The following is a 141,154-nucleotide window of genomic DNA, read 5'->3' as shown; positions in this document are numbered from 1 at the left end:
CACCAAACAAACAGAAGAATTAAAATACCTTTTCTCTCTTCATCTAGTCTTCAATGCCATGCAATTAAAACAAAAAAGAATAAAAACAGATAAGAATTAGCATTATAACCTAATAGATGCTTTGAGTGTCTATCAGGTTACATCATTATATTATACTATTAGGTGATGCAAGTTAATCTAAAACATCTTAAAATAAAGCTGAAAGTCTAGATTTTGTTCACATTTTGTTCATTATTTTACTTCAAATCTATTGTCCAAAAACTTCTGGACTAATTCTCAGACTTTATGGGCAAAAGTGGCAATTCTAACCACTTACATAACAGTTCAGGAGACAGTAGATGGCATGGTTTATTACAGCCCTTCCTCCAAACATGAGAAAATCTTTATTTCTCTCACTTTGTATAAATGATCTCCACTCTTGACAAAAGATCTCAAACACACACACACTCCTGTCTTAACCTGCTAGAGGGAATCACCACTCCATGTTCCAGGACTGGCCATCTGATATTTGACTTGTAAAGACTTTCCATTGGATGATATAAACTTTTAGACTGGTTTCAGTGGAATCATCTGATTAAATAAAGACTATGATGATGGAAGTGAGTTAGTTGTTGGACTCAGAAAGCTGTGCTCGGGTATGAGCAGTACTGGAGTTGAGGGGGGATGAGGGGGGACGGCATCCCCCCTGAATTAAAAACGGTCAAAATCATCCCCCCTGTAAAACTGCCATCCCCCCTTTCCATCCCTTATGTCATTTCATCAATGAATGTGGTTTTACTGCTATTTCAACATTTACAGCCATCACCACAAAAATAACACTAGAAAAATAACATTTGACAATTTTCACCTGTTTCAAGTAAATTTTCACTTGAAATAAGTAGGAAAATCTGCCAGTGGGACAAGATTTATCTTCTTATTGCAAGCAAAAAAAAAATCTTGTTCCACTGGCAGATTTTTCTAGTTATTTTAAGAGAAAATCTACTTGAAACAGGTGAAAATTGTTGTTTTTTCAGTTGATGAGTCTTGTTTTAAGTGTAATAAGATTTCTTTACTAAAATGAGATATTTTAACTAGAAATAAGACAAATATTCTTGTTAAGATTTTGAGTTTTTGCAGTGATCCATTTTACTTATCCTGTGAAGGACAGAATCATATTGATAAGTTCAGAAAAGTGTTTTTTATTGTTGTGTTTTGATGTATTTGATGTAAGCCCAGTGGATATTTAAAGCTTACAGAAGGCTGCATTTAACTGCTGCTGTGTCATTCCTGCAGTATTTCTGCAGGTGTTTTGGTCACTGCTATTATTTGTAATATATTATATTATTTGTAATCAGCACAAATTATCTGTCCCCATATGATAAAATCCACCATCCCCCCTGATGTTTTTTACAACTCGAGTACTGGGTATGAGAGCCTGCAGCTCTGCTTTAATGCTTTAATGATGACACCAGTGTCCTGGGGTCAGAGGCCTCGCTCACCTTGTTGGCCAGTTTCTTGTTGAGCTCCTCGGCCACGGCCTCGTTTAGCTGCGCCTGGAAGCTCCAGGGGGGGATCCGGACGGTGTCCACCATCTCCACCAGCACGAACATGACGAGACACCACGCTGTTAACGTGAACGCATGTAAACACACACACGGCAACACACGCGCTGCCGGCGCAGGAGCAGCTCGAGCCGCGGGTCTAACGGCAGAGCATCTTCACAGCTTCGTATCTTAAAAACAGACAAAGACTAAAGCAACTTACAGTCAAAATTAAAAGCTACACAAATGATCAACAACTTAGTATCTACAGGATAGCAGCCATGACGGCTCCACGTGATTCGTTGCTATGGCAACCCTTTACGACAGGTCGCAGCTCTGCGACTCTTAAAGGCGCAGTGCGCATTTCATTCAGTCAAACGATTTCTACAGGTAACAGTATTCATTTTATATACATAATTGAAGATTTTAAACAGGTATAATATTTTCATTTACATTGTAATGTAATGTAATGTAATGTAATGTAATGTAATGTAATGTAATGTAATGTAAATGTAAATGAAAACTAAGTTTACATTTCTTCCTACTCCTTTTTGCACATGTAAATTAAGTTATCAACTGCTAAAGGATGAAATTCTTTGTTTTGTTGTTGTGTTTTCTTAAACTTCTCTTGAAGTGTTTTTTTTTTTTGCATGTACAAAAATAAAATAAATCAAATAAAAAAAAAATTGATCATTTTGTCAGGCAAATTGCCCCGTATTTTGTTTCTGTTCAACTCTACATATAAGCTCTGTAGGTAGAAGCACACTTAATAAGAAGTCCATTAAGAAAACTTAATATTCAGCCTAAATGTTTCCTACTCATATGTGGAGCAACATGCATTATATTTCTAGATAATAATGCTCCATTTCAGTTACCTCCACATAATTCAGTACAGCAGCAAACCATCAGTCACCATCCTTCAACAAATGTAGGTATTTTTTCAGAAGTTGACACCATTTCCTAAATCTGTCACCTGATTTGGCCAAAATGCCAAATTTCCAAACATGTGTTCACAACTCTGTTCATAGCAGCTGGGTTTGGGGGTGAACCCTAGGGCCTCTTGAAATCAGCATGACACACCAATGCAGCATGGTGTTTAGTTTAGTTCAACTGGACTCTCAGCAGTCTGACCAGCACTGATCCAGCTGGACCCTCCCATGTGATTTCTTGCTTGTGTTGTTCTATCAGATGTAAGTCGCTTTGGAAAAAAGCGTCTTCTCAATGACAGTAGTAGTAGTAGTTTAGTGGAGGTGAAAATGAGGAGATGGGTTAACTCCAGACCGATCTGAGTAAGTGATGTCAACACACACTGCAAACTGCACTTCGGAGACCCAAATGTGTGCTTTTAATCACAGAAGGAAAAACAATATTTAATAAATCTAACTGCTCTTTAAAGTATGCTCCTCTAAAGGGCAAAGTTGTGAACACATTATAGTTTCCACAATAGTGGAAGGACATACCAGCTGCTATTAGAGCAGGTAAGTCCCCGTCTGCTCTCAGGAAACTGTTTTGGACACACATCCTCTCTAAACACAAACAAACTCACCTCTAACACTTTTCTACATTCACTTTCTCTACATATCTACCCTCAACTTTTGTCAGGTTTTGAACGTTACATACTTCTCTGTTCATGTTTATTTCATTGATCTTGATCGCTGTTCATCACTTAAAAATCCCTTTGGACAAATGTGTTTGTTACATGAGTAACTATAACTGCAATAGAGAAGGCAAAAAAAACAAGAAAGCTAAATAAAACTACTCTGAACATTCAAACAAAACTTTATAAAGTTGACATGATTTTCTGAAGTCTTCATGAAGTACATGCTTTGTTTAAACATGAAACACGGAAGCAGTGGACCACTCTTGAGATCTGCCGGACAGTTTTGTGCAGATTTAAAGCAAATCCAGAAAGATGAGAAGTCGGGGGGGTTGAAGATGGGGAGGCTGGATGTCATGGATCTGGGTCTGTGGTGTTACAGAACCCTGCAAATCTGACCGGCTCACATTCAATATTCTCAGACCACAGCAGCCTGATATTAAGTGACAGGCTTGTGTTTAGTCAGAGTTCCTGCTTTGGTAGCTCTTGATATGTCCCCGTTAACAAGGTATCATTTAATTTAGGGATGGAAAGCAACATATTTATGTCCTGTACTATCTCAAATGAAGAAATTAAGCACTGAAACTAATCGTGTTTTAAGTGAACACAAACATGAGTGTTTATATTAATTAAACCAATCTATGTGTGGTAGAATCCAATTCAGCTGAATTGTTTTCAACACAATAAGCTCAGGGCACTTTACAAAGCCATTAGTGTAAAGGTTTTCAGTATGTAAGAGGACACTGAACCCCAGAGAATAAACCGCTGAACAGGGATAAATGTTTAATTACGCTCAGAAAAACGTTGGTCGGACCTCAACAGCAGTTCATTGATTTTAACTGAAGCCAATTCTCCCTCGGACAATACAAACCTGTTTTCTACTCATTAATCATGATAAAACACACACATTTGCTTAATAATGTCCTCTTTATTAGATACATTGTACAGTCAAAATACTGATGCTTGGAGCTATAAAAAGAGAAAGCTACATTTACAAAAATCATGTTTACTGCTGAAGGACGGTGAGGAAAAATCATCACTATTAATGGAATCTGATGAGATTACACTTTCATTTACTGCCACTGAACAAATGAAGTCAAAGACACAACTAGGAGCCCGAATAAACAAGCGCAAACCTGAGAACAAAACGCAACGATGCCATCATGAAAACCTTCATTTGATTAGTTATTTTACAGTTGTGCGTTGAAAGTGGAAAAGCTTGACTCAGTGAACCACAAAGCATCATCTCACATCAGAGTACAAGCCGAGGGACATCCACATTTAAAAATAATATTGATCCCAGAGTATGTGAGCACAGAGACAACGTACAGCATACTGGTAATTAAATCCTTGTGGTTGGACGGATATATTCAGATCATGGACATGACAGGAATCCTGGCAACAAACACGTTTCAGACATTTTTCAGAGCATGTGTGAGGAGTCGGTAACATCCAATAGGTCCTTAAAGTTGTGCTGCTTCTGCTTACAGTCATACAAGCTATAAAAATAAAAAACAATTCACTAACCATCGAGAGCAGCTTTCCCAAAAAGAATAAATGTCTCGCAACCACATATCTGCAGTACAGTAATATATACGACAGATATTTTGTCTCACACATCCAGCTTCATCAGAAGTTGCACAATAACTTAACAGCTCACATTCAAACAAGCAGCATTCAGCACGTTCCTCTCTCTCTCTCTGTGTACATGTATCTGTAATATAACATGTTATTTATATATCTGTATATAGTTATTTATCACTTATGTACACAACCCTGTACAAATAAAGCTATACATCTTATCATTTACAAACCCACTTGTACGTGACTCGGCCATTTATCCTGCTGGGCCTGATTTTTACTTTCGCAACTATAAAAACGAGGTGAGTCTTTTCCAGATAACGGTGATAATTTAATACAAGGGAACAACAGTTTTCTCAGATCGAACAGCCGAAGTAGCTCCAACATTCTCAGACGCTCAGAAACAGTTGTTCAGGTGCAGCGTCGGCTACATCGTTTGGGCTAAAACTACGTAATAAACACAGTATAATCATTTATCTGAGTTTTTCTACTGTTTTCAGTTATAGAGTCTCACAGTCACTATAAACGCGCAGACACAAAAAAAAAAAAATCAACACGGTAGGCCAAAGCACGCCTAAATCTACTGCCCTACCTTTAGAAAGGTCCAGTGTGCAGACATCTGGACACTAGATTGTGCGTTAGTTTGTGGAAAAGGAGAGATGGCCATCCTACACTGTGGAGGACCAAACCTCAACACAGGAAAACAAAAAAACATTCATTTTAAAGAGAAACACGAGCCATCATCTCCCATAACAGAAAAAGACATTTCAGACACTGGAAGGTCCAGACGAGAAACTGGGACTCACGGAGACAAAGTCTAAACTGGACAGCTAACTGATCCGTGAAGCTGGAGCACAACTTTGTCTGGACACAGTCACTGCGTCTATCTAAGGACGCCGAGGTTCTCCTAAGTTAATGTCCTAAACTGACTTGAGCATTACCGAAAAACAACCTCTTTCATCAATAGGCATCAATATCCTGGACTGAATGAGCCAACTTTGTCGAAGCAAATGCAAACGACCGCAGACCCCAACCTGCATCTCACACACAAACGAGACGTGGTTTGCTGTCCCGGCCTGAGAGGGAACACACAGAACTTTGACAGGACGGAGTGATAATATTGTGCAAAGCAGCAGCACGAGTGAGCACAAGCATGGCTGCAGGGAGTTTGGAGGGATTAAAGTGTTGGCTGAGCTGCGAGCATGCTCTGAAAGGGAAGTGTGAGAGAACACGAGCTCTGGGGCTGGTGAGGGCAGAGCTGCAGCCGGCAGAGTTTCGGTAAACACGTGAGCCTGCTAGTTTGCTTGTTTCACGGCACGACCTAACTTAGAAGGGATCACTCCATAAACAAAGCTGACAGATATTTACAGTGTTCAACAGTTTCTTTTTTTACAATGAGGCACCATCAACGACGCCGCCATCAGAGAACGGAAAATAACGACCAATCAGATGTCTTTACACCTGGAGTTGAGGGATAATGAAACAAAACAGGATCAATGACTTTTTAAAAAGCCCAGTTAGCGTGTTGAACCATGTGTGTAGACGTTACGGACATGAACATACACAATGAGGTACACGAGCACAAAAGTTATCTGGGAGTAGACATTAAAGCTTGACCTTATTTTTTTTCTTTTAAAAATACCCTGCGTCTAACGTTGTTATTTCACAGCCAGAATAAAGTGTGTACGGTATATTGATGAGTTACGGTGGAGGAGATCAAGAACTTCTTGGACATGCAGGAGTAAATAACAGATCACAGTCATATTGGTTGCAGAAGATAAACGTCAGTGCATGAACGGGTCAACTGAGATCAACTATGAGCAGATGAGTTTAACGACTCTGACGTGGAGCTGCCGCAGACACGACCAACGCTGCCTGCGGCCGACGCTCACACACACTCACACGGCTACGCTTCAGTTACGTGGGATTGTTTGAGTGCATTTGTGTAACTGTGGACCGAGAGTGCTTTCCCAGTCATCCTGTCTCTGCATGTATGTGCTCGAGTCTGTGTGTGCGCTTTCCATCTGTACAGCGACCTCGTTCGGATGTGCGTGTGGTTTTTTTTCTCCCTCTTTAACTGACCTTTGCTACAGCTGAACCTAAACCCAGTCTGGTTTCCCTCCAGTGTTCACATGGTCTCCTCCTCTTTGCAAAAGCGGCACCCACTTCCGCGTACGTGTCTCCCCCCGTTCTGAACCTGCACCGTCAATGCCCCCCCCTCCCTCCCTCCGCACACGAGCAGCTACTGCAGCTCCTTCATCCTGTTGAGGGCGGAGCCGGCCTTGAACCAGCCGATCTGCGTCTCGTTGAAGGTGTGGTTCAGAGAGATGGACTCCTGACTTCCATCGCTGTGTTTGATCACAGCTGCGAGCGGCTGGAGGAGGATAAAAAACCATCACACGGCAATGTCAAGTTAAGCAACAGCAACAGGGGATGGTGCCGGAGTAAGTTTGCTCACCTTGCCGGGGCCCAAAGATTTCAGTCCAGCGATTGAGATCTTATCGTCGGGACGAATCTTCTCGTAGTCACTTGGGTCAGCAAACGTCAGAGGCAGCAGGCCCTGCTTCTTCAGATTAGTCTCTGTGTGATGAGAGCGAGGTCATTATCACGTTACCACGGTTATCAGTGCTGCATCCTAATTACAACAGACAGAATTTGGACATTTATCAAATGCTATTTCAAGTTAGTGTGAGCCACAAAATTGTAACTGCATAATCGTGGATGTAAGCAACTGTGGTTGTGGGGTAAAAATGTCCTTAATGATGAGCCATTCTGAGTCAGAGGCTCAGTTTAGCCCTGAAAAATGGAAACAGGCTGCACATGTGAGCCTCGGAGGGAAGAAGTGGGGTATTTCTGACAGTTCTGTATGTTTTTCAGGATTTTCTGACATTTCTTTCAATAAACTAGGATAATAGAGGTTATTATCTAAAAATATCAGTCGGCGAGCATTTGAGGGGAAGTAAGTTTGGTGCAAAATACGACCAAATAGACCAAAGACCAAATGCAGCAGGCTAGTTTGTGTATCGGTGAAAAAAACAAGACAACCTGCTCACTGATGTTCCACAAACAAACATGGACATTTGCATTATTCCTTTAACTAACATACACAGAAAAAAAATATTACTGAGAATGTTTAAATAACACACTGAACCAACGCTGCATGAGAAAATCCTGGATCAAAATGAAAGGTTAATCAAGTCTAAGAGGAGAAATGCTTCACTTACAAATCTGTCCTTGACTCGAATTAATCCAAAACAGGTCACTTTATCTGATAATATCTTTGATACAGGGTAACTATGTCGACATAAAGATTAATTTGAGAGCAGGATTTTTTTCTCTGTTTGTTAAACATAAATTCAAATGTACCAATCTGTATGAAAATTAAAATATTCTCTAAACAGATTTTCTATCTCAATCACTTTGAAATCAGTACGTATCAGTACGGTACGACGAAATCTGCCCTGATGTTTATTCTACTGCTACTTTTGGAAAGTTGGTCTGACTTTTTTAAAAGGTCACTGTTCAAAAAAAGAAAAGAAAAAAAATATTATTATTATTATCATTATTATCATCATTATAATCATTGTTATTATTATTATTATTATTAAAGCATGTAAATTTAATTATTAAATAATCAGATTAGAATGACAAGGTCAGCTTTCTCCATCTTTGCTTCTTTTTAAAAAGAAAACTAAGTCCCTTCTCCGCTGCAACCAGATTAAAACGGCACACGGCTCCACTTTCTAAAACGTGAACAACAAATCTGTTTTAATCTTTTTTTCTCTTTGAGCGCCATAAACTGACCGTGGATTCTGGCAAAGCTCTTGACGATGATGGCGCGTCCTCCCAGGTGCCGCGGCTCCAGGGCAGCGTGCTCCCGACTGGATCCCTCTCCGTAGTTCTCGTCTCCAACCACCACCCAGTTCACTCCGTTGGCCTTAAAGTCAAAACAAAGACCAATGAAAAATCCAAAACTGAGCTAAGCAACTGAGCAAAGAAAAAACAAACAAAAAAGTGACACAATCCCTCATTAAACCTCACCTTGTAGAATCGGGCCACATCGGGCACGCCTGCATACTCCCCCGTCAGCAGGTTCTTCACCTTGTTGACGGAGTCGTTCTCCATGTTGACGGCACCGATCAGCAGATTGTTGGAGATGTTGTCCAGGTGGCCGCGGTACTTCAGCCAGGGTCCGGCGGCACTGATGTGATCAGTGGTGCACTTTCCTTTCACCTTCAATCAGCAGGAAGAAAAGAGGAGGAGGAGGAGGAGGAGGAGGAGGAGGAGGAGGAGGAGGAGGAGGAGGAGGAGGAGGGGTAGAAGGAGATTTGAAGAACACAGATATCAGAGGGATGTCTAGCAAATTTGATGAAAAATAAGATTCATATAGCCCCTCTCAAGAGCCGAGGATATTCTTCTGTGCTGCTGTAGAAACATGACGATCCATCACCTGAACTAACTGTTCCCTTGATAAACCGGGACAGTTATAATCAAATAGAAATTTGGGTCACATGCCCTGATGCAACCACAAATTATGCACTACATTACACGTTCTCAAGTACAAACATTAGCAAGACGGATCATTAGTTGTCCTCGCTGCACCTTTTCATAAATCACACAGAAACAGGTTACCAGGTAGAACCTGACCTCCTCTAAAAAGCCACCGCTACAAGTCTTACAGTAAAATGATGGAAATCTCCCCTGCATCTATGCACTTCTTGCATAACATCAAAGTTAATGCCACATCCTGGAGGGTGAATCAGCTCCCAGTGCAGGAGATGGTGACACCAGGACTGTCCTTCTATCACTGAAACATACATCAGTATATCCGTTTATCCCAAAATAACTTAGAAGCACCACCAGCCTCAGCTCTGGCTTCATGCCGACCTCCAAGTCCAAGGCAGCAGGCTACAAATTCCCAGCTTGGGATAAATAAAGAATATCTATCTATCTATTTATGATGCTCCCAACCATGTGCAGTGCTTGGTTGTGACATCTAAAGCAGCATGCCCTGCTACTGTAATACCAAATGTACCTTAAACATATGGCACGGCTGTGCAGCCACCATAATGATCCCAGCAGGGGTGGATTATATCCAAAATGTTGCCATATTTACAGTCTGTAAACAAACTAAAGAGACAGCGAGCTTCAGTGCACTCCCTGTTATTATTATCATCTTTTATTCCCCACTCAGAAAAGGAGAAACTTGTCTGATTAGCTGTAGATGGCATCCCCATTTCCCGCCCACCTTGATGAGGACCCTCATGTCCTCCAGGTCTTTTCCGTGCCACTTGTCGAAGGGCTCCAGCAGCTGCAGGCGGTTACTGGAGGGGCTCACGTCGACCTGTACAACATCACAACAGGGTGGGTTGGGTTATTTCCTGGAGCGTGGAGGGCGGGGGACGTGGTTGCAGACAGACATCACCTTGACGGCGCCGCTCTCTTCAGGGGGGTGCTGGTACGTGTCCTGGCCCGGGTCGAAGTCCCTGGAGGGGAGTTCGTCCCCGCTGGGAGGGTCCAGCTTAAACTTCTCTCCACTGGGAGCCGTCAGGTAGTCGGTCTCAGGGTTGAAGTCGAGGGTCCCGGCAAGAGCCATGGCTGTGACAATCTATGTAAAATGACACAAAAGCAAACATCAAACATGTAAAATGGATACGAGCAACCGATGAGCAGTGTGGTGTTGTGCGTATGTCCCATGTTGCATGTTGCTTCAACTTCAACTTCATTTTATTGTCCCCCAGAGGGGAAATTCGCTTTACAGGGGGGGGTAAAACCAAGAAACATAAAACATAAAAGGCACAAAAACACAGCTAGGACACAGCACACAAAGTACACACAAATACCCTGGGGGGGTGACTGAGGATGTAGTGTGGAGAGTGGGGAGTGGAGTTCACAGCTGTTCATTTATTGAGTTTTAAATTAAGTTGGGTGATGGCGTGAGTTATAAAAGAATTTTCAGTCTGTTTGATTTGGTCCTGGGCAATCTGAATCTCCTGCCAGAGGGTAAAAGTTCAAACTCGTCATTGAGGCATGGAGAGGATGGTCAGGACACTGTAGGATGTCCTGAGCCTTGGATGTTACCCTCCTGCCAAAGACAGTAGGTAAATCAGGGAGGGCAACACCAATGATTTTGCTGGCAACTTTGACCAGGCTCTTTTTATCTCCTAGTGAGAGGCTACCAAACCAGGAGATAATGGCGAATGTCAGGACAGCTTCAATCACAGAGTGATAGAACATGGTCATTAATTTGTTGCACACTCCGAACTGGTTAAGCATCCGGAGAAAGTGCAAGCGCTGTTGCAGACCCTCTCACCTCAGGAGAGGTGACGAAAGCGTGCGTCGCTGGGTTAGCATCGTTCCTGGAAGTGAAGTTCCTGTTGAAAGATGTCACGATTGTATTCTTCTCTCCTTTTTTCACATCTTTCCTAGAGAAAAACAGAAAAAGAAGCCAGAACGCGGAGTGTTACAGTGATGTGTTTGTAATTGCTAAACACAGTTTGACACTTCCTAAAAACCAGGAATAAATCCTGCTAGTAGTAACACTTATGCCCATGTGGCGTGGTCTTCAAAATAAATTCCTTGAAATGAGGGACATACCTGTCCCACTGTCCGATGCAGGGCCCGCAGGCGTTAGCCAGCACGATTCCTCCAACATCGTTCAGGATCTTGGCCTGACAGAGGGACGACATCAGTTTGAGAAGATCCTTTTCAACGACCGCCAAAGAAACACCAACTCTACTCAGCCTTAAAAAGGTTCAGGTTGCAGGTGTGTGAAGTTTCTGACTCACATATCCGTCCCTCTCAATCGTGGCGCGGATTTGTTCAGAACCAGGTGTGACCGTGAACTGGGCCTTGCACTTGAGGCCTTTATCCAGAGCCTGCTTGGCCAGAGAGGCCGCTCTGCCCATGTCCTCGTAGCTGGAGTTGGTGCAGCTGCCGATTAAACCTGTTTGCATGTTTGGAAAAAGAAAGCAGAGAACGAGAAACCTGAGATGATGGAGCAGAAAGTTACAGAGTGGAAACACGTTTATTTTTACGATGACGTCAAGCAAGTTTACATGCACTGTGCAAAAAAACACAACATTTTTTGTCTCACTCTCTGAAGTTAAATCAGACTAAACTTCTCCCGTTTCAGGTCGGTCCGGATTACCATTCATTTTGCTAAATAACACAATAATGACAGAGAGAGTTTCTTAGAGAATTTGATATTACTTTCTTTGAGGTCAAATGTTTACATACATAAAAAGTACTGTCTTTAAATAACATGGGGAAGCCCAGATGATGATGTCATGGGTTTGGGAAGTTCCTGATAGGTTGACTGACAACATGCAAGGTAATTGAAGGCACAGCCAGGGATGTATTATAAGGCCACACTTCAAATACTCTGCTTCCTTGTTTGAAATCATGGGAAAATCTAAAGACATCAGCCAAAAAAAAAAAATCAGGGAGAGAATCGTGGAGCTCCACAAGTCTGGTTCATCCACGGGTGCAATTTCCAGGTGTTTGGTGCCATGTTCATCTGTTCAAACAATCATACGCACGTATAAACATCGTGGAATGTCCAGCCATCACACCTCTCAGGAAGGAGACAGGCTCTGTGTCCCAGAGATGAATGTGTTTCTGAACCAGTCCGAAATGTGTGAATCAACTTCAGAACAAAAGCTAAAGAAGATGCTGGATGAAGCTGGTAAGAAAAGGTTATTATCCCCAGTGAAACGAGTTCTGCACTGACATGGGCTGAAAGGCCAGGCGGCGTGAAAGAAGCCATTACTGCTAAATAAACATAAAAAAGCCAGATCATCACAAAGCCTTGATCTGAATCCCATCGAAAATTTGTGGCCAGATCTGAAAAGGCGCATGCGAGCAAGGAGACTGAAAACCTGACTCAGTTACACCAGTCCTGTCAGGAGGAACGGGCCACAACTCAGAATTACCCAGAACGTTTGACCCAAGTCATGCAGTTCAAAGGCAATGCTACTAAATAATACAGAAAGTATGTACATTTTTGATCTCGAAGAAAGTCATATAACATTCTCAAATAAATGATCTCTCATTGTTGTGTTATTTAGCTAATTTAAATAATGTTGGTAATCCTGACTGACCTGAAACAGGAGAAGTTTAGTCAGATTGAACTTCAGACAGTGAGACAACAAATGTTTTGTGTATTTTGCACACCATATGTAAACTTCTGATTTCAAATGTAGGATTTAAAACAAAAACAAAAAGTCTTGGTCATGATGGTTATATTCCACTTATTCTGTCAATGATTGGAATTATGTTGCACTCAAGGTGACTCTGAAATACCAGCGACATGATTGATCTGCAACGTGATCTGAGAACATCTCATCAATAATACAGAGCGCAGAAACAAAGAATGAAATATCTCATTTCACCGGACAAAGCATTAAAGGTATGAAAACTGAATACAGCCGAGCCACAAATACTGACCAACTTTCACCTCCAGGGGCCAGCCGCTCTTCTCGGCGATGCGACCGATCTCAGAGACGGGATGAGCCAGGTCGGGGGTGAACGGTCCGTTGATGTGCGGCTTCAGCTGGAAGAACAAAGGGGAAAAAGCTCATGAAAAACAGCCATGCACTTCAAAAGATGATATACAGGACTGTCTCAGAAAATTTGAATATTGTGATAAAGTCCTTTATTTTCTGTAATGCAAAAATGTCATACATTCTGGATTCATTACAAATCAACTGAAATATTGCAAGACTTTTATTATTTTAATATTGCTGATCATGGCTTACAGCTTAAGAAAACTCAATATCCTATCTCAAAAAATTAGAATATTCTGGGAATCTTAATCTTAAACTGTAAGCCATAATCAGCAATATTAAAATAAAAAAAAGGCTTGCAATATTTCAGTTGATTTGTAATGAATCCAGAATGTATGACATTTTTGTTTTGTTTTTTTTAAATTGCATTACAGAAAATAAAGAACTTTATCACAATATTCTAATTTTCTGAGATAGTCCTGTACATAAGTGTCATTCTGGTCCTCTAACCAGTGCAAACTTGTTGAAAGATTACTTTCAGTATTTTGACTTAAACTCTCATCATCATTGAGCCGCTTGGTGGCGTAGTGGGTTCAGCAGGTTTGAATCCCGGCCTGCGCACCTTTGCTGCATGTCATCCCCATTCTCTCTCTACCCACTTCCTGTCTGTGCACTTTGAATAAAGGGCCACTAGAGCCCAAAAAAATCTCATCTTCTGGAAAACAACTTTTCATAGTTTCATGATCCTTATGTGTATTCTGGTTTACGTCTTCACTCAGGCACAAGTGCTTGCACCCACCTCACTCAGGTTGATCTCAATGACCTGGTCATATTCACAGCCTTCGTCTGGCACCAAGTCTTCTTTGAACTGGTCAGCCACTGCAGCGATATCTGAGGAAGGATTCCCACAGAAGGACGGTGGTCAGACACACTGAACATCGAGCGAGAAGAACGAGCAGAAGCGACGGTCAGAAACTGACCTCCACGGCCAGTTTTCTCCATGTATGTCTTCATGCGGTGGTTGTATGGGAAAATGGATGTGGTGGCTCCAATTTCAGCGCCCATGTTACAGATAGTGGCCATTCCTGGAATGTACCAGATACAAGATTAAGAGTAAAATCTAAAATTGCTCTCCAGACATGCAAAAAACATTGTTTTCAGGAACTGGCAACGCCCTTCCATTCTGTGATGGTCATATGTAAAATGTCTTTCTTACCAGTACAGGAGACTGAGTCCACTCCAGGCCCATAATACTCCACGATGGCCCCTGTTCCACCTTTCACAGTCAGGATCCCGGCTACTTTCAGGATGACATCCTTGGGAGAGGTCCAGCCGGACAGACTTCCTGTCAGTCTCACTCCTATCACCTGGAGGAAAACGACACCATTCGGGGTCAATAATCCAGTTAAAACTGGCTGATTTCTAAAAAAAAAAGGACATCCTATCAGATCATCCCAGCAACTCACGTTTGGGCACTTGAGCTCCCAAGGGATTCCAGCCATGACATCCACAGCATCAGCTCCTCCGACTCCAATACAAACGCTGCCCAAACCACCTCCATTGGGGGTGTGGGAGTCGGTACCGATCAGCATCACTCCAGGATAAGCATAATTCTCCAAGATGATCTGCACAAGCACGTGAAAAGATGTTGTCACTTTTTTACTTTAAAAAATAGTCATCTGAAATGAAATAAGATCAGAAATTCCACTTGAGGCGCTGTAACATATTAGTTTCTAGTACCTGGTGGATGATCCCTGAGCCTGGTTTCCAGAAACCCACTCCATACTTTGCAGCAGCAGTTGCAAGAAAGTTGTAAACTTCCTCGTTCACCTCCTGCGTTCACAGTGAGAAAGGTGAAGCTTTTTGTTGAAGACAGGCTATTTTCACACTCACACACACACACACATTGGCAGCTATAACACAGCTATAACAGAACAAATTAAGTGCAGCACTCAAAGCTAATTCTCTCATTCAGCCAAACTGCTCTGCGCTAAAATCCCTTCTGGCTAAGAGTCAAACACCAACCAAACATTGTCCTTACGAGGTTGAAATACAACCAGCCACAACAAAAGTATGGTACATTTAGTTAAGACTAATAGAGATTAGCAGAGTATGTGAATATATAAATTCTTTTTTTAGTTATTTGCAGTAAACAGAAATGTCATGTTGATTCTCAGAGAAATCCTCCTGATGGTCGGAGCCAAAAGGCACAGGATGTTACGAGATTGGCATGACACACATGTCCAAGCTTATAGGTTTAGTGCTGTCATCTGTTGTATGCTGCATGGCTAAACCCTGTGTCTTTATCCCTCTGTTAAAAACACAGTAAAAAAAACAGCCCCCTGTCCATTTGACCTCTGTCTCTTCTCACCTTTGCCCTCTGCAGATCCTCAGCCCCCCCGATCTGCGCTTCGATCAGGTGATCGCAGTGGATGGTGGAGGGAACGGCCACCTTGGCCAGACCGCTGCTAATGAACTGAAGCATGGCCATCTGGGCCGTGGCATCCTGCATGGCCACACGGTCCGGACGCAGGCGCAGGTAAGTGCGCCCGCGCTCAATCTCCTGTCCTGCTGGATCGTCCAGGTGACCATATACAATCTTTTCTGACAGAGTGAGAGGCCTGTTGAGCCTGGCGGGGTGGATTATGGGGAAAAAATAGGACAAATATTATTCTGTGTTGGTTTTAGTACATGATGCAGGTTTTCCTTTGATGAAATGTGCAGTTACTCCACAGAAAATGACTGAAATAATGTTCTTCTTTCTTTTGATAGTCAAGTTTACCAAGCTAGATCTGACTCTGTTCCTCTTATTTTACTAATTTGGGAAATCTCAAAACACAGCTGTTTTGGTAATTATATAACACTTCTGGAAAGTACCATATTCTATTTGCTTCCAGGAAAGAAGGAAAAAGCTCCATAATTATCAACAGATTATCAGAGCAAACAATTTTTTCTTTAATGGTCCATCACTACAAATAAACACTGCAAATGTCACATGTTTAATCCCACACAGTCATAATGAACACCAGCTCTCCCTCATGAGTGAAACTAAAATCAGCGGGGTCCGTGATTTTCTGAGAAGGGCAACTGCTGACCTCCTGCGTACGATGTCGATGTTCTCACGCATCTTCTCATAATTAATACTAGATCCCGGCTCGAAGCGGCTCATGGCCACCTTGGCCTTGGCGCTGAAGGCTGCGGAGACATGAAGCCGCCTTGCTCCGGTTCCCAGAACCAGCTAGACCAAGATAAAGAGAAGAAGATTTATAGTTTTCTGGACCGTTTAGAACCAAAACAAAGTTTGGAGATGAGTGGGAAAGAGAGGGAGGGGGGGGGGTTATCAGAACCAGACAAAGCGTGACCAGAGACCGATCCAGATGGGGCTGGTTTAAACATTTCTCACAGTAGGACAAAAGCAGAATCCTGCATGTTATGCCCCACCAGCTTAGTCAGACTGGTCACACGTTGTCATCACAGTAACAATCAATAACAGTGAGAGGATTGAACACTCAGACACCATTAACTGCAAACTTTTTGAGGCAAACAAACTGTAAAACATCATCTGTCATCTAAAAGCTACATAACACCTCTACATAACAATGTTAAATTATGATCAGTTATGATTATCATTTTTGATCAATTGATCATCACTGAACCTCATTCGATGGCGTATAGCCACACGAACATGTTATGAAGCAAGCTAGAAGGGGACTGTTTCTTACAAAAGATATCTGTGAGTAAAACAACAGCAGAGTGAAAGTTGCTTACAAGCTTTTAACTAACAACATTGACATTTGCAGACTAAAAAAGAATGCATTTCTCCTGATTACGCTGTTATAAATGTAATCTCTATCTAGTCATGTGTCTTATACTGACACACAATGTGAGACGACTGTATACAGACTTCACACAGTGTTCCCTGGACAATCTGCCTGAATGCAGTTCATGTTCACAGACGTCACGTCAGAGATATCATAAGAACACATCAGTGTTGCCCGATTCTCTGCCGGCATTAGCCACATATCATACTCCCTTTGGAGTTCACCAGTGGGCATCTCAATAACGTCCCCAGCAGGGAAGAGCAGTGGCGAAACGACGAAGGTATCCTGATGGTACTTTCAGACTTCAGGGGCGTTTATCAAAATTCATAAAACTATTAGGAGCAGTTTCTTTACACTGATGTTGTAGTTCAGAGACGTGACTGTGCTGTATATGGCCTTTTTTTAGATGCTACTGCAGAGTGGGACCTTTCCCAGCTTGAGGGGAACCATCGGTGACACAATGGGAGATTTTCCTAACAATGCAACAGTGTACTGATCAGACGGTCCAAACAGTGCAAGCGCACAGCGGCTACTACAACACACATCCAGATAACAGAGATGAAGCTGCTCTGTCTTTAGAAACTAGAAAAGAAAAAAAAATGTATCTGTGGTTAAATGTGTCAGATACCACAAGAACATTGCTGATGTGAATGATGCGAAAGGAAAGCCCTGCAAAGTAATGACTGAAGGGAGTAAGTAATCAAGTGTCCTTTTTTTCTTTCATATCTCCTGTGTGTCTCACAAATGTTTTGTACTCTCAAAGTGACCAGCATGTTGAGTAGGTCAATGGATACAACATGGGCTTTGTATTCAAAGGCTTCCTATTTTTTATGATAACAAACCCCACCCAGAAAAATCCATTTCAATTCCAGTTTTTAAGGCTACACTATTTCTTCAAGGCCCTGCGTAATATGATCTGATCTTCATCTAGGTCACAAGTATTGGCAACATCAAAATGCTTACTGCACACACCGCTATTATTATACCGTCATTCATTTATTCATGCTGCTGGAGGAAAACGTACTGAAACCTAAGATTTAATCACCATGGTAAAGTTCACGTTCTTTTTCTTGGTATTCAGCTCCCTTAAAATGTAATCAAAAAAGGGATATTTTGCTTTTTCAGTTTTGAACCCCACTAAGACTTGTGATTATATAAGCATTACGGTGTTTATATCTAAACAACTGCCATAGCATAAAGAAGAGCAAGACCTGACCAGAAAAAAGGTCCTTTTTGTTATAAATCATAATATGTCAAATGATCACATGTCATTTTGGTTAGGGATTAGGGTTAGTTTAATTACAGTGGCTGTTTTCAGTGGTACGTACAGTATGATAGACGTCTGGATCAATATCTTTGCAGTATTTTTCCAATAGGTGACTCCAGACCTGAGCCTCGCCTCCTCATATTGCATTTGAGGGCTAATTTTTTCTGTTATAACATTATATTTTTGTTTATTATTTTAATAAAAAAATATTTCTCTTTTGGAGGGATTTGTGCAAATTTCCATGTTTTTTTTCTAAATAGCCTTTACATCACAGTCCTCTGTCACTCCAAACCAAGTATAAATCCAACTTCAATTGTAGTACAGAGAGTTTTCAGAGCTATCATTATTATTATTATCATTATAATTATTACTATTACTACAGTTATTTAAGCTATTATTATTATTATTATTATTATTATTATTATTATTATTATTATTATTATTTTGTGTAGCCTCATGATACTTCATTTGTTCTTTTTGTATATTCTATTCTGTTAAAAGGTGGGCCAGATAAGCTTTATGCTTCAAGCCCAGACCTTTTCGGTCAAAATAATCACGATGTTGATCAGTGGAAAAACCTGTGGATGTTTGTTATCTTGTTTGTTGATTTTTATGCTTGTGATTGACCGAAATAAATATTAACTAACTACAGAGAAAAAAGACACAGGTTTCAAGTTTTACAAAGACAATGCCTTCAATAAAAAGTAACACTCAATTGCAACAAAAAAAAACAATTATCATTATTATTATTATTATTGAAAATATCATTATTAATATAGGGAATCCCTGAAATAAAATTAAAAGGTGTATAAAATAATATTTTAAATAATAAATAATCTTAAATAAATAATTAACCTTTTTTAGTGTTACAATTCATCTTAGTTTTTATGTCACTAGGAACATGAAAGCTTTTGGAGGAGAAAAAGGTGAAAGGTAATACAAAAATATATGTCTTATATGTCATTTTTAGTGCAGAAATTCGTTGTAAATCTGAAGTCACTGGGTCACGTGACTAGGAAGCTGGTGATAAAAATACCGCAAACACACGTGTTCACATAAACATGTCAAACATGTAAAAACTTAAAGCGATTGTTTGACACATTGTGACAGAAAATTTATATTACACCAATAAGGGTGATCGTCTATGTCCATAACGGAAGCTTGTTGGATGTCCTGTGGTGTTTAAATGGAACTGATAGATCGATTTGTTGGAGCAGAAACAGGCTTGTGCTGCGGCCGGAGCTCTCCAGCCGAGCCGACTTAAGTGCGCAATAAACAAAACCGTCACCTTGTGATCACCTTGGAAACAGCAGTCGAGCCAGGACCATTTACAGCCACTCCTCAGCTCATGTACAGTGATCATGTTACGTTTATAAATCAGATGTACAGCTTAAATGGAGTTAGTTTCCCGTTACTAGTTACTCGGGACCAGAGACGTCAGTGTGAGCTGAGCCCGGCGCCGGTTCAGCTCTATTCCTCTCTAAACTACCCCGGCTCGACTACAGGTGAGGGCTACGGAGCTATGGGTACAGGGATCTGTTGGCACTCGGTTGGTCGATGTTGGGAAGAAGGGAATCAGCTCTGTGAGGGTAAAATAAGGCTTTCTTACCCGGAGCCTGGTGACAGTCAGACAGTAATGCGCCATTTTGTAGTTCATTCTCTTTTAGAGTCGCGTCGATATGACGTCAGAGGTAACGACAATAAAACTTAATCCGCTTAACCTCACTTTCCACTCAGTGTTTGGATTAAAAACTGTGATTAAAAGCTGTCCCCACAGTTTTATGTGATTATTCTTCTCATTATCTTACCTACATTTTACACTCACACATGTATATTTGATATTTAAACATTTTCTGAATTTGTTCTATAAACAAATTTTGATCTACAAGATCAAGAAAACAATCTCTGTTAAATGTATAAAGGAATCTGATCTGCTTGTTTTAATTTTCTTTCATCTTGTTGGTTCAGTTAATGCCTTCCTTTAGCCATGCTTTGAGCTCAGACTACAAAAAAAAACATTAAAACCATTTTGTGTATAAAGTTTTAATATAACTATCAAATTTAACATTCCTAAATGAAAGGTGATAAAATAAAACCGACAGTTTCTTTTAAAATGTAGCAGAAACTTACACCAGAACATTATCAACTTAAAATGACAAAGAAAATCACATTTAATGTAAACACAAACACTGATAGACCCAAACGTTGTCATTTTTAAACCTTTTTCTAAACTTTAATAATTGTTTTTCTTTTTTTTAAGTTTGCATGAAACATTTAAAGTCAAGCAGTTTATCATCTTGATAACATCAAGCTGTGTGACTTTCCTTCACTTGTTTGATTTTGGGATTACATCAATAAATAAATCACATAAGTATTACTAGTCTTCACTGCTTCTATTTTGTGGTTCATCGGTGCACCCCACTACCCATAATAATATTATTTTTTCTCCTTACTTGTAATATTACTCCTAAAACTGTGTTCCCTATTTTCCTGTTATTTTCTCTCTAGCTTTTCCAAAACATGTGATCATCTTGCCAAATGTTAAACACCTGTAAAAACATGTTTTAACACATTTGCATATGAGCAGGAAATAGTGTAGACATTTCTACCTGGAAACATGTCAACTTTGCCCATATATTAACCGTAAGAGGGGGGCTTATAATTTGCAGAGAGGGGCCCCTCTGTACTTTCTGTTCAGCGCTTTGACTTGTGGTGTATTATTATACTGGAGTGTTGTCACTTTGGCCAAAGTAAAATAGAAAGAAGGATAAAGGTTACTGTTTATCTATATGGATCAAAAAGGCCATTTAAAGCTTTGGGAGAGAGCCACGTCTGTCTCCATGATATGTAAAAATAGGCTAATACTTGCTTATAAAATAAAACTTTTGATTAATTTAAACTAAAATGAGGTTATAGCACAAGTAAGTAACTCTCATGAACTAATGTTTTTTTTTAGAGAGAAGTGCATGAACCAAAGTATAAATCAACATTACACCTATTTTACTGAGCTAAAGATATCCCTTTATGCTTCTTCTTCCTTCTTGGTTAAAAATACCCATGTTAAACATGTACAAGCCTTTTGCAATGCAAGAGTACTCATGGCTACTTTCACCCTCTCTCCCAGTTTAGAAGCATGTAGACAGGATGAATCGATGTTTCCATGAACTGCTTTTTAATACTTGTTTATTAATCATTGCATTTTCTGAAAATAGAATTATTTAAATTGTATACTGAGATTACTATGTAGTCTGACTGGCAAGATCCACTTGCTCTGTAAAAACTCTCTGTTGTGAAATAGAAATGTCCTTTATTTTTTTGTATGAAGTTACCACATTGAAATTCCATCACCCAGGGTTTTCTTTCTATTTTTCCCCCTTATATCCTAATAATATGGCATATCGTTAACTAATTGTAATGTTTGTTTTAACATAAACCTAAGCTTTTGCTTTAACAGGAGGATTTTTTATTATTTATTTTCTATGGTCTAAATTTACATTTTTCCTCCCGGGTTACTTTACATAATGGCAATAAACTACTCTCTTTTCCAGAAACAAGCCATATATATATATATATATATATATATATATATATATATATATATATATATATATATATATATATATATATATATACATACATACATTAACTCATAACACTCATCTTACAGCTCTGAAAATTTCCCTAAATAAAATCAAATGGTTTAGTTTCAAAGGCATTTCATATATTTATAAAAGCTGTTCTTTTTCAAATCTATTCATTATAGTGTTTGTGTTTTTTAATTTCATACTTCATTTCTCATTGATTATCATATAATATCATCATATAATACTAGTTTTAGTTGATCAATATATGTTTCAAAGGTTTCTGAGATAGAAAAAGAATAATTGTATACTTCACTCTAATACATAATATATTTGGATCTGAACGAAGAAAATAGAATAGTAGGTGGGTCAAGTATTTGAGGGTCTAGTAATTTATTTATTTATTTTTTAAATAACTGCATATTTTTCACAGTAGAGAACATCATTTCCCACAAGCCCAAGTCAGGATGCTTTAGTTGCGGGAGCCCAATAATGTGCGGGCCCTCCTCCCTCTCAGCCAATAGAGACTCTGTTGCTATCACCACCTATATTTATAGTAAATTGTTCAACACCGAAGGAAACCACAATATCTCTCCGCCACATAAACTAGAGCCCCTGTAATAATTGTGAATTTTAAAGGAAAAGGTAATTATGTGTTTTTATGGGGATTACAAAAAACGTTTTCTAGAAGGTACTGCGTTGATTTTTAATATTTATAACGGCTTTTAAAATAGAACATCTTTAAAATGTAAGACTTTGGCTGCGTAAGAATATAATTAAACGTTAGCCAGAAAGTATACAAATGAAAATATTTGTTTTAAAATAGCGGGCGGGGGGTAATTAATTTATTATTCTACATTATCATACAGTCGTACTTTTGTTGTGAGAAAAAGTAGTCCCTTTCGTCACGGGGGTGTGGGCGACTCACAGCGTATAAATACGCCGGGTTGTCAAACAGTAAAGTTTGACTCGACCCTCAGTGCGAAGTGTCAGCTGAAGACTAAAGTAAAAGAAAAAACCGGGCTGCCTGAGAATGTGAGCAGCCGTGGGACTCGATACCTGTAATGCTGTGGGGGAGAAAATTAACAAAGGTTTGGTCCCGTGATTCGACGCCATCCGCCTTGAAATAACAGCGCGACGTACGGAATTAAAGCGGCCAGGTCGGAGCGGAGCCTCATCACTACCAGAGGTGAGTGATTAACGGCCACCTGCTCCGCCGCGGAGCTCCCTGTGCTGGAAACCTGCTCACGGGCTTGAAATGTGCTGGTGTTTTTCCATCCTGAAGCTTCCCATCAAATACTCCTGCCTGGGTGTAATGAAGGGCCGTGTAATGGTTGCGTGGCTGAATAAAGCTTTTGTTTCTGTCTTGAGTTAAAGCCTGTCCAGCTCATGTTTATTGTGGTGTCTGACTGTGACTGGGATGTTGATGCTCAGACTGCCCTCTCATTTTGCGGTTACATCCTCAGTTAATTGGCCTCATGAATTAATTTCTAGAAATAATTCGACAGGAAGGGAGTCTGTATTCATCCCAGTATAACCAGTCCTCCATGCTCCAGTGGCTTTGACTGACACATGCCTAAGTCCTGGTAGACCTCACTGCCCTTCTGCTCCAGCTTTGTATCACTATACTAACCTGGGAGACATCGTCTATCTAGGGGTTTTATAGCACTATTGTCCCCTTGAAATGTTTTAAATCCACGATTTGGTTGGAAGAAAAGAGAGGATGGAAAGGACGACATGGATGAAATGCATATTTTAAATGCAGGCAGGCCTCTGTGTGTAATCCTCAGCCTAAAATATCACTTCTGAGTAGTGTTTTTCAGTTAAGTATGTTATGCAGCTTATGGGATCCTCAACATTATCAACTAGAGCCTGACAAGTGCATCTTTAGCATGCAGGCAGTGCTCTCTCAACGAGCTCCATGTAAACAAAAATACCAGCACGAATCCTGCTGATTTATCTCAGCCACAACAAAAGAGCACGCAAGAATAAAAGCAGCTCTTTCATTGTCTGCAAGAGGAGAATTGACATTTGGATGTTTAAGGGTATTCAAAGGCTTTTATTCTTTAGTATAAATTGCATAGGCTTTGAGGTTTCTAAACCAAACCCCTATATGTTCCTCTGTCATTGGATGACATTGTCTCTTTATGCCTCTCTTTTCCTTTTTCCCCATAACCATAACACAATGCAGTGGATGCTTGTGAGGTCTGTGTTCTCGGCAGCCATGCCAGAGCCGTTTCTGTCACTGTAACTAATTTTTAATCAAGGTGGTGGAGATGAATTTGCTCCACACGTGATTCAAAACGGGGCCCTATTTATAGCCTCATTCTAGCAGTGTCTTCTGCCAGTGTCTCATGAAAGGAAAATGTAAATGCTGAACGGTCAGCCCCGCACCCTCCCCGGTCAGCTTTATCTCTAATAACATTAGAATTGTCTTTAATCGGAGAAGTCCTAATCTTAGCTACCGAATCCCCATCTGCCAGGGAGGTGAATGTGAGGTGTGTGTGTGTGTGTGTGTGAGAGGGGGGGTGGGAATGGTGTGCATTGCATGCTGGGAAGTTGTGTTCTGTCTGTTTAAATGCACTGCCATTTTCTCCTCCTTCACCAGTAAGTGTTTTTTTTTGTCTGTTTGTTGTAATCTTTCTTCCTGTGTGAGTCTTCATGCTGATGAATACACTCTTGTTACATAGGAGCATTATGATGGAAGCACTTTATGGGATCATTTTAGATCAAACAGGATTTACTAAGCTCACAACGTAGCATCTGTTGCATTTATGTGTGCATTGCGGAGATGATGAACCCAGTGTGTAAAATTGTTTATTTAATCTCAATAAGAATCCTGTAAAGTTAAACGATCCAATTCTTGATCTTTTTTATTTATTTTGATTTGATTTGATCTTTATTCATCTTGAACAAAACAATTTAAAACACATACATCAACAATAATAATAAAGCACAACCAGTTTTGTTCAAGAAGGGACAGGAAGAAGCAAATGCTTATCTAGTCCGGCCCCTTCTTGCAATATAAGAGTATCCGATATATAAAAGAATAATAGTAGCAATAACAATAATAATAATATATATATATACAGTATATACCCTTCTTCTTGACATATAAAAGTATGTCAATATAAAAGTAATTAAAAGACATGTGAATCAATAATAAAAGTAGCTAAAACGAAAGGCATCAAGCACAGTAGAGAAGAAAAAAAGTCAATGAAAAAAAACAATCACCATAATAAAAGTAGCTAAAAAAGAAAGAAAAGCATCATGCACAGAAGAAAAAAAGACAATGGAAAAATAATAAAATAAAAAATCATGGTCATTATAACATCAAATGTTGTTAGTTCAGTATGAGAATCTGCTTATAGCAGCGTTTGAATAGCCTGATGTTCTTGCAGACCTTCACACTTTCATCAAGATTGTTCCAGAGTGTTATACCATACACTGAAATGCACATCTTTTTCAATTTTGATGCAGCTTTGTAAAAATGTTCAATTTCTATTGGAGTTTGTCAAGTTGACCTTCCAAAAACCCCATCTGTGTGGTTAACCCTCAGCAGCTGCGTAATCGTAACAAAATCCTTGTGGTTTGTCATTACAGTTGGGACGACCTAAGAGGACAACAGCCAGCTCCCTCGGCCTTTGAGGTGCCTTTAACATGGCAAATCCAAAAGAATCTCACACCGTCTAATAGTCCTGAGGAACTAAGTTTGTGCCAGTGCATCGCCCCCCTTTTTCAGCACCATCATCTCAAACATTTGGCTCCCACCTGGTGCAGCCATGCATCTAGAGGTGAAGGTTGCCCTCAACTTCATTGTATCCTACCTGTACAACAAGCTGCCTCGGCGTCGAGCCGACCTGTTTGGCGAGGAGCTGGAGAGGATACTGGTGTCTCGTTTTGAGGGGCACTGGTACCCCGAGGCTCCGCTGAGGGGCTCTGCGTTCCGCTGCCTCCACCTGGGAGCGCCGCGGGACCCCGTGGTGGAGTTGGCCGCTAAAAGAAGCGGACTGGACACGGAGGAAGTTCGTGCAAATGTCCCTGCAGAGCTCAGTGTGTGGATCGACCCGTACGAGGTGTCGTACCAGATTGGAGAGAAGGGCGCTGTGAAGGTGCTCTACCTGGAGGATCCTCCAGGCCTCGGCTGTGACGACGACAGGGACGAGGGAGTGGCCAGAGAGGGCAAAGGAGACGCAGAAGCCGAGGAGGCAAAGTCCGTGGGCTTTAACCCGGATGCCCAGGTCTTTGTGCCCATTGGAAGCCAAGCATCTCCCGCCCTCATGCCCTCGCTGTCCAGCTCTCCGACACCTCTGTCCACCCAGTCCTGCCCCGGGCTCTTCAGCTACCCCAGCTCCAGCACGCCCCCTGACCCCGGCGTCCACTCGTCCAACACTTCTACCCCTTCCCCCCCCAGCAGCGGGCTGCCCTACCTCTCCACCCAGCAGCCGCCCTCCACCATCCCCCCCGCCCGCCCGCAGCCCATCACCTTCACCACTGCCAGTTTTGCCGCCACTAAATTCGGCTCCACCAAAATGAAGAAGTGCATCGGGGCCGGGCTGGCGGCCGGCTCCGGCGTCATCGTACCGACCTCCCAGCGGATGATCTCCCGCTCTCCCACCAACATCCCGGCGGCAGAACTGCTCAAGCACAAGCCCCTTTCTCTGTCTTTGCACTCCCTCGGCGGCCCCATTCCCAGCCAGCTCTCTCCCAATGCCAAAGAGTTTGTCTACCCAGGATCCCCGGGCCCCTTGTACTTTGATGCCGACACCCAGCCCATGCAGCCTCACGCCAGCCCTTTCCAGCCTCCGCACACTGTCAACGCCACTCCGTCCTTTGACCCGTTCTCCAGCCCTCCCGCCCAAAGTGTGAGCATCATCGGCGGCAACGGAGGAATCCCGTTCATGGAGAAGCCCCCTTTTGTGGAGGGCTTGGGAAGCTACAGCCTGCAATACCCCAACCAGTCCTACCAGCCCGTGGTGCTGGCCAACTAAGCCTTCATTTCTAATAATTTTTGGCAGGAAAAGTTGGATTTAGGACAGAGATGCTTCACATATTTTCAGTTTTTCTAACAATTTGTTCTAATGCTAATAAATGTCAAGTATTAGTTTTACTACCAAGACAAAAAAAGAAAACATGTCCTATGAATATTTCATGTAAAGTGTTTTTGTAACCCGTAACCCCCTACCTTGCCCTTCCTGTGTCATTGCTGTTCCTTGTCACTTTCTCCAAATCGACAGGAGTGTGATGGGGTGACCGTTCCCCCTGCCTTCAGTCTTTTTTTCCTAAAATGTTTATTTTTGCATCGAATGTTAATGGTTTTCTTTTTGTTTTTTCCCTTTTTTCTCAATTTCTAGTCTAATAGACTCGACTGTAGTATAGCTCCATTTTGCACTGCACTGTCATGCTGTGAAAAAGGACTTTGCCAAGTCCTGCAGGGAACGACGGCTGTGGAAAACTCAGCACTTTGCTCTGCAATCTGCTCTGCCCTACTTGCCACAAACACAGAGATTGAGGAGGAGGAGGAGGAGGAGGAGGATGAGGAGGAGGAGGGGCGCTTTGCTGTGTATGTTTGCGTAGTCCTGCTTTGTTTTGTTGTGGCTCGGCTCGATCGAGGCACTGGTTGGTCTGATGGATGTATATTGAAAGCTGGTCCTCTTTTTTAGCTGAAAGCTTCATATGACCAGAGATGAAAAGATGCGAAAGCAGGGGAAGGGACAGAAGAAGGATGTAGTAGAATGTATTGTTGCTATGAAGGTTTTGGAACAAACCTTTGTTTTTGTGAATGTGAATTTTGGACGATAGCCACGAGGTAATGCCTCAATATAAATGCACAGGGAAACGAATAACATGGCCGCACCGTATGCATTAATGTACACATTCCCGTCAGCAGTGTGTGAAGGTGAACAGGCTGGGGAGGGAGGTGTGGGGGGGGGAGGGGATGCAGCAGTTAAGCAGTAGGGATTGTGATAAATGGCTTAGCATGACTTTGACTATGAAGGAGAGGTTTTCCTCTGCATGGAGAGGAGGGAGGGAGATGGGAGAGAAACGGCTAGATGATTCTGTTGCCTCTGCGTTGTCCGGGGTGTGTTGGCTTGGTGGAGGAACACTTTAAAACTCAGAGCACGTTTCTGGTGAGCTTAAACGGTATTGAAGTGAGAGGCTCGCACCATTCTCTTCCCTCCTCTTGAAATTCTCCAGCAATCTCAGCTCCTCGGCCCGAGAGTGGGAATCGTACCGTCGCGGTTGCTCTACGGTGTGAACAAAGAGGCGAAAGAGGAGTGTCCTGTGTGTGTGGCTTGTTAGATTTCTGACGTTTTCTAACCAAGTACGTTTGACGGCCGGCTCATAAGTCACTGTTGGTCAGTCACAACAGGGAAGAGTAACCTCTGGCTGTCCAGCACTTTATCACTGGGCTCCTGATGCTGTGTCACCACGAGCATCAGCACTAGAACATTTAGTCCTCTGGTTGTTTCACGTTTTATTCAGCTGATATGAAATGCTTTAGAAATTAAAATGGGATACACTTGTATTTAATGTTATACCTTTTTTATTCTTGGCTGTTTATTTGAATGTTTTCCAGATTTTGCCTAAGATGACTCGAAGACCCTTAACTTGTGGTCAATGGTTTTTCCATGACATGTTGTCATAAACATACAAAATTTCCTTTTTTTTCCCCCCTCTTCTCGAAGGGGTGCGGATACAAATGCTAGGGATTTTTTTTTTTTTTTTTTAAACTTGCATTTGTGTGAACAAAACATGTCAACTCCAGGATTGTGTGTGTACTTTTGTGTATATAAAAAGTTCTTATGTTCAGATTCTTTGTTTAGTTTCTTACATGAAGTTATATTTTCAGAAAAGTAACATGAATATATGCAAACTAAGACAAAATAAAGATGTACAGAATAAAGTATTGAATGTGTATTGTACCTTGTACAGTATTTGTCTAATAAGACGGGTAAATGTATCCTTCAGTTTGGGTTTGGTGTTAAAGAAATGAATGTTTACAGTGGGTTTGTGTAGGAAAAGATGGCCAATATCACTCTGTGCTCCCAGGGCAGTCAACAACACTACATTTTAAACCAAAAATTGCCACATTTGATGCTGATTTTTAGTTGTTTTTTTTTTCCTTTTATGTACATGCATCCAGATAGTCAGATTTACTTAAATTAAGCAATGCATCTTTACACCCCCCCTCCCCATTTTAAAACATCAAAATGTACTTTACTTTTAGACTCTTCTCCGAGTCAGCCAGGACCTTTTTGATACAGTAGCCATATCCCCTATCGTCTTTGCTTACACTGATGCCCCACGTCCTCCAGCTTGCAGCCTAATGCCATAATCTTAAATATCAGTGGGATTCAATGGGTTTTTCTACCTCTTTGCACCCTATGGAGAACAAACAAACAAATCCAGTATGTGTTCAGCAAGAAAAGGGTCTCGTGACAGGTTTTGAAGGATGTAGGACATGAATGTGGTGCTGATCTGATGGGTCTGATTGCCAGTCCTGTTTTAGACGGCCTGTGACAAAATTTACCCCAGTACTTTATTAAATCCAGGAGGGAATCGTCTAAAATGACAAATTTTAGCGTGATCTGATTAGTTGTCCTCTTCATGAGTGAACTCCTTTTGCATGTGAAAACGCCGCTGATAAAACATAAACCCGTCTAGATGCAGGCCGCTCGACAAACAGAACCCAACATTAATGAAGAGGGGAAAAAAGAGGAGTTTTGTATTCTGATGTCCTTGTGTCAGTATGTGCATTTTATTTTGCACTTTGGAATATTTCATTGTCAAAAAAAAGAATTATTTTATACGTAAACTTTAACATTTCAGATTATAATAGATGCAAATACAAGATCTGAGATATATATATAAATGTATATGTCATGTTTTGTTTCCTGCCTGTATTTTATTATTTTTCCTATTTTGTATGGATCTGTACACCCTGTAGATGTCTAATGAATCTTTCACTACTGAAATGCAATGACCTGTTTTCTGTGTTGCCCCCTGGGAAGGGGGGAGTTACTACTGCAGTTTCTTATTGTATCAGATTCTTTTTTAAGTTTGTAATAAAAAAAAAAAGATGGCAGAAATAAGCATGGGAAATAAAGTAATCGTGTGTCCTCATTGTATTTATGCCGTGATTGTATGCAACATAAATCCTTCATTGCTGTCGTGTTTTAAGCTGGACATGCTGCAGATGTTGCAGATGTGCGCTCCTGTGAGCGGCTGCTCAGCAACACGTCCTCTCGGTCGCAGTAAACTACTTCAAGTGATGTTTGATCAATAATGCAAAGCAAAAAAAGATGGCATTCTCGGATGGTGAGCAGCCAGACTGTTCACCACCCACCTCAGCTGGACTCGTCCCAGCAGATATTACTTTACATTTCGTCAGCCTGCGCCCTGCCCGTCCGTCTGTCCGTCCACCCGTCCTCGCGATTTATGGTTCTGCGTTACACCAACGCAGAACTACGGCGTAGGTGTAACGCGGCGACGCGCACCCTACGCCGTAAGCTACGCCGTACCCTACGGCGTAGGTACTGCGTCGATTTAACGCGGAACCATGGGGGCAGATCCCTTTCTGAAAAACATGAATCGTCCCCCCCAATAAAAATACCCTAAATTATTCAACATGGAACAAATGTATTTTCAGACTTAAAGGTTGAATATGTAGAATATTTATTAAAAATATATTTCTAAAAAAATAATACATCCACGGTGCGTTTTGAGGTGTACAGAATGAAAGTATTGCTACTCCAAAAATTATTTCTATTTAGTCTGAATTCATATTTAAACATTTTTTGACGGGCTCGACAAAGCACTGACACACACTGGTGGCTGTTTAGAACAAATAAACAAGAAAGGTAAGCACAATACATGATTCCCTGTGCAGTATTTTTTGGTGAGCCTTTACCAATTTATGGCATGGTATGAGTTGCATATTGGCAAAAAATGTCAAATTAAAATCACGTTGGTGTCCCCCCCAATCCTGACATCTGATAATTTAGGCTTGAGGTCTCGTTTCCTCCATGTTCCCCTCCATCCCACCATCTGAGCTCACATGTCTACAAGTGCATCCTCCAGTCCTCCGTCTTCTGTCCATCTGTCCCTTTGCCACCCCTCCTCTTTCATCCCTCCACGCAGAAACACACCCACCCCGCTGGTCCTGAGGCCGTTACGCAACAGCTCTCCCCTGTGAGTCGATGTGATCATTACGCAACATCACCGCTCCTCCGGAATACTGATGAGCAGCAGGGCTGCTGGGGGGGGGGGCGATGATGGGGGTCGTCCGTGGAAAAAAGACACGAAAGGCTGACTGATTTGCATAGTGAAAATCATATTTTCTGATTTTTTGGGGGGTGACTGCATGCAAGAAGCGAGGATAAGAATCCTTTGTCTGCAGAACTGGGCTTCTTTTGTCATCCGCTGCTCATCGCTGCAGCAGCTGCCGGGTGACGCAAGTCAGGTCAAAGCAGGAGTCCGTGTCATTATTAGATCTCATTTTATTTCATATGCTTCTTACAAGATAGGTCAGAACATGATAGTACACTTGCATGTATCAGATACATTTACAAAAACACGTTTATATAAAAAGAAGACAGAGCAAAACACCACTAAATCTTATAATAAAGATCTGTACTTTTTTTTGAGAAGGGTACTTTAGGTTCTGTGACTAATAAAAAACAAAGACCTTTGATGCACTTGAAACCAGTGAAATATGGATCACTTGCAAATGCAGCCTCAAGTTACCTCGAAACAAGTCTTTCCCTCTTGATCAATAATCCCACTCTGGACAGATCGGTCAACATTTTATTTTCTGATGACAAATCCCAGCGTTACACACGTCAATGGTTACTGAGAGTTACTGACAAGAAAGGTCATGCTCTTATTTTCTTGTAACATCTGTCAAGAAAGTTTGATTAAAACAAATAACCCTTTGTTTATAGGGGGAAATATTGTGTAACAGTCATTGCCTGTAAGAAACTCAGCAGCAGACATTTTCCTGTCAATCTGCTGGCATGTGTGGAAGTGGAGCAAACCGGTGTGTGTCACACCAGTCCGTTTGAGCCGCTCTGCATCAGAAAAATCAGACTGCTACGGTGTCTCTCCGGTATTTTACGAGACACATTCATGACTTATTTTCTTCTATAAAAGGCCTCGTGGCCCCGTACCTTCACTCAGTCGTGTGCAGAATATCTTTATTCAGTTAAAAAAAGTAACTACAATTTTGGCCTCATCAGCTGCACCGACGGCTGATGAAAGCAGCCGATATCAAAGATCTGAACGTCAATGCAAAGTATAGCATTTATTTGTTTTTAAAAATGACATATTCGCCATTGATAAAACACAAAAGCACCAACGAATTCAGTGTATGTAAATATAGATTATTCTTTAGTAAAACTCTGTAGAAGCCAATGGACACAGTGATCAATAGGTGCTGTTTTCAGCCACGTTGTGGAGCGGAGGCTGCAGAGACAGGTGGTGCTGTTGTGCCAAATTATAAACAAAAAACATCAGAGCAAAGATGTCCTGCCTCTCCTGTCCACAGAACTGTACAATATACCATCAGCATAGCCTTCCAAAACCATATCCCGCTTTCAGCGATGATTTACAGACATTAAGTACACTTTGTGCAAGATTTACAACAAAAAGAAACAAAGAAAAAAAAGGCAAAACGAAACAAAAACAGACCAGGTTTACTGGGTTTCATGCATTTAGATCCTTTACACGGAGGATCTAAGCTGGAAGCACAAATGACTTTGGGAATTTCTATTTAGTACATCATAGCAACTTTACATACAACATATCATAATTAAGAGATTTATAAACTATTGTTGGATTGAAGTACAGAAATGAAACAGGCATTACATATAAAGCATTATTGCAACAATAATTTTCAAACATTATTATGATTTTGAGCGCAAGCCGACTGATCCCGAGCCGCGCCTCAGCTAAAGACGCCGCAGACGCAGGATCTCCTAACAGTCTGACGCTTTTACTAAACCAGAAACAGCCCCAACCGTCGGCAGGGCCGCCACCCCGTAGCCCTACTTCACTTTGAACCATCCAGAAGAGGAAGTGCTGGATGAGGTAAATAAAGAGTGTGCTCTGTTTGTTGTCTGTTCAGACACAAGAGGAATAAAACCCAATAGCAATATAAATCTGTTTTAAAAAAAAATAAATCCAAAAACACAGTTTACCCATTGAATTCCCTGCTCAATCATTGGTTTTCATTATATACGTATTGTTTGTGAAAGGAAAATAAAAGTTATCTGACATATTATTGTATATAACAATCAACAGATTTGTTTAAACCAACCACTTGACTAGGTATAAATATTAGGATACGAGTCGAGTTAACAAAGACGCACTCGCGAGTCCTCGTCTTAGGAAGTAAAGACAACGAAACAGTCTGGTATTTACATGTAGAAGCACTCTGTCTTAACTTGGCTACATTTTAATGGGGAAAAAACCCCTCAAAAAGGTTAAATCCAGTGTTGCACCACCTTCGGCAGGCAGACCCTCTACTTGCAGTGTGCAGTGAAATAAACATCTCTACATGCTAAAGACACGCCCTCAGCCAGGGAGGGCCCCGCAGATCTCCAACCTTAGGCCATCACCAGTGATCTACACAGGAAACCTGCGTGTCCTTCTCCATTTTGAAAGCCGTTCTTTTATTATTTTAGCTCTTCTTTGTTAAAAATCTAAAAAAAACTGATCATTAGAAAAAGGTAAAATCCCCGCAGCTTCAAACCACAGGTAGAGTTTGTTTTTATTTCCTCCCTGTGGAAGCGACTGTGTCCCCCAACCAGGTAGATAAATGCTACCAGATGTCACACATTCTGTAAATGTGTTGTTTTTTTGAAAGTAAAAAGTGCAATGAAGAATTACACGCAGTAAGAACACACAAAACAAAGTGGTTGACTGTATGTACAGTTATTCTAAATGTTTTTTTTGTGTGTGGCCATATATACGTGCATGTGGGTTAGGAGAAGGAAGAACTGACGGAACCACCCGACTAAGAGACTCCCCTCCTTTCCTGCGGTGCTGATCTCGGCTCTGTCTCCATTGAGACTGGAAGTACCACTATCAATCTGACTCCTGCTCCTTTATTTTAGCCTTCAACCTCTTTGAGTAACAGAAAAAAGGTGATAGACAGTCAGCAAACTATGCGACGTCTGCTCGACCCTGCTCCAAGATGTGGTCCATTAAGAAGCCTGTGTACTGGTCAGATCTGTGGTGCTTGGTAGCCGGCGACTCTGTCGCGGCGGCTCGCTCTTTATCTTTTATGACTGTCGTGAGCCCGTCTTGAGATGAACCCAGTTTTTCCACGTGCTGCTCATCCGGGGGAGCGCCGACGGTGCACGTCCTCTCCGAGTGTAGGAGCCAGGCGCTCTCCACAGGCCCTCATGTGACCGTCGCTCCCGTCATCCCTCGCTGCCCACCAGTGTGTATCCAACCCTCGACACAGTGACTGGGGCTCAGAAAAGACAACAGTGCAAATTTAGGTTCCCTTTGGTGTTCGTGTCTGCGTTGAATTCTGTGGGGAAGGGAGCGCTGCCTCGGTCTCATTGATACTTCATAGGCTTTGTTATGAGTTGTTGTTTTTGTTTGTTTTGTTTTGTTTTGTTGAATTTATCGGTTGTTTTTTGTATTTTTTACAGCGGGCCATACTTAGCCTCAAAGCGAGCCAAGACGTTCTTGCAGCGGCCACAGTCCTTCCGCAGCTCGGAGACTTGCTGCCTCAGTGCAGCGTTTTCCCGCTCCAGGAAGGAGGCGCGCACCGTGATCTGGTTCTCCTTCAGCCGCCGCGCATCACGGGAACGCTTCGCTGCCACGTTATTCTTCTTCCTCCTACACCAGTATTTATCATCCTGGGGAAACAAGAATTTAACATCAGTGAAAGAAATAGGTTCAATCGTCATGAACATCAACAGAGAACATCTGGAAAGCAAAGGTCATAGCGTGTAATTTGCATCACTTATAGCTAGTGATGCACCGATTGTTCGGTAACAGAAATTGTTCGGCCGAAAATGGCAAAAAAAACACTTTTGGTGTTCGGTGGAATAAGTGGGAAGAAAAAACGAACAATTAATAACAGCGTTGTAATACAAGTAAATAGACTGGCCGCTCCCGTAATGGTTGCACCACAAACATAAATCGTTGGCCAACCAAAAAGTAACCACATAAGAATTTTACCTAACATTCACCAGGAGGTGGAACCAAAACAACAGAATGCTGGGAAATTAAAAAATGTTCAGTTTTTTATGTTCAATAAATATTTTCTACCTTGTAATTTTGATTTTTTCTTTTTTTTTTCTTTGAAAAGCATGCCTAAATCAAATTTATTTGATTTATGCAATGGTGAAAAAATTGGCAAAATAAATGAAAAACTGCGAAGAACCATGTTCGGTATTGTTCGGTATTCAGCCAAGTGTTTATTATTATTTTCGGTTTCGGCCACAAATTTTCATTTCGGTGCATCACTACTGTATACTATGTTATAAATGTGTCATTATGATGAATATACAACATAGTTATAATCCTGTTAGTTTTGATGTGTTAATTACCTTCTGTTCATCAGGAACAAACACTTTTTTGGCTTTCTTGATCATCGGCTGTGGTTTCAGCTCGTCATCGGAGAACTTGTGCTTGCGGGGGTTGAACAGCTCTCCCCCCGGCACGCTGGACAGGACCAGGTCCGTGGGATCCGGCTGGAAATTAATGTCCACCTCAATGGCATCTGGATCGATGGGGGAAGGGGTGTTGCGATCTTTGGACAGAAATGGAAACGGTAAGCTCCACAGAAGCTTCACTCACCATGTCTGCTGTTTAGTTCGCACATATGGACAGTTTCAGAATCATCCTTGAGTTTTTTTTTTTAAACTACATCCAAGCCAACATGTAGCTGGAAGACTTGAAGCTCCAAGATGCTTTTCTGGGGTTTATGGCATCTGTGAAGGACAGGCGCCATGCATCCCAAAATAATGATACCATAAGAAGTCCTGAGTGGACCAGTGAATTGTTGTGGCGCATTTCTGGCAAACATATAAACGCTGCAGCCAGGCCTCAAAGGCTACTGCTTTGAATGTGTTTTCATAAGCAAAATTATGTCACATATCATCAGCATCCACGTGATCAGAACAAAGAAGAGAAGAAAGGGCTATATGCTGCAGAAGAATTCAAAGATTCATAATGAACTGCTACATGAAATACTCACCCTTTTTAGTCACCTCCACTTCTGCCGTCGTCTCCTCAGGCAATGATTCCTCTTCCTCTTCTTCCTCGTCCTCCTCTTCCAGTTTAGCCGGCTGTAGCGTGGTAACCGTCACGGGCTCTTCCGGGTCCGAGGCGCCGGTGGACGGAGACGGCGGGGACTCTGACTCGACTTCCGCAGCAGGAGCAGCCGGGGCTGGGGCATTCGTAGTCACGGCAGCTGCGGCAATAACTTTGGGAATCAATTTGCCTTTGCCGTCGACGGCAGCCAGAGTCCTCTGCAGCTCCTCCTCCTCCAGGCTCACGGGGATGCCGTTCTCCAGGAGGAACTCGTCCAGGTCCATGTACTCCAGGTGGAACGTCTCCCCGTCATAAGGAATGGTCTTCTCCCAGATGGCGGGGGTCAGGGAGGCTGATACCCCTCCGCTGCCTCCGCTGCCGCCCCCTCCTCCTCCTCCTCCTCCTGCCCCCCGAGATCCTCCACCAGCGCTGGATGCCACGGCCCCACCTCCCTCCACATCTTCAGAGGAGCACAGCTTTTCTTTCTCGATGTCTGCATATTCAAATATAAAGAAGAGGACAGGATGGTTAATACTGGACAGGACGGATTCTGAGTGGGACAAATAAAGTGGTTAACCCTTGTACTGTCTTTGGGTCAAAATGACCCAATTCTTCTATCCTTCTTTCCTCCTGCCATGCTCTCTCCTTCCTTCTTCCTTTCCTCTTTCCTCCTTTTTCTTCCTACCTCCCTTTCGTCATTCATTCCTTTATTACCTTCTTTGCTTTTCCTTCCTTCTTTCCTTATTTTCTCCATTCCTTCCTCCCTCCCTTCTTTCCTTTTCTCCCTTCTTTCCTTCCTTTCCCCGTTCCTTCCATCTGTTCTCCCTTCCTTACTCCCTCCTTTCCGCCCTTCCATCTTTTCTACCTTCCTTACTTCCTTCCATCTTTTCTCCCTTTCCTACTTCCTTTTCTCCTTTCTCCCTTCCTTCCATTCCTCCCTTCTTTCTTTTCTCCTTTCCTTACCCCTTTCCTACTTCCTTCCATCTTTTCTCCCTTATTTCCTCCCTTCCATCTTTTCTCCCTTTCCTTCTTCCTTCTTTCTTTTCTCCTTTCCTTACTCCCTTTCCTACTTCCTTCCATCTTTTCTCCTTTCTCCCTTCCTTCCATTCCTCCCTTCTTTCTTTTCTCCCTTCCTTACTCCCTTTCCTCCTTTCTTCCATTCCTCCCTTCTTTCCTCCCGTCCATCTTTTCTCCCTTTCCTACTTCCTTCCTTCTTTCCTACTTCCTTCCTTACTTCCTTCCTCCACCCTCCCCTGACCCACAGACAGCACAAGGGTTAAACATGTTCTTCAGTCCAGATCTGTCACCACTGCTGACAGAGAGAGAGTTGGACAGAATGGGGTCTGAAGGAGGTCGTGGTCCTCCTGCTCCACTAAAAACCTGTAAACACCAGATCATGAGACAAAGCGCCTGTAGAAACACCAGAGGTGAATGGGAGTGAGAGAGTCGTCCGTCTGGTTCCTGCTCGAGCAGACGGAACTTTCTGTTCTTTTCCGCGTCCTCACATCCTCACACGGAACCGCAAACCTCAACACCTGGCATGCGAGCCGCGCTCTCGCCCAATAGACGGTAGACCTTTACACATGTACTAATAAGGATGTACTGCGTTTTTCTGTGTAGTTTAAGGGCTGATCGTCGTCGTCAAACTCCGTGATCGTTCACAGGCTTACCGTCGTCTCCTTCCTCCAGGATATTGGGAGGAGGGATGTCCATGATCTTCTTCAGCACGAAAGGGAAGGACTTCTGCGGATCGGCTGCGAGCACCTTCCCGCCCGGGTGCAGCAGCAGCGCCGCGGCCGCTTTGCCAGGCATCTTTTCCGGCTTCGCTCCGACGAGACGGACGGACGGACTGACAACCGGAGCTGGGTCTCCCAGCAGCGTCAAAACAAAAAGAGTCGCAGCGAATCACTTCCTCTAGCACGGAAACTGCCGCTGCCGAGGCGTGTTTGTGAATATTAGCGCTTTTGAGACGATAAACAAGCGCCTAACAAGCGTCTTGCTCCGAGCGCGGCGGTCGGATATTCATGAGCTGCTGGCCACGCCCACTGCAGGAACCTCGAGAGCTGATTGGCTGATGAGGGAGTTGCGGGCCATGCCCACTGCAGGAACCTCGCAAGCTGATTGGCTGATGCGGTTTAATATTCATGTGTATTGCAACGGGGTCTAAAGGCTTGATTTATGGTTCTGCGTTAAATCGACGCAGGACCTACGGCGTAGGGTACGCGGCGACACGCACCGTACGTTGCGCGTCGCCGCGTAACCTACGACGTAAGCCTGAATTATGGTTCTGCGTTAAATCGACGGGGTAGCCTACGGCGTAAGGTACGCGTCGACGCACACCGTACGCGTACCTTACGCCGTAGGCTCTGCGTTGGTGTAACGCGGAACCATAAATCAGCCTTTAGTCATTTTCATGGTTGCTGTCACAACAAACACATGAGGACAATACATAAAGTAAAACTACGCTACCCGCACATGCTGAATGACAGTCGGAATAATAATGAATGGACTGTTATACAGCAGTGTCAACTACTTTAAATGGAAGGTGGAGAAGCCTCAACAAATCTTTAATTGACATAGTTTCAGCATGAGCTGAGATTAAGCTGCACATCTGCACCAACAAATACAGGGAGTGTCTTTCTTGGTGAAATGACTGCTTGTCCCTCTCGTGGCAGAACACGTGCGCCCCCTCCCTCTCTCTCACGTGAAAGCGCAGTCTGTCGAGGGGGCGTGGCCTTGACTCACTGCACGTGCGGGCTGAAGGGGAGCTGAGGCGCGCTCCCGCCACAGGGCGCGCTCCGGTTGACAAAACAAAACACCATGTCCATCACAGGAGGAAATACACCGCAATTTGTTCCCAGAAACGAATGAACTAAAAAAATTAAGTGTTTATTGAAATTGCAACGGGTCCATTTGGATACAACATAGTACAACATAAAAAAAGGTCCAATATTTTAAGTGGCACCAAAAAGGTATAGGCTGAAGCCAAGGCTTATTATGCCTACCCTTTTATGAACCTCGACTCAGGAGGTTTTATACAAAACAAAACTAATAATTTGGGTTCAAACATTGAAAAAGAATGGATATATTGGACAAGTAACAAGTAAGCAAAGACAAAAAAACAGACGAAAACAAAACTAAAAGACATACTATAAATTGCAAGAAGTGATAAATTAAGTGGTTCTTGGCAAGAGACTGTACAGCGCGGAGAACAGAGGTAGTAGGGTGTGTAAAAAATAAAAAAATAATAATATTTTTTTAACATACCAAGTGGTTTTATTATAGTGCTCGAGCTGTATTTGATAGGGCGGGAAAATAAATAAAAAAAATAAACACCTCCTTTTAACCAGAGTGCTACAATAGCCGGAAAGCTCACGTTTCCATACACGCCTCGTTGTGCTGCACGCGAGTGTGAGCGCCTCTCTCTCTCTCTTTCTCTCTTTCTCTCTCTCTACCTCTGCACCTCTCTCTCTCTCTCTCAGTATGTTTTCGTTCAGGAACACAATGTTCAAGATCCCACAAAAGGGACGCCAGTAAAAAAAACAGCAGCTTCAGCTTGAACACATGAGGCACAGATGTCCAGACTGAAGAACCAGTTTACTGTTTAATTGAACCATTACCATTTCTGCAGAAACTGACTTTATAAACTTGAATATTTTGGGAAAACTCACATTTCTACTTTATAAATAAAACACACATTTTTGATTTTGCCAATTAAAAACAAACAAACTGATCACAGATGGTGCATGTCTGAGGTATAATTTCAGTTCGTGCCAGTGAAATACTTCAATGTTCTTTTCTGATTTAGATGGCTATATAGCAAAGACAGGTTATCCTGAAATACTAAATATTAAGGCTCAACTTGAAGCTTTTGGGGTTTCTTAAAAACTATGTGGACCCTATGCATCTGCATAGTGTGTATATAGCTAGAAACGACTCTAATGGAATAGAAAACAGTAACAGTACAAACCATGGCTGAAGTGTACTGCGTGTACTCTGGAAACAATGCTAGTGGTTTGGAATAAAAACACAACGTTGCCCCCTACTGTCCTTGGAAACTAATAAAAACATTCTCTTTCATCTAACAAAGTATGCAGGGAGCGTCGTCTCCAACTTCAGAGAACAAAGAAGATTCTGTGGACACGGTGGCTTATAAGTTTCACTTTGATAAGAGCATTTGAACTGTACAGCAAAGCCAAGCAGTATTACCTCATAGTTTAATCCACAGCAGTAGGTGTGCTGCTGTCCAAATATATATCAAGAGTGTTAAGAGTGGTGTGTACTTGCCCTAAAATAGGTGCTCAGCTTAGACTTCAATGGGGATAACAACGGTAATGGTGGGAAGGTTGTGCAGCATTGACTGTTAGTGTTACAACTAAGAAGAGAAGGCCCCTAATTTTACTGAACACTCAATAAGAAAGCCATGAGGCTGAAATATGAAGTTCCCAACATAATGTGTAACCAATATATAACAACAAAGAAGTTTAGGGTATTCTGCACCACATTGTCCCGTAATGAAAATTACTAAAGAATAATGTGACAAGGATAATGTGTCAGAATAGCAGTGAATGTCTTTTGTTTTTTTCTTTAATAACCTTGCACACATTTTGGTGTGGTCCTCCATGTGCACTTTGGAAACAGGAAATAAAGGTTAACATAGCACACTAGTGTTCTGGTGCTGTGAGTATTAAACCCTCATATGGAAGTGGTGGTACCCTCCGGAGCTGGGGAGGAGGCACAGCCTTCTTGGGAGCTATCCAGTGCTGAAATAACCCCATATTAGACTTCTTATACCAGTGTGGATAAAGCAGGCTCTTGTTCTTGTGCATTTGAGTGAATCCCAGGGAATGTAAGTTATCAAATTTATTAATGTGTGACATTCTGTTCCAAACTTGGGCTTTATTAAATTACATTGATGTGGAGGACAACTGTTTGAAGTGGCACTCCTACACCGTCAAGATATGCCATAAGACTTTAACAATTTGTCTCTTAGGACAAAGGCATCTAGACCTCTTTTTTCATCCAAAAGTTTTTTCAGTTTTATCTGACTTTTAAAAAAGCCAAGACATATTTATAGGCATCTAAGTATACATCAGTGCTTAATGGTTTAAAGGGATCTTCAAAAGGCGAAATGTTCGTAATCAAGTTCAGCAGCAAAAGAAATAATTGAATCAGTGACTCTTAATACCCTTTGGAGTACAAAGTCATGTCCTGTTAAGTGTTTGTAGGTTCTTTATCATTTCATGGTATGGCTAAGCAGGTATAGGCCTATCTAAATGACTCTTGTTTATATCAAGTTCTTGATATAAGCACATCAGACACCAGAGAGTGATATTTCAGAGGCTGTCAGGAGATGGATTTAATGGTTAACATGTTTTAGTGGGGCTGATTTTGGCTGTGCCATGGCCCACTTGGGGAGCCAAGTTCACAGGGGACAAGTTAAACCAATTAATTTAAGCACTGAGGCGATTACAGTCTACCGTTTCCCATGCCTTCCTCAAGGTAGCAATTAATGGAGATGGCAGTTTGTCACGGAGGATTTTCTGTGAGCTTGTAGCTGTTGTTTCAACTTTGTTCACTAACTTGTTGAGTTTAATTAATAAATGTACCACTTCCTCTGGTTGCCAGCATACATTTGAGCACATTCAAGCCTGTCTAATACATGCTTCCATCTTGGCTGGAAAATCTTCCCCTATATTTTGCATAAATATAACCCAATATCGAAATATTTATAATATTATAACAAGCACTGAAAGTAGACATAAACAACCCAGCTAAACAACTAATACAAAATATGTGTGTGATATTTTAGTAGAGCATTTGTCTTTAGTGTTGTCTTGCATGACATACAGGTCACCTGACACTTCCCTATTGAACTTACCGGCATGATTAAGAATTCATTTTTCACCAACAGGCCGCCGTGACACAGATGCAGCAATACAGACCCAAACCTTCAGCATACTCCACTGCCAAGTCTCTTATGATCGATTGATATCTATTTATCTTCACAAATGGTTCTTAAACTAAGAATAAAATGAATAATAAAACGTCTAATTTGGCCTCATTTACCCACTAACTATTTCTCTAACTGCCTGCTTGCTGTACAGTCCTGTTGGTGAAATGATCAATACAAATTACCAACATTATTTACATTATTACATTGTGAGAAAGGCTTTTAAGTAATTAGAAGTTGGCCTGGGTTCTTCTGTGATCTTGTGAATCATCACAAGCTTCACTTTGATGCGATTCCTGTCAGTTGACTGCCCTGACAAAGAGTTCACTGGTTTTTGAATGTCCTCCACTCCACAAACAATCTGATTATTGATTGCTGGCATACAAACCTCAGAGCTCTTTTTTGTTCGTGCTATATTGTACGACCAAAGACTATTTGTAAAGATCCACCTTTTACAGGTTACACCCAGTACACCTCCTTTCAAATGACAAACTGATTTAAAAAGAAAAAAGGCCATAATTTGACCTAATTGTCTGATAATCTGATGATTTTCCTCGAATAAAAGGTCAGCCTACATTCTTTTGCCCGACCTTTTGCATTTTCTCTTTCAGTTGCGTTAGATAGATCAGCTGCATCACTGTGGTTTCTTGCCAACAGGTGGAGAGATACTTCAAAACCGGTTTTGTCTAGTAGTCGATACCTACACGTTCATGGCCTTGCATGCACTGAACTGAGATAAGCACGTTTTTGTCACTGCACACAGTTAAAGGGGGGACATAGGACTATTTATAAAAATATGAAAACAAACACATTTTGTATGACGTCCCTCTTAATAAAACTAATTGAATAGACTTTATTGTACAACAGAAGCACTATTTGTACTCTGCTCAAGAAGGATACAAGTAGTCTACTCTATGTGTTTAAGTTTTCTTTTAGCTCTAAGATCAAGTTTTCAAGTTTTGTAAAAGCAAAGTCTGTTAAAGGTTTCCTGTATGGTTTTCTCTTTAATTAATAAAAAATAAATAATATTCACTCACCAATTTCCTCAAAGGCAGGGAAAGTAAAGGGATAGTCAGTCAAGGCCTTCAGGAGGTCAGAAACGTCGCTCCTATCTCCAAAGAGGATTTGCTTCGTTGTCGACATGACGACTAACCTCTTAAATCACTTACTAATGACAACAAAACGAGTCTAACTGAATGCAAATGGCTCAAAGTGTTGCAGAAAACTGTGGATCCTTTCAGCGACGGTCTTCTTTGACTTTGCCACAACTTCCAGGCATCACGAGGACGTCTGCATGTGTCCAAATAACTCGGGGTTTTATGAGCACCTGGAGCCACGCCCCCACGTCTTGTTGACTCGCTGATATTTGAGGAGGGGCACGTCAATCAAACCGAAGAGCCAATCAGCGAGCAGGGGGCGTGGCCCTGTAATAGCCCTAACCATGGCCTTAACAACACCAGTATAAGCCTTTTCAGATGGAGACCTATTTAGCACGTTGTGCAGGGAAAAGCCTGCGTCCTGAGCGCATCAGCGCCATCCACTGGCCTAGGAAGAGACTAGAAAGAGACCATAAAACTAAAGCAGAGATAATGTTTGTAGCAGCCCCCTTTCATCGGAAATAGTGCATTTTCCAAGCAGATATTATACCCTGCGCAAAAAGCCCAGCCATTTAAAGCAAAATAAACTTTTATTAAACACTAAATAGTCCAATGCACTGAAGACTGTTAGTTTAGGTTATAATCAGTTTACAAATGTAGTAATTATTCCAGTTTGAGCTATTGGGTTTAGATATAATAATCATTGCAATTTCTTTGACAGCTGTCATGACTCAGATCTTACTAAAATTTCTGGTTGAACTACTGTTTTAAATATTCGTGACACGTTCACAGATGCAGGCAAACACGTTTGCGTTCCTAACCTCCTCCAGCTTTGCTTACCACATAAAAGGGGGGTAATAGGGAGTTGAAGATAGCGTTAAAAGTTGGAAACAAACAAGTATACACTCTATTTTTGTTTGTTCTGTGGTTATCGCTCGCAAATAAACCACTTTTTTTTCTTTTTTTTTTTGGGGGGGGGGGGGGGGGTATAATATATAACTAAATAAATAAATAAGTAAAAAGTAAAAAAAAGATAAATCAAGACAAAATTGAGAAGATTTGAGGCATTCATCACCAAAAGGGCATAATCTCATTAAAATATTTATTACAGGAATCATGAAAAAATAAAAATACTACAAAAGACAGATCTGTTCCGGCAAGCAGGAATGGAAAACATTTCACTTTGCTCTCGTTATTTCCTTGGCTTAGATTTAACATGTAGCTAAATAATTTCTGTCACAACAAACGTGGTACTCTGACGACACCCTTTTCTGATAGTTAACAACACGGTGAACCCAAAATAAGGCTATGCAAATGTGGATGATGGGTTTGCACGGGTACAAGCTGTACTTGAAACATGAAAGCATTTCTGGTATTTTAGAGCACATTCAGTACCGAACGCCCTCTTCCTGTTGGTGAACGGAGAGGAAAACACTAATCGCTGCTGAACTGAATCAAGCACAGGAAGAAAGAAAAGAAAAAGTACAGAAAAGCCAGCTCATACTGTTGAAAACTAATTCTGTATTAATCTTTAGTAATGAAAAGTAATGGGACTCATGACCATCATAGTAATTTGTAGTTTACACCAATGACTAGACTGAACAGACCAGTGCTACAGGCACAAATCCATATACTGATAGTGTATAAGGCTTTTGAGAAGGCAAATACATGCACTTCAGGCAGCAAGTGTTCTTCTGTTAAACTGTACATCCTGATTCACTTCACCTGAAGATCTTTGGTTTTTATTCAAAGAGCCACAATGCATCTGAGTGCTAGTTTGGCAGTTAGGACAAAATGGTTCATAAAAGACATTTCTAAATCAGTCCTGAAGTAAAAAGTTGTATTTCCCGAAGTCAACTTCATCGGGCATGATGAGCATGTCTTCCCGGGCTTTGGCAAGCTTTTGTCGCAGGAAATCCCTTCTCTCGGTCCATTCGTGCAGCTCCTCCAGGCCGTGGGCGTAGTCACAGCTCACACCGTCAGCACAGGGGCCATCAAGCCTGGAAACGGAAAAACATGATGCTAAATGATTTTCTGAGTTTGTCGTCTGGTTTTTATTTCAATATCACAAAGTGTTCATTCCATGTTTGACAACTGGAAATTTACAACAAACTAACATTTTTCTACCTCCTGAGACCCGGGCTTTTGTTTGATGTGCATTTTTTATGTCTCCTTACTATTTGGGATCAGTAGGACCTAATTTTTGTTGAAATTAAATTTTTGCTTTCTATGTGCTGTTGAGCTATGTCAAATCCAATGGCCTCACATGAGGACAATGGGTTTATTTTCTCTCTATTTCCCTTTCTTGGTCCTGCCCTGCATCCTTGCACATCCTGGTCAGGTTCTAATAATAAAAATATGATACATTTTATTTGCAATATACTCAGCATTTTGAATGAAATAAAGTGCTACAGAGTAAAAACATGGTATTAGGTTATATCTCTATATCATTTATATTTATATATCATTTTCAATTGTTTTCTTTCCTATTACAAGGAAATAAAAACTTGCTCCAATGGCAGATTATTCTACTTATTTCTAATGAAAATGTGCTTTAAACAAATGGAAATCTAAAAACAAGTATTTTAAGTGTAATGAGACTTATTTTGACTAGAAATTGGACATTTGGGCAAGAAATAAAGACAAATGTTCTTGGAAAGAATTTACGCGTTTGCAGTGAAGATAGACCCGATGTCCTCAAACGAGTACTTCATGTTTACAGACGTTGTAGCTTGCTAATATTACTCAAATATATATAAAAAGCATGCCATGTGAAGCTGCAGACGTTATTGTGCATAAATATACTAGTTTCAATCATAAAATTACGTTAGGATTTTTACCTTGTCCATATTTCTGTCGGGAGCTGCCATAGAAGACTTTCATTGAGATCCCAGCCATCTTGTTTTTTCCCAAATTAGTGTAATTTCATTATGAGACCACTAGATGGTGCAGGCGGGGGTCCCGGATGAGGACAATGGGTCAATGTTCGTACAAATGAAGTATCATGGCGCACAACAGCAGAAATGTAATGTCCTCATATGAGAACGCAGGGTCTCAGGAGGTTAAAAGATACTTAAAGCCACTCTAAGTAGCAATACCACTTCTGTCCACACGATAACATGCGGCAACTCTGGGGGACGGTTCAGCCCGTCTTGTATCTCCACTTTTTTACAGCTCGGATGCACTTCTTTGATTTTGTGTCTAGCCAGACGCTGATACGGGAAGTTTCCTGTGATATGCTGCCTCCATGTGGTCAGATGTGGTATTACTACAGAGGGTGGCTTTAGCACAATTCAACAAGGTGATTCAAAGTGCTTTACAGAAACATTAAAACATCATCACATGGTATAAAATAAAAGCACGATTTAAAATTTAAAGAAAAAAGAACAATAGATAAAATCAGTAGTTAAAAACTTAAATACACTGAGTGTTTCAGCTGATCTGAGGCTTTCTGGGAGTTTGTTCCAGACATGTGGAGCTGAACGCAGCTTCTCCGTGTCTGGTTCTGATTAATACACTAACAGAGTTCTCCGTTCTCAGAGGGCAGGTTTACTCGTAGTTCCTAGAGTATCCAAATGCAGATTTGGAGGGCGGGCGTTCTGCTATCAGGAACTGTTACTGTGGAACCAACTTCCTATCTGGGTTAAGGGGGCCGACACCACCTCCACCTTTAAAACCAAACTTAAAACCTTTCTGTTTAGTAAAGCCTATAGTTAGTGTTAGTAAGTCAAGTTGTTTCCCCGCTGAAACCACAAGCCGGTACGGGAGAGTATCTTACTTGGGGCAGAGTTCAAAGCGCGCCCCGGGGAAACGGTAGCTCCACGTCAAAGCCTCGTCTTCTCCCTCACAGCTGAACACTTTATCCTTGTGCTTCTCAGTAGAAATGTGCTGCTGCCACTGTCGCTCACTGTTGCTGTGTTTACCACACAGACGGCAGTAGAAGCCACTCTGAAACACCAAGGGAGACTTTCAGCTAAGCCTTCTTACCAATCTGCAAACATGAGCTGCTGCAACTGTTCCACATTGTTTTTTATAAATGAGCTGTTAACCCACCATCTGTTCGGCATAGTCCGTCGGCATGACGATGAATTTCTCCTCCGGGCTCGGCTGAGCGAGCACAGCTCCGTCTTCTTGGCGGTTGTGAGCGGCCAGCGCCAGCCACATGTCGTATATCTGCTGCATTTCCCGCACTGCAGGGACAAACGGCAGTCTCTCATCACCGTCAAGATGCTCAGAAGGTTTTTTTCATGCATTTAACAGTCCAGAATCACAAATGAAGGTTAACTCAATGTAAAAATCCCAACTTAATGTTCAAGTCGAGGGTTTGCCAGAGCAACCTCGCTGTATTTCCTCAGTGAAGTTATTAACTCACGGTCGTTATTCTTCATATACATCCACATCTCCCTCTCCTCTTGGCTGTGGGCAAACGTGCAGTTCCCAGTGTAGTTACATTTCCTCTTCTCCAGAATCTGAGCACACATCTGCCGGGAGAAAACCCAATTTACTTAACCACTGCAGAGGACTAACAGTCAACAGATAAGAGAAAAACAACATCAGCCAGTGACGAGGAGTTTAAAACGATGCAAACAATTGACCTGAATGCTGTTCTGAAATTCAAAGACATGTTATCATGTTCCTCATATAACTAGAGGAAGTCTTTTAGATTATACGTTTAAATAAAGGGGCGAGAAATAACTGTTCTGTGGTGAAATACTTCTTATACATCAGATTATTCAGAGAAATATTATTCCTGTATAGTCATGGATTCAAACGGGAGATCATTACTTCATTGCTACATGTGCTCTTCAGCCTCCCTGGTAAGCAGGTCAGCAGGGAGCTGGAGGAGAGAGTTGGGTCAATGGTGGAACGTCACATTCAGGAGGAACAATCTGGACCTCCGGACCCCTCTATACCCTCGCTAGGGTCTTGGAGGGATTGTGGGAGTCGAGTCAACCACTCCACATGTGTCTGGGGGACTTGGAGAAGACGTCTGTCTGGGCTCCCCAGGGTCTCCTGGGGGGTGAGTTCACTGGGAATACCGGTGAGATCCGATCAGTCCAGTTCCAACGGAGCGGGAGTTTGGCCAGTAGTAGGTTGAATGTGTTTCCAGAGTCAGTGGGACTCTGGCCAGGGTTGATTCTGTTTATAAGTTTCATGGGCAGTGCCTCTTGGGCGTCCCAGAGGGGGTCCGGTTGGTCGGTGTCAGGATCTCATCTCTGCTTTTAGCAGAGGATGTGTGGGCCGGTCTGTGTCGTGGGGGGGATTCTTCTGCCCCTCGCTGGAGCTCTGAGCAGACAAGTGTGAGGTTGTAGGGTTGAGAAACAGCACATCTAGATCTGAGACCAGGGTTCTGAGACGGAAATGTCATTGGGGGGAGGAACCAGTCCAAGTGTCTCAGGGTCTTATTCGTGACTGAAGAAAGGACGGAACGGGAAACTGAAGAACTGATCCAACAATTAAGACTATAAACCAGTTGATCTTTGTTCCTGCTCTCACCTGTGGTCATGAACTGAAGTTAGTGAACCAAAAAAGAAGATCATGAATACAAGCGGTTGAAATGAGTGTCCACAGCAGGATGGGTGGACTCTCCCTTAGAGATGGAGGGAAAAGTTCAGTCATCCAGGAGGGTCAACTGACGTGGTCTGGGCATGTGGTCAGGAGACCTCGTGGTGTCCCTGCAGGGATGTCTCAGGCATGCCAACTGGCAGTAGGGCTCAAGTAGGAGCTACGACATGCCAGAGAGATTATATATCTCGGCTGTCCTTGAGCCGCCTTGGTGTCCTGGAGGAACTAAAAGTCTGGACGTCTCTGCTCAGCCTGCAAACCGTAGCAGCGATAATCAAATCTACGCAGCGTCCTTCACCTGTGCAATGCTTTTTTCTCTTATTTTTTAAAGCAGGGCGTTGTCAACTTAAATGGACTAACCTGCCACTGGTGCGAAGGTTTTATTCTGTAACAACAAGCCAAATGTAGAGAGGAGCCGTGGCATGAATGGGAACCATTATCTCTCTTCTAGCTTTTCCAGCATTTCAATAAATATGTAAAAAACAAACACAGCAAATGTAAGAACTCTCCTTCAAAAGCACCAGAGGTACTACATAGAAAATACACGGGAATACGGCGCAGGGAGCATCAGAAGAGAGCCGTGTTCATCATGCTGGTGTGGGGGAAGCGGACGAAGGCTGGGAAGATTTGAGGAAGCAAACCTACATCATACTGCACAGGGAAGTTCTTGGCGTGTGGCAGCGGTCGGACTTGAACCCATTTACTTCTCTCTGGGCACTTGACCAGCAGAACACGCCTCTCTCTGGTCCACCTGAACCACAAACAAACAAAACATAAAGGGAGGATTTTCTTTTAAAGCACTTGTGTGAAGGGCGAGCTGCTTCCTGAACTGACCGAATGTGAATGAGCAGATTTGAGCTCATACGAGGACTCCTGTCACACTGAGTGATTATCTAAAAGACGACTTTTGTAATTAAAGTAATCTCCAGACTAGTAGAGGAACGAAGCAGATGAACTCGCTTCACTCACGTGTGTCTGGCTTTGGCTGTGCAGTACTTGAGGGCTTTGTCCGGTTCACTGATCAGGCCGTCCCGCAAGCACTGAGCGCACACAAACTTCATCTTCATATTAAGACTTTTCCCGGCGCCGGCGCCTCCTCCCGCTCCCGCTCCTCCTCCAGCTGCTCCTCTGACTACAGTCCTCCCGGGAGGCAGCTGCTTACACCAGATGATGGAGATAAAAGTGAGCTTCTACATGAAATGCCTCATAAAGTTAAATGTTTAAGAGCTCTTTAAAATGACAACCTCAGTTGTGAAAAAGTTGGGTTACATAAAATGAAAATAAAACTAGAATGCAATGACTGCCGAATCTCATTTTGTGAACACTAGAACACAGAAGACATTTCAAATGTTGTAAGGAACATATTTGACCACTTTTTTTCAATTCGATGGAAAACAACACTCCTTTAAAACAATACAATGAAATAAAACATTGAGACTTGGGCAACAAAATGCTGATGAAGTACAGTAAAAGTACAGTAAATGCTAAAAAAGCAGCACACTGAGGAGCAATTTGCAGCTTTTTGAGCTAATTGTCAAAAGGTCAGCGACAACAATGGGTATAAAAGAACTTCTCTGAGAGGCAAAGTCTCTCTAGGTAAAAATGAGCAGAAGGGGAACCAATCAGTGAAAAAAATCTATCTACAAACTGTGAAACAATCACAGACTAATGTTCAATAAATAATATGTCAAACCTTCTGAATCATGCATTATCTACAATATCAGCAATGTTATTCAGAGAATCTGAAGAAATCTCTGTGCATACGGGATACGGTCAAAAATAAACACTGGATACCGAAGATCCTCCGGCCATCAGGCAAGGTTTTGTGATGGAAAATACTGCACGGGCTCAGTAAAACATACAGAAATCCTGATTCACTGTACCGCCCACGCAAGCAGTTTAAGGTTCTATCATGAGAGAAGAAGCCGTATGTGAACATGATCCAGACATTTCAGGGCCAATGCTCATTTCAGATGAATTGAGGCAAAGATGAAAAAAAAACTGTCCTTAAATAAAAAATAAATTAATTAATTTAAAAAATCTGAATTTGAAATAGTTTTTTCGGACACAGAATCCTCTGGATTAAAGAAGAGATGAACCATCTGGCTGTTCATCAGCATCACATTCAAGTGCACCTCTGAAATGAGCAGGTTTGACATCTGAAAAGGAAAGATCACAGCTGAAAGGTTTGGGAGCAACAAACGCTCCCATCCAGGCCGTACCTAACGTCTTTCTCAACCACACGACACATTTGTCATAAGAGTGAAAACTCAACATCAAAGACCCAAAAGTGAGCGGCTCCAATCCCGTATCAAACAGTAACATTCCTGTCCTAAAACTCCAGCATCTGAGAAGATGAGAGGCTACGCCGTGGTGAAGTCGTGATGGTGATAGCGCTTCAGCTGTTACGAATGTGACAACGAGACAAAGTACCGAGACGGTTCAGCAAGACTCGACACACAGGTGGACCCATGATTTAAAGAGAAGAAGAAATAAAGGTTTCTTACTCTGTTCATCCTATCTTTGCTTGAACTTTGCTCCAACTTGTCATGATACCTCAGGGAGACTTTGACAATCTCATCACGGCTGATGCCTGTAAACAAACACAAAAATGAAAACCCATCTTCAAGTCTGCATTACAGGACTGGCTCAGAAAATTAGAATATTGTGATTTTCTGTAATGCAATTACAAAAACAAAAATGTCATACATTCTGGATTTATTACAAATCAACTGAAATATTGCAAGCCTTTTATAATTTTAATATTGCTGATCATGGCTCAAATATCCTATCTGAGAAAATTAGAATATTCTGGGAATCTTAAAAAAATCTTAAACTGTAAGCCATAATCAGCAATATTAAAATAATAAAAGGCTTGCAATATTTCAGTTGATTTGTAATGAATCTAGAATGTATGACATTTTTGTTTTTTTAATTGCATTACAGAAAATAAAGAACTTTATCACAATATTCAAATTTTCTGAGACAGTCCTGTAGATTAACCCTCCACAGTTGGCCCACATGCAACGAACATTAAAATAAAATAAAAAAGTTACACAGTAAAAAAGAGCCTTCAACATCTTCCAATAACCCTCAAGTTAACTTTTTAAAGTTTCATGTATTTTATTGACTGCCCTGCACCAGGTCAAAACTCTTAACATGTTTCGTATGTTCCGTATTTTACTGGTTATTTAAACTCATCATTCCCTGAAAAAAAACAAAAAGCAGTTCATGAATCCTCCTGCCATCGGAGCGCAGCATGCTTTTTTTTTAAACTAAATTTATCAGTGCTAATCTAAAACAAGAGATCAACCCTCCCATACCCATCTCACCCTCAACTCAAGCAAAACTTCCTAAAAAATAATCAAATATGCCTCTAAATTAACTAAAATTCACCTTTTTACATGAAAAAAGACCAACCCAAAACACTATTTTGAGGCGCTTTAATGACAAAGTGAAGATTTGTTTTTTCATTCAGTATAAAACAGCTGTTGTGAACGCCGTTTATGTTCAAAATTAAAGATTGGCCATTTTAAGACATTCAAAATAAATTTTCCTTTTTTATTTTCCCCTTTTGAATCAAGCAGACTAGACGCGTTTTGTTTGTTTGTTCTTGGTTTAAACATTTTGATTAAAAACATGTCTTGTGTGGTCAAATTTGCTTTTGCAATAAATAAATAAATACTGGACTAACTCTCATGCAAAGAATCTTCTCTTTAGATTATCAACATTTTAATGAAGTTGTGAATCGTCTACATCCCTCATGGGAAACATATTCACATTCATGGATGATTGTTTGTGCAGTCTGGATCTGTGTGAAGCCACGCAGCCCCCGACGCCCCAAACCCGTATCAAGGTCAGTCTGTCTCGGCTCTCGGTACCGCAGATGCTTCCCGCAGATATCAAAGTCTTCAAACTCAGCCTGGAGTTCTCACAAGCTCAAATTCAATCAACGCAACGAGAAAATATCAAACTCAAAACTTCAGTCAAAACTAACCACACAAGTCGTGGCCTCCGTCTTTCTTTTAGTGTTGCTGCATGTTCACTAACTCTTCTCAGGAATACCAGACATCTCCAACAACCACAATCTGATCATTTCAGATGTAAATTTCCAACAAATACTTTAAACAACTCGCCTTCCATCATATTCACCACCTGAAGGACCTGAGTACAAGGAATTTGAGATCTGCAGGGGACAGAACTAGGTTATGGGAATTGAGAACCGGTTCATGTTTCCAATCCTTGGAATCGTTTGCAAATTTTGCAAATGATTTTCGATTCCAGTGGGCACGGATGACGTCATCACGCACGTTGCGAAGCGCATTGCATTGTAACGTGCGTAAGCTAGCTGTCAATAGTAAACATGGCGCCCAAGCGATACAAATGCTCAAAAGTCTGGTTACATTTGAGTAAAAAAGACGACAACAGGGCAACTTTCGATACTTATTAAGTGAATATTTCGTCAAAGGGAGGCACCAAATACGGCTCATCGCAGTCAGAACCATAAACCACATCAGGGGTCTCCATCAAATTCCTAACTCGGAGCAAACGTGGGATCAACTAACAAAACTTCTGAACCATTTACACAAAGAAACTCGCCTAAGAGAATTAAAAATGTCAGAAGTTAAAAACGCCGCAGTATAATCGACTTTATTCCTCGTGTTATAATTCAAAGAAACAAGTCGGGTCATTTGTTATCAGTAAAAATGTTAATTTAAAATAACCCCTTTTACTGGCCCAGGAGGCCCAAGAGTGATTTACTTTTAATACCTCTATTAATGGTTTAAAAAAACAAAACAACCAATGATTCACTGGGGACCCCAGAGGGGAACAGCCAAAAGAAAAAGAAGAACACAGCGCTCCATAAAAAACCCAACAATGACGTTCTTTAATTTCCATTTTCGGGATAGTATCTGCTGTTATTTCTGGATATTCTCTACATTAGGCTAAACTCAGCGGCCCCACCAGAAACACAACTCTCGACCGGAGGTGACCGTTGTCTCTTGTCTCTCTCTAACATGGACCTCAAAATAATAAGTAAACCACTAGCAGCACAAGTCGAGCCGGTTATCCCCTCGCCCATTCCTCCAGAGCAAGCAGGCTTTTTCACAGGAAGACTCTCATCTCGAGACTGTTTAACCTCATTCATGCATCTAAACAGGAGAAAACATCAACTGTTGTATCACTGGACACAGAAAAAGCTCTTGATAGCAGATTTCCATCTCAGAGAATCCATCTTCTGTAATTATGTTAATTGCTGCTGTAAAGTTGGACATGTGTGTGTGTGTGTGTGTGTGTGTGTGTGTGTGTGTGTGTGTGTGTGTGCGCGTGTGTGTTCCAGCCCCTAGTGGCCAGTCAATGTACGATTTGCACGACCCAAACAAACCAGAATAAGGGAACTAATCATACTAGGGAATGGTACCGATTATCTACTCCGAGTGTCACTTTGGCCCTGAACGAACACTGGAAGCGCGTAGGAGAAGTCCTGGAAGCCTGCACGCTGTAGCAGACCTATTCTGGGATATATTACAGGGATAAACTGCCTGGGCTTCGTCTCCTTTCCAGAACAGCAGGATTCTTCCCCCAGGAATAAAAACTAAAGAAATTCTAATGCCTGGACAATGTCCAACTGTCCCTGTCAGGTAATACTGAAACAAACAAAACTGCAGCCTTTCTGTCTCTCCTTTCCCTTATAACGATGCTATACTTTAAAGCAGCACTATGTAACTTTTCCACCTTAATATCATATTTCCAGAGTCATTGTGATGGTACATCAACTTCCAACAGGTTTAATGAACCTCTGTCATGGTCTGAGGGGTCTGTATCGCCTTCACTGGCACTATGTAACTTTGAGGAGCATGGTACGAACCCTCCCATACTAAAAAACTACACATTTTTACGGCTTTGACTGCTTTACGGCATACGTCACTTCCCCCTCCTTCCCGATTCGTAGTTGAGACGAAAATGGGCGGGGCTTGGAGCGCAGCTCCGCAGAAGCTGGTAACCCGTTGCTGCGTTGTGGCTGCAGCACCTCCACATAACAGACGTGGGGAAAAGATCGCTAATGGTTTAACTTTTCACCGATTTCCTGCTCGGAGGCAGAACCACGGAGGCCAAGTATCTGAGATAACAAAGAGTCGTCGGCTCGGTTGGATCGCGGCTGTAACGACCAAACATAACCTTCCACACAGTATCACAAACAAACACTCACACAGACCGGGTCGGATCAAAACACAGGTTTTATTCTCCACTTCTCCAGCTAAACGCAGTTGCTGGCCAGCTCGATTAACCCCAATCTTCAGATAAAACTAGTTTGTTGAGGAAAAGATATTAACTCTATTTGTAGCTGCAGAGGAAAAAAATAATCTCACGAGGAAAACAAAAATAATCACGCCTCGGAGCGTCTTCACCATAATATAGCAGTCAAAAAAAAGAAAAGAGAAGTAAGAGTAATACAAAACATGTACTGTATTTTGTACTATTATACTAATTTATTGAAACACATGGCGAGTCAAACATTTACCAAAGCAGCTGCCAAACACTCCTAAACAAGGAGGCCTAAGACGTGGGTTGTGCAGAACTGTGGCAGTAAGTCCTTATTAAAGAGTGGAGGTCCACTCTTTAGTAGTGATTTCATATGGACCCAACCCGTTAATAATCATTATTTTCTCCATATACCGCTCCCTGGCTTCCTTGTTTAAGGTATCCCGGTAAATTCCAGTTCCTTTCCAGCAGTTTAACATCTTTTTTTTTTGCCTTCCGTCTGTTCACTTGGTGAAACAGAAAAGCGTCCCGTCTTCTCTCAAAACAGATGCACGCGACGGGACAGGAGTTTTACGGCAGTACGCGCTGGTGCTCATGGGAAATGTAGTGTTCTTTCTGGTAAAGCACTACCGCTTTTGTCCAAAAGATGCCGCCAAACTCAACAAAAGCTGAAAGTTACATTGTGCTGCTTTAAAGGATCCCTGAAAATGGTATATAAAGACCGTTTTTCCTGTAACCCACAAAGACCTTCATCTCTTCTCCCCAGAGACAGTCAAGCGTTGACAAAAACCCACAATACAAACCAACAAAAAGGTCACGGTTAGAGTTCATCATCAGGACATCGTTGTCCAGGACACAATACGACGCCTCCAGCTTCTCTTTTTAAATTTTGACTGGTCTATGAAAGTTTTTTCAGCTGCTCACTAATAAATGTTTTTGTTGTTTTTTAAAGGCGCAGTGTTTGTGAGGTTTGATGCGACCGCACCTGTGTGCCGCTGCACCCTCCAGGTCTTGAGCTCTATGACCGAGTGGGCGTACCCACACTGGTCCTCCCTCGGGCAGCCGTACCGGACGGCTTGCCGGCACAAATCCAGGTGGCACGTGACGCTGAGAGGACGAACTTTACTGTAGTTGACATTGTGGGTCCTCACCACAAACGCCAAGCACCTGAGGGGGGCGAGAGGGAGGAATCAGAGCGGTTACGATGCATGTTGAACGTTAAAGAAGGGTCCAGGACACGAAAACTCACTTATTAGCGTCAAAGTTGTGAGGAGCGTCCGAGTTAGAGCAGATGGCGGGATTACCACTGGAGCGCTTACTGATTATTCTAGGTTTCCCGTCATAGCACCTCTACAAAAACACAGAAAGAGCAAAAGAAAAAATGCAATGTGAGAAACAAAAGCAGACCAGCAACAGGAGGAATGAGTAATATTCCAGTATACGTGCGCTAACCTGACAGAGGAAGACGTACTCGCCCCTGTTTTCCTGCAGCAGGCGTATGATGCCGTTTACAGGGTCTTGACTGACAACCGGTGTGTCGAACAGCAGGTGTCTGTCCAGAGTCCCCTTCCTCTCCTCTGTCCACACGTCAATCTCCAGCTGGTTGTAGGCAAACGTGCACTTCTCCCCGAACTTGCACATGCCCAAATCCCCAGAGTTCATCAGCTCTGCACGTGTGAGATGATGCACACAGAGACACAATGATGATTTATTCAGGTTTCCTCTACAACTGCGCCGGGATTTGGGCGGACGCGTTCCTGACTAGTAGTTAGGTTACCAGCTCCGTCGGCCGAAATATCTGCAGAGCTGTCGTTAGACATTTACAGAGCAATATATCATTTCACATGGCGAGTCAAAAATGAGAGTCGATGCTGGGTTCATGCAAACAGGTGGTTGCTTCACTAGCCGCAATTGGCTGATCCAACTGTCAATCAATCATAATAGAAATAAATGTATTGCTTGATATAAACTTTCCTGATGTGGTACAAAAAAACCATAAACAAAGAAACTTCAAATGATTGAGACCAAGATAGTTTTCTGAACCTGTAGGCTGTCGGTGCTTCTGCAGTCGAGGAACTGCGACGAATCGTAGTTTCAAACGAGCATCAATAAGGAATTGAGATGTTTGGTGCCTGGGAACCTCTAGCGGCACAAAGCGGTTCTTTTGTCACCAGAACAGAGCTTGTGCCACCATGTGGTAATAAGTGGTATTGCTACTTATTGTCTTTAAAATTGAAGCTGAAAAGATGAATCAAGTACGGAAGCGTATTGCATTCTCTTGGAAATATAATTTTTCTCTATTTTTTGTGGGGGGTTTTTTTCCATCCTGTTTTTCTGTGTAATTATTTTCAGTTTTTTATGGTATCCCCCCCACCGGCCGGTTTTGAAAGCATCTGAAACAATCATATTCATTCCTTTATTGGGAGCTTGATTTAATGGAAGCAAACATGTACGACTTGTTTAGTTTAATCAAGTTTTACGTTGATCTGGGTTTAAGACACTGGGAGGTAGTCCTGTCTTTAAGCCATATAGAGGGTATTATCATTAGTTTGTCGACTTCACACAGACAGCTGATTTCCTCTACATAGCAATGTTTCTCCAGGAGCAGTCGGACTGATATGGCATGCTCCATGGATACAAGACGATGCATATGAAAGGCATTCAGGCTGGTTTCATGGTGGCCAAGAGACGATCAGAAGATTACTGTATATATTGGATCTGCACGGTGTGCAGCGGAGGAGGCGGAATCTCCTTCTGCGGCGTATGGGCGGAAAAAATTACCTCGAAAAACAGAAATAATTATAGCAAAAAACAACGCTTTTTCTTTGTTCCAAGTGAATGCAATACGCTTCCGTAATCAATTCATCTGAATCTAAATAAAACCTAGAACAACTATCTTGATATTTGAATAACTTCATTTTTAAAAGATGTGTTAAGAAATTACTATTTGAAAAGGCAGATTTTCAAACTTTTCAAAGACCAGAGCAGGTGAGCACGCAAGAATGTCAACAGATGTTACATCGACTGTTTTTAGTTTAAAATCCACTGAAAAAATAAGCATATAACGCATTACTAACACCTGGGCACCGACATCTGGGTGGGTTTGATGGATATTCTGCATAAAAATGCAGCAAAAACTGTACTTCTGCAAAAAGAAAGAGCCAACAGTGAAAGAGGACAGAGGAACTAAAATACAATTTTGAATCATCTACTTACTGCCACATGAGCACTATGTTACAACATCCAGTTCAGCATATAACTGAGGAAAAATGCACTCCTCGTGGAGTAATAGTTTGCTTCACAGATTGGATTTTTCTGTTTTTATTGGTCAAAATGTACTTTCATGTGCCCGTGCAACTAAATTTGAAAGGGGCACTGCTCATAGAAGAGGGGGTAAGGTTGATTCAGCAGGTTCAATCTCCTGCTTAAATTTGGATGCTGTGAACACAGTTACAGATGAGGCTGAAAAAGGATCTTTTCAAGCGCATGTCTGTGGTGTTCTGACTAAAGCATGTCAAACCTTTTATTAGAACCCCAGGAAATTGGCTCAACTTGCAAAAAAAAAAAAAAAAAAGAGGAGAAAAATGCACAAATGTGTTTTCTTTAGAGCAATCCTCCCAAATCCCACTGGTATTGTTGAGGTTCTCACCTCTGCAGAGTACAAACGGTCCAAAGAAGGACGTCCAGTTAGGACGAGGTCGAACCCTGGTCCACTCCGAAGGGAAGCCCGCCTTCCGTCTGCACAACAGAATGTCCCGGGTGCAGTTGTGGACCAGGTCGGGCTTGTGAACGAAAGAGTAAATCCCCACACCTAAAAATGGAAGAATTCAACAAATACACAGAAAATGTTTGAATAACTGCAAAGATCAAAATATAGTTGTGTGGGTCGGGGAGTTCACCTTGAAAATATGCTGTAAGCAGAAGTGCTCTTACTACGTAGTAATATCCTCACTAGATACGGAACGGGGTGATTACTATTCATTTAGGAGAGGATTTGACTCCCGACGTACCTTCCTTGGGGAAACAGGAGGAGCAGGCCTGCAGGAACTCATGGGTGGCAGAGAGGGGGTGGGAGATGGAAACAGGTCCCTGGCTCGCCTCTTCCTGTCCACAGTAAGAACAGGATTTCATTTCAAGCCCACAAAAAGAAAGGGAAGCAAACATGGGACGTGTAATCGGTCTCACGTTGTAGTGATGCTTCGGAGACCGTATGACTGGGGCCGCAGCGGCGTAAGAGTCTGGGAAACCTAAGAAGAAACAACACCACGACAATCACCCGATGCACCAAGATGAAAAGCTAAAACCGACACAAGCTATGATGCTGAAACAGGTGGACATTCAGGTTTATCCTCACATATACAGGTACTATTCTTAAAATGCTGATTGTTCTATAAGCAAATAGTTTTGAGACAAATAAAGATTATCTTTTAGGAACGTTTTCAAGATCAATCTATTCAGAAGGTTTGTGGGGTAATTAAGGCAAGAATGATGCAAGATTGGGTCAGAAACTTTGAAAAAAAGAGGAATGCTCAGATTATTTATCATAAACTGACAACAAAAAAAACCTATCTGGACAAAGAGTTTTTACTTCAAAAGGTCAAGTATGTGGGATGTGGTGACACCCAGTGGCATAATTTGGAGATTGTAACCAAATGAATCTCAACCCAAAACAGTAAAAATGAAGGTGGTTTGGTTTGTCCCAGCTGGTACGTGTAAGTAGCGCGGTGATGTAAGACTTAGACCTAAACGAGCAGAGCAGCTTCCATGTAATTTTTTCTTCTTTAATAACAATCGTGTCCGATCCCATCATAAAACACAGCGAACTGAAACTATAGCTGGAAAAAATAGTGTTGCAGGATGAGCTGGAGGGTAATCAGTCATTAGCAAGGCCATGTCAGTGAATCTTGTCCATACAGGAGATCTAAATGCCCACATCGGGTTTCACGGTAGATATCAGTTTGGGAAAAGCAAGACAAGATTGACCCAAACTGTACAAGCAGTACAATCTGGGTCAAAACTGTGTTAACTGAAGTTACGCTCTCTTCCTTTTCCTCATATTTCACTTATTTTTTTAACGTTACAGTGCTTTGTACTGTAATTTCTTTGGATATCTGGATACTCTGAAGTGACGTACTGAGTGATTTTCTTGATTGGCCCACCACTTAACAGACGAAGGGGAAGGGAGTGGGATGCGCTACTGCAGATGTAAGTCTACTAACCAATGCTATTGATACTGATGAAGAATTTTGACAGCTTGGCCCCCTGCAGGGGGAGGTTGCCCCAGTCCTACCTCCTGAAGGGCTTTGAACTGGACTCAAGACCTTTTGAGGTAGCTCCAACTTACTACTCAACTTCCTACCCCCCGGGCAGATCCCGACACCTGGAAGTTGGTTCAAACAGACATGAATCAAGAGAGCACCCCATGGGGTGATTTGGAGGTCTGTGTCAGTCATGCCAAATGTCTGATAATGACATTTGGCCCGATTCACATCAGACTGTAAATTACTTTTTGTCTCTTGCCTGATTCGTGTATTCCTGCATTTTTTGTTAAACTCCTTGTAATAGAATCTGGTTACAACGTCACTCGAGTCCCAGGGGAGTGCCGAGACTTCCAGCCCCCACAGAGACAAAGACCATACGGACTTCCTGATCCCTTAGGGGTGGTCCCAAAGCTAAAGGATTCACACATCTGACTGGCTCTCACTAGGGCTGGTTTATTCCTGTAACTTTTGTATAAAAACCCTTTGACTGAACCCATCTGGGTCGACACACCAAATACAGACTCGATCTGTGCTGGTCATGTCGACCGCCGGCTAAATGATTAAAACCTCTCTATACCACGAGCGGACTTCTGAACTGGTTTTTGATAAATTCCACAACAATACTAAATCTTAAGACAAATGTTAATATTATTTCACCAATGGGTTATAGTCACCATTTGAGCTGAAATCAGAGAGCGTGTCCAGGCTCGTCCCCCTCCCTGCAGCTGGTGGCCTCTTCACCCCAACAACATTCGCTGTGGGGAACGTGTCCAACGTATCAAGAGAGTCAAGCTGGTCCAAGCCATTGGAGCTAATTTTAGGAAGATCGCCACTCTGACCACTCGGATCGCAACTTTCCAGGGTGTCCATTTCATCCAGCAGTTCCCCAGGAGGCCTCGTTTCTGCATACATCTCCGTTTTAAGCTCCTTGACCTTTTCGGATACAGCAGCTTTTGGCAAAATGTCATCGAGAGAGTCGAGTCCATCCAGGATATCGAGTCCGTCCAGGATATCGAGTCCGTCCAGGGTATCCAGCCCCTTTGCGCCGGCACCGTTTCCAGCTCCAGAGGTGGAGAGCTCGTCCAGCTTGTCCAGGGTAGCGGTGGAGGCGGTGTGCCCGCCGCTCGTGAAGGAGTCCAGGGAGTTGAGCTGGCTGATGGCTGAGCTGAAAAAGGCCGGGGGGAGCTGGGGAGTCGGGGCGGGTAGGCCGGAGGGGGCGGCGTGACTGGAAGTGGAGGTTCTGGAGACTGAGAACGCTCCCTGGAGATGCAGAAACAAGAAGAGTCGGGTTTGAGTCAGAACCGCTGAAAGAACCTACGGCGATTGTAAAACATCTTCAGGCAAGACGGCAATTCTTTAAAACTATCAACAGTGTTCAATCAAGGAGAATTCCTCAAATAAGAACTGATTGAACATTGTCTTTTTTATTAGTATTACTTATTTATAATTTTTCCATATTTATTTATTCATTCATTTATTTATCCTATTAATTTATTTATTTTTGATGCTGTCTCTCTCTCTTAAAATAACCATCATTCTAGAAAACATACACACCCACATATACCCACATATAAGAAGAAATCTGAGCAAAAACATTGATTTTGTTGTTTTGTTTTTGTACTGCTTTGTTTGTCTGTGTGTAAAATTAAAAAAAAAAAATTTAAAACAAAAAAAAAAAGTTCAATCAGGCCTTTTAACAAAAAGGAAGAAAAATCCAAGACACTCTTCTTCAAATATAAAAAGCCTTTATTGTAATTAAAGGCTTTTTATATTTGAAGAAGAGTGCCTTGGATTTTTCTTCCTTTTTGATATCCTTTTTCCCACCAAAGAGCACCTTCGTCACATGACTTAGATGAACCTTGTGAGCACTCTGGACTTTCTTTTTTGTCAGGCCTTTTAACACTTGCGTATTTTTGACGTACTGTAATTCCTCCAATAAAGGAACTGGTATTTATTTATTCTGATTTTTGACCGACCGGGCCGCCCTTCGTCACCAGTTTCCTGTGATGGACAGGATGTCTGACTATGGCCGAGCCAAAAGGTAAATTTGACCTGCCAGCTGATTCATTCGTCAAACCTCATCAGCGGTGAGGAGCTGTGTGCACTTTACCAGGAGAATGAGGTTGGAGTTGTAGTCTAGTGGTTACAGAGGTGGGCTTGGGTCTGGAGGAGATTCAAGCCCCGAAGATGGCAAAAAATATACCACAATGAGCCCCTGAGCATTGCAAGACCCCTTAACCCTAATTGCTCCCCGGGTGCCAGAATAAAGGCAGCCCACTGCTACTAGTCCAACTAGTGATGGGTTAAAAAGCAGAGGACAGATTTCAGTGTGTTTCCATGTAAACTGATAAATAAAGTGATTATTAAAGGTTGGGAATACAAGCTGCTGACATGGGATTTCCTCCTTAGAGGCCGAGTTAAGGCTGTCATCTGGTCCGGATGTCGACTGGACGCCATCCAGAGGAGGAGCTTCAGACGTGTCCCAGGAAGAGGAGGCCGGAGGACGCCAAGACGGTCTGAAGAGACCATGTCCCCTGCTTCGGATCAACGTGGCTGGGGAAAATAAGTTCTGGGTATTTCTGCTCAGCGTGTTGCTCTCACAACTCAGAAAATGAGAGGATGCCTTAGTTTGATGCATCAAAATGTAATTTGAAACGGTGGGGGCAGCGTTTCCATGCACCTCCTACTTTTAGGAGCCGTGTGACAGCTGTTATTCACAATGGTTCAGGACAGAAGGAACAGCGCACATGCGTTTATGCCAGCGCAACAATCAAAACAGGTCAAATAAAACAGTTTTTTATTTGAGGGAATAAGAGAAAAATCGCACAATAACTTTCAGCCAAATAAACCAGAATAAGCAAGGTCGTTATTGACCTTTATCAGCGAAAGAAACAAACAGTTTACCTCACTTGGACCTTGTTCTGCTGGAAAGGAGTCCAGCAGACTGTCCAGGTCATCTCCGATCACCTCACAATCCTCCACAGCCTCCGCTCTGGCCGGCATGGCCGGGGCGGCGGGGGGGCTGGCGATGGGAGGGGGCGAGCTCACACGGGTCTGGGGCACACTGGCTGGGCTGACTGTGGAGAAACAGACGGACATTTCAGTGGACCCCCCCTTACTTGTCACCAGGGGTGTCAAAAGTATTCACATTCATTACTCAGGTATAAGTATAGATACTAGAGTTTAAAAATACTCCTGTAGAAGTTGAAGTATCAACTCAAGTTTTTTACTCGAGTAAAAGTATAAAAGTACTGGTTTCAAAACTACTTAAAGTATAAAAGTAAAAGTAATGTAAGGGGGAAAAAGCCATTAAGGACAAAAGCCATTGAAAATGAATGCATCTTAGTATAATGCAAATATATTAAAGAACCATATATGTGTACTATTGAGCATTAACATGTGTTTCAGAGAGCAGGAGATATGATGACTAGTTGCCTATAAGTATTGTAATGGTGCAAAAAGTCAAACTTCAGAGGCATGTTATCATTTATCCTAACCTTTATTGGAATGTACATCCAAGTTTAGTTGCAGGAATCTGAGGGAACGGATGTAAGAACAAAACTGGACAAGAACATCTGAAACAACCACAACCAAATTCACTCTATCCGGATGGAGCAATTTAACTGGATAGTTTTTTTTTTAAAGGCAGAAATGAAATAGAGTAACGAGGCTGTTTTTAAAATGTAAGGAGTAAAAAGTACAGATAATTGCGTGAAACTGTAAGGAGTAAAATTAAAAAGTATTCTGAAAAATAATTACTCCAGTGAAGTATAGATAACCAAAATTTCTACTTAAAAGGAGCTTGAGGCCGGATTGTGGCAAGATTTATGAAAAAAATCTGTATACATTTTACGTTTTCTAGTAATAATGTCAGATGAAGCGTTCCAAACCCAAAAGAATGAGCCCTCTAGTGTATCTCTCCATTGCCTTGAACAGGCTGTGTGCTGCAAAATGTGCTGCAATTCGGTCCCGAATTTCCCGCGCTGGGCTGCGGATGTGACGTCACATGACGCTGCATGCGCGTTCTCCCCGTTCTCCCGTGCCGGCTTCACTGTTGGCTGCAGTACCCCCGACGGCCGTCGTGGTGAAGGGTGGCGCTAGAGAGTCTCATTTCTTAAAAGGAGCCTCAAGCTCCTTTAAGTAAGGTAACAAAGTATTTGTACTTCGTTACTTGACACCTCTGCTTGTCACCGAACCAGACTGTCACGAGACTTGAATACAGACATGAAGAGTTCTCACCTGGGGCGACGGCACCCGGAGGATTCACGCCACTTCCTAAACTATTACTAGTGACCTGGAAATAAAGTGGAGGGAAAAATAGTTATTCCTTTATTTACTTCTCATTAGGACTCATGCAGCATCTCAAGTTTGTGTGTTTTTGTCCTGGTTGACTGTGAGGCGATGGATGAGAAAATGCTCCGGCTTTACTCACCTTTGCGCTGACGTAGGGTTTTCGAGTTTTCAGCCCCAAGAGGACCGACAGCTCCTGCGCGAGCTCCTTCACCTGTTTGTCCTGTCCAGAGTTGAGTGCAGGACATTTCATTTGTGCTGTAATACGCCATTACAACAGTGATGCTTTCTGTTATTGTGCAGCTCATTTCTAAGACCTTGCTGGCTACATAAACCGCCAAAAACACCGGCCCTGGTTTTACCTGGGGGGAAATGAGGAGACACCTGGAGATGAAGCTGTAGGCCTCCTTGTGCTTCCCCAGTTCCTTCAGACACAGAGCCTTCCTGTAGAGAGCTCTGCGGCTGTCCTTACACACCTCCAGGGCGCGGTTGCAGTCCTCAACACACTCATCAAACCTCCCCTGGGAAGAAAAGACACAGCATTAGAAGAAAAAAGGAGAAAATGTCCAATAAAGGAGCACGAAATTAAAATGAACACATTGAGAGACTGTGAATTTTCATTATTTGATTTAATGTTTGCATTTAAAACAAAATAAAACAGTACAAAGCAAAGATAATCAAAGCGAGCTTCGTGCATGAAAGGACCGGGAGGAATGCGTGTCTGCGTGGAAGCAGCGTGACCTTGTAATGCTGATAACACACAACAAAGTGATTTAGTGACAGTCACATTCCTTCAGGGGAGTAAAATTAGCCCGATGTCGGTTTTAGGGGCGCCCTCATAACTCAGGTGTGAGTTTGTGGACTAAAGGGAACTTCCAAAGGAGAACTTGGGCAACCTTGTTTGAACTATAGCTCCACCTGTAGCTTCTCCACCCATCACCCTTTCAGCATTATTTCAAGTTAACTGTGAAAAAAAACACACACCCATATCTGTGAACGGAAAACTTCTTACTCTGCACACAGTCCCACATCAGACTGCTGCTGTTGCAGGTATCTAACGGCCCCAGATCCATTTTTCATCGAACCAAACACACCAACATTCAACCAAACAAGTGCAGGAATGGACTCAGATCCGTTTTTTATATTGTGGAAACATATTTGCCAAATCTGAACTGTCACTTCCATAACTGCTGAACTGATTGTAGATAATAAAACTGCGTTTATAGGATGTTCTTTTACTATCACCTTCAGAGTAAAAGCTTTGAGAGCATGAGGGGAAACCAACTGTGACCCAAACGTAAGGTCACCAATCACAATGACTTCAGTCTGCATTGATTGGTCCAACACCTTTCATACAAATTCACCCTTTACTGCCTTTTAAGACATGCACAGTGTGACCATGTACTCATATACTAATACTGTCATTTGGCAGATGCTTTTATCCAAAGCAACTTACATCTGAGACACACACCATGGAGCAGTTAGGGTTAAGGCCTTGCTCAGGGGCTCAAGGTGGTTCATCTTGGTTGCCATTCTGGGGCTTGAACCTGCCCCCCTCTGTAGCCACTAAACTACCACCCATATAACCTTTGTACAAATTTTGCCGTCTCTTCAGCATCTACACAAGGAAATCTCGCGCTCGGCTAGCGTATTTAACCATATTGTTGGTGTTTCACGTGGTCAAGTTCCCACATCGGTAAAACCTAGGAATGGGCGATATTTTACCGTTCACGATATACCGTCAAAAAAATTCCCCAGGGTAAGAATTTGTCATCTCACGGTAAAAACAATAAATTCCTGTTGATGACGTTTTTGTGTGAAGCCTGATTTATGGTTCTGCGTTAAATCGACGCAGAGCCTACAGCGTAGCCTACGGCGTAGTGTACGCGGCGACGCACAACATAAGGTGCGCGTCGCCGCGTACCCTACGACAACAAACATGGTGGAAGGCGGATCTGAGAGCGAGGAGCTCGTTGTTAAACGAGGCTCCAGCTCCAGCTCTGGAACTGGTTTGGATTTAAAAAGAGTGACGAGGAGCAAACATCATCTATTATATGCAGAGTCTGCAAAAAAAACAGTGAGTGCAAAGGATGGCAATACAAGTAATTTATTATATATTTTACATTATATATTATATATCATTATATATATAACATATTATTATATAGAACAGCTGCTGCTGAGGTCTCCACCAGAGTGGTGTAATAATTGGTGTAGTTTAGTAGCATTTAGTAGTAGTTTTGGGGGCTCCAAAGACTGAATGTGGTGATAGATTTATACTAGGAACTTAATAGGTATTTTTTTTAACGTCATTTTTATCGTTATCGGGATAAATGCCAGAAATGGTCGTGATACATTTTTTAGTCCATACCGCCCATCCCTAGTAAAACCAGAGAAACACACGCCGGTCCAAACAGCGTTGATTTGATGTCCTAAGTCTGGGCTTCCCTGCTTAGGCTACTGCCCCCCCGCGATCCGACTTTGGATGAGGTGGAAGAAGATGGATGGATGTTTTCAACAGTTGTATTAAAAAAAATCTAAATGAAACAAAAATTAAATCCAGGATTCATGGAGCCGATATGTGATGGAAGATTTAGGATGTAATGTATCACTTTCAGTGCTCCGAGTTGAACACAACCCCTTAAGTCTGCGCTAGTGGGGGAACTTCCAGCCCCCATAACCTTCAGAGAGCCTTCAAAATAGTTTTGGCTAAATAGATGAAATGATTACAGGTTGATACATTTTTATTTAGTTTTACACCTGACTATCTGAAAATAGCTTTGGACACAAAGATGGAAGATGCACTACACGATGGAAATCTGCAGAATGCTGCTAGTGGTCTCTCACCATGCTGTGGTAGGCAGCAGCTCGGTTGACGTACAGACTCTCACGCAAAGCTTCAGGGATCTGCATGTCCTCTCCTTCGGCGTAGGATGAAACATTCAAGCCCTCGCTGAACTCTCTGACGGCCTGCTCCCACTGTTCACCCCGGAACAAGGCATTGCCCTCCTCTAGCAGGTTGCACACCAGATTGGTCAGGTAGTCCTGGGAGAGGGAGGAGAAAATGTTTAAAAATGCAGAAGCCGTGCTCCAGAAACACCAAGTTCTATTACTGAGCGGCAAAATCCCGACGTATCCCATAACTATGGTTTGTTTTCTATTCAATTACAGTGAGAGTTCATGTAGGCCCTTGATGCCATTTTTATGACTAAGTTCATGTTCTGCTCATCAAGAGCTCTTTCACTACTATTATTTGTTTTTCATTTCATTTAATGTACCAGTCTTCTCAATAAACCAGCTTTCTGGGCTGGTTTTGTGTTGCGTGCTGATGGAGAGGAACTCCGAGGAGATGGTTGTGCTACAAAAGGTACATAAGTATTTCATATAAACTTGGTTAAACTGTGAATTTTAACTTGGCTCCACACATAAGATCTAACAAGCACTTTTATTTAAAGGGTTTCTTGATTAACTTATTACTGATACGGTTACCTTTAAAATATTTGCATCAGTACTTAATGATGGTGACTTCATTCAGTCTGAATGTTTGGTTAGTTTTGTTGTCCTTTCTTTTTTCCCTTTTTTTTTTTAAACAAACGAGTCTAATAGGAAAAACAAAACTACCTTAAAGCAACATTAAGTGTACATCAATTTCACAAAAGATTCCCGTCTAAACATCTTCTTCTGAAAGACATCAACATATCTATCTGTCAATGAGGTAAGACATCAGCAGTGACCTAAGAGAACCAATTGTTGCTGCCAAGAAAGTATTGTTTGGTATGATGGGGGAGTCTGAACAGAACAGAGCTTAGGTTTGGCATTTAAAGGAGCACAATGGCTTTTCCACAGATGAAATAAAAGTGGAGATCTTGGCCATTGTAGCGCAACATAACAGTAAAAACATTCCATAACAATCGTCAACCTCAGAGGTGGAAGAGTGATGAATTGGGCTTGGTTCACAGCTACCTGGCACCTTTGAGACCACTACGGCAACCATGAACTCTGCCTAACAGAGTATTCTAGGGTCCAATACGAGCCCATCTGCCACACATCTAAAAGGTCGGCTGAAACTGGATCAAGCAAAAAGACAATGTCACCCAACACACGAGAAAATCTAGGGCAAAATGACTGAAAAAGAAAAGGAAAACCAGACTCAAACTGGTGCTATAGCCTAAACAAAGTCCAGACTCTTCAACTGTTTTGATATGTACAGAATCTGGCATTGTTTTGCTGAAACAAGCACTGCCTTTTATCAAGAGAGACGGATGGCAGCATGCTACTCCAAAACCTTCACACAGCTCGCCACTACTGGTACCTCCACACGTGCAGTTACATATGTTCACTTAAGTTCATGTTCATGTGAACTTCAACAGCCATCTAAAGTTCATCACTAAATCTGCCTATTACCACGTGAAAAACATTGCTAGATTTAAGGGGTTTCTGTCTAAACAAGACATGGAAAAACTTATTCATGCATTCATTTTCAGTAGGTTGGATTATTGCAATGGCATCTTTACAGGCCTTAACAAGAAATCAATCAATCCAGAACGCTGCCGCCAAAGTCCTTACAAACACCAGGAAACTGGACCATATTACACCGGTCATGAAATCACTACACTGGCTTCCAGTGAGTCAAAGAATAGAGTTTAAAATCTTACTGCTGGTCTACAAAGACCTGAATGGTCTTGGACCAAAATACATGCTGGATCTGTTAGTTCCTATGAAGCTCCTGTTGTGACTTGTTCTAGATGTCCAATTACTTAATAAACTATACTTTTTAAATAAGTCTAATGCCTATATCAATTATATATCAAATGATGGTTAATTGCAGAGTTACAATATCACCATACATAAGAAGTAGCCCGGGCTAAGTCTGAAGTCTTCACTGAAAGTTTCCATCTTTTATACAGTCGGGGCCTGAGGTTGCCCCTCCCCGGCCCCTCCTATCATTTGGCGTATTTTCCCCAACATTCCACAGTTATGTATTACATATTATTTTACCGGCGGTTGGATACGTTGTTTTATATTTTTCAAAACCAGTTATTCATGAGAAAGTCCCTCCTTCAACCAGATGGGACTTCATTAGACTGTAAATAGACTGAAGGCCATACATCGATATCCCAACAGCATGTTTAGATTACCATAAGGTTATCATTGCTTTAGTGAGGTGTTTACTGGACAGATAGTCTGAGGTTACACATGCATTTATCAATGTTAGACCTGGAACTGCACAGTGGTTTTTCTCTCCTGGTGTCAGTGTCAGACTTGAGAACATTACTTTGTTTGATAGCACTAAATTCAGTGATTGTTAGACAACCTGTCACTACACGCTGGTTTGTTGTGTGTCCCAAGAACCAGAACCAAGCAAGGTGAGGCAGTGTTCAGTTATTCTGCTCCTCACCGGTGGAACAAACTTCCTCTAGAGATATATTGTATCATAATTTTTTTTTTAATTTCTATTTCCCTTTTAATTGACTTGTTGCTGTTTAATTGTGTTTTAATGTTGATGTAAAGCACTTTGAATTACCGTGTGTTGAATTGTGCTATACAAATAAACTTGCAACTAGTTTGAGCAAGAAAAGATGACAAAGTTTTTGGTTTCTTGTTTTTTTCTTCACTAAGACTTGAAGTTATACATTTGAGATCCGGCATGTCTGTGATTATCCTTTAATACCCTGCAGTGTCACTAATGTCATGAGCAGTGAAAGGTTTCAGTAAGCCTCTCCAGCACAGTTTTCCAAATTCAAAGCGGAGCATTTCTCAATGTTTGACTTATGAGTTTCCGATGTGCCACGAAACGCTGTGTCTGCACAGCCAAACTGTTTAATTCAAATAATTCCCTTATTAAATAACAGTTTTCCAGGATATTGATGGTAATTTGATTTTTTTATTTTTTATTTTTGCAGCCGGCCGAGCATATCATAGCTTTAGACAGAGGAATGTTCACAGCACTGATCAAAGTTTATGGATTAGAGAGAAGTTGTGTAATTGAGTAGGGCCTATTACAAAATAACCTTTAAAAAAGTGAACATGTTAAGGGACCTGGTCCCCGTCTTTAAGTCATAGCAAACTGGAGTTTAGGACTTGTCTGCTGCAGGGCAGCTGCAATAGAGAGGAAACTGCTCAAATCAGGAATGAAACGAGAGACGGAAATCAACTCAGACAGACAGCTAGCAGAGTCCCACAACACAGAGTCATGAAGTGTGAGCAGACTACTACAGATCAACACACGAATGAGGTGGAGACAGTTTATCAGCCAGTACCTGGTAGCCCTCTGGGTCTGGATAAGCCAGAGGAGACCTGAAACACAAGAGATAAACTTGAGAAGCAGCAGGGGCACAGATCTGTGAGGATGCCAGTTTCACTTTCTGGTTCCTGGTCTCCCCAAACAGAGAGACCACCACTCACTGTATAAACGCCAGAGCCTTGCTTATCTCCTCCTTGCGCTTCTCTCGGGCAGAGTCCATGCTTGTTAACGGGAGTTTAGGGGGAAAAAAACAAAACAAGTGCGATTGTGAACAAAAAACGTAAACGCAGCTGATTTACGTCCACTTTACTCGGAAGAGCATGGGGAGAAACAGTCGCATCCGTCACATCCAGCTGCACGGGGTCTTCCTATCCACGTGGTCACTGTTATGAAGACGGACTCCCGAAACAAGCGTGTCGTCCTGCAGGAACTAGTCGGGGGTTGGCCGGGCCAGCTCCGGAGAGGCGCACCTACCCGGAGCAGAGATCAGGAAGTTCATTGAACCGAACCCCAGTCTAAAGGCGAGTCGTGGCGGCGCCGCCGCATAAACAGGCGGAGAAACGCACCGAGGAGTCGAGGAAACGCGGAGGAACGGTTCAGAGGAGGAAGGGAAACGAAACAACCCCCCCGCGGGGCAGCTATCCACCAACTCCTGCTAAGTTTCGATTCCTGGCTGCAAAGCTGCACAGGACTCAAGGCTGATTTATGGTTCTGCGTTACACCAACGCAGAGCGTACGCCGTACCCTACGACGTGGGTCTGCGTCGATTTAACGCGGAACCATAAATCAGGCTTCACAGCCACCGAGTGCGCAGGCGACGCGGCGGAGCGGCGGCTACGTCAGAGCAGAGCAGACACCTGATGACACTCCCGTGATGTAGAATTACATTTAAAAATACTACATAACATATACCATCTAACACTCAGTACTCGAGTTGTAAAAAAAAAAATCAAGGGGGATGGTGGATTTTATCATATGGGGACAGATAATTTGTGCTGATTACAAATAATATAATATATTACAAATAATAGCACTGACCAAAACACCTGCAGAAATACTGCAGGAATGACATAGCAGCAGTTAAATGCAGCCTTCTGTAAGCTTTAAATATCCACTGGGCTTACATCAAATACATCAAAACACAACAATAAAAAACTGTTTTCTGAACTTATCAATATGACTCTGTCCTTCACAGGATAAGTAAAATGGATCACTGCAAAAACTCAAAATCTTAACAAGAATATTTGTCTTATTTCTATTTAAAATGTCTCATTTTAGTAAAAAAAAATCTCATTAAACTTAAAACAAGACTCATCACTGGAAAAAACAACCATTTTCACCTGTTTCAAGTAGATTTTCACTTGAAATAGAAGAATCTGCATGTGGAACAAGATTTTATTGCTTGTAATGAGAAGATAAATCTTGTCCCATTGGCAGATTTTTCCTACTTATTTCAAGTGAAAATTTACTTGAAACAGGTGAAAATTGTCAAATAAGTTATTTTTCTGGTGATGACTCTAAATGTTGAAATAGCAGTAAAACCACATTCATTGATGAAATGACATAAGGGATGGAAAGGGGGGATGGCAGTTTTACAGGGGGGATGATTTGGACCGTTTTTATTTCAGGGGGGATGCCACCCCCCCTGATCCCCCCTCAACTCCAGTACTGTTAACACATATATCTAAAAATTCCTTGACATCGACAACAAATGTACCTTCTGCAAAACTGAGCCTGAAACTGTAACTCACTTGTTTTATGGTTGCTCATATAGCAGCATATTTTGGAAAGAACTTGAGAACTATATACTACAGTATGTAAAACAACACATAAGATCAACATTGAAGGGAAGAACATTAGCACTTATTTTGAATTCAAAGAAAAGAAGTTATGCACTATTGTCAATCTTTATATTTTATTAGGAAAATTTCACATCCATACATGTAAATTCCAAAACTCTTTTTTTGATTGAAGTTTATTATTATCTCAAGTATCTTAATTACAAATAAGAAATGTATATCAATGATGGATATCCATTCTGAGATTTTCAATCATTAAGCTATCACAAATATAATTTTCATTTTATGCGAAAAATTATAAAGTCTGTCACACCAAGGTTTTGTTTCTTTTATGTATTTATTTATTTATTTATTTATTCTTCTTATTTATTTTATTTATTTATTTCTTTTTCCAATTTTCTTGTTGTTGATGATGCATGACTGTGCTCTGTGCTGCTGATGTTGCACGGGTTGTAAACTGAAACGTCTGCTTGTTGTACATTGTTTGTATATTGCAAACTTTCAATAAAAAAAGACTCCCGTGATGTGGACACATGCAGGGTATTTTAACATCAGACAAAGCATTGGTAGGATCAATGGTGGGAACGATGATTCAGGACAACCAGACACATAAAGGCTATTTATTACCAAAAAAGAAGACTGTATATATGAAAACAATAAAGTTTTGTCACTTAAAAATTATTTTATTTAAAAGGTGGGAGAGACATTTAAAAAGTAAGACCTGAAAAATATGATTTATGAAAACAGTTTTTGACACTTGTTGTCATAATGTCTCTAAATGCCATGCATCGGACGTAGTTCAGTTCAGTTTCATTGTATATTGACTATTGATGGCCTTCTTTCATCCCCTTAAAAGAGCCAATATTACTTCAGTTGATATGGAGTCTGACTGAGAAACTGATCAGACTCAAACTAGAAACTTTTCCAAGATCCTTAGAGATGTAATTTTGGGGTTTCAAATAATCACGATATATGTAAAGTACAATTTATTTTGTTGAGACAATGACTGAATCCACTCAAATTTAAAATACTTATCTATGTTTCTACTGATTCTTAACGTGCAGTTTGTTTTGCACAAATTAATGAAAAGCTCATGCAGTTTATAGAGTCGCCACTTGATGGGGCTACACACTAAATGTACAGGTTTGTTTGGGACTGAACCCAAATGTTTCCTATATTTCTGCATAAATATGCTTCAGAAATATATAAATATGACCATATAAACATTAGGTTTATATGCAATGAAAGTAGACGAAGACAATTTCAACGATCAGTTGAATGAAAAACTTCAGGAAAAAGATCAATAATCACATTTCTTTTGAAGACAAAAGTAGCCTGTTGATCAATCTTCCATTCCAGCAGTGTTTGATTCACCATTTGGGGCAAATACTTTTACACAGGATGGTTTGAATTAACTGAACTGAATTGAATGGATCCTACAAATATATATTTCTGAATTGCCAAATTAAATAGGACGTTGCAGCAGTATGCATGTTTGATTAATCAATAAATTATAGAATATATAGATATATAGCAGGTTGCACACCAGATTGGTCAGGTATATATATATATATATATATATATATATATATATATATATATATATATATATATATATATATATATATATATGTGTGTGTGTGTGTGTGTGTGTGTGTGTGTGTATGCAGTACTCGAGTTGTAAAAAACAAATCAGGGGGGATTGTGGATTTTATCATATGCTGACAGATAATTTGTCCTGATAATTTGTACAAATAATATAATATATTACAAATAATAGCACTGACCAAAACACCTGCAGAAATACTGCAGGAAAGACATAGCAGCAGGTAATTCAGGGCCAAAATCACCATATACATTGGGGGGGACATGTCCCCCCCAATATTCAGATATGCTCAAAATGTCCCCCCCAATATATAGCTATCTGATTTAAAAAAAAAAAAAAAAAAAAAAAAAAGTCAGGCAACCACATACACATCCCACTGTCCGAAATAATCAATAGCAAAAAAGTCATATAATCATACAATCAGAGCAAGAGAGAGGAGAATATAGGACCACAGGAGATTGGCAAGGGAAGAAAGGATGAGAAGAGAGCAGTAAAGGCCCTCCTGCCCAGTGCCCACACAACCAGGGCCGCCGCAAGGGGTGTGCGAACCGTGCGACCGCACGGGGCCTCGCGCTATGGGCCGTTTTTTTTTTTTTTTTTTTTTTCAAATTTTTTTTTTTTCGTTTTTTCCCTTATAAGTATCAACAGTCACGTTCCATTACAGACCTAAATGTGTACTAGTCTGTGCATATCAATAAATATATGTGCAATGATACGCGCATCTGTTGTTCAATACAACTGATCAGACCAAGCGCAGACACAAGCTACTCTGATCCAGACGGTGGAGTTGGAACAAACTGTCACACAATGTCGAGAGAACGAGACAGAATCAGGAAATTTCCATCAGGGGATGAAAAAAGAAAAAAAAACTAAAGAAAATGGAAGAGTTTAATGCCTCTCTGAAAGGCTCGTTTGATAAATTTGTTACAAAAATCACCGATCCGACCGGGTCTCAAGCAGCCGCGGGGCCCCTCGTCGAGGCAAGAGATGATGATGAGGCAGGGGAAGGTATCCAGTATTTTGATAATTGGAGAGTTAAAATTGCGCATATAGACACCCGATCCGACCCGCTACGCTCACGCGTGAGGGCCCCCCCCCAGCCATTTCGCACAGGGCCTCGCAAATCTCCCAGACAGCTCTGCATACAAGTAAAACAATGTAATAACATGTAACGCAATGCATTACCATTATGGTAAAAAGAAAAAAAGGTGTGTGTGTATGTATATATATGTATATATATATATATATATATATATATATATATATATATATATATATATATATATATGACAACAGACTTTCACTCATATCAAACAAGGTTTAGTAACAATAGCTTATCTATACCGTCCTCCCGAACCTCAAGTCACCAATTCAACATTACTTATAGAGGCCCCAAGCTCTGGTCTGACTTAAACTCTTCACTGAGGTCCACCTCCTCCCAATGCATTTTCAAAAAAAACCTAAAGGAATTTTTACTTTCCACAGGAACCTAATTTACTTTCTCTACTCGACCTTTAATTTTATCGACCTTTAATTATATATTCTTTCTCATTGTTCTGCTTTTGTCACATTTTTTGTTCTTTCTTTGTGTTTTTTACTATTAGTTGTTTCAAGTACTTGAATTCCTGTTGCTATTGATCTTTGTCTTTTGTTGTTGTTTAGCTCATGCATGCTGTCTGCTTGTCCTTTGTTTTGTTTTTTTGACAGGGGTGGAACCTTGTACAAGTTCCCTATAGAACTTCGTTCCCTCCTTGCGCAGTGCTTCAAGCATCTTTTTGTGCTAAATTAATAAACTCTAAACTCTAAAACTCTAATATGAGAGAAATGTATATATTTATAAGAGAGGAATTTGGTCCCCCCCAATGTTGACTCCATGGTTTAGGCCTTGAGTTAAATGCAGCCTTCTGTAAGGTTTAAATATCCACTGGGCTTACATCAAATACATCAAAACACAACAATAAAAAACAGTTTTCTGAACTTATCAATATGACTCTGTCCTTCACAGGATAAGTAAAATGGATCACTGCAAAAACTCAAAATCTTAACAAGAATATTTGTCTTATTTCTATTTAAAATGTCTCATTTTAGTAAAAAAAAATCTCACTCACTCACTCACTCATCTTCTCCCGCTTTATCCGTTACCGGGTCGCGGGGGCAGCAGCCTCAGCAGGGATGCCCAGACTTCCCTCACCCCAGACACCTCCTCCAGCTCTTCCGGGGGGAGTCCGAGGCGTTCCCAGGCCAGCCGAGAGACATAGTCTCTCCAGCGTGTCCTGGGTCTTCCCCGGGGTCTCCTCCCGGTGGGACATGCCTGGAACACCTCCCTAGGGAGGCGTCCAGGAGGCATCCGGTACAGATGCCCAAGCCACCTCAGCTGACTCCTCTCAATGTGGAGGAGCAGCGGCTCGACTCCGAGCTCCTCCCGGGTGACCGAACTCCTCACCCTATCTCTAAGGGAGCGTCCAGCCACCCTGCGAAGGAAACTCATCTCGGCCGCTTGTATCCGCGATCTTGTCCTTTCGGTCACTACCCAAAGTTCATGACCATAGGTGAGGGTAGGGGCGTAGATTGACCGGTAAATCGAGAGCTTCGCCTTTCGACTCAGCTCCCTCTTTACCACGACGGTCCAGTACATCGACCGCATAACTGCGGACGCTGCACCGATCCGCCTGTCAATCTCACGCTCCATTGTTCCCTCACTCGTGAACAAGATCCCGAGATACTTGAACTCCTCCACCTGAGGCAGGACTTCTCCACCCACCCGGAGAAGGCATGCCACCCTTTTCCGGTCGAGAACCATGGCCTCGGTCTTGGAGGTGCTGATTCTCATCCCTGCCGCGTCGCACTCGGCCGCAAACCGCCCCAGCACATGCTGAAGGTCCCGGTCTGATGAAGCCAACAGGACAACATCATCTGCAAAAAGCAGAGATGAAATCCTGAGGTTCCCAAACCGGATCCCCTCCGGCCCCTGGCTGCGCCTAGAAATCCTGTCCATAAAAATTATGAACAGGACCGGTGACAAAGGGCAGCCCTGCCGGAGTCCAACATGCACCGGGAACAAGTCTGACTTACTGCCGGCAATGCGAACCAGACTCCTGCTTCGATCATACAGAGACCGGACAGCCCTTAATAGAGGGCCCCGGACTCCATACTCACTCAGCACCCCCCACAGAATGGCACGAGGGACACGGTCAAATGCCTTCTCCAGATCCACAAAGCACATGTAGACTGGTTGGGCAAATTCCCATGAACCCTCGAGCACCCTGCGGAGGGTATAGAGCTGGTCCAGTGTTCCACGACCGGGACGAAAACCGCATTGTTCCTCCTGAATCCGAGGTTCGACTATCGGCCGTAATCTCCTCTCCAGTACCCTGGCGTAGACTTTCCCCGGGAGGCTGAGAAGTGTGATCCCCCTGTAGTTGGAACACACTCTCCGGTCCCCCTTTTTGAACAGAGGGACCACCACCCCGGTTTGCCACCCCAGCGGTACTGTCCCCTTCCTCCATGCAATGTCGCAGAGGCGTGTCAACCAAGACAGCCCTACGACATCCAGAGACTTGAGGTACTCAGGGCGAATCTCATCCACCCCCGGTGCCCGGCCACCGAGGAGCTTACGAACCACCTCGGTGACCTCGGCTTGGGTGATGGATGAGCACGCCTCCGAGCCCCAACCCTCTGCTTCCTCAGTGGAAGGCATGTCAGTCGGGTTAAGGAGATCCTCAAAGTATTCCTTCCACCGTCCGACAATGTCCCCAGTCGAGGTCAACAGCTCCCCACCAGCACCATAAATGGTGCCGGCAGAGTACTGCTTCCCCCTTCTGAGGCGCCGAACGGTCCTCCAGAATTTCCTCGAGGCCGACCGAAAGTCCTCCTCCATGGCCTCCCCGAACTCCTCCCAGACCCGAGTTTTTGCCTCCAAGACTGCCCGAGCCGCGGCTCGCTTGGCCTGCCGGTACCTATCTACTGAGTCAGGAGTCCCACCGGCCAACATAGCCCGGTAGGACTCCTTCTTCAGTCTGACGGCATCCTGTACTTCCGGTGTCCACCACCGGGTTCTAGGATTGCCGCCACGACAGGCACCGGAGACCTTGCGTCCGCAGCTTCGAGCCGCCGCGTTGACAATGGAGGCAGAGAACATGGTCCACTCGGACTCGATGTCCCCCGCCTCCCCCGGGATCCGAGAGAAGCTCTCCCGGAGGTGGGAGTTGAAGATGTCCCTGACAGAGGGCTCAGCCAGACGTTCCCAACAGACCCTCACAATCCGTTTGGGTCTGCCCGGTCTGTCCAACCTCCTCCTCCGCCAGCGCATCCAACTCACCACCAGGTGGTGATCAGTTGACAGCTCAGCCCCTCTCTTCACCCGAGTGTCCAAGACATGCGGCCGAAGGTCAGATGAAACGACAACAAAGTCGATCATTGACCTCCGGCCTAGGGTGTCCTGGTGCCACGTGCACTGATGGACACCCTTATGCCTGAACATGGTGTTCGTGATGGACAAACTGTGACTCGCACAGAAGTCCAACAACAAAACACCACTCGGGTTCAGATCGGGGAGGCCGTTCCTCCCAATCACGCCTCTCCAGGTATCACTGTCATTGCCCACGTGAGCGTTGAAGTCCCCCAGTAGAACAATGGAGTCCCCAGTTGGAGCACCATCAAGTACTCCTCCCAGGGACTCCAAGAAGGCCGGGTACTCCCCACTGCTGTTCGGCCCGTAGGCACAAACAACAGTGAGAGACCTATCCCCGACCCGAAGGCGCAGGGAAGCGACCCTCTCGTTCACCGGGGTGAACTCCAACACATGGCGGCTGAGCTGGGGGGCTATAACCAAGCCCACACCAGCCCGCCGCCTCTCACCCTGGGCAACTCCAGAGTAGTGGAGGGTCCAGCCCCCTTCAAGGAGCTGGGTTCCAGAGCCCAAGCTATGTGTGGAGGTGAGCCCGACTATCTCTAGCCGGTATCTCTCAACCTCACGCACAAGCTCCGGCTCCTTCCCCCCCAGCGAGGTGACATTCCATGTCCCCACTGTGAGGGTTGATGTCCAGGGATTGGGTCGTCGAGGCACCCCGCCACGACTGCTACCCAGCCCACAATGCACCGGCCTGCCATGATCCTTCCTGCGGGTGGTGGGCCTACTGGAAGGCGGACCCGCGTCGCCGTTTCGGGCTGAGCCCGGCCGGGTCCCACGGGCAAAGACCCGGCCACCAGGCGCTCGCCTACGAGCCCCGACCCCAGGCCTGGCTCCAGGGCGGGGCCCCGGTGACGCCGATCCGGGCGACGTAACGGTCCTTGATCTTTTCTTCTTCATGGTAGGCTTGTGAACCGCTCTTAGTCTGGCCCGTCACCCAGGACCTGTTTGCCATGGGAGTCCCTACCAGGGGCGAAAGTGCCCCCGACAACATAGCTCCTAGGATCACTCGGGCACACAAACCCCTCCACCACAGTAAGGTGGCGGTTCAAGGAGGGGGAAAAAAATCTCATTAAACTTAAAACAAGACTCATCACTGGAAAAAACAACCATTTTCACCTGTTTCAAGTAGATTTTCACTTGAAATAGAAGAATCTGCATGTGGAACAAGATTTTATTGCTTGTAATGAGAAGATAAATCTTGTCCCATTGGCAGATTTTTCCTACTTATTTCAAGTGAAAATTTACTTGAAACAGGTGAAAATTGTCAAATAAGTTATTTTTCTGGTGATGACTCTAAATGTTGAAATAGCAGTAAAACCACATTCATTGATGAAATGACATAAGGGATGGAAAGGGGGGAAGGCAGTTTTACAGGGGGGATGATTTTGACCGTTTTTATTTCAGGGGGGATGCCACCCCCCCTCATCCCCCCTCAACTCCAGTACTGTGTGTGTGTATGTATGTATATGTATGTGTGTGTTAAATAAACAAGTAGTTCATTTTTTAAATCAGTGAATAAACAGACGCTTCCGTCCTGTCGCGAGAGTTGAAGTCCGTGAACTGATATTGTGTGACGTAGAGCCGGAAACTGCCCTGTTGGTTTAGTTTTGAACGGCAGGCGTGAGCGGGACCGTATCATCACTGCACCGGCTTTCACACTGCTGTTCTCGGGTAATGGCACTATTATCATTATCTAATCGATTGGATTAACTAATTAATGGGAACGGCACTAATAATAACGGATTTAAAGCGAGTAACAACACTAGTTGACCGGTATCAGACTGGACCTAAAAGGCCGAATCACACACAAATCCTGTCAAACGTGACACACTCGTGCTAGTTATGGCTAACTCAGTGTGCGGATTTGTTTCTCTATATTCAAAGAGGTCTGTTAAACGATGTGGGGGTTTATTACTAAGCACTTCAGTTTTTCCTTGTATAAAGTGAACATGTGTAGCGTTGATAAGAGGACGGTTGTCCATGACGACCATGTCAGCTCTTTAGCAGGGGCAGCTAAAGGCTGATTTATGGTCCGCGTTACAGTAACGCAGAACTATGCGCGTCGCCGCGTACCCTACGCCGTAGGCTCTGCGTCGATTTTACGCGGAACCATAATTTAGGCTTAATGCTAACCCAGAGTTGTTTTCAGAATCACAATCAGGTTTATTGTCCAAGACAGGGAATTTGACTGTTATTTTCGCTCACTGTACAGTAAATAGAGAAATGGCAGCTCTTATTAACATATATACAATAAAAAAAAAATTGAAAGGTGCAGCAGTATGAGGTAGACATGGTTATTGAAAGGTGCATTGTTACAGCATATGATTGAGGTTATTATTATTATTATTATTATTATTATTGCACAGTGATTGATTACTCTGAGACTCTATGAGTGATGACAGTTCATCATAGCAACTCTCATCACTCATGGAGTCTCAGAGTAATCAATCACTGTGTAATAATAATAAATATAACCACAATGCACCTTGCACAGTGCACTCTTTTTCAGAGTAAAATCTACAGAGACATAACTTCTTGTTTATTTTAAAGACTTTAAATCTGAGCAAAACTTGTTGCTGTGTCATGTGTTGAAGCAACATTCGGGCGATGTAAGGTTTTTAACCCAAGCCGGGCTCTTGATGATCCTCCAGGATTTGTGCCTAAGCTGGCTCCTGCTACGTTTAGGGTTTAAAAGCTCTTGTCTCAGTCCAGGGTTTGCATCAGCCCAGGGACACACTCACAGATTTAGGATATAGCATTTTCAAATTATAAAATACAATTCACTCTGATTTTGAAGTTACTTTTGGGCAGCACCACATGTAAACACGGTTTAAGGATGGCGGACTTAAAGGCAGTGTTTTTAGGCAGTAAGATTTAGAGCTTAATTTAAACTTTTATCAGGTTGCGTTATGACAGATTTGTCCTAGTGTGATATGTTTGTCCCCTCAGGTGACCTGATGGCGACTGACATTGTTGCACAGTTGGCTGATTCTTTGGCCAAGACCGGAGTTGAGGATGGGGAGCTGAGCTACAAAGGTCAGGGAAGGAAGCTGGATGATGCCCAGTCAGGTAGGTGTATACTGTCAATTACACACACACCCTTGATTGCTATGCCTAAAGCCTTAACTATTATATGACTTAATTTCAATACCAGTTGTTGTTTTTATGTCTTATGTGTGTGGATTAAATTATCATTGTTATTCTTGCCTGCTCCTGGTACAGTGGCAGAGATAGTGAAGGAGATCCAGGACTTTGATGGCTTACAGGCTCTCAGACTGGAGGGAAACACTGTTGGTGTGGAGGCAACACAAGCCATCGCCAAGGCCCTGGAGACGAAGAGCGACTTCAAGGTTTAAAGTTTATACTGCATTAATCATTCTGATGTTGTTTCTTGTCATTACGTCGTTTATCACCTTCTTATAAGGTATATAATCTGTTTACTGTGGCATTAAATACCTTCTGTATCTTTTGAAAAGTTTGTTTGAATTTTTTTTTCTTTTTTATTATTGGAGTGACAAACACTGATTAAAACAAAGTTTCTATACAGTTAAAAAAAAAAAGCCAAACTTTTTTTTTCCCTCTTTGTCAAAAATAATAGTTCAGGAAACATTTCCTGTTTTAGTTAGTGAGGTTTACTGATTTATTATTCCTTTTTTTTGCCTCAGAATGATTGGAGACAGAATAGTTTACACGCCATATTTTCTTGAATTGTCTTTAAACTGCAACATTTTGGGTAGGTCTCCATAAGTTCCTAAATATGGTGCTGGATTTTTACCCTTTCATCCTGATCGAGCTGTTGGAGCTGAGTCACATTTGTGGGCTTTTTGTTCACGCCTGCCTATTTAGTGCTACTCTTGCATTGTCTGTAGGACTGAGGTCAGGGCTTTGTGGTAGCCGCTCTAGTTCCTACCCACTTTGTTGTCCTTAAGCCACTTTCCAGCTAATTTGAAAGGCATGTGTGGGGTTACTTTCTATTTGGAAGACTCATCTCTGCTCAAACTTTTAACTTGTTTGCTGGTTTCTTAAGAGGAACCTTCATTATGTCTGTCCATACAGTGTTTTTCCTCTTTTAGCTGTCTGTTTTGTTTGGTTATACCTGACAGTTGTGATGGTGTTCTGAGCTCTGCATGCTTCCCCCACTTTCATTTTCCTCCAAACATAACAATGATCATTACGACTTTGCAGTTCAGTTTTAGAAACATCACACTAAAGGACCGTTCTAGAGCATAAAAACACTATTGTGGATAATGATACTCTGTTACTGTTGACAGCTGACATCTTTACAAAGGGTTTTGTTTGGGACTTCACTTCCACATTTCATACCAGAGCACATTCATCTCTGAGACACAGAAGCCGTCTCCCTGAGTAGTGTGACGGCTGCGTGCTCTTAAGCCGTCTATATTTGCATGGGACATTCTGGCATCTGGAAATTGCAATCAGGGATGAACCAGAACACATATATACATATATATATATATATATATATATATATATATATATATATAAATACACACACACACCTATGTTGTGTAGCTTATCTGAAGCTTAATTTACCAAAACATCGTGTGAAGTTGTTTAAAGCCACAATCAACTTGGTGTACGGTATGTAAACATCTGTCTTTCAATGACAACATTATTTTGAAGAAATTTCTTATCATCCTGACAAAAAAATAGGAATCCTAACTGACCTACTTCAAGAAAAGTTTCCTAAAATTTACTTTCAGACAGCCAAGAAGACAAGGTTTCTTTTTCTGAACTTTTTTTAAAATCTTAATTGAATAATTCCTTTTCTGTTTCTATGTAATAACTCTGTACATTATTTAGAAGCAAGCTACAAGTTTTTATCCAGACTTTTGTTGATGATGTTTACTTGTTCTTTCTCTCACGTTCAGCGCTGTTATTGGAGTGACATGTTCACCGGTCGCCTGCGCTCCGAGATCCCGCCAGCACTGGTAACGCATCATATCTGCTCTTATCACCCCTGTTGAGTCAAGTTTAGGCTTTCCTTAGAACTTGTAGAGATTTTGCACTCTTCCCATGTCTGCTAAGTTGTGAATGCAGTAAAAACTAGATGGCTCGTTTAGATGCCCGTCAGAAAATGAAGTAGTGTCTTTCTTTGTGCTGCAGAATTCCCTGGGTGATGCTTTGATGCTGGCGGGGGCCAAGCTGACCGTTCTAGACCTCAGCGACAATGCATTTGGACCCGACGGAGTGAAGGGTATCGAGAGGCTGCTCAAAAGCAGTGCCTGCTTCACATTGCAGGAGCTACGGCTCAACAACTGTGGCATGGGCATCGGTGGTGGCAAGGTAATCTTTGTCGTCATTGTTAGGTCCAGAAAAAGAAGCACAACTGTGTACGAATGCTTTGTAGCTACTGTTGGATATTATGGTTACGTTCACATCTGTTGGACTCCTTAGATCTTGGCCGCTTCGTTGATCCAGTGTCATAAGAAGTCCAGTACGGAGGGGACCCCCCTCAGCCTGAAGGTGTTTGTTGCAGGAAGGAACCGTCTGGAGAACGATGGAGCCACCGCCCTCGCTCAAGCCTTTCAGGTGCAGGACAGTCAAATCTCTCTCCACATTTGTATTCTCTCCACAAAGGTTGTCCTTATTACTTCAGAGCAGTTTTTTTGGAGACATCTTAAAAATATTCTGACATTATTAAGCGGTGGAGCCCTGTCATAGCTTTATTAATACAATGAGGTCTATTACCCAATGTTTCTCGTCCCACCTGCCTAATTCTTACTGTATTCCCTCTATACACATGCCAATTTTTCCTAGAGTAAATATGGTGCCTGCTTTTCTATACACACCGTTGTACCTTGGAGTGGACAATTATTATTATTGACTTTACTTTATTTATGGGTTTGTTATTATATACAGTACGTATATTTTCGACTGAATAATTATGTTGTTGTTTTCTCTTGTTTTATTCGCTTAATACTTAAGTATAATGTGTACAAATGTTGTATGCAGCTGAAAAAGTGAAAAAGAAAGAAGAAAATGTATGTGGTGTATTGTTGTTGAAAACTACCGTAAATAAAAATTAAGTTAAAAAAAAAAAAAATATTGTGATATTGACCCATTCCAGCCTTCTCAGACCCGCTTTACATAGTTTCAACACCGACCTCAGAGCAGTTTGTATGTTTTCAGCTCACATTGTCAATTGCTGATGGTACTATGACTGTTTGTGTTCCCAGATGATGGGCAGCCTGGAGGAGGTTCACATGCCCCAGAACGGCATCAACCATCCTGGTGTGACAGCCCTGGCCTCCGCCATGCAGGACAATCCGGGACTGAGAATCCTCAACCTGAACGACAACACCTTTACAGACAAGGGAGCAGTCGCCATGGCTCGAGTACGGAAACTTAATATCATGTCTGTGATTTATCTCAAAGGGATTCATGTTATGTTGTTAAAGGTACCATTACCAAACAGTAACAGTTCAGTATTTGCATCATTAGGAGGCTTAGATCAGAAGTCATTTGGAGTCATGTTTCAAACAATATTTTCTTTACATTTGTCACCATAAAGACACCGTGAAGGTGTTTTATATTAAAAGGTTTTTAGAGTATTACCTTTTTTCCACTCTCATTGTGGACCCATAAACTGCTTTCACACTTGACAAAGCAAATAAAACTCTATATATAGCAATTTTATGCATATGCAGCGTATAACCTTGTATCCACACGGCTGCTCATATTTATTTTGGGCTCAACAATGGTTGATTTAAAAAATATATATATATATTGTATAGACATTAACATAATTGTCAGCTTTAAGTAGATTTTTCTGCTCTGCTGCACTCTTGTTACCGGACAAGCTTCACTGGAGAGGAGGGAAGGAAATAACAGCTGTGAAGGACACTAAGAGACAGAAGGCCATCTTGCACGAGAAAAAAACTCTACTAATAAATGCAAAACCAAATGGTTGGGCTAATTATTTATGTCTCTGGGGTTTTTTGGACACAAAATTGTGATATTATTCACATTAGTCTGTCTGGATTTCTTAATGATTGCCGACTCTACATCTCTGTCCAGCTGTAGTGGAAACATAAGAAAATATGCCTATATTTGTTTTTTGAGTAAAAACAGAATTATATGATAAAATCGCTAAGCTTCAATTTACCACATAGGTTATGTTAGTCGTTTTTCTTTAGAAAGATAATGTTAAAAGAGGCTAAACACCCCTGCTGAAATGATCTGAAATGTTATATATATCCATGTTGGAGAAGGTTTGAAACATCAAAATAGAGAGTTGATGAGAATTTCTTTCTTAGGAAATAAATGCATAAGTAATTTTTCCACATCTCAATCTTATTTCCATGTGTGGGTTTTGGTATGTCTGTAAAAAGCAATGTTGGTGTTCACACAGGCCCTGAAACAACTACGCAGCGTCCAGGTGATCAACTTTGGAGACTGTCTCGTACGGGCAGCCGGAGCTAAAGCCATCGCAGAAACCGTGTCAGAAGGCCTGCCGATCCTCAGGGTGAGTGGCGGGTACGCTTCACTGCCTGATCTGAGCACGCTGGAGTCGTCGCTGGGTTTCAGAGCTGCAGTATTTGCCTGCAGAAGCAAGTCAGGATGACAGGACACAAAACGTTCAAAAGGGCCTTCTAGTTTATTTACAGGAGAACTGTCGTATCTTAGTAACTTTCATTATTTCTGCACTAAATTTCTTTTATCTAGTCTTTGCTTGGCTTTTTTGCTCCTTGACTGTACTACACCATTGGGTTACTGCATGGTAGAAGTGTTGGTAATGTAACATGGGCTGTACTAGGAGCTGAGTTGCACATTGACTCGGGTAGGAATGTTGTACAGAGCATAATGGCAACATATACCATCACAACCGGGACACCGAGTTACGTGGTCAGAGAAGGATAACTGGTCATCAAACATGACGGCCAGGTTGTTTTGTAACCTGTTGTGGGCACAGCAGTATTAGAGGCAATATTTATGACAACATGGAAGCAGCACGAGTGATGGGCAGGGACAACCGGGACTTGGATCTTAGACCGGTTTAGTTGATGGTGGGGATCCTTCATCCATCCAGACCGGTCAGGCAAGCGGGCAAGCTGAGATCCGGGCAGAGATCGTGGGGTTGTCGGTGAACGGCTTGTAGTGTTGTGCATCATCTGCATAACAGTGATACGAGGAGCTGTGTGAGTGAATAATCTGTGCCAGAGAGGTGGTGTATGTTAGAGGGCTGCCTTGGGATTGGGTCCCACCGGGTCCCGCAGGACCCAACACAAATCTCGCGGGAGCGAGCGGTTTGAACTCTCCTGCGGGCGGGAGCGGGCGGCCAAAAAAAAACAATGCGGGATCGGGATGTAGTCTAGCAACAAGGTGGAAATCAATGACGTGGAAAATAAAGCTCAGACAAGGTCTTTACAAAACAGAAACAAAGCACTAAAGTCAGATATTTGGAGAAACTGCGTTTAGTGTCTGTGGCGCATCTTGGAAGAGAGATGCGGGGATTGGGACCACAGTTGGTCAGCAGCATTCTCTTCCTCCACAGCAATATAATGGCCAAGCGATTCATTTGTTAAATTCATTTGTTTCGTTCATTATTTATTATTGTTTGAGCCACTCACAGCTACTCTCGTTGCTATAACCTCAATCAAATAATTGATGCGTGCTCGAAAGGCGAAAAGGCGTGCGATGATGACAATGATGGATTTGCATCTAACTTTCAGTCAGGTGCCTATGATGAACTGCCAATTATCCATCAAACTCCACAATTATCATGTTAACATTAAATCAGATAGATTTCTCTTGCATCTCTATCATTATGCGGGCATGAATTCTCAGAGTTTTGCGGGAGGGGGCGGGAGTGGATATAAACACTGCGGGCGCGGGCGGGAGTGGAACACAGACGTTGCGGGTGCAGTAATGGTTAGAAATGCAGCGGGATCGGGATGAAAAAAACAGTCCCGTGCAGGGCTCTAGTGTATGTAGCAAATACAATGGGGCCAAAGGCAGCAAGAAGGTGAGCTCTCATTGCTTCTATGGTTTCAGTGGACTGATCCTTCAGAGGTTGACGACCGTATAACATTCTGCGGATTAAAAACAAAAGTATCGGCTAATCCAACAAAAAGCTAATTCAGACCAGTACAGTTACATGTTAAGGGTTGTCAATGAAATTGTCTGTTCCCAATCATGTTCACGAAAGTAAATATGTTTAGCATTAAAGCAGGGCTCCGCATTTAACATCAGTTCAATTTAATGTCAAATGTACATTGCAGGATTTTTGCTTTACATACAATAGCCACGTAATGGTCCCAGGGATTGTCCCTATGCCCTCGGTCACATTTCTACAGTAAATAAGTGATTAGAGAGTTTTCAGGTACTTGATTAGAAAATGGGCAGCCCCACCCTGTCTGGTGAAAAGATGCGGCCTGCTCACTCCTCAGGTTAAGGAGGAGACCTGAGCTCAGTGCAGGGCCCTCCCAGGGTTGGTAGAGGATGGCAATGCCCAGGACCTGTCACTTAGGTAGGAGCACGGGGTGGTAAAAGTGGGAAAAAACCGGGATAAAAATATTTAAAAAAAAAAAAGAAAATGGGCAGAAGGAGGAATAAACGGGATCTACAGTATATCTCAAAAGTGAGTACACCCTTTAGATTTTTGCAAATATTCTGTTATATCCTTTCAGGGGATAACATTATCCTACTGAAACTTTGATATAACTTAAAGTAGTCAGTGTGCTGCTTGAATAACAGTATAGATTTATTGTCCTTTGAAAATTACTCAGTACACAGCTGTTAATGTCTAAACAGCTGGCAATAAAAGTGAATACACCCCATAGTGAACATGTCCTAATTGTGCCCAATGATGTTGTTTTCCCGCCCTTGTGTCATGTGACTCGTTAGTGTTACAAGGATTCAGGTGTAAATGATAAGCAGGGCTGTTAAATTTGGTGTTTTGGGCATAATTCTCTCTGAATGCTGGACAACATGGCACCTCATGGCAAGGAACTCTCTGAGCGGCTGAAAAAAAGGATTATTGCGCTTCACAAAGATGGCCTTGGCTACAAGAAGATTGCCAACACCATGAAAATGAGTTGCAGCACAGTGGCTAAGATCATACAGCGGTTTTCCAGGACAGGTTCCACTCGGAACAGGCCTCACCAGGGTCGACCAAAGAAGTTGAGTCCATGTGCTCAGCGTCATATCCAGACGTTGGTTTCCAAAAACAGACGTGCGAGTGCTTCCAGCATTGCTGCAGAGGTTGCAGAAGTGGGATGTCAGCCTGTCAGTGCCCAGACCATACGCCGCACACTGCCTCAAATCGGTTTGTATGGCCGTCGCAGCAGACAGAAGCCTCTTCTGAAACCGATGCATAAGAAAGCCCGCAAACAGTTCGCTGAATACAATGAATCCAAGAACATGAGTTACTGGAACCATGTCCTGTGGTCTGATGAGACCAAAATAAACCTGTTTGGGTCAGATGGTGTCCGGCGTGTGTGGCAGCACCCTGGTGAGGAACCAAGACAAATGTGTTTTGCCTACAGTCCAGCATGGTGGTGGCAGCATCATGGTCTGGGCCTGCATGAGTGCTGCCGGCACTGGGGAGCTGCATTTCATTGAGGGACACATGAATTCCAATATATACTGTGACATCCTGCAGCAGAGCATGATCCCAAAATGATAATGACCCTAAACACACCTCCAAGATGACAACGACCTTGCTGAAGAAGCTGAAGGTTAAGGTGATGGACTGGCCAAGTTTGTCTCCAGACCTAAACCCAATTGAGCACATGTGGGGCATCCTCAAGAGGAAGATGGAGGAGGGTAAGGTGTCCAACATCTGTGCGCTCTGTGATGTCGTCATGGAGGAGTGGAAGAAGATTCCAGAAGCAACCTGTGCAGCTCTGGTGAATTCCATGCCCAGGAGGGTTAAAGCAGTGCTAGATAACAATGGTGGTCACACAAAATATTGACACTTTGGGCACAATTTAGACATGTTCACTATGGGGTGTACTCACTTTTGTTGCCAGCTGTTTAGACATTAACAGCTGTGTACTGAGTAATTTTCAATGGACAATAAATCTATACTGTTATTCAAGCAGCACACTGACTACTTTAAGTTATATCAAAGTTTCATTAAGATAGTGTTATCCCCTGAAAGGATATGACAGAATATTTGCAAAAATCTAAAGGGTGTACTCACTTTTGAGATATACTGTAGACTAACAATCAATTTCAGCCAGCGTCAGATGAGTGGCGGTCCTCCTCTAGATGAACAGTTAAATGACAAGCCAGCCAATTTATTATTGTGACATTTAGGACAAAGATTTCTAGTATAACGTTGTCTTTTCTTTTCCCTATATGACTATTGAGCTCTATAGCACAGATGTCACAGGTAGAAAAGGTTAACGCGCAGGCCTGAAGTATCCTGATCGTACGAATGCCTTCCTCCTCCTCCTCCTCCTCCTCCTCCTCCTCCTCCTCCTCCTCTTCTTCCTTCCTCCTGAAGTGATTTTTGTTTTCCTTAACAGGAACTGAATCTGTCGTTTGGTGAGATCACAGAGGAAGCTGCTCTCGCTGTGGCACAAGCAGTGAAGGGAAAAGACCAGCTGGAGAAACTGGACCTGAACGGTACAGATGTGTGACCTGGCAGCTTCATGTTTTACATATTTACATTTCATGAAGATTGGATATTTAATTATTTTCATTACAGTGAAAATGGCTGTCATAGATACAGATAAATATTAACATGTGGTGCATCTGCGTCGTGTTTTATATATTAAATACATGTTTAGACTTTTGTTTTTAGAAATGCTCCCTGAGTGGATTGCATCTGTTTGGTTCTCAGGTAACTGTCTAGGAGATGACGGCTGCAAAGCCGTGAAGGACGCCATGGAGAGCATGGACAAGGCCGATCTTCTCGGCTCCCTCAGGTAACCACCACCACCTCCTCCGACTCCTGTGTTACTGTGTTGTAATCCAGGTCCACGCCTGCTTCTGTGTGGGTCATAGACCCTCAGTCCTGGTGAATTTAGGTACTTTACTGCATTGAGTTTAAGGTGCAAGTCTATCAGTTGCTGTAAATCCCAACATGATATAGTCTTTTTTATAAAGTCTCTTTTTTGCCGTCTGTTTTCTTTTTCTTTTCCGTTGGCTCAGAGTCTGCTATGTTCAGAACAAGCAGTCTTTTTTTTTTTATACGAGCCATCGTCGTCTACTTTTTTTCTTCTTCTTCTTTGTGTTACTGTGCTTATTATGTTCTTCTTTGTTTTTTTGAGTTTTTTTATTATTATTATTATTGCAATTTCAAGCGCTAACTTGAACTTTGCAAGTTAATGAGCCTCCTGAAAATATTTCACAATAAAAGCATTTTAAAGAAATGAAGGGTATATGCCCACTGAAACATTAGAGGCCTCATCATTTGAAAAGGATGCAGATCGTGTTACATTTGCATTAAAAGTGTCATGCAGTCACTTCAACGATGCAAACTGGTGCAAGATATCTTATTAAAATACAACGAATTACACAAAAAAGTAAAAGAAGGTCATGTTACCCTCTGTAGATGATGTATATAAAGGTTTTGGACATATTTGAATAAAATAATAATGTATTTCTATAGATGTCAGAAGATCTTTTTTTTAAATATATCATTTAATATCAATGACCCCTTGCAATTACACCACGGACCACTAGGGGTCTGGTCCCAGGATTGAGAATCACGGATGTAGAGGACCTTCAGTATCTTTGGGTCCATGATCTAATCCACAACTCACTCATCAATGATAAAAGTCGAAGCTTGGGAAGAATGGATCTTATCAGTACAGCCGTTATATCCAGTCAAAATAGAAAAATGCACAGTTGTAGAGTTTTTGGCTCAGCTGACCTGTTTTCTGTTTAGTCGTGAGAAGAAACTAGCACGATAATCGTCTGCTACGAACTATTACAGTTCCCTTATTTAGGGATCCTCATCATTGCTGAACTTTGAATTAGCCTGACATCTTCCCAACATCAGGATCGAAGCTTTAAAATCAACACGATCAGTGAAAATGCTGAAACTTCGATGGCAATCAAATGTTACATAAATGCACGCAGTATTTAATTGAACCGATGAGGGACAATACGCCAGACGCAAAAGCCCATTCCCTTCTCATTCAGTCGCTGGGTTAAGATGCGCTCGTTTCGAGTCCCTAACCTGCATGATAATTCGTCCCCGTGACCAACTCCGTTTGTGTCCCACGATTCTCATTTGCCTCTTAATTGTCCCCAGTGATGATGAGGGTGAGCCGGAAGATGATGATGAGGATGAAGACGATGAGGAAGATGAGGAGGACGAGGAGGAGGACGTTGATGATGAGGAATTAGAAGAGGAGGAGGAAGAAGAAGACGACGATGATGAGGATGAGGAAGAAGAAGAGGAAAGCGGTGTGGATAAGGTGGTTATGTGAATGCTGAAGTCCCATCTGAAGTCCCCACTAGTCGGTTTAGAGTCGGGGTTTATTTGACTTTCTTCTCCGTTGCTTCACAGCTGTCCACTCCCACATCCGCCCCCCGACCACCAGACGTCTCCTCCTTCCTCAGCTTTCCGTCTCCGGACAAACTGCTCAAATTGGGCGCCAAGAGGGGGCTGCTGGTCCAGCAGGAGGTAACCAAGACGACGGATGCGTCCACACCAGCTTCTTTACACAAAGCCAGCCGGAACCATCCACTTTGCAGAAATGGTCTCATGAAATGTCTCCTTTCGTAATTCCTGTCAGTCACCCAGCTGTGCTGTTTGTTTTTGTCGAGGTGGATGTGACCGATGCTACGAAAACAGCGGAGGCCTTCCTGAAGATCGCTTCTGTGTACAAGGAGGAGAATAACGACGTGAAGAACGCAGTGTTGGACACTATTGGTAAGATGTTGGGACTTTGGTTCATTGTTTTGCTGCTGATGGAGCTGCCTGACCGTCCTAGTTGGTGGGGGTGTGTTAGTTCTTTACTTTTGATGCTGGTCTTCAGGTTAGTTTAGTGCACATTCATGTATCTTAACTCAAAGAGTTTACCAGCACGTTGTGTAATTCAGTATTTTCCCTCTCCTAACCCAAACAGACAGGGAGTTCGTTGTTCTTTTTGTTTGTATTAACAACTGAATGGTTAGATGGAGAGTAAAACTTTTCCTTTCGAAGTTTTTTTTCCCCAAAAAATAACACATCTTCATTTGTTTTTAACCAAAAACTCAACCTTCTCGCAGCTATTCTATTTGCATCGAGGTTCATCAAAGGTTTTACTTTCTACAATTGGAGTTAGGCTGTTATTAAAAAAGGGGGAATTATTTAGAAGAAATGAGAAAATGTTTTTACTTTTCCATTATTGCAGACACTTATTGGTTTGTAACGTGATGTTTTTATTCTCCCAGATGCTCTTCTGAATAAAGCTTTCACCAGTCCCTCCTTCCAAGGCTACAACTTCGTGTCAGCGTTGTTGGTGCTGCTCGGACTTATCAAGGTAAACTGGTTGTGATGTAACTATATATATATATATATATATATATATATATATATATATATATATATATATATATATATATATATATATATATAATCGTGCAGTAAAAGGCTTCACTTTATCATTTTACAAGTTGAATTTTTCTGAAAGTCACGTCAAATTTCTCCAGATCATTCCAAGAGTTCATATTTTACAAGGGTCTCATTTACCCAGACAAATTAAACATTTGCGTCTAAAAATGATATGGCATCCTTGACAAATAAAACAATTAAAAAAGGTTAAATAACAGCAGGCTTGACTGGTCAGTCCATAGATAGACAGAGTAGAAAGCCTGTGTGCTGATCCGTCAGTTTTAAGCTGTAAGATCTGAAGGAGATGGAGTTTTCTCTTAGTTCCACTTGGGAGGTTGGTGAAGGTGAAGAGCAGGTGGCGGCTGGTTGGTTCGGTTAAAGACTGACATCAACTGTTGCATCGATAGTTGACCAGCTGACCCAGTTCATGAGTTAATGCACGTTTCTCAAAGTCCACTACTGGTTATTCCCAGTAGCTTTCCACCTCCGGTTCCCCTGAATTTAGTTACTGTCTGACTTTTATTTATCTATTTATTTTATTGCGAGTGTTGCAGTCTTAGTTTGATGTTGGATTATTATAGTCCCTGTTCCTTTAACCCTTTTAAAGAAAGGTAGACACCAATGTTATTTAACAAAAAACAAAATGACTAGATAGTTACGCATCACCTTCTAGGATCAGGTTGAAAGTTGCAACTCTTGAGATGAAATGTACAAGCTTGTTTTTTGTTGTTTTTCTCTGTTTTAATTCAGTATGACCTGTTTTAACATCAGTAAACTGACTTTCTTAAGACCTTTTTTTTTAAAGCTGGAACCAAATACTTGGTTCTCCACATGGTTATCTGTTAGGTGGACCTGTGGGGGTTTTTTTTTTGTTCTTTTCTTTCTTTTCCAAACAGCCAACTGCAAAATTCAGCAGTCATTCGCCGGCTCCGGCACACAAAGGGGAGTCACATTTTTCTGAACTGACATATTTTAGATGTGGCTACATCCAGATAAGCTCATCTGGTACTTTGTGAAGCCTCCCGTTGGCCTTGGCCGTCTGTTTCCGTGCACTCAAACCTCTATAACATCACTCCAGTTGTTTTTCAATGCTCTTCGCTTGTTCTCTCTGTCCTCGTGTGCATCTGTCCATGTGTGTGCTGGTCAGAGCGAGGATAAGATCAAGCCCGTGGTGGTGGTCTCTGGCCACCTCCACGCCTTGGAGCACGTCGTCCGACAGGACTACTTCCCCAAAGAGAACGTGGCCGTGCTGGAGGCCTTCATGTCCCGGTAAGGACGTGCTGAATGAGCCTGTCAGCAGGGAGCTTCCAGGTACAATTTACAATACTCGATCTCCCATCTTTGGTGGCAGTGGAAGCACTCCTGGTGAAGACTCAATGTTACATCAGAGGGGTTTCACATTAATTGCACTGCTAATTTGGTAAATGTTTAGGAAACAAACTTTACTAGCTCACCATTTGCATAAACTGTCATGACTGTAGTGTGTTGTTTTCCCATCAGGTGCATCCATTTAATTTGTACCAAATGCATTTTTTTTTTTATTATTTAAAAACAAAACAAAAACAACATGTTTCTTTATTCTCAGGAGCAACAAGACCCTGGAGTCGTGTGGAAACGCCAAAAACAACCTCCAGTCAACACTGCAGAGAGTCAGATCTCAGAGCTGAGCCATGTGCTCACACACAAACACACACACACACACACTGAACTTTGTTCATGGACCCTCGGAAACCAGCACACGAGCCCATACTTTTAAATAAGTTCAACTAAGCAGCACTTGAGGGGAAGGTCTCCGCTCAGGATCAAGCTGCAGCGTCTCTGCTATCATAAAGGGTTTTGTTTTTTTTCTTGGACTTTACTTGAATTCATTAAAGGATTTCATTTGGAGTAAAATATGCTCGTGTAGTGTGAACCGGTGGAAGCCCTTTTTGCGGACAAGTGTAACGACGGGACGGCGGTGACAACCGGAGGCCTCGCTCTTCACATGAGCTGAAATCCTCTGCATCATCTCCCCCAGCTGCAACCGTCTGACTCACGTCAGCAAACAGGGAAACTATCAGCTGTTGTGGCTGCTTGTTGGTTTTTTTATAGGTATCTACATTAACTATATTTTTCTTGTTTTATATTGAGTGTGTAATAAATCTATAAATTTGGTCAATTACGGTTTTATTGAAATATCTATTGACCAGAATATCTTTTTAGAGTAAAACAGTTAGGTTGATGCATATTTTCTGTGTTTAACTGCAGGAAATATGCGGTTAAACTATTTGTGCTGCAAAAATAAAACATTTCATGGTTGTACAACTTTGTGTCTGTGTTTTGGAAATCTCACCTGAGGACAATTTTAAACACTTTGAGAAACTGATGAAATGATGAAAGCCCTGTTTCCATTAGTGAGATATTAACATATTAACCAATACGGTTGCTTACTCCCTGTTTTCTTGACCCGTCCTGGTCTTGAAATGTAAAGCCGAAGTGTTAATTTGTGGACGGGTCAGGGGTCAGTGCTGAAGAATCTACCGAGGCTCTGTTTGCCAGCGCACTGCTGTGCTGGATGAGAGCGCTGAACACTTGGTGGGAGTCTGCAGATAAACTCCAGCCTGGACCGGCAGATCCACCTCTACCTCTTTATTTCCCAGGACATCTGTGGCATTGCAACGCTGTATGGAGGTAAGGTGGAGTTCCTTTTTTCTTTTTTTTCTTTTTTTTTTTAAAGTGGTTTTCACTCATTTTCGTTTTAATTTCTGGTTTTTTCAGAGTTTAGTCTTGGTTCCTGTTCAGACAACAGGCTAAAGTGGCCTAACTGATTTTTTTGGGGGGGGTCAAGTGACCAGGTCAGACTTCTTCAGGAGTGAACACTCAAATGTGGCCCAGATCACATTTTTTTTTTTTTTATCAGATCTGGGCCGCTTTCCATATGTGGTCCTGAATCAGGTCCAGGTCTGATACTTTTACGTGAACCTACGTCGACATTTGTCACTGTTTATCCCTGCCATAGTTCCAATCCATTGTCCTCTTTGTTATTGTTCTTCTGTGCATGTGGGTCAGATCTGAACCCCAAACAGTTCACACTGGAATCTTATATACAGGACTGTCTCAGAAAATTAGAATATTGTGATAAAGTTCTGTATTTTCTGTAATGTATTAAAAAACAAAAATGTCATACATTCTGGATTCATTACAAATCAACTGAAATATTGCAAGCCTTTTATTATTTTAATATTGCTGATTACGGTTTACAGTTTAAGATTAAGATTCCCAGAATATTCTAATTTTTTTAGTTTTCTTAAGCTGTAAGCCATGATCAGTAATATTAAAATAATAAAAGGCTTGCAATATTTCAGTTGATTTGTAATGAATCCAGAATGTATGACATTTTTGTTTTTGTAATTGCATTACATAAAATCACAATATTCAAATTTTCTGAGACAGTCCTGTAGTTTGCATTTTAACAGGTGATGTGAATAGCCAAACAAAAAAATTGAGGATCTGAGGAAAATATCCCAATTGAGCAAATTGACTTGGAGTGTGAACAGGGCATTAGAAACTAAAATATTTATTGCTTCATAAGCTGACTTCTAAAGATTGTAAGAACTAATACACAGCACTTCCTAATTGCTTTTTAAAATCTGCATCAATCGTGTTTCTGAAATGCCTTGTATGGACACAGATGCTGCTGGTCCCACCTCTGGTCTTCCTGCTGGTTTTAACGGCGAGTCCGGCTCTCAAAGCAGGAAAATGTCCCCGAGAGTGCGTCTGTGACGATGGCACACTTACTGTGGTCTGTGTTGGTAAAAACCTAACGGAGGTTCCCCCCAGTGTGGATGAGGTGAGGAATACAAACGTGCTTTTAACTAAGCTATGAACTCAGTTGGGTCATTTTAAATGTTCATTTAGATCTTGTGATGAAGTGAAATGTGTTTGTTGTGCAAGCCGTCATCATTTCTAATGTGTTTTCTTCCACAAATATGTGATCGGTTCCCTTCCAGATTACTGTGAAACTGGACCTGAGGAATAATAACCTCAATATGATACCCAGGGGGGCCTTTACGCACACGCCATACCTCACCCACCTCAGTCTGCAGCGCTGCAACATCCACAAGGTAAAGGAGGGCACCTTCCGCGGCCTCGGACGCCTGGTCCACCTGAACCTGGCTCACAACAAAATCGACGTCCTTTACCAGGTAAGATTGAAAAAAGCACACTGTTCTCTCTGCTTGACTCAGGAGTGGAGATGATGGTTTCTATCGTTACTGCTGCAGGAGTCCTTCGATGGCCTCTCATCCTTGAAGGAGCTGCATCTGGACCATAATCGCATCGAGGAGATCCGGCCTGGAGCCTTCGGGCAGCTCGGCTTCCTCAGCGTGCTGGTCCTCACCCACAACCAGCTGGTTTACATCCCCAACATGGCCTTCCAGGTACTCAGAAATCTGCACACCAGACTGACGTAAACCGAAGAAGCTGCAGCACAAACATGACATGCAGACGGTCTCACTCCTCCTCCAGGGTCTGCAAAACATCAAGTGGCTCCGTCTGAGCCACAACTCCCTGAACAACCTGGCACCTGAAGCCTTCGCTGGACTGTTCACTCTCAGTCGCCTCAGCCTGGATCACAACGAGCTGCAGTTCTTCCCAACGCAGACTATGACGAGGTGAGACAACCATGTGTTACTTGGGACAAGATGCAAATATAAATGTAATATTCTACACAAAATAAGAGCTTTTGATTTACCACAACCCACCATGTGTGGCTTATTTATATCTGAGATAGAAATAGGCTGAAACATGGGGTCCTCTGTGGAAGTGTATGGAGTGATGAGCAATGGATCCAGTATCGGTGTCTTATCTGCAGAGGTGTCAAAAGTATTCACATTCATTACTCAGGTAGAAGTATAGATACTAGAGTTTAAAAATACTCCTGTAGAAGTTGAAGTATCAACTCAAGTTTTTTACTCAAGTAAAAGTATAAAAGTACTGGTTTCAAAACTACTTAAAGTATAAAAGTAAAAGTAATGTAAGGGGGAAAAAAGCCATTAAGGACAAAAGCCATTGATGAATGCATCTTATTATAATGCAAATATATTAAAGAACCATATATGTGTACTATTGAGCATTAACATGTGTTTCAGAGAGCAGGAGATATGATGACTAGTTGCCTATAAGTATTGTAATGGTGTAAAAAGTCAAACTTCAGAGGCATGTTATCATTTATCCTAACCTTTATTGGAATGTACATCCAAGTTTAGTTGCAGGAATCTGAGGGAACGGATGTAAGAACAAAACTGGACAAGAACATCTGAAACAACCACAACCAAATTCACTCTATCCGGATGGAGCAATTTCAAATCAAATCAAAATCAAATCAAATCAAATCAAACTTTATTTATAAAGCACCTTTCATACAAAAAAAATGTAACACAAAGTGCTTTCCATAAAAAATAAACATAAAATGTATTAATGCTCCCCCCCGCCCTCCCCCTCCCCCCTCCCCGCACACACACAGACAGACACACACAGACACACGGTGCAGACATGGCTAGGCACAGAGGATCCAGGTGAGGAAACGGTAACGGGGAGCCGTCCACGCCAGGAGGTCCCATAGCCCGCAGCTACAAGGGGGGGGGGGGGGGGGGCCCACAGAGACCATCCCGGCCCGGATGGATAGAGGAGTCCACACCACAGCGGTGAAGCCGTGGTGCAGAGCTCCACAACCATCCAGGCCAGAACCACCCTCAGGACGACCCCCTGCAGGCCAGAGTCACTCCCAGCATGGAGGCTCCCCATGAGGAAAACACTGGAGCTAAAAGCTAAGAAAGCAGGATAAAATACACTAAAAGAGTTTTAAAAAGTATAACATAACATAAAATCCTAAAAGTATGTCTAAAAAGCAAGACATTAAAAACTAAAGGAATAAGACAGTAAAATGTATAAAATAGACCATAAATAATGACTAAAATATTTAGATAAAACATTAAGATAAAACAATGAAAATAAAATATGATAAAAAAGGATAAACTAAATATAAAACAGAGCAGTAAGATCCAATAAAAATAAGGGTGAGCATAAGAAATTTAAAATAGTTAAATGAGTCAGTTAAAAGCCTGATTAAAGAGATGGGTCTTGAGCCTCTTTTTAAAAACATCAACAGTCTCTGCGGCCCTGAGGTTCTCCGGGAGGCTGTTCCACAATCCAATTTCTAGACCAATTTAACTGGATAGTTTTTTTTTAAAGGCCGAAATGAAATAGAGTAACGAGGCTGTTTTTAAAATGTAAGGAGTAAAAAGTACAGATAATTGCGTGAAAATGTAAGGAGTAAAAGTAAAAAATAATTACTCCAGTGAAGTATAGATAACCAAAATTTCTACGGTACTTAAGTAAGGTAACGAAGTATTTGTACTTCGTTACTTGACACCTCTGCTTATCTGGATCCAACAGCCCAATAAAAATGACGAGTATCAGAACCGTGGAGGAAATAAGATCGTAGGAATTATAGTAATAAAGGTTGGTGAGAATGAAGAAAGTCTGATGCATGAGCTTTTCCTTTTTTATTTTCTCCTACATGTAAAGACTTCCTGCAGTCACGCGCCTGGACCTGAGCTACAACCCCATGAGCTACCTCGGGGAGGAATCTGTGTCCATGGCGAAGCTCACACACCTCCACCTCAACCACATGTCCCTGCAGGACCTATCAGACCGGGCCTTCTCCGGGGCCCCCTTCCTCTCCCACGTGGACCTCAGCTACAATCAGCTCCGCTGCCTGGAGCCCCTCCGGGGTCCTGAACAGTTGTCCGTCCTCAACCTGACCGGTAAAACTCTCTGCTCTGACACGTAGACTTAACACAGGCTTTGGCAAACAGGGTTAAAGGTTTGTGTCTCACTGTCACATGAAAATGTGCTCTAGAAAGCTATTTCTAGCCTTGTTTCAGCATACTGGGCAGACTCATCCTCTTCATTCAGCAGATACTGTAGTTCAGCAGTCATTTCTCTTCAAGGCAACCCCCTCTACTGCAACTGCTACATGCGGCCGCTGAGGGAGTGGGCGACAGCCGGAGGCGTGAAGCTGCTGGGAGCGTGTGCTGGACCGGCGCACCTCTCTGATGAGCCGCTACAGGCGGTGACGTCCTCGGATCTGCGCTGCCGCAGCAGGGGAGAGGCCCTGGAGGTGGAGGAGGAGCAGGAGGAGAAAGAAAACATCACAGCCACGGCCAAGCCCAAGCAGACAGCCAGGTGTCCACTCAACTGTCAGTGTGATGTGAGTACTTGTGATGTTAGGCACTTTATTTTACATTTGCTGTGTGAATTATAAGCACAACTACAAATGTAAAGTTGGAAATCCACAAAAAATCAGGGCACTTTTATACACAGAAAAAGCTGATCAATTCAGTTTGACCAAGCACTCGGCGACAGTAGGCAGAGAAATATGGAAAGAAAATCGACTCAAAACATTTGTGTGTGCGTAATAGACTTGTAGTCAAGACCGCCTAAACGAGACCAAGTCACTACCAAGACCAGAGAGTATCAAGACCAAGACAAGACCAAGACTTTACATCACTGAAATGGCATAGACCCAATGCTTAATCAATCACAACGATATGCAAATATTAATTAAAGGCCAATGATGCCATATATTTATTCAAACAAGGCCGTTATAAACACAATACTGTAATTAAATACAGATACATGCAGATGCACCAAAACATTGAATCAAATGTAAAATACAAATAGTTTACAAAACTGTCCATTAACAAGAGGAAGAACCGGTGATCACAAGATTCTGTCACCCTGGTGTGTACAATGACAAATCAATTATCCAAGTCCGAGACACGAGACCAAGGCAAGACCAAGACCCGAAAACGTGGTCTTGAGACCGGTCTTGGTCTCAAGTCTCCAGAACTTCTAGTCTAGCGCGTAGTACTTGACTTGTTTTATTATTAGATTTGTGCAACTAGGATGAAAATTCAGAGGACCCAGCTTTCCACCAGTACTTAAATGCACCATGTACGGACAAATCTGTGAGACTTCTCAGGCATGAAGAGTGTCAAAACCATTTGTGTGTATCCAGTACTCGAGTTGTAAAAAAAAATCAGGGGGGATGGTGGATTTTATCATATGGGGACAGATAATTTGTGCTGATTACAAATAATATAATATATTACAAATAATAGCAGTGACCAAAACACCTGCAGAAATACTGCAGGAATGACATAGCAGCAGTTAAATGCAGCCTTCTGTAAGCTTTAAATATCCACTGGGCTTACATCAAATACATCAAAACACAACAATAAAAAACAGTTTTCTGAACTTATCAATATGACTCTGTCCTTCACAGGATAAGTAAAATGGATCACTGCAAAAACTCAAAATCTTAACTAGAATATTTGTTCTATTTCTAGTTAAAATGTTTAATTTTAGTAAAAAAAAAAATCTCATTACACTTAAAACAAGACTCATCACTAGAAAAGATTTTTTTGCTTGTAATGAGAAGATAGATCTTGTCCCACTTGCAGATTTTCCTACTTATTTCAAGTGAAAATTTGAACCTTGAAACAGGTGAAAATTGTCAAATAAGTTATTTTTCTGATGTTATTTTTCTGGTGATGATTCTAAATGTTGAAATAGCAGTAAAACCACATTCATTGATGAAATGACATAAGGGATGGAAAGGGGGGATGGCAGTTTTACAGGGGGGATGATTTGGACCGTTTTTATTTCAGGAGGGGATGCCATCCCCCTCATCCCCCCTCAACTCCAGTTCTGTGCGTATCTATAGTTTTGTGCGTGTGTATCAGGCGATTCAAGCATGTGTATTTAATGATTTCTGTGTGTAGGAGGCTTTTTCAATTCGTAATGATTGTTTTGTGTGTAACTTCGAGCAAGTTACACACACAAATCTAATAATACGCACACACAAATGTTTTGAGTTGATTTTCTCTCCATAGAGAAAACTCTGTTTAAACAGACTGAGAAACCTTTCAAGAAGTTTGTTTTGACTAGTTGAGGTAGCAGAAGGTAGAGATAAGGAAAGAGAAAACAAATTCAACAATGCATCTGGAGGTGTTCTTCTATTGAGGTTGTTGTGCCACACGTAGGGGGCGCTGTTCCAGTTATCAAGAGCTATTAATAATTTTATTCAACAATTATTAATCCATCTTTAAATGCCGCAGCCATCTTTGCCAGCCACGTGCAGCCAGTCGTTTTGAGACAAAGATGATCGGAAGATTTGTACCACGTGTTTATCATTTTTGATTTATTTTTCTTTGTGCAGTTAACGTTTTATTCTTGTTTCTTTTCTTTATGGTTAGTGTTTTATGTTTTTAATGTAGTTTGCCATCAGGATTTATTCAATGGTGTCGCTTTTCCACCTGCTTGACACCTGGATGTAAATACATTCTGATTGATTTTAATGAGAGAAGTCGTTTGTGTTGTTTTACACATATTTTGTCACAATGGCTTGTTTGACAGAGCTAGTGCCGAACTCTTTAAGAGGCTTCAACATTATCCTGCAGAAATAACAGCCCTTTACTGTTACTCTGCAGAATAACCCCTATGATTTCTGCTGTTAAAGTTATCATTTTTCCTGGTTAAGCCCAGGTGGTGCCCTGAGGATTCATTTATTTTGATAATTCAATTTGATAAATAGTCTACTTTATTGTTACGTGCCAGACTGAAGATTGAATCAGCTTTAAGGTGGAGTCTCACACATTCACAAAATGTTCAATAAGACATTCATAAGAGTCCAGAGTTCACATGACCACATGACGGCGGCACAACAAGGTGCACTGTGAATATATATTTTCTGATCTGACCCCCAGACTGAAGCACATCACGCCACATGTGAGGGTCGGGGCCTGTCCAAAGTCCCGCGAGGCTTCCCTGCCACGACCCAGCTGCTGGACCTCCGGGGGAACCACTTCCATCACATCCCGGCCAGGAGCTTCCCGGGCAGCAGCCACGTTCTCTCTCTCCACCTGGAATTCTGCAGAATCCATGATATTGAAGGCAATGCCTTCCAGGCGATGAAAAATCTGCTTTATTTGTACCTTTCTGACAATGACCTCTCTTCTTTGGGTCCTAAAATCTTTGCTGGAATACCAAAGCTCACTTACCTCCACCTGGAGGGGAACCAGGTCAAGCAGTTCCCTGCAGCAGGTCAGTGGCTGCTCATGGAGGCTTAGATTGATGTTGTTTCTTTGAGGACATTTTACATTTCTTTTGTCTTCCCCGCAGCTCTGTCCCTCTTGCCGAATTTGTTTGTGTTACATCTGGAGCGTAATGCCATCTCCAAACTTGAGCCCACTGGTCTGCTGTCTTCAGTAACGCCCACACTTAGGGAGCTGTACTTGAGCAACAACACCATTACCGGTATTGCCAGCGGTGCTCTCAGCTCCGCCCTCATCGGAACGCTCCACCTGGATTCAAACCGGCTGACGGAGGTGCCGACACATGCGCTACCCGACGCCCCGAATCTGGAGGAGCTCAACTTGTCTCACAACTCAATCCCAGTCGTTGGACCGAAGGCTTTCCTGCCTGTATCCCGAAGTCTGAACAGGCTTTACATGGATCGGACGGGAATGGAAAAGGTACAAAAACCCTTCTTAGATTAGCATTAACATCCTATTCTAAGTGTTCTTACCAAAGTACGTCTTATTCTGTTCACTTGGCTTTGTGAAGAAGTTACTAAACAAACTCTCAAAAGCACATATGTTTGCGTTTACTCTCACTGCAAGATAATCCATATTCAAGTAAAGGAGTAGGATGGATGTGGCGCACATCTCCTACAAATATCACTATATATGTTAAAAGAGACGTACTATAACAGTTTTTGTTGACACAACTTCCTGAGGACTTATTGAAAGGTTTGGGACATGTTTTGGTCAGGATACCAACGATGTCTTAAGATCCAGTTTAAGGGGGTGGAGTCAGAAACCTGAAAGGGGCGCGCCCAGTACTGGAGTTGAGGGGGGATGCCATGAAATAAAAACGGTCAAAATCATCCCCCCTGTAAAACTGCCATCCCCGCTTTCCATCCCTTATGTCATTTCATCAATGAATGTGGTTTTACTGCTATTTCAACATTTAGAGTCATCACCAGAAAAATAACACCAGAAAAATAACTTATTTGACAATTTTCACCTGTTTCAAGTACATTTTCACTTGAAATAAGTAGAAAAATCTGCCAGTGGGACAAGATTTATCTTCTCATTACAAGCAAAAAAATCTTGTTCCACTGGCAGATTTTTCTACTTATTTTAAATGAAAATCTACTTGAAACAGGTGAAAATTGTTGTTTTTTCCAGTGATGAGTCTTGTTTTAAGTGTAATGAGATTTTTTTTACTAAAATGAGGCATTTTAACAAGAAATAAGACAAATATTCTTGTTAAGATTTAAAGTTTTTGCAGTGATCCGTGTTACTTATCCTGTGAAGGACAGAGTCATATTGATAAGTTCAGAAAACTGTTTTTTATTGTTGTGTTTTGATGTATTTGATGTAAGCCCAGTGGATATTTAAAGCTTACAGAAGGCTGCATTTAACTGCTGCTATGTCATTCCTGCAGTATTTCTGCAGGTGTTTTGGTCACTGCTATTATTTGTAATATATTATATTATTTGTAATCAGCACAAATTATCTGTCCCCATATGATAAAATCCACCATCCCCCCTGATTTTTTTTTTTTTTTAACAACTCGAGTACTGGGCGTGCCCCTTTCAAGACTGGTGATTCAGATTTATGCACCTCACTTCAGAGGTATCAGCAAACGCAGCGTGTTGAGAGGCTGGGTTAAACTAAATGGAGAGGCTGGGTCATTTTCCTCTGATCTGACTCTGCGATGTCACCCCGTCCAACAGATCTGAATGTCTCACTGACTGAGACATATGTAAACCAAGACCCTCCACAAATAAAGTGACACAGCCATGCTGTACTAGAGTTCTTATAAACATCTTGCTTCTCCTCAGGATTTGAATATTCAGTCTGGATGTGACTGCTTGTGAAGTCAAGCGTGGAGTAAAATACAGGACTGTCTCAGAAAATTAGAATATTGTGATTAAGTTCTTTATTTTCTGTAATGCAATTTAAAAAAAAAAAAAAAAAAAAAAAATGTCATACATTCTGGATTCATTACAAATCAACTGAAATATTGCAAGCCTTTTATTATTTTAATATTGCTGATTATAGCTTACAGTTTAAGATTAAGATTCCCAGAATATTCAATTTTTTTTAGATAGGATATTTGAGTTTTCTTAGGCTGTAAGCCATGATCAGCAATATTAAAATAATAAAAGGCTTGCAATATTTCAGTTGATTTGTAATGAATCCAGAATGTATGACGTTTTTGTAATTGCATTACAGAAAATCACAGTATTCTAATTTTCTGAGACAGTCCTGTAAGTCTGCTCTGTTTTTGTTACCGCACCTCTGTCCAGATGTCCAAGGATGCTCTCGTGGGCCTGGGCCCGGCACTGAGGGTTCTGACCCTGAGAGGGAACCAGCTGAAGCAGCTTCCTGACCTCAGCCCGCTCACGGGTGTAGAGGCGGTGGACCTGCGGGACAACCCGCTGCTGTGTGACTGCACCCTGCTGCCCTTACGCAGGTCACTGCTTTTACTTTCTAAAGATGATGTCAACTTATATCAGTGTATTCATATTATCAGCCATAATTATTTCACCGGCTGGTCTCTGTCTGTGTTTGTGTCGTCTGCTTAGGTGGATGGAGAAAGCGAAGTTTGAGGTCACGGCAGCCTGTGGTCACCCTCCCGATCTCAGGGGTCAGCAGGTCAGGGACGTTCACGTGTTCAAGTCCTGCCCAGAAAACATTGCTCCTCCGGTTAAGAAGACTAACGTACACGCCCAACCTCCGAAAATAAAGAAATCTAAACTGAACTCCTTGAAGTCAACAAGTGTCAAAACTAGAAAGCCAAAGTTGGTTAAAGCATCTAAAAAGCAGCCTCGGAGAAAGCCCGGGACGCCAAAAATGGCCAAGAACAAGAAGATTTATTGAAGAGATAACAAAGTTAGTGTTGTCATCAGAGTGATGGGCTCGATCTTTCTGATTGAAACCTTGGACGTTTTTTTCCCCTTATGCTGTTTAATAAAAGTTCTCAAGACTACAACTCTGCGTTTGGAGTCACTTTATTTAAGCATAATGGATGTGTCGGCACAAAAAGGGAAAGAAAATTCATTAAAAAAGCTGGAGTATGACTGATCAGCTCATGTCTTTACAACTGTGCTGATGATGTCGCATGCAGCGCTGGCAGGTAAAACAGGTGAACCCTCTCAGTAGATATCCTGGCCAACGGTTCAGTGTCCAGATGTAGAGATGCTCCTTTCCAGTAACATCTCCAGCACTGCACCATCGAGCTCTGCAGTCCCTCCTCCTCTTAGTGTTGCTGCTGTTTACAGTCAGTCCAGTCAGTCTGACAGCTAGGGCTGTAACCCATCAGTCTGCACCAATACAGTCCAAAATCATGTAGTCTGATCAATGAAAACATCAGGCATGAATTAACATAATCTTCATCAATACATATTATCAAGTAGCATTTTATAGTCTATCTTTGTTGAAATAAAATTGCTTTTCATTTAAATAATTATTTGAACTCAAAAATAATGATGTCATATTGTATTTTGTTACTCATTAGGATTTGATAGGAATGGAGGGGATTGTGTTCAATGAATATATGATATTTTTATCACATCAGTCGCTAGTTCCTCTTTTGAATTTATTCAAAATTGTATTGTGCCAGGCCTCGTAGTGGCCAAACATTTTGTTATCCAGTACATTGATGCAATGTTGTTTCATGGTAAAACTTGTGATTTACACCCTTACTGCAAGCCATAAAGGTTGTTTATAAAAGATGGACGGGTTACTTACATTCACCTGTCTGTGCTCTGTCCGTCATTAGTGATGCTAATAATTATAATTAATACTGAGTGTACAAAATCTAGTCTGAGAACACACTTACAGAATCACCCAGTTTGTAGTTTATTACTTCAGGATCTTGCAATGACTTTAGGAAGTATTAATGGGATGACTTGGCTGTGCGTCATCCTGATTGATCTAATGAATCTTGGGATAAGAAATGCTGATTGTGTCATGGTATGTTAAATTCAGTCTACTCCAGAATGTCCTGCAGGTTATCTGTAGTTAGGGTTGCCACCCGTCCCTTGAAATACAGAATTGTTCCGTAATCGGGAATTAAAAGTTGCGTTCCGTATTGAACCAATGCAGACACATATTATGCTCTTATTTATTTGTCATAATATCCAGGTGAAGGTCGGAAAATTTGAATATATTGCAAAACTTCATTCGTAGTAAATTCAACTTAAGGTGAAACAAATATATTATTTCCCACTACATACAAAGTGAGATATTTCAAGCCTTTATTTGTTATAATTTTGGTGATTATGGCTCACAGTTTATGAAAACTCAAAATAAAAAATCTCAAAAAATTAGAATATATTATGAAATCAATAAACAATTCAATCATCAAAATTATAACAAATAAATGCTTAACATATCTTGCTTTGCCTGTAATGAGACTATGTGATATACATGTATTAGTTTCACCTTTTAAGTTGAATTATTGAAATAAATTAACTTTTACACCATATTCTTCACCTGTAGGCTATATTATACATCTTGGCTGATGTGGACATACATAGGAGGCTATTTCAGTTGCTTTAAGGTTGGCTGTCTGTACAGTCATGCAAGTTCAATGCTATTAAAGCACTTTAAAATTTAAATCAAAGCATTTTGTTTTTTGATATAAAATAAATACATTTTTATGTATTTTAGAAGTTTTGGGGATGTCCCTTTTTTGGTGCCTGAGCTGCAGAAATGGGGCGTCCCTTATTTTTATTTCAGTCTTCCTTCAGCATCAACAATAAGGTTTTCCTTTGGATTAAGAATGAGAGATGTGTCAACGGTTGCTCAGCGGTTCCATGGTGTAATGGTTAGCACTCTGGACTCTGAATCCAGCGATCCGAGTTCAAATCTCGGTGGAACCTGACTTTTGCCATTTATACTTTTTGAAAAATTCTGTCTACTTACGAAGAATAATAGAGTATACTGTACTTTTAAATTTTTAATGGCACATTGTATTCTTAGTAATGTATTAAAAAATAAAAAAAGTAGACGAGCGTGTGAATCAATACGCGCATGCGCAAACGGCCGCTTCCTCCGGCGAGGCGTCAAGTAGCTTCTTCTTCTCGCGGAACAAAATGGCGGCAGCGATGGATGTTGACACACCGAGCGGGGCGAATAGTGGCGCTAGCAAGAAGCGTTTCGAGGTCAAGAAGGTATGGTCGCATGAACTAAATACATGACAGTGTGACCAGACGTGTTGTAATGAATCAGCAGCTCTACATGTGATTTACAACACCTTTAGCATCAAGGATGGCACCACTAGCCGCCGGCAGCCTGTTAGCCCTTAGCTTCCCTCACCTGCATGAATGTGCACTTCTGCTGTAACCTCCACACTCCGAAACATTCACACCCACGCAATGTTTAGCCAGTAGTTCACTAGTTGAAGACCAAAAGCGTAATTAATGACAGCACATGAGTCTAGCTAGCTGTTAAAAGCTCTTGGTGTCCTGCTTCCTAAACCCTGATTTATGGTTCTGCGTTAAATCGACGGCGTACGGTGAGCGTCGCCGCGTACCCTACGCCGTAGTTTCTGCGTCGATGTAACGCGGAACCATAAATCAGCCTTCACTTGGTGCTCAGTCAGCTCACATCTCACACACATGATCCCAACTTAATCACTTATAAGCTGCTTTCTGTCACTAGTGCTTACTTTTAACTGCTGTCATACAGACTACAGCTCAAACAAACATGCCTGTGTAGTGGCCACTCACTAGGACACTGTAGTTTCAGTGGGTTCACAAGGATCTAGCCGTTATTAACGATCAAGTGATGACTTGTTCACTTCTTCAGCTCTTTTGTTTCCAAACTTCGACACCTGTCTCTTAGATTTAAGGAGTATCTACGGAAAGGAACTGGTTAAATCATACTTACATTATAAGTTTTCTTTCTGCGTAAGTTTGCTATCTGTATTTTAGATAGATTTATGTTTTGAGTTCTGATGGCATTGGTTTGTTAAAGATTACGTTGGATATTTCGTCTATCTATTTATATTTAAGGTAATATTGTTAATAATAGAGCTGAAAATGGGTAGAGAACATTTCAGAACATGTTATGGAAAACCAAGCTAAAGCTGGTGGTATATGGCTGCAGGTAGTAATGATTTATTTGCAAGATTTTATTCTTTATTTCATTCAAAAATAAAACTAACAATTCAATACAATACAAACACAAATGTTCCTGAATTGTGAATGAAAAGGGAGCAGAAAGAAGGAGAATCTTATCTAATCTGCCCCTTTTTCCCAAGAAACAAATTTACAAATAACATAAATTTAAAAAAACTACTAAGTAAATAAAATAAAATTACCACTGGCTATGGGTATTTCAATCAAACTTAACTAACATTTTTCATTCTATTTCCTTAACATGCAGGCTTTAATTGTTCTTTTGAATGTAATGTTTGATTTGGATTCTTTGTTTTCTTTATTCAGATTGTTCCATAAACTGATTCCTTTCACAGAAACACAACGTTCCATCAATTTAGTCCTGAATCTTGGAAGATTTGTATTTGTATTGCTTACTTTTGTAGCAGTCTACAGACAAGTGAGACTGGAGTATTAACTACAATGGTGGTGTCTCATCTGTGACTGCTCTCTCCTTGCAGTGGAATGCCGTGGCGCTGTGGGCCTGGGACATTGTGGTGGACAACTGTGCTATTTGTAGGAACCACATCATGGATCTCTGTGAGTCACTTGGATTCAGTTTTTTAACTGTTCTCTGATCTGTCAAGCAAGGAACAAGTCTTATGTCTGATGCATTTCTCCTTCCTCCATCAGGCATAGAATGCCAGGCCAACCAAGCATCTGCCACCTCTGAAGAGTGCACCGTAGCCTGGGGCGTCTGCAATGTGAGTCTCCAGATATACGACTCCAAACATGTCACTGATTCAACGATCATGATTTTATCTCAAATGGGAAGGTGGATTTTGTCTTAGAGGAAAATAATGTACCTAAACACTTACTATAAATTATCTGTATGGGGAAATTTCACAAAGATATTTACAAAGTGTAAAACTAAATTGTCAGTATAACAGCAACATTAAGACAGTTGAACATTTAACATCTTGTATTTGTCACCTCAGAGTTTATAGATCCTCTAATTTTCATAATGGGACCATGAAGAGATCCAGTTCAGCTCAGTAATTGTGTTTTTGACAGTGTAGTTTACTGTATTTGTTAAAGCAGTGAAAAGCATGATTTCACATTTGAGAAATTAATCTTTACAGCAGGTCTTAAATTTACCAAACCTTTACTTTTTTTACTCTGCTGCTAGCTGCAGGTTTAAAACATTCACTCTTTTACTTAAACTGCAGGTCAGAATGATGTGAATAAACTGGCAAGACAAAAAAAAAAAGGTCTGATCCACAGATTAGTCTGAATAAAACAAATGCCTGTTAATCTGATAACACACAATCCCTGTGTGTTTTTTTTTTTTTACTAACTGTCTAAGTGACTAAGTCAGTGTAGGAAGAGGAAAATGTAAGTGAGCCCTTCAAGTTCATTATAGCTGCTTGAAGCTTTTTAGGTGGAGACAGCTTGAAGAAAGGGCTCAGTAGTTCTGGGTCCGACCAGCCCAACACTCAGGATGTCTCTTATACCAGTCCTCTTTGCACAACTGCTTCAGCTTAGACATATTTGTAGGTTGTTTGGAGTGAAAGTCTCTCATAAGGTGATCCTCAACATCTCTGTGGGGTTAAAGACTTAGCAACTCTGGCCGGGAAAATGCTCTTCTTTTGAAGCCTTTCCATGGTGGAATTAAAATGATGTTTAATTTTGTTGTTTTGTTGCAGGATGAGATAGGATAACCCAGGCTATAAGTGGCATCTTGCCAGTTGTTTAAGCGTTTTTCTGTTGCTCATGGGCTCTTCATTACCGCACTGAGGAGTGTTTTAACTAAAGGGTCAACTTGGGTCAGAACTCACTTCTATTAAGACAAGCCAGGGTTTCCGTCTCCATTCATACAGTTTGTCAAACTATGACTGATAAATAACTAAACACAGTATCTCTTTCAAGCTTTATCCCGATAAACTGCCTTGTCTGAATATGTGAATATAATTTTATTGTTGAGCTTATTGGTCATTTTTGTTATTAACGAAGATGCAGTATTTAAACAGCACATCTTTCTTCCACCTGCCTTCGGGAATCTTTCTTAGGTATGACAGAAATCATCACATGCTTCTTGTGGACAGCAAACTTGGAATGTTTCAGTATTTTATCACTGATACTACAAAACCCTTAACTAACTAACTTATTTAAAGAAATTAACTATTAAATTAAAGTTGACATTAGTCTTTGGTACAACTTATTTTTTCGATTCCATTTTTTTTTTTAAATTGTGACGTAGAAAATCGGATCACGTTTTATGGCAAATTAATGCTAAACCCAGTCAATTCCGGGAATCCCGTTTTCTCAACATTGTAATTCAATAAAATTCGAATTCTTTCTACCATTGTTTCCTTTTTACATTGAACAAAGAGTACAGTCATTTTCTGCACCCAATAAACTTGTATGAAGAAACCACAGTGCAGAATCTGTTCAGATTTCCCTTTTACAACTTTTGAAGCGCATCACAAAACAGAGTATACAGATGAAAATTAAGTTTTTGGGAAAAATAAGTGGTTAAATTTATGTTCACAGTTGATCATTGTTTTTCTCTTCCACAGCACGCTTTCCACTTCCACTGTATTTCTCGTTGGCTGAAAACCAGACAAGTGTGTCCCCTGGACAACAGAGAGTGGGAGTTTCAGAAGTACGTGCCATCACATGCTGCCTCCGTGAGAAGTTGTAAATATTTGATTGTCAAATATTGTATTGTAAACTGACATATCCTCTCCGTCTTGTTTTCACAGATATGGACACTAACAGAGTTATTGACCTTTTTGGCTTCTGCACCTTCACTCACTGCTTTCTCTCCTTTAAAAAAACTGGTTATTTTTCATCTTTTTGTTATGTTGTACTTAAATAAACAGTAATGTCACAATCAGAATTTAGTTTGCTTGCATTGACAGTTTTTGGATTATTAAATAACTGGATTCAAATGAGGTGCTGATATATCTATATAGATATACACACACTTGGCAAACATGGTTTCAATACTTGGATTAACAAACACCGATGAACAAAAAGCTGAGTGTCCACGTTAACAGGAATGTGTCCGTGCAGATCAGCTTTGATCCTTATGGAGAGCTGGACCGGACCCTGCGTTACAGCAGTAATCCTCTGGCTGACAGATGTTCCAGCTGGATTAGACGCCAACCCACATGTAGCTTTCCTCACACTTGAGAAATCGGGAAATGGTGTTGACCTCAAGCAAGTGTTTTGTTTCAAATTCTGTACTTTTCTGTAGTGAGATTTAACTAAACAAATTAAGGAATGCCCTCAAAACACAAGAAGCTTTACCTTGGACCAAACTAAATCAAATAATTAGCTCCTCACAAATGATGTCCAAATCAGTTTTGCATCAGATTTTATTGTGAATTATTTTTCCATCAGGGTCAAACATCAAATAAGGACTTTTTCTGTAAATGTAACATATCTGATAACAAAATGTGCCAAACACCCACGTGTTCGACTCTTCACAGAGTGAAAACCAGAAGTCTTTTCTGGTATCCAATGGTTACAGCGATGTTAGCGTTTTAATGCAGGAACCTTCAGTGGATTGTGAAGTCCCCCCTGTGGTCCAGTGCAGTCGCAGCTGAGATGAGCTGAAGGGGTCGCCTCAGCACCAGACCTGACTCCTAACAATCGGATTGCTTTGTTTAAATGTTAACAGGCTGATTAAGGACATAAAAAGAAAAATAGCCCACATTTACATCAGTCACCCATCACCCACCCCCCCCCATTTGAACTACACAGTGAATAATAGTTGAAAATCTCAGTCTAAACTGCTTCACATATCCATTCAGTTTTTGGTCTCTTCCTCTCTACGGTTGCGGGGAAGCTCCAAATTTAGCACTCAGCTTGGTGACGAGGGCCATGACTTTGGGATTGTTCTGATACTTGGAGATGTTGGCAGGGTTCTGTGCCACATCCTGGAAAGCAGCCATCACCTCGGGATCCTGGAGAACGGGAAGGACAAACACCGTCAGAGCTACGATGTTAAATCAGTCATACAAGAATACTCGAACACCTGTTCTGAGGAAATGAAACATCCCTCTCTAAAATAGTATTTACATGTTTTTGTCTGTTTTTGCTACACTGGTTAAATAAAAGCGTGAAGGATCAGTATTAACTCAACTCACCTTCATGGCATTGAGCAGCTCAGGATCCTTGAAGAGATCTCCGAGACCGGGCATGCCGGGAGGAGCTCCGCCCGGGAATCCAGCAGGGCCTGCGGAGGAATGAGGCTTGAGAAGTCTAGCAGCACTAATGTGCCATCACGTCTGCACAGAAGAGCACTGTGCAGGCTGGAGAATCAAAATTAATTAAAAAAATGCTCCCAACATTAGTTTTGGAGCATGAAACAAAGTTTGACCTGTAGGTTTTCAAGGATACAAGGTTCCCTGTGTTACATTGACTGCGTTTACATGCGGTCAATAACCCTTTTAAAACCCGAATATTAGCAATAACCCGGTTTTGCACGACCATGTAAACACCAATAACCCCTTTGAATAACCTGAATTTGCTCATATTCGGGTTTTTAAAAACCCCAATATGACCCCTGGGTTCCTCCTTTTAAAACCCGAATATTCGGTCATGTAAACGCCTAACGGAATATCCCCATCAAACGGAGCAGGAATTTGTTTTCTGCGCATGCTCTTTTCACAAGGAATCTCGGTCTTTTGAGTCCAGGAAGTTCTTATAAACATGGAGAAACACAAGACCACGCCACACTTTTGGAGTGAGGAGGAGAATAATCATTTTATAAATTTAATAAAGGATATGAACATTTCTGCATTTGTAGACGGTAGAAAGTACCGGGATAGCCAGATTTACAAGAAGGTGAGCGAAAAGTTGCACGAAGCAGCATTTGTTTTGAATTTGGATACAGGAAGAAGAAGCGGAAATGACGGAAATTGCGTCATCACGTTCTCCGCACGTCGCTGGTTTGATCCAGATATCCCAAATGATTAATTACCATGTAAACAGGGATAACCCTGTTTGCTCACGCATGTAAACAGAATATTCTGAATGTTTCAGTATCCGGAATATTAGCAATAACCTGAATTTTGACTGCATGTAAACGTCGTCAGTGACTGTTCTGAGGATCTGGGAGCAACATGATGCCGATCACATGTAAATGTCTGAATCTATGACATCACGGCGCTGCTCTCACCTGGGAAGAATCCTCCTCCAAACCCTCGCGCTTCCTCTTCCTGTTGCAACACAACACAGCGAGTCAGCAATATTAAACAATAATTAAACAATATTACTTTTATTGTTTTGGTCTGAATTGAAAGTTGTCAGCCACTTGCCCTCTGAGCGCGTGCGTGCTCCTCTCTGGCTTTCTTTAGTCGCTCCTGCTTCTCCCTGAGCTCTCTCTCTTCCCTCTTCCGCTCATATTTGCGTCTGTGCTCTGAGATTTTGTTGGCCTGTCACAAAAAAAGAAGGAAGGGGGCGGGGGGGTCACATATTTAATCCTCGGGACACGTGCTCAGATTAAACTCTCAGGATGATATGAACATAAATGTGCAATCAGCTGTGTAACCATCGTGCATTGTTGTTGAGAGATGCGTGAAAATGAGAAGCGTCCATCACTCGCTACCTTTGGCTGGACCTCCTTCAGCATCGCACTGGCGTCCTCGTCGTAGTCCAGTTTACAGGCTGTGGCAAGATCCCGGGTGGCTTCCTCCCAGTGGCCGAGGAGCCTGCAACACACACACACATTACAGCAACATCACAAACACAACACACACAAGCTCTGATGCTGCGCTCTGATTGGAAGACAGAGGTCGGCACATCGTGACCGTAATTCTCTACGAGGAGGATTGTTTTTATGGCCCGTTAGCTTTTTTACCTCCGTCTGCTGTGTTAACATCCACACCTGATCATCATCCACCACAGGCCAAACCCTAAATAGATCATATTTAAAGAAAGATTGCTGGCTTTACAATTTTATTTAGTTTTTGTTTGTGGGATAATTTCACACACGTGAGAAAAACTCGTTCTGCTAAACGAGTCTTGACTTAATCACTGCAGTCGTATCTTTATAACTACAAGTGTTTCTTTAACATGATCAGTGGTGGGTTTGTGTTGACAGATCTTGGATGTCAGAACCACAGCTTTCTTTCGTATTGTTTTTCAATTTTAATGCGTGTATTAAATTCGTGGATCGGGTCGTAATTGTCTGACACTAACACTTCATCATCATCAGAGTACAGGTACAGTGAATCTGGATGACAGAAGTATCCACAAGTACCATTCTTCCTGAAGCTTCTGCAGCTCAGAACTGACTCTCAATACCCATCTGTAGTAATGGGTATATTTTTAATTACAGAGCTATTACTTTATTTATGAACAAATCAAATGGCATTTCACTTGCTCAAGCACCGATCCTGAAGAAAAAGAAAGTTGTGACGATGTCAGGACTTCACAACGAGGACCACAAACTTCACTTCCCGGCTATTGATTAAATAAATTATGAAGCAGGGCTGCACGATATTTGACAAAAAATGTGATATAGTAGTTGAAAATTGTAAATACAGTATCACTTGTTTTGTGTAAACCAAGACTTCAGTGTAAGGTGTTTATTTCTTTCTGCTTTGCAGATTAAAAAAAAAGTGTCACCTGCCAGAAAATGGCATCTGCAGAAAAATTAAAGACATTATCTCTTATTGTTTGGTTTGGTACCTGTGAGCCTTTCCCCTCCACTTGTAGGGCTGTGCAGAGTCTGGGTTGATGCTGATGGCTCTGTCACAGTCTCTAATGGCTGCGTTGGGCTTCTGCATCTTTATGAACACACTAACACACACAATCACATTAAAAAGTGGGATGTAAATCAAGGGAGCATTGAAGAAAAATGTGAATCATATCGGCCCAGAAATCTCACCTCGCCCTCTTGGCGTAAAGGACGGCAACACGGGGGTTCAGCTTGATGGCTTCAGTGAAAAGATCCAGGGCTTTCTGCAGATCACCTTAAGGTTTAAGAAAAAAAGAAATGCACCCCAGAGTTACAAACCTAGTGCCGTTTTGATTTCCTACTTGAGACCAGATGAGCGTGAACTGCTCAGTTTCTGAGTAACAAATAAACACACCTTCTCCAAGAGCGTCAATGGCTTCAACCTTCTTCTCGTTGGCCTGGTCCATCATCTCATCTGTGATCTGATGAAAGAAAATGTTCAAACAAATCCTACCTAGACCGTATTCCTGTTATGTTTCAAGCCTTTCGACTGAAGGAGTTGGTACACTTTCATGTGAGAGAACAAAGTTGGAATTCAAGTCGATATGAAAACATCAATGAAAGATAGAACTTTTACCTCAGTGTCTTCAGATCCACCCATGTCCTGGGGCTCGTCGTCGTCTGGTTCGATCACTCCGTCTTGCTCGATTTCTGAAACACAAACTCGGTCAATCAAAAAACATGACATGAACACTAAACAACACACTAACTTCAGGTTTCAAACTGCTGCTCACATGGACTCCGGCTCTGCAGCTCTTCCTCTCAAACTAACATCTGATAAATGATTCAGAGTGATGTAGAACAATCAGGACACGACTGAAAGCTGTGGTAATGCGGTCATACATCACATAAACAGAAAAGGAGCCTGGCCTTTTGATTTAAAAGCATGACATTAATGATTACATGTTCCTATTTTGCAAAATAATCTTTGTGTTTAAGGTGTTTCAAATACAGTTGTAAACCATGTGGTTTATGAGTAGCAATATGTTGGCCGGAAACCCTCAAACCTGGTACGTTTTCAGACTCTGGAATGGTTGCCAGGCAACTGATCCTGGCTGCTCGTCAGTTTAGCCCAGGGGTCGGCAACCCGCAGCTCTAGAGCTGTCAAATATGGACCAATCAGATGAAGGGGGGAGCGCCTTATGGCGTCTAGCGTCGCCACGGTAACACTTTTGAAAGAGAAAAGTAATGCGCATAGTTGCAGGATGGAGACGCACATTTTGATGTATAACATATCTGGGTTCACGATACGGTTGGGGCCGTATTAATTCTCGAAGGAATGGCATATATTGCTCCAAAATTACGCGATTAATTCAGAATGTTCAAAATGGCCGACTTCCTGTTCGGTTTTGGCCATGGCGCCAAGAGACTTTTCTTTAAGTAGCGACATTATACAGATGTGTACCGATTTTCGTTTATGTACGTCAAACCGTATAATGGGGCTTGAGGCGCAAAGTTTTTGGGGTCTGGAGCTTTTTCAAAAATGTTTGACCTTTTTTTTCCCCTCTTTTTTCTTCCTTTTTCCTTTCCTTTTCAATCTCGACATTTTTCTCGAAATTTTGATTTTTTTTCCTCGCCATTTCAACTTTTTTCTCGAGATTGTACTTTAACATTAATCTCGACATTTCGACTTTTTTTTCCGAAGTGCATAATGAAAAAAAAATCTTCCCCCAGTTCTAACTAATATAGAAACATGCAGCATGTGTTGACTTCATTCTAAGGCTTATACAATACTTTTCATTTTTTGCAGCTCCAGACATATTTGTTTTTTGTGTTTTTGGTCCAATATGGCTCTTTCAACATTTTGGGTTGCCGACCCCTAGTTTAGCCTTTATTCCACCCATCAGTGGCAAATTCTTATTTTGACTCGATATTTTGAATCAACATCAAACCCAAAGCTTTGGTGAGCTTCAGTGGAGAAAGCTTGTAAACACCAATCCATAGTCAGCTCTGAGGACTGGGATGGGCTTACAGTACCTAGTTCACTCTCCTCGCTCTCTGACGGGGCCGGAGGCTCGGGCTCAGGCGGCGGCGGCGCTGCTGCTGCTGCTTTCGGGGCCGGCCCACAAGGACAGCCGCCCTAAAAGTCAACCCGCACCAGAGTTAAAACACAGCTCTGATTTGTTGCAATCCATAGTTTTTTTCCCCTCCAAAACAAAAAAGACTCGACTAAAGATGTATTCATAGTATTTTCGGGTCACCTGGCAGGATTCCTTTGTGTTGGCTGGGGGAGGGATCGTGGCACCCATGCTGCAAGACAGAATTATGGAGAACAGTTTAGTGAGGTCAGGATGAAGAAGGTCCTCTCAGATAGTTTAATCCTTGCATTGTCCTGGGAATAAGGAAATCAATCTAATGATGGAAAAAACTGTTTATTCAGATAACTTAACATCATCTGGGTGTGTGGCTCAACTCTTTACTCCAATCTTTGTGCTCCTTTGCAAACCGAAGGCCATTATTCCCACTCAGTTGGCCTCACTGAAATCACTTTTAAGGTTACATAGCTGTTTAATTCAAACACATTAAAATCTCTTTCCATTCTGCGTGTAGCTATGCTCTTACTTAAAACACTGAACTAGACTGTGAGGTTGAATATTTCATGACTTAAAATCAGATAAACATCTGATCCTCATTATTCTAGTTTGTTCACGGTTCACCTCTAACCTCCCAGGTCTGAATAACGTGTTGGACGGTTCTGAATCTGAACCCAGTCTTAGTTTCATCTAACTCCTCAACAGTTTGGTTTACTTGAAGCCGACGGATAATTTGACCTTTCTGAAAAAGAGTAACATATTTCCACAACCGCAGGATGCGTCTCCCGTCCCGGTTTAAGGAATGAGAAGCTACTCTTTGTATCAGTGTTGAATAACTTGTTTCCATATAAACATGTTACATCGAGAAAAGTAAAAGCCAGAAGAAAATGTCATATCTCGCTGCGAGTTTGAAAAGACAAACGTTTGCATTTTTTTTCACTGTTAAGTCTGCATATGCAAACAGCTTAAAATGTTGTCTCAAAGGTGGAACAGATGTTGCCTGGAAAGTTTGCAAGAATATGTTCGATTTAAAGTTTACAACCAAATTTCTGAGCCTCTGCCTTTGCACCTCCATCAAAAACACGCCTTCACATCGCAAACGTGAACTCGGGCATGAACCCCATTTTCCTCACGTTTCATAAAAATGACAAGGAATCAAACCACCTGGCCCAAATGGAATATAGGAGAAGGAAAAATGACAAATTAAAGGAACAATTTGTAATTAAAAACAATACCGGGTCTATTATTAGATGGTAAAGAGTGTACACACTCGATAGGGAGCAAAACCATGTGAGTCCCAGAGCAGTTTCTCTCAGAACCTACTATCTGGTTGCAGAAAGATATTCAATTAATATCAGCGCAGGTGGTAATGGAGCAACATCAGAATAAATTGCTCTTTAGACCCCTGACAGGACTCAAATATGTCGCTCCACCTAAGTGATTGTGTGGATAGTGTGGATAGTGTCCCTACAGGCAAATAATGTCCCTTTGACTTTGTAAGTGTACAGAAAGTGAATCAAACATTTAATGCAATTTTTGTACACATACAAAGTTAAAAATGACCTTTGTTTTTCTGCAGGAACCCTATCCACACTATCACTTTAAATGAGGACATTTTAAAATCTGGTCAGAGGCTCAAAACTGCAATTTATTGCAATGTTGCACCCTCGTACCCTGTGCAACATTAGATGCCATTTTGTTACACAAACTATTTCATTCCAACCCAAAACTGCTTCAATTTGCACAGTTTACACTCCCTACTATCTAATAATAGACCTACGGTTGATTTAACTTCATAGTTCCTTTGAATGTGCAGCAGAAAAACAGCCCCCACTCATCTACTCCTTCTGTCCCTCAATGCCACATGTTTTAGTTCTTAAAGCATCCAGACTTTTCTTTTCGGGCTCTAACTGTAGTCAAAAACATTTCAATTTGACCTGCATCTATTTTTTAAATGTTCACAACCACTGAGCTCATTTGCCAGGCCAATGGTACTTTTTTTTTTGGAGTTACCACCCAGTCGCTCACTGCTACGGTCCACTTGCACTGGGAACTCGCCTTCCCAGTTGTTTCCCGACTTCTGAAGTCTGAAGGGCACGGAACCGTCCCGCGTGTCAGACCTCAGTCATCAATCCAGAGGTCCTGAGTAAAAGCTGTGGTTCAATGTGCTTTTAACACTTCTGTCTTTATTTGTTATAAGTCAAATTGAATAAGCTGCATACTTACTGCCACACTGTTAACTATAGGCATGTCTCCTTCAAATAGAAAAAAAGGGGGAGGAAAGTTTGTTTTTTTAAGAAAAAAAAGTGGTAAATAGGTTTTCACTAGATTTTAGAGGCAACATCAACCCAAGTCCTGACTTCTGACTTCTAGATGGGGCTTTCACCATCAGCCATGTGAATCGATCATGCAGAAGATGAGCATGAACCCCCCATGGAAAAGGTGATTTAAAAAATAAATTTAAAAAAGCCTCCCAGGGTCCACACATTTGTCATAATAACCTCATAACCCTTGTAGTTAGTTGTAGGAATAACCAATAAAATTTTTTTTTTTTTAAATGCTTCTTAACCAAGTAAACGTTCAGCTCATAATTAGTCATTTTCTGTTACTGTTCTGTTTCTGTTCATGTTCATAAACACAGGTCGGCTGATTGGGGAAACACAGCTGGGCCTGGAGTCGCTGGACGCTAACAATGAACAGTTACAGCTCCATCTCAATGATCCTCCCATCCCTTAGCGAGTGAGTTCCAGCTACTGCCATCAGGACGCAGGTTTAAAGTCCCCAGGACTAGGACCACACGCTACAGAAACAGCTTCGTCCCTGCTGCTGTCTCTCTTTTAAACAAATCTTAACAATTTGTATTTATTACTGAGGTCTATCCTGGTTTTGACTTATTTATTAGAAACCCCGACCTTGGTTTTTACTTTTTTACTCATTCATTGTTCTTTGCCTTGTGGGCAACATCTACTTTTATCCTGTCAGTGAGCATTGTGAGAACCTGCCATGTCTGTCTTGTTCTGTTGCAAACCTGTTTATTGTTTTTGTCCTGTGTCAAATTAAGGACAGTAGAGATTGTGTGTGAGATGGCTTTTTACTGCAAAACAAATCTAACTACGGGTATTAAAGGTATAGTCTGTAATCGTATTCAAAAACATTTATTGTTATACTGGGTGAAATGGTCCTTCCATCCTGAGAGTAGCCAGTGAATAATGTGTTTAGAAAAAGGAAAGAAAAAAATCCGACCTCTCTGACAGCTTTAATCCTGTAAAAACTCTGACCAATCTGTTTTTTGCGCACAGAGTGGCACGGATTGGTCAGAGGACCAGAGGATTGGCAGGGGGGAAAGAACCAATCCTTCATTTTAAGTCCCGCCCACGCCCCCCTCTGTCCCATGCGCGCACTCGTCACGTCGAAAATCTTGCCGGAAAACTTCACACACTCGAGTCACGTTTGCTGAAGAATGGCGCAGAAAACGAGAAAACGCAGCCAAAAATATCACCTCGCCAGTATGGGGGTCCGTGGGGATGGAGGCGTCTCCATCCCGGCGAGGGCGGAGAGCGCCGGTGCGGGTGACGGTGCGCTGCAGTGCCGTGCAGGCTCTGTTGCCACGGCTACGCCGTAGGGTACGACGTAGGGTACGCCGTAGGGTACGACGTAGGGTACGCCGTAGGGTACGACGTAGGGTACGCGGCGACGTGCACCATTCTGCGTTGGTGTAACGAGGAACCATAAATCAGCCTTCAGTGTGTGCTCTGTCTGCTGTTCTGAACTCTTCTCTGCTCATTTTGCTGGGACGTCGGGTCCCTCCGCCGAGACACAACTTTTGCGGTATACGTTCTTTGTTGTGTCTAAAAATGATGCGCAGTGCCCACCCAATCAGAAACGGTACAGATATTCTGTGATATTTTTTTAGATTTATAGAAAAATAAAATTATACAAAAATAAAGGATCCCCATAACTTTGATTGGGTGGGCAGGACGCACGTTTGGGTGGGCACAGGTGGGCGCAGAACCATAATTCAGGCTTTAGAGGAGGTGCCACTTTCAAATCTTGCTAGCTCTCCAACATTACAGACTATACCTTTAATAAAGTTAACTTGAACACAACAAGGCCTAATTATTTCCATTAACAGTCATCTCCTCAAAACTTAGTCAACTAAAACTGCAACAGTCCCACCACATATGGAGAAGTTTAGGTGTGCAGTTTGTAGATATTCCTGTAGTCTGACCCAGAAGCAGCTTGTGCTTGTCAGGTCGTTAATGGAGGGGGGGCGTGCCGGAGCACGTGGTCCCCTCGCTGTCTGCTTAACACAGTTTAAAAACAACATTTATCTACAGATACATGTCGTAGTTGTAGTTTAAGTGCAGCATTTCCCCGTGTTGGTACTGACTCGTGCAGCCAGGTCCTTAGGAAGCTCATCTCCGGCAGGTGCAGGATCTGCGGGTTGGACTCGCACAGCTTCACGAAAGACTTCAGCTCCACCAGCTTCCTGGGATCCATGCTCGCTCAGGCCAGCACACACAGCGCTGAGAGGAGGAGAAACACGAGAGGAGTAAACCAGTGAATGAATCAGTGAAGTAAATCAGTGAGTAAACCAGTGAATCAGTGAATCAGCCACAACCAGGTCAGGCTTTGTGTGCAGCTTAGCTGCTAGGTCATGCTAACCAGCAGCTCCCTCGCTTCATTAAACTATCAAATCCAACAACACTGGGAAATACCTGCTCCACGAATAAAGCACACGTGCACAACTAGATTCGAGGATTATTTCAACACTTACAAGCCAGAAAATTATGGAAATGTCAATCTATTGACGGATTTTGACGCATGAAAACCCGGTTAGTTACAACATGAATGTCCAGGAATAATGATGATAATAAAAACGTCTTATTTATGTTGATGCATGGAAGCGTATTTACCTGATTGAAAGTGTAGAAGGTTTGCACGCCAGGAGTGATCGTGCAGAGAGAGGTTGCAGGGATGTGTTTCCACTGGACTGTCACTAGTGGCGTCGATCAGAGTTTCATTCAGGCAGCTGCTCGGACACCCCGAGGGTGGGGGGCAGGTATGCCCTCGGTTCGGCCTGTCAGGCAGCAGCTTCCCATGATCTGTATAGTTAGTGGAAAACAAAGTTGAAGCAAATATTATTTTAGGTACGTTGAATACTTTAATATAATTGAGTACCTCTGGAACTCCCTCCCCAAACACATCCGTGACTGTACAGACCTCCCAATATTCAAATCCCATCTCAAAAATCACCTTTACAGAACTGCTTTTAATGTGTGATTAATGTCCATGTCATGTAATTGTCCTGTGTGTACTGCTTTTATGATTTTTACTAATGTAAAGCATCTTTGAGTATCTAGAAAAGCGCTATACAAATAAAATGTATTGTTATTATTATTATTATCATTAACTTTAATTCAAGGAGATTTGTATAATTTGAGTATACATTTGTATAATTTGCTATTGTGAACGCATCGTAGGGGTTAGTAATGTTGCCTAAAAGCAAGAAGGTTCCTGGTAGTGATCGATCGATCGATACCACCGATTTCCTTTCCGATCCGATATTGAGTAAAATTAAGGCCGGTATCAGCGATACTGATTCGATATGGATACATTGTTCAAATACACTTAATGTGCCTGGGAAATGAAAAAAAAAATGGTGTATTTTAGATATTTTAAGAAGACATCAGAGTCAATTATTTAGCTATTTATTTTAAAGTCAGAAGTATACTGAGGTAACAGTCTCATTCACAATACAGCCGAGCTACGTGTTTGAAAAAGCTGTTTCCATCACTAACAAAAGATCCTAGGTAAAATAATAAAACCATTAAAATAAATAACAGAATAATAAACAAAAATATGAACTACTATAAAAATGAAGAAAAAAAGTAGTTCCTACCAGCAGTGTGCCATTTTGACAAAATCTGAATAGTTTAGTTACCTTCCACCGTATTCCTGTTAAAGATATACATTACAACAAATGACTGAAGTATCAAAAGTATCGATATTTTTCATTTGAGAAATCGATTTTAGAGCAGACGGGTCTGGTATCAGAAGTATCGATATTTCAGTATCGATCCACACATCACTAGTTCCCGGTTTGAGTCCAGAGCCTGGTGGAAGTCCTTCTGTGTGGAGTTTACATGTTCTTCTTGTGCTTGCGGGGGTTTAATCTGGGTCCTCTGACTTCCTCCCGCGCAGGTTTAAATTTAATCGATTGATTCTAAATTGCCTGCGAGTGAGAGTAAGGAATTTGTCTGTCTATGTAGACGTATGTGGCCCTGAGATAGACTAGTGACCTGTCCAGGTGAACCCCTGCCTCTCACCTGAAATGAGCTGGGATAGACTCCAGCAGATCCTGTGACCCTGCACAGGATGGATGGATGGATGGATGGATGGATGGATGGATGGATGGATGGATGTTGCTCTGATGAACTCTCACAATTAATAGTCTCAGAGAAACCAATTACGTGCAATAACAATAATAGCAGTAACATGCTGTAACAATGCACCTTCCAGCAATAATCATGCCTGCCTCATTCTGCTGCACCTCTCACTTAAAAAAAAATAAAAAAAATTGTAGGTTATATATGTTATTTTATTCCGAGCCGTGATTTTTTTTTTCCTCATACTGCTGCACCTTCAGTTCTTTAATTGTATATACGGTATGTCAATAAGTGCTACATTTGTTTATTTATTGTTTGATATTTTTAAATCTAGCGAAATGACCGGAGTCAAATTCCTTGTTGGACAATGTTCGGACCTGGCCAATAAAGACGATTCTGATTCTGATGGATGCATGGATGGATGGATGGATGGATGGATGGATGCATGGATGCATGGATGCATGGATGCATGGATGGATGGATGGATGGATGCATGGATGCATGGATACATGGGTGGATGCATGGGTTTCACTGACAAGGAACCGTCCTAAATCAAAGCAACACTAACTGCTGGCTCTGATCCACTAATAGCAGAGGGGGTGGGATTACGGCTCTCTGCCTGACAGAATAAACTCAGGGTAAAACTCGCCCCGCTATCAGGACTGAACGTGGTGAGCAGAGTCGGGACCTTCTTAAGTGTCAACAGTACATAACACTTGTATGAGACGATCGTAGAGTTTGTAAGTCACATTTCATTGTTAACGTTCATATGCCAACCCAGTGGTTGACTGGCTGTGCCTGCTTGTGTCCGCAGCGGGCCGTGATGCTGCTGCTGCCCGTGTGAGCAGCGATGTTCCCCGCCGGCTGCTCGCTGTCTGCCCGGCTGCTGCTGCTGGCTCCCCGCAGCCCCGCAGGTGGGACTGCACCCTGTTACCACGCTGTCCTGGCAGATACATGCACTGGGATACGATACACAGATGTACTTCCATCCCCACGCCCACCTCATACTGACAGACTCCAGTTTTTTACAGCCTGCCGTCAAATGAAACTAAAGCCTGATTTATGGTTCCGCGTTAAATCGACGGCGTAGGGTACGCGGCGACGCACTGGGTACGCCGTAGGCTCTGCGTTGATGTAACGCAGAACCATAAATCAGTCTTATAATTGAGCTGTTGGGTCATTTTTATGTTTATAGTTTATTTACAGCACTGTCTCAGAAAATTACAATATTGTGATAAAGTTCTTTATTTTCTGTAATGCAATTTAAAAAAAAAAAAAAAAAAAAAATATCATACATTCTGGATTAATTACAAATCAACTGAAATATTGCAAGCCTTTTATTATTTTAATATTGCTGATTATGGTTTACAGTTTAAGATTAAGATTCCCAGAATATTCTAATTTTTTGAGATAGGATATTTGAGTTTTCTTAAACTGTAAGCCATGATCAGCAATATTAAAATAACAAAAGGCTTGCAATATTTCAGTTTATTTGTAATGAATCCAGAATGTATGACATTTTTGTTTTTGTAATTGCATTACAAAAAATCACAATATTATAATTTTCTGAGACAGTCCTGTAAATAGCACAATTCAACACAAGGTAATTCAAAGTGCTTTATGTCAATTAAAAGCGGCAAGACACAATTAAACAGTAAATAGCAAATAAAATGATAATAAAAGAGATCAAATAATAAAAAGCACAAGGTGTTAAAAAGCAAGGGCAGTAGAGTACAGCAGGTAAGTATTTAATTTAAGAGTACACTTCAGTAAACAGTAATGTTTTTAGGCCTGATTTAAAGGATCTACAGTTGGAGCAGACCTCAGGTCTACAGGAAGTTTGTTCCACCGGTGAGGAGCAGAATAACTGAACGCTGCCTCACCTTGCTTGGTTCTGGTTCTGGAAACACAACAAACCAGATCCAGATGAACCTCAGGGGTCTGGGAGCTTCATAGGAACTAACAGATCAACCATGTATTTTGGTCCAAGACCATTCAGGTCTTTGTAGACCAGCAGTAAGATTTTAAACTCTATCCTTTGACTCACTGGAAGCCAGTGTAGTGATTTCATGACCGGTGTAATATGGTCCAGTTTCCTGGTGTTTGTAAGGACAGGGGTCTAACAGACTCCAGAACAGCACCCCGACTTTAATGTAAGGGGTGGACGTACCATGATGTGGTCCTCATTTGCTGTAGGAGGAACAGAGTATATAGCATATTACGTATGACCACCTCTAAACATCAGCTAACTATATCTTGGATGTGGATTGTTCATCAAAATGGGCAGTGACCCACTAACATTTCTAAATGATCTCAAAAGTGGTTGAAAGACAACAAAGTGAATCTTTTTGAGCAACCGTCACAGATTCCTGACATTGAAAATGTGATGGTAAAAAGGAGTTTGTGAAGGCTCACCAGCTCAACTCACATCCACCTGTTCTGTCAGGACTAATGGACAAAGTAAGATATTCTGAGAAAGCCATGGACTGTTATTCAGAATGAACAAGCCAAGAGAAACGGTTTAAAGGGAGTTTTACTAAATAAAAATATATCTTAAAAATGATTTCCCTCATTATAATATTTTACAAAAAAGAAAAAAGTTGAGTGACCTAAAACAGGAAAGTTTTTCTCAACTTTACTATCGGATGTGGACAGAGGTGGGTAGAGTAGCCAAAAATTGTACTCAAGTAAAAGTACTGTTACTTCAGAATAATATGACTCAAGTAGAAGTAAAAAGTAGTCATCCAAATAATTACTTGAGTAAAAGAAAAAAAGTACTTGGTGAAAAAACTACTCAAGTACTGAGTAACTGTTGAGTAACGGCTGATTTATTTTTTTAACACAACCATTCAAACAGACAAAAGTACAAAATAATCATCTTCAGGCAAATTAAATCAATAAAATAAATTAAAATGAATAAAAAATAGCTTAAATTAAAATAATCTTAAAGTAAATTCAAGTACTTTAATAAATAATAAAATGAATAAAATAACAGAATGAAAAAATACATTAAGCACAAGTAGCACAAAATTTCAAGCCTTTGTTCTTTTCTTTTTTAACCAGGCAGAACTAGAACAAGCCCATGAACTCATAGAAACTCTGTGTGTGTTTGATTCTGTGTAAATGTGACAAAACATGCAAAAACAAACATTTTTCCCAAAGAATCACTCAGTGATGTCATGAGATTGACGCGTACGCGGATAAAAGGGATAAAAGAAAAGTAACAGCTCAACGTAGCCTAATGTAGCGGAGTAAGAGAAACAGTTTCTTCTTCACAAATCTACTCAAGTAAAAGTAAAAAGTATAGTGATTCAAAACTACTCCTAAAAGTACAAAACTTCCCAAAACTTACTCAAGTAAATGTAACGGAGTAAATGTAACTCGTTACTACCCACCTCTGGATGTGGAGCACTTTTGAGCACCTCTGTATCCGTGTGTGTGTTGTTGTGTGTAGGATGCATCTGGTGCTCGTGCAGAAGCATTTCTGTGAAACCGGGAGGTTTGAAACCAAAGACGGTCCCAGCCCGGTACCTCGGCCAGCCCAGCCCTTTCTCCCACCCGCACCTCCTCAAACATGGTGAGTACCGTCTCTAGCTGAACGCACCACGGTGAGCTTTAGTGCCGTCTCCAGGGCCTGAGACTTCCTGCTCTTCCTCCCCAGGTGAGGTGACCCCAGGGTTGAGCCAGACAGAATTCGAGCTCCGCAGGCTCAAGCTGGCCGCGCTGATCCAGGCCCAGGCAGAAAAGATGGGACCTTCTGCTTCCTCCGGCACCCACGTGGTCATCGTCCTGTCCCATCCCACGCGCTACATGACCAATGACATCCCTTACCCCTTCCACCAGAACCAGGTGACTCTTGGGTTTTTCCCTTTTTTGAACATCATGCACGGCAAAGTGGATGGAGACTAGGGCTGGGGATCGATTCAAATGTCAAGAATCGATTCGATTCCAATTTTTAAGATTCAGAATCGATTATCAAGATTTGATCCGATCTGATTCTATTCCGATATTGATTTGGGTTAGTGTTATTAAAACAGTTTTTTGAGCTGTTGCATGAATTATATGACTGTAGTTCAGCAACATATTAATACTAGTATTATATTGAGATTCAACAGCAAGTATTGCAGCTAATGATTCTGTAAGGACCAATCAGCTCCCAGAATGCTGATAGAACTGCTTTCAGAAACATCTTGGGTCAGAATTACCAAACAGATCCAGGGAGGAAACAGAGACGGATGAAATCGGTTTTATTTTTTCCCACATTCCGTTTTTATTTGTTCCATTTTCGGTCTATTTTGGTTTTTAATTTTTGAGCATTTGGTTTTTAGCATTTTTTGCAAATGTAACCCCAAGACAGTATATAAAGTAATGAAATATAGACAATTTATGCAATTATAACCTAACACTTTAATGTTTTCATACCTTTAAACATATTTAAAGGCAAAAACATGGCACCAGTTATTCTAGTGTCCAACAAAACATTCCTTTTTTGGGGATAAACAAAAAAATAACCAAAAGTTGTAATGTAATGATGAAAAAAAAAATTACATAAATAAATAAAAGAAAAGAAAAATCGATCTTTAGACATATGAATCGATTTTTAGGAATTAATATGGGAATCGATTTAGAATTGGGAAATCGATTTTTTCAACACAGGCCTAATGGAGACATGGACCGTTAATCTGGAACCAAATGTTCTGCAGGACTTCCTCTACCTCAGCGGCTTCCTGGAACCCGACAGTGCTCTGGTGCTTCACGGGAGGGGCCAGCCGGACCAGGCCATGCTGTTCGTCCCCCGCAGAGATCCGGGGAGGGAACTGTGGGACGGCGCCCGGGCGGGGAAGGACGGGGCGGCTGCTCTGACCGGCATAGAGCGAGTTCACAGCACAGAGGAACTGGGTCTCGTACTGAAGAGCCTTAAAGGTGGGTGGATGGGGGCGGGGGGGTGCAGGGTTACCTGTTTCACAGATCGAAGTTTACAAAGATAATTAAAGCTGCAATCAGCGATGAACGGGCCCTCGCGCGTGCAATTTTCACCAATAAAAGTCAAGGACTCAAAACTAAGTCCGATGACACCACCCATGACTCTTTATGTCAAACCATTCAAAAGTTATGGCAGAAAGTAGGAACTATCACATATGGACCAATCAGATGAAGGGGGGGCACGCTTTTTGGCGTCTATCGTCACTACGGTAACGCTTTTGAGTAAGAAAAGTAATGCGCATCGTCGCCGGATCGAGACGCACATTTGGATGTATAACACACCTGTGTGCACAGTAGTTTGTGCACGAAGACATGGCATACATTTCGCCAAAGTTACACGATTAATTCACATTGGCCGACTTCCTGTTCAGTTTCAGCCATGGCGCCAAGGGACTTTTCTTTACAGTAAGTTGCGACATGATACAGGTGTGTACCGATTTTTGTGCATGTACGTCAAACCGTATTGTGGGGCTTGAGGCACAAAGTTTTCTAGGGGGCGCTGCTGAGCCATTAGGCCACGCCCATTAATGCAAACCATTAAATATCAAATTTTTCACCAGGCCTGGCTTGCGTACAAAATTTGGTGACTTTTGGGGCACGTTTAGGGGGGCAAGGGGGGGCTTGTTTTTCTCCCTCCTTTCGTCGGAAGAAAAACAAGGAAAAAAAGAAAAATTCCTACAGATACAATCGGGCCTTCACACTGTCAGTGCTCGGGCCGTAATAATTACGTTTATTTCAGTAATTTGGAAAAGATTATTAGTAAATTAGGACTAATGAAGACCCCGGCCCTGGTTCCCTCTCTCTGCTCAGGCACTCAGTTCTGGTACGACAGCTCCCACCCCGCCCACCCTCGGCTCCACCAGACCCACGTGCTCCCGGTGCTGGAAGAGGGGCCGACCCCGCGCTCGCTCAGGTCCCTCGTCCACTCCCTCAGGGCCCTCAAGAGCCCCGCCGAGGTGGCCCTCATGCAAGAAGCAGGTCGGATCTCTGCACAGGTGAGTTGGTGTCTTTATGTGCGGCTACACAAGCGCATCTTCCCATTTCAGCTTGACGTTCTCACTCCAGCTGCAACCGGTTTCTCGTAGGCTTTCAGGAGGACGATGTCTCTGTCTCGGGGAGAGGTGGATGAAGCTGTGCTATTTGCCAAGGTGAGTCAAAAACTTTGATTAAGTCTGGGTGAGTCTTCACTGCTATGTTTGAACAGCTGGGACTATAGATGTAGGAAGGGTGGGGGGGGGTAGAGTGTCTGGAGCTCTCTGTGACAGAGGAGTAACGGGGAAGGTTGACGAGATGGGAGTGAGACCAGCATCTCTGTGGTTTGAAGACAGCAGCTCGACCGAGAGAAGGGAATCAGAGCTGAGGATGTGAAGATTTTCTTCGGGAGTGATGAGGATGGATCAGGAGCATCAGAGGACCAGCCAGGGTCACATGTCCTGCTAGTAAGGTGTGACAGGCTAGACCAAGATGGTTTGGACACTTATGGGACTTTTCCACTAGTACCTACTCGGCTCTACTCATCTCAGCTTGCCTCGAGTCATCTCAGCCTAGTTTCTTTTCCACTACAATTCAGCACCTGGAGCAGAAGTAGGAGGTTGGAGTGAAGCTGCTGTGACGTATTTGATTGTGTATCTAAATGAAGAAGACAACAACACTAAAGATGTAGAACCTGGAGGAGATGATATATGTGCTGCTGGGTCTGTGGCTTGTTTGATATCAAGTTAAAAAATGAAAGTGAGAGAAGCTTCAAGCGGCGGCGTGAATTTTTTAGCTCATCTCAGGACTGCTGAAAAGTCACGAGCAGTCATGGACTGAAAAGGCTTCTGGTAGATCTCGCCGTTCCTTATCCCCCCCGTCTAGATCCCTTTGAATTCTCTCCTCAGCCACCAGGTTTATGGACGACTGCACCTCAGAGTTGGACCACGGAGCAGACTTTTGCTATTGCTTTTCGAATTAAATGAAGAAGCCGCCATCACAGTCGCTCTTTCGCTGATTTCCGCCTCCTGACTCAGGCGTCTGACTCCAACCCCCCGACCAATCGGTGGCCTGTAGTGTGATGACGTCAGATACGGCCGACTCAACCACTTAGAACCTCTGCAGAATAATTACAGAAAAGTATCTACCCGGCACGGTTAGCCAACGGGTGGAAAGGCGTTAAACGGAGTCAAGGCGAGCCGAGCCGGGCTGAGTAGGTACGAGTGGAAAAGCACCAATAAAGGAAGGACGGAGGTTCCTTTGATAGAAGGATGCTGGAGATGGAGCGAAGGGGAGACCTCTGGGTGTGGTGAAAGAGGATAGAAAGTTAGTTGGTGTGAAAGAGGAAAATGTAGCAGAGAGGTTAAGATGGAAACTACATATTACATACAGAGCCGTCTGGGAGATTTGCGAGGTCCTGTGCGAAACGGCCGGGGGGGGGCCCTCGCCCGAAATTTGGGAGTTTTTCGGGTCGCATCGGGTGTCTATATGCGCAATTTTAACTCTCCAATTAGCAAAATACTGGATACCTTCCCCTGCCTCATCATCATTTGGCTTGCCTCGACGCGGGGCCCCGCGGCTGCTTGAGACCCGGTCAGATCGGTGATTTTTGTAACAAATTTATCAAACGAGCCTTTCAGAGAGGCATTAAACTCTTCCATTTTCTTTAGTTTTTTTCTTTTTTCCTCCCCTGATGGAAATTTCCTGAATCTGTCTCCTTCTCTCGACATTGTGTGACAGTTTGTTCCAACTCCACCGCCTGGATCAGAGCAGCTTGTGTCTGCGCTTGGTCTGATCAGTTGTATTGAACAACAGACATCAATCAGCAAGCACATCATTGCACATATATTTATTGATATGCACAGACTAGTACACATTTAGGTCTGTAATGGAACGTGACTGTTTATTTATAAGGGAAAGAAGGAAAAAAAAAATGAAGAAAAAAAAAAAAACCACCCATAGCGCGAGGCCCCTTGGGGCGCGAGGCCCCGTGCGGTCGCATGGTTCGCACACCCCTTGCGGCGGCCCTGCTTACATATACATACTTCATATTTTTTCCCCTGAACTGATATGTGTCACACTTCTGCAAGCTCTTTCAGCAGGAAGATGGCTGATCATACAGTTGCAGGAATTTCAAGGTACTCCTTGCACCGACGGCTGCGGTCGCCGGCTCGTGGCTGGTTATTCACTACAGCTTTAATTTGAAACACTTTGGCTTTTATTGACTTCATTAAATTGACTTCATCCCACACATGTTGGTGCATTTCCTTTACAGCTTCTATTCGCCTTACAGATGGTGTGAATTGCTAACTTCGTTTCCCTCTGTGTACAAATGTTTTATTATCTTTCTTTTTCTTCTTCTGCTTGACCAGTTATGAAAAAATAAAAATAAAAGAGACTGAAAATAGTCAAATTGTGGTCAGCAGTTAAAAGTCTATCAATAAAACAGACAATATTTCAGATGATCCTGATTTATGAAGTTAGATCCTGACTTTTATTCTTGGACTTTTACTGTCCTACCTCACTTTGGACCCTAAAACACCAACGTAGATCAAAGCGTTCCAATTTTTTAATCCCCTTGTTGCCATAAGGATGAAACGCTGCAGTAAATGTTCATTTCTTAAATTATCTATGAACTCTTTTTCCAGTTTGATTTTGAGAATCGGATCCACGGCGCCAACTTCCTGGCCTATCCGCCGGTGGTCGCTGGAGGGAATCGAGCGAACACGCTGCACTACATAAATAACAACCAGATTATCAAGGTAGGATTCAAGATTAAAGTGAAATGAACACTTTGGACACTTTGCTTATCCAGAGGATGATGATGGTGCATGACGGTATTACTGAGCGGTTTAAAGCAGTCACACTGGTTTTGAGCTCTTTGTCTCTTCTGTCAGGATGGAGAGATGGTCCTGCTTGATGGAGGCTGTGAGTACTTTGGTTATGTCAGCGACATCACTCGGACGTGGCCTGTGAACGGAAGGTATGACTGATTCACGATTTCTGGTTGAATCCCTCAAAGAAAACAAATGGTTGATTTCCTATAAGCAATTAAAAAGGGGAAGCTTAAAATGTCCTCAAGGACACCAGGCCTGCATGTTTTTAAATCAAATCAAACTTTATATATAGCACTTTTCATACACGAGTAACACAAAGCGGTTTACATAATAAAATCAACATTTAACATAGAAAAACTCACACACTCATGGTTAAAACCAGAGACCAGAGAGCAGAGCATTACAGTAGTCTATTCTACTAGAAATAAAAGCCTGCATCAACACCTCTGTGGTGGCAACAGAGAGAAATGTACGGACTCTGGCGATGTTTTTAAGATGATAAAATCCTGTCTTTGTTCCACTTCTAATATGTGAAACAAAATCCTGCCCAGAGTCAAAAAGAACGCCCAGATTTCTCACACACTTAGAAGATTCAAAATGATGCAGTTTTGTTGAAATTGGTGCAGAGGAGCACCTAAAACATGCAGGACAGTGGCCCCATGGGGCCTGCGTTGGGGAGCACGGGACTAAAGTCACAACCAAATAAAAAATCACAACACAACACATCTAAGTCACCTTTTATTTCGGTACCTCTGAGTGTGAAAACATCCCAACTGTTCGTCACCGACCCAGATCAGAGAAGACCTATTTTACACTCTTTCATGAAAAGCTCATCAAGATATGCAGTAAGAAAACACTTAAGAAACTAGTATATTTATGTATTTATTCATTCATTTGCAATCCAATTTATACATCTAAATTAATACATTATCACAAAAATGTCTTATTGCCGTTTTCAAGACGAGCCTGGCCACTAGTGACACCTCCATAAACACTACCACGTACAGTACGTACACATTTGGACCACTACATCTTTTTTTTTGTGTTCAAATCAACCCACCAGAGGTGGCTTAATTGGATAAATGTATTTACCCTCCTTCCCGTTGTGATATCTGCTGGTGTGGCGTTATGTATATCAGGATGAGCAGGGGAACTCCAAAGTTTATATGCCGGCTGTTTATCTTCTCTGGTCCTGAAGAGAGAGACTGGCTGCGTCCGAAATCGCATACTTCCACCCTAATGAGTATGCAAAATGAGTATGCAAGATTTTTTAGTGCGTCCTAAACATTAGAACGTACTCAATAGTATGCTCTATCCATACTCATTCCGGAGAATTTTTTTAGTGTGGATTGATGGACACTAGCTGAGCAGAAACTTCCCACAATGCAATGCAGCGGCGTTTGATTGCTAAGTGATACGTATATGTCATAAGTATAATATTAAGTATAATAATATTATTATATAATATTAATATTATAATATTTGTATATAATAATATTATATAATGTAATCTTGTTTCGGCCAGAATAAACGGGAAAGAGCGGAGCGGTGCTGCTACTGCTGCTGTGACACGTCACTTCCTCCCAACGGCAGGTAGTGACGTGTGCGCTCTTAATAGTACGTCCGTATTAATGCATTTTACTGATATTTACTGAAAAGTGTGCCGAACTTAAGTATACTTTTTAGTATATATTTTTTAGTATGGCATTTCGGACGCACCGAGTGTAAGATGTTACTCCTGTTACTTTTTCAAATGCTGGTCTCCCACATTTCGAGATTTTAAAGCCTTAAATGAAAGGAAACGTAATACGACTGTGTACTTCAGTGTTATTCTGTTACCGGTGAGAGAAACGGACGGATGCTGATGCTGTTCTGGCCTCTTCTCTCTCCCGACAGGTTCAGTCCGGCCCAGGCCGAGCTGTACGAGGCCGTGCTGGAGGTGCAGCGCTCCTGCCTGTCTCTGTGTTCCCCCGGCGTCAGTCTGGACCACATCTACAGCACCATGCTGGCTCTGCTGGGACGGCAGCTCAAGCGGCTCGGCATCCTCAAGTCCAACACCAGCGACGCCGACGTGCTGAAGGTAATGGTCAGGTGATCAGGCAGGAGGAAGGTGATGGACGGGCTCGCCGATGGAAATGTATATGAAGGAGCTTGGTCTGCAGCAAGTACGCTGGCCTCACGTCTCAGTTTGTCTTGTGAGAGTCGGGGGAACACCGTTTTACTCCGCAACTAATGAGACGGGATGTCGGGGCCCAGAAATGTTGCCTAAGGCTCACAGGATGGAGGGAAGCGGTTAGGTCCAGCTGTATCGCAGCGGCTGATGCAGTTCTGCAGACTTCACAGCACGAGGACTCACCGAGACCTCCATAGGACCAGACATGGCTCTCTGGATTAGCTTAACTAAGTCTGACATCATGGCTGAACTCATCTCTTCCATGGGAAGAACCAATGGATACTTATTTTTTAAAATATAAAGCGCTCTTAGTTACAGATGACCCAGAACCCAGCTGGTTTTTAATGAACCCCAAAGTTCCCCCTGTCCCACCGCTACTCACTGAGCCCCGCCGGCTACCTGCGTCTGCACGTATCACGTATAAGTCACTCGTGCTCTCTTCTGCTCCCAGTCGATCGCCGTATCCGTCTCAAGGACAGATCACAGGCTGGAAGACGAGGGAGACAACAGACGAGACGGAACCAGAGCGCTCCTGGCTCTCCGTCTGCAGACAGAATAAGGAACGGAGAAATTAATGATGCTTAGAGCCGGCCGGGGGTGGGAGGGGAGGGGGGGTCCCCCCGCCGCCTGTCCACCAACACGGGGAGCCCTGAGACTAGGGGAGCAGAACATCATTAACCCAGCCCTCGTAGGTGCGTCAGACTCACTGCCAGCAGGTCGCCCCCCCCACCAACGCTCACATCTTGAGCTCATTAGCATTTACAAACTAAACTTAGACACAAAAATATGATGAACATAAGTTTATGTGAGAGCTGTTAAACTAAATCACAAGGATGTTTCCGCAAGCTGTTATTAAATGAACAGTCAGGTTTCTTTGCCTCCCTCAACAAACTTATATCCATGTTCAGGCCAGCTGACAGTCCTGCCGGGGCCCCGGACAAAATAATCTAAGATGGGCCCCCCTGCGCCCGGATCTCTCCTTCTCTCCTCTTCCTCTCCTCTCCCTCTGCTCTTCAGGTTTTTATACAAGCTAATGGACGTTAACATTAGAGCTAGCCAGTTAGGTTAAGTTACAAGGTTGGTAAACGTTGGCTGCGCTGTTTCTTACCTTGCTCTACGCTGACTTTATTAATTCCAGCTTCACCGTCACCACCTTTTTAAAAATATTTGTGTAGATGAATCTCTGAGGCCTCTATTTTCTTCTTCTCTTCTTCTCTTTTCTCTTCTTTTCTGAGCACCGGACTTGTGCTGACCGGACATTTTGACCATTCTAGTGGTTGAATTAAATAAGATAGATAACGTCAAATGTTTTATCAGCGGCCAAACCATTTTTGTGTTGGGGGTTCTTGACCACAAGGACAATTAGGAAGAAAACGAATAACAAGCTTTTCGTAACTCAAATACTACATATTTTTTCCACAAATAGGCATATTTTGAAACATTTAGAAAAATGATTCCATAATTTAATGAGGAAAAAAAATAAAAAATTAATATATATATATATATATATATATATATATATATATATATATATATATATATATATATATACACACATTTTTTTCCTTTTTATATATATATATATATATATATATATATATATATATATATATATATATATATAATATAAATAATTATTATATAATTTTTTTTTTTTTTTTTCAGTTCTGGGCCCCCCCGGGGCAACAGACCCTTTTGTCCCCCCGTTTGTCCCCCCCAATTAAATGTTAGGTTTAGGCAGGTAACATTTGTATCATCAAACTCTCTGGAGACAAAGAAAGACACAAACACGATTAAAATTTACTTGCAAGGAGAGCAGTCGAGATTTGTAAGATCTCCAACATACTCATACCCATATTTCTTTCTCCATGTTTCACTTCCCTTGCTTTCTTCAATTATCTTGTCACCAAGTTTGGTTAAACTTGTGGGAATTTAATTTTCCGTCATAACCAAACTTTTCCACCCATATCTGTAGGTATTTAACCTGTTTGGGGTCCGTCTTTTCTATACATTTCCAGTCGTTTGACTTTAATTTACTCTCGAAGTTTTTACTTGACCCGTTTCCCATATTTTTCTTCTTCTTCTTTGGACCAGTGGTTTGACGTCACCTAGGGTGACCTAAACACTGGATTTTTTATTTACGTGAGACGAGTTTGGTAAAAAATCTGAGTGGTAAGTCTCGCTTCTACCGTTTATAGGTGGAGACTTCTTACCTTTGCATCCACTCAGACCCAATCTGCGTTTCTCACATCTTTTAATATGGGAAATATTACCCCTTTCATTCATTCATTCACACCCCCCTTTTTGTGCACTTATTTCCTTATTTTTCTTGCCAGGGGAGTCCGTCCTTCCACGGAATTTAACTACTTCTCTGAGTAGAGGACTCCGTACGTCCCACACGGAATTTAACTGGTCTTACAACTTTTTAACGGCAATTAAAAACTACTTCTCTAAGTAGAGGACCCGTATATCCTTCCTCAGGCCTTTAACATACTTCAGACGTCTTTATCACTTCAGGTCTCTTCAACTCTTATTACTATATTACTATAATAAGACTGACTTACCCTGTGATGTGTCTATCTCTCCTGCTTTCGGATGTCGTCAATCCTCGGGTCCCAGCGGTCAACCGAAGTTGGTCCCGTCAAAAGGGTCTGTGCCTTGGCCAAGGTCTTTGTGCACCGCGTTCGCGTTGAACCGCTGGAACCGTCAGATATGTTGACATCCGGCTCGAAGGACCAATTAAATGTTCATAGGAAGCAGATGATCCCAGCTGCTTAAAGCTTTGATTTGTCTCTGGTCTTGCTCAGGCTGCGAGGCGGTACTGCCCCCATCACGTTGGTCATTACCTGGGCATGGACGTCCACGACACCCCCGAATTATCCCGCTCTCAACCTCTACAGCCGGGGATGGCCATCACCATAGAGCCAGGTACAAACGAATGTCTGACTCGTGTCCGAAAGACTAAACCACATCTATCTGTGATCCTCAAACCTTCTTGTTCTCGTCTCGTCACAGGTTTGTACGTCTGTGAAGACAACGACCAGGCGCCGGAGCGTTTCCGTGGCTTTGGCATCAGGATTGAGGATGACGTGGTGATCCGGGACAAGGGAGGACCTCTGATTCTGTCCTCCGACGCGCCTAAGACCCTCGCCGACGTGGAGGAGGCCTGTGCTGCCAGATAAGGATCGGAGGCCGGTGGATCCAGATCAACGTTTCCATCTCCATGGCGATGATCGTCATCAAGCTCAGGGTGTTAGAACATGAAAGATTTGAGCGCACTGTAAAACCGAGCATACGCTCAGAAGGACGCCGTAAACAACCGTACGCTGTAACTGGGGGGTTGTTATCACATCAAGGTTACGGAAACGGGCTGAAGCATCCTGATCATGTGGGTCCATGGTGCTGTCGGTGTTCAACCCAATCCTGAACTTTAAATCAAAACTACAAAAAAAAACCAACTTTAATTTAATGACTGTGAAAGCATTTTACTTCCACTTTTTTCTTCTCATCTCATGTTTAAGTGCCCCCACCATGACACGCTGGGTGTTTACACTGCAAAAACTCAAAATCTTACCAGGAATATTTGTCTTATTTCTAGTTAAAATGTCTCATTTTTAGTCAAAAAAAATCTCATTACACTTAAAACAAGAGTCATCACCAGAAAAATAACTTGTTTTTACAATTTTCACCTGTTTTAAATACATTTTCGCTTGAAATAAGTAGAAAAATCTGCCAGTGGGACAAGATTTATTTTTTCATAACAAGCAAAAAAATCTTGTTCCACTGGCAGATTTTTCAACTTATTATAAGTGAAAATTTACTTGAAACAGGTGAAAATTGTTGTTTTTTCCAGTGATGAGTCTTGTTGTGTGTAATGACAAGTGTAATGAGATTTTTTTGACTAAAAATGAGAAATTTTAACTAGAAATAAGACAAATATTCTTGTTAATATTTTGAGTTTTTGCAGTGTATAATCTAAGGATGATTTCAGACCTGTGGCCCGTTTGTTTTGTTCTGATTCAGGGGCTAAATCGATACAGTTGTTTCGTTATTTGTTTGTGGTGTTTGTGTTCACAAGGCAACCGTTTGTGGCGTTTCAAAGCTGTTAACAAATGCCATGCGGGAACCAACTGTTCTCTCATTGGTCATAAATGAACGCTTCTGTACCCCGGAAAAAAAAAACAACCAACAACTATGGAGCATCGTAAGCGAGTGTGGCTAGTTTGTTTGTCGGTTGCTGTGTGGTTTATGTTCTGACTGCAAACAAACCGCTCCAGGTCTGGAATGGAAGCGAACCGAGAACCTAATCCTAACCTCTCCTAGGAGATCTCGGCTCGCTTGTTTTGTGCCGCATCCGAGCGCGATTGCTGTGTTCACATATACCAAACGAACTGATCTTTAGGGGGAAACGCTCCCTGTTTTGGAACAACTGCTCCAAACGGGACAGGTGTGAAAGCTCCCTAACTTATAAAAAACGTTCACTTCTATCAGCTCACACCAAACACAGAACATCAACTCACTGCCGGAGCGGGAAGGACGAACCTGTCGGAGCTCCTGTGAGCATAAAGAGGCCAGAGCGGCTGCTCGGGGTCAGCCTGGACTCATTTCTATATCTAAAGTGTGAACACGTGTTCGGTGATGGCAGTTTCACTGCTCTGGAAATGTGATCTCTTTTAAAGACGTATGTTTATATGTATTAAAAGTATTCTGGTAATAAACTCAGGGGGATTGTCTCAGGCTGTTTATAATGAAACACATGCAGATATTTTGAAAAAGAACAATGGTCATACTAGTGGAACCGAAGCAGCTTCTCTCAGTGTAACGGGAGGGCTTGATTGTCTTCTCAGCACTTTTATAGTTTGTAAACTTCCAGACGGTGTAGTCACACCTCTAGGAAAAAAAGAAAATCATTCAAATAAAGGAGATGGATTATATTTGCGTTCCCAAAATACTATGAGATCTCATATTATTATTGTTTTGAAGGAGATCTCTTAACTGAAAGTGTCATCCAGTGAGTCATTCAGGTAAAGATAATTTTGGGTAGATGTATCTGTTACAACAGAAACAAGTGTATAGATGGAGGTGCACAATGGAAATATATTTTAAAATGAACATCAGATAAGTATAAATTATATCAAATAAGGATTTAATTACCATCAGGCACAAAGATAATCTGTCTCAGGACAGAAAAACGTGTGAAAAATGAACCAGATACGTAACATATATCAAGTGGGTGTAAATAAACAGCATAAATACAAGTAGATATGCTGCAAGCATACACATGATGTTATCTGTACTATTATTACACAACGTGCACGTGTCCTTTAGTTCTGACCTGCAATATTTGTGATCTCCTGAAACATCTGACGGCAGCGGAGAGAAAGAACCTGTAGTATTGCTCCTTATCACACAGGTCGACATTTCCTCAACAAATGTTCCTCACAGAAACACTGCAATGGATTTACTTATTAGCGAATAATATTATCAAACCGTTGAAGGGATGAGGAGATATTACAGCGTGTAAATGGCACGATTACAAACCTAAGACAAACCAGTGACCTCTGATCCTCTGCATCAAAACTCCCTTGCTCATCAATAACTGTTGTAGTCTCATGTTTAAGGGATAACT

The 141,154-nt window shown here is 42.0% G+C and overlaps 10 protein-coding genes and 1 non-coding gene across 17 annotated transcripts in view; 6 read left to right on the top strand and 5 right to left on the bottom strand.

Moving 5' to 3' along the window:
- The window catches only part of polr3h (polymerase (RNA) III (DNA directed) polypeptide H), a 9,038-nt gene extending 7,219 nt beyond the window's left edge, over positions 1-1,819 (bottom strand). The window contains exon 1 of the mRNA XM_061710992.1: positions 1,479-1,819. Coding sequence (XP_061566976.1) covers positions 1,479-1,589 — 111 coding nt within the window. The 5' untranslated portion in view covers positions 1,590-1,819. The remainder of the gene's footprint in view (positions 1-1,478) is intronic.
- Positions 1,820-4,025: 2,206 nt separating this feature from the next.
- On the bottom strand, positions 4,026-19,946 carry LOC133421394 (aconitate hydratase, mitochondrial-like). The gene is made up of 18 exons (XM_061710963.1): positions 19,903-19,946; positions 16,301-16,443; positions 15,577-15,835; positions 14,946-15,038; positions 14,672-14,830; positions 14,422-14,572; positions 14,186-14,290; positions 14,005-14,096; positions 13,147-13,252; positions 11,487-11,644; positions 11,296-11,369; positions 11,012-11,123; positions 10,124-10,306; positions 9,947-10,042; positions 8,740-8,931; positions 8,503-8,635; positions 7,157-7,278; positions 4,026-7,072 (listed from the first exon to the last, which is right to left on the bottom strand). The coding sequence occupies exons 1-18, from the start codon at positions 19,936-19,938 to the stop codon at positions 6,941-6,943; spliced, it is 2,346 nt and encodes a 781-aa protein (XP_061566947.1). The 5' UTR covers positions 19,939-19,946; the 3' UTR covers positions 4,026-6,940.
- A 2,884-nt stretch (positions 19,947-22,830) lies between these two features.
- LOC133421405 (protein Tob2) lies at positions 22,831-29,991 on the top strand. Its single transcript, XM_061710984.1, has 2 exons — positions 22,831-23,063; positions 25,478-29,991. Exon 2 carries the CDS (start codon positions 25,657-25,659, stop codon positions 26,863-26,865), a length of 1,209 nt encoding a protein of 402 aa, XP_061566968.1. The 5' UTR covers positions 22,831-23,063; positions 25,478-25,656; the 3' UTR covers positions 26,866-29,991.
- Positions 29,992-31,359: 1,368 nt separating this feature from the next.
- On the bottom strand, positions 31,360-43,385 carry tefb (TEF transcription factor, PAR bZIP family member b). 2 transcript variants are annotated; one of them, XM_061710986.1, is made up of 4 exons: positions 43,142-43,385; positions 36,096-36,644; positions 35,446-35,648; positions 31,360-34,749 (listed from the first exon to the last, which is right to left on the bottom strand). In XM_061710986.1, exons 1-4 carry the CDS (start codon positions 43,245-43,247, stop codon positions 34,534-34,536), a joined length of 1,074 nt encoding a protein of 357 aa, XP_061566970.1. In that variant the 5' UTR covers positions 43,248-43,385; the 3' UTR covers positions 31,360-34,533. The 2 variants fall into 2 exon arrangements, with proteins under 2 accessions (XP_061566970.1, XP_061566969.1); XM_061710985.1 differs by lacking the exon at positions 43,142-43,385 and adding an exon at positions 37,822-38,174.
- Positions 43,386-44,286: 901 nt separating this feature from the next.
- Positions 44,287-71,579, bottom strand: zc3h7ba (zinc finger CCCH-type containing 7Ba). Of its 3 annotated transcripts, XM_061711691.1 has the most exons (22): positions 71,392-71,579; positions 70,987-71,295; positions 70,842-70,878; positions 67,429-67,626; positions 64,944-65,102; positions 64,724-64,804; positions 64,531-64,585; positions 63,196-63,368; positions 60,966-61,551; positions 59,216-59,277; positions 59,041-59,134; positions 58,680-58,841; positions 56,483-56,697; positions 56,280-56,380; positions 56,016-56,197; positions 51,274-51,359; positions 49,736-49,923; positions 49,412-49,517; positions 47,574-47,682; positions 47,255-47,391; positions 46,980-47,149; positions 44,287-45,201 (listed from the first exon to the last, which is right to left on the bottom strand). In XM_061711691.1, exons 2-22 carry the CDS (start codon positions 71,043-71,045, stop codon positions 45,021-45,023), a joined length of 3,141 nt encoding a protein of 1,046 aa, XP_061567675.1. In that variant the 5' UTR covers positions 71,046-71,295; positions 71,392-71,579; the 3' UTR covers positions 44,287-45,020. The 3 variants fall into 3 exon arrangements, with proteins under 3 accessions (XP_061567675.1, XP_061567672.1, XP_061567676.1); XM_061711688.1 differs by having other exon boundaries at positions 70,987-71,579; XM_061711692.1 differs by having other exon boundaries at positions 49,736-49,920; positions 70,987-71,577.
- An 8,667-nt stretch (positions 71,580-80,246) lies between these two features.
- On the top strand, positions 80,247-95,466 carry rangap1a (RAN GTPase activating protein 1a). Of its 2 annotated transcripts, none has more exons than XM_061712059.1 (16): positions 80,247-80,312; positions 81,591-81,710; positions 81,864-81,991; positions 83,534-83,593; positions 83,769-83,948; positions 84,060-84,194; positions 84,842-85,000; positions 86,017-86,130; positions 90,140-90,239; positions 90,457-90,541; positions 91,876-92,041; positions 92,134-92,250; positions 92,394-92,499; positions 93,003-93,091; positions 94,310-94,431; positions 94,748-95,466. In XM_061712059.1, exons 2-16 carry the CDS (start codon positions 81,599-81,601, stop codon positions 94,827-94,829), a joined length of 1,755 nt encoding a protein of 584 aa, XP_061568043.1. In that variant the 5' UTR covers positions 80,247-80,312; positions 81,591-81,598; the 3' UTR covers positions 94,830-95,466. The 2 variants fall into 2 exon arrangements, with proteins under 2 accessions (XP_061568043.1, XP_061568044.1); XM_061712060.1 differs by having other exon boundaries at positions 94,310-94,473.
- A 68-nt stretch (positions 95,467-95,534) lies between these two features.
- On the top strand, positions 95,535-106,219 carry chadla (chondroadherin-like a). Its single transcript, XM_061711217.1, has 12 exons — positions 95,535-95,555; positions 95,751-95,832; positions 96,768-96,991; positions 97,152-97,346; positions 97,425-97,580; positions 97,669-97,814; positions 99,730-99,968; positions 100,155-100,414; positions 102,975-103,311; positions 103,390-103,742; positions 105,587-105,753; positions 105,866-106,219. The coding sequence occupies exons 1-12, from the start codon at positions 95,535-95,537 to the stop codon at positions 106,158-106,160; spliced, it is 2,475 nt and encodes an 824-aa protein (XP_061567201.1). The 3' UTR covers positions 106,161-106,219.
- Positions 106,220-108,094: 1,875 nt separating this feature from the next.
- Positions 108,095-108,166, top strand: trnaq-cug (transfer RNA glutamine (anticodon CUG)). The gene has a single exon. It is a non-coding gene; the product is annotated as a tRNA-Gln (tRNA).
- A 174-nt stretch (positions 108,167-108,340) lies between these two features.
- rbx1 (ring-box 1, E3 ubiquitin protein ligase) lies at positions 108,341-112,286 on the top strand. Its single transcript, XM_061711576.1, has 5 exons — positions 108,341-108,457; positions 109,906-109,984; positions 110,078-110,148; positions 111,964-112,049; positions 112,150-112,286. The coding sequence occupies exons 1-5, from the start codon at positions 108,380-108,382 to the stop codon at positions 112,160-112,162; spliced, it is 327 nt and encodes a 108-aa protein (XP_061567560.1). The 5' UTR covers positions 108,341-108,379; the 3' UTR covers positions 112,163-112,286.
- Positions 112,287-112,749: 463 nt separating this feature from the next.
- On the bottom strand, positions 112,750-123,221 carry st13 (ST13 Hsp70 interacting protein). The gene is made up of 13 exons (XM_061711312.1): positions 123,088-123,221; positions 122,562-122,697; positions 118,340-118,388; positions 118,116-118,218; positions 116,716-116,789; positions 116,494-116,560; positions 116,289-116,373; positions 116,090-116,200; positions 115,005-115,107; positions 114,711-114,831; positions 114,576-114,611; positions 113,542-113,630; positions 112,750-113,358 (listed from the first exon to the last, which is right to left on the bottom strand). Exons 2-13 carry the CDS (start codon positions 122,669-122,671, stop codon positions 113,224-113,226), a joined length of 1,083 nt encoding a protein of 360 aa, XP_061567296.1. The 5' UTR covers positions 122,672-122,697; positions 123,088-123,221; the 3' UTR covers positions 112,750-113,223.
- Positions 122,607-140,247, top strand: xpnpep3 (X-prolyl aminopeptidase 3, mitochondrial). Of its 3 annotated transcripts, none has more exons than XM_061711310.1 (12): positions 122,607-122,756; positions 125,375-125,474; positions 128,015-128,137; positions 128,222-128,409; positions 129,264-129,483; positions 130,354-130,538; positions 130,629-130,691; positions 133,164-133,277; positions 133,413-133,498; positions 135,249-135,432; positions 138,333-138,453; positions 138,541-140,247. In XM_061711310.1, the coding sequence occupies exons 2-12, from the start codon at positions 125,411-125,413 to the stop codon at positions 138,705-138,707; spliced, it is 1,515 nt and encodes a 504-aa protein (XP_061567294.1). In that variant the 5' UTR covers positions 122,607-122,756; positions 125,375-125,410; the 3' UTR covers positions 138,708-140,247. The 3 variants fall into 3 exon arrangements, with proteins under 3 accessions (XP_061567294.1, XP_061567295.1, XP_061567293.1); XM_061711311.1 differs by lacking the exon at positions 122,607-122,756 and adding an exon at positions 125,217-125,231; XM_061711309.1 differs by lacking the exon at positions 122,607-122,756 and adding an exon at positions 125,220-125,300.
- Positions 140,248-141,154: the final 907 nt, after the last annotated feature.

The sequence above is a fragment of the Cololabis saira genome, chromosome 21 (assembly GCF_033807715.1).
Source record: "Cololabis saira isolate AMF1-May2022 chromosome 21, fColSai1.1, whole genome shotgun sequence".
NCBI classification, from domain to species: domain Eukaryota; kingdom Metazoa; phylum Chordata; class Actinopteri; order Beloniformes; family Belonidae; genus Cololabis; species Cololabis saira.
The sequence above is the reverse complement of the archived record's forward strand: the minus strand, read 5'-3'. Positions and strand labels throughout refer to the sequence as shown.

Bases quoted from the DNA above. Each gene is read 5' to 3' on its own strand.
- rbx1 (XM_061711576.1), top strand. From the start codon at position 108,380: ATGGCGGCAGCGATGGATGTTGACACACCGAGCGGGGCGAATAGTGGC. The intron at 109,985-110,077 runs GTGAGTCACTTG...TTCCTCCATCAG, and splicing joins GAACCACATCATGGATCTCT to GCATAGAATGCCAGGCCAAC. The intron at 110,149-111,963 runs GTGAGTCTCCAG...TCTCTTCCACAG, and splicing joins TAGCCTGGGGCGTCTGCAAT to CACGCTTTCCACTTCCACTG.
- st13 (XM_061711312.1), bottom strand. From the start codon at position 122,671: ATGGATCCCAGGAAGCTGGTGGAGCTGAAGTCTTTCGTGAAGCTGTGC. The intron at 118,219-118,339 runs GTGACCCGAAAA...GTTGACTTTTAG, and splicing joins ACACAAAGGAATCCTGCCAG to GGCGGCTGTCCTTGTGGGCC. The intron at 115,108-116,089 runs GTACCAAACCAA...TGTGTGTTGCAG, and splicing joins TGGAGGGGAAAGGCTCACAG to GCTCCTCGGCCACTGGGAGG.
- chadla (XM_061711217.1), top strand. From the start codon at position 95,535: ATGAAAGCCCTGTTTCCATTA. The intron at 95,833-96,767 runs GTAAGGTGGAGT...ACTAATACACAG, and splicing joins CATTGCAACGCTGTATGGAG to CACTTCCTAATTGCTTTTTA. The intron at 99,969-100,154 runs GTAAAACTCTCT...TTTCTCTTCAAG, and splicing joins GTCCGTCCTCAACCTGACCG to GCAACCCCCTCTACTGCAAC.
- zc3h7ba (XM_061711688.1), bottom strand. From the start codon at position 71,045: ATGGACTCTGCCCGAGAGAAGCGCAAGGAGGAGATAAGCAAGGCTCTG. The intron at 49,518-49,735 runs GTGAGTGAAGCG...TTTGTGGTTCAG, and splicing joins ACAGCCAAAGCCAGACACAC to GTGGACCAGAGAGAGGCGTG. The intron at 47,683-49,411 runs GTAGGTTTGCTT...TTCTCCCGGCAG, and splicing joins ACTTCCCTGTGCAGTATGAT to ATGTGTGCTCAGATTCTGGA.
- xpnpep3 (XM_061711310.1), top strand. From the start codon at position 125,411: ATGTTCCCCGCCGGCTGCTCGCTGTCTGCCCGGCTGCTGCTGCTGGCT. The intron at 125,475-128,014 runs GTGGGACTGCAC...TGTTGTGTGTAG, and splicing joins GGCTCCCCGCAGCCCCGCAG to GATGCATCTGGTGCTCGTGC. The intron at 128,410-129,263 runs GTGACTCTTGGG...AATGTTCTGCAG, and splicing joins ACCCCTTCCACCAGAACCAG to GACTTCCTCTACCTCAGCGG.
- rangap1a (XM_061712059.1), top strand. From the start codon at position 81,599: ATGGCGACTGACATTGTTGCACAGTTGGCTGATTCTTTGGCCAAGACC. The intron at 84,195-84,841 runs GTGCAGGACAGT...TTGTGTTCCCAG, and splicing joins CCCTCGCTCAAGCCTTTCAG to ATGATGGGCAGCCTGGAGGA. The intron at 85,001-86,016 runs GTACGGAAACTT...GTGTTCACACAG, and splicing joins GAGCAGTCGCCATGGCTCGA to GCCCTGAAACAACTACGCAG.
- LOC133421405 (XM_061710984.1), top strand. From the start codon at position 25,657: ATGCATCTAGAGGTGAAGGTTGCCCTCAACTTCATTGTATCCTACCTG.
- tefb (XM_061710985.1), bottom strand. From the start codon at position 37,963: ATGCCTGGCAAAGCGGCCGCGGCGCTGCTGCTGCACCCGGGCGGGAAG. The intron at 35,649-36,095 runs GTGAGTATTTCA...TTCTGTCCAAAG, and splicing joins AGTGGAGGTGACTAAAAAGG to ATCGCAACACCCCTTCCCCC. The intron at 34,750-35,445 runs GTAATTAACACA...TTGTTTCCCCAG, and splicing joins TTGTTCCTGATGAACAGAAG to GATGATAAATACTGGTGTAG.
- LOC133421394 (XM_061710963.1), bottom strand. From the start codon at position 19,938: ATGGCGCATTACTGTCTGACTGTCACCAGGCTCCGG. The intron at 14,097-14,185 runs GTCAGTTTCTGA...ATCCTTCCTCAG, and splicing joins GGAGAAAACTGGCCGTGGAG to ATATCGCTGCAGTGGCTGAC. The intron at 11,124-11,295 runs GTATGTCCCTCA...GTTTTTCTCTAG, and splicing joins TGCATCGGACAGTGGGACAG to GAAAGATGTGAAAAAAGGAG.